Source organism: Quercus robur, chromosome 12, assembly GCF_932294415.1.
Source record: "Quercus robur chromosome 12, dhQueRobu3.1, whole genome shotgun sequence".
In the NCBI taxonomy this organism is placed as follows: Eukaryota; Viridiplantae; Streptophyta; class Magnoliopsida; order Fagales; family Fagaceae; genus Quercus; species Quercus robur.
In genome coordinates this window covers 12,838,468-12,960,932 of record NC_065545.1, presented here as the reverse complement: position 1 = coordinate 12,960,932, position 122,465 = coordinate 12,838,468, and the positions used below count along the sequence as shown (strand labels likewise).

Genomic DNA, 122,465 nt, shown 5'->3' with positions numbered 1-122,465 from the left:
TAGATGTCAATCACATTCACATAATTCTTTTTTTTTTTCTTTTTTTTTATCTACCACTCTATCATCCACCAAAAGAGAATGGTAGAAAATAGTATATTAAAAGGTTGTGAGATACAGAGAAATTCACGACAAAGGGTAAGGTAAAAGACAAAAGATGGTACATAATGGAAATTGCGTATACGTTATTGAGATTTGAGGATTTGGTGTGGGTGATGTGAAGCCATCCCACCTTCACATCCAACTTTCACGTGGGATTTGATTGTGACGCTCCCATTCCCATATATCTTTCCTATCAAACAAAAAGACAAAGATGCATCAGATCAAGATACTGTGTAAATCGGCACTTTAAGCGGCTCTACTGTGATATATGACAGTATGAGCATGAGCATGATTGTCATCGATGCAGTGCACCACTCCAATATTCACAGCTTCTCTATGTGACGATTTCTTTTTGAAGGCCAACTTAGGAAGCACAAACAAAAGAATATATAAATATATATATATATATATATATATATGAGTGATTTTACTAATGTGTGCCCTAAGAACACGCAATAATTTTTATTTTTAGAATAAATTTTCACTGATAATTGAAAAAATATTTACAACTTTTCAATATATATATATATATACCTCAGTGGTCAGCACCCATTATTTTATTTTAGTATGTCACAACTCTCAAATAATATTATGCAAACTCGAGCAATCTCACAGCTCCAACAGAAAATACCATGAAACTTCCTGACCCAAAACAGTGACGCTACATCGGCACTCAGTAGTCAGTACTCACATCATTACAATTTACAATTTCAGATGCTCCTTTCTGACAACATCTAAATTCACAAGTTACCTTGTGTCAAATAATAGAACCAAAAATTTTGAATTGAAAAGGTATTCACCCAACACTGCCACAACTCAAACGTGCAATGTTTGCCAGTACCTTTTTTTTTTTTTGAGAGAGAAATGTTTGCCAGTAATTCATCGCTTTCACTTGTTGGGTTAAATTGGGTAACTTCTTCCCTCGCAATGAGAGAGAGAGAGAGAGACGGAGGAAACCCAGATCCAAGTACACCTTTAATAGGGTAATTTCCCATATAGGCATATCACTTAACTACAAGGAAAACAGTCATTTCTGATGGATTGTTTCAAGAAGCCTAGATTTGGGTGCAACAAAACTCATCACTTTTTATATGGACGAGGTTTCTGTGGTTTGCCATAGCTCTATGAAATTGAGCAATGCGTTTAGTTGTCACTGGTTACTTGCGTGTGGCCAACCAGCACTGACAGAAGAAATACCCTGTAATTGTATAATACACCACACGATCAAGCACATGGCAACTATTACTCAACCTCCACACAGCACTAAAACTGGTAAAAATACTAGAATATAAATTTGATTGAGTGAACATTTTTAAATTACACTAGAATCTTTGTACTTTCCAAGCATGCCCACCTGCATTGAAAATTTTGCTATGAACAGATGCATACAGATATTACAGGAATTTTTCCCTTACTTTTGGGAAGTAGCATAATTTACACTCATATATTTACAGCATGATACCCATATCCTAAATCAAAGAGAAAAAATATATTATATATGTAGCCAAGAAATAAATTATACACATCAAGTATCAGAAGGCTTCTTCTGGCTTCAGAAAGTTGTGATATTCCAGCTGCGTCATCTCGCCTCCATTCACCGTGTCAAACTGGCAGCGATAGAAGCTGCATATGTATTTAATTACATATAAGAAATTAGTGTTAGAGAATTCCTTTTTATTGTAAAACCTCATTAAAATGTGTTCAGGACCAAAAGAAATACTGTGATTCCACATCTATTCTTGCTATCCTCTCAAAAACAATCATCCAGATGATTTCAAAGATATAAAGATTCATGGCTAATTCCAGGTATTAATCTTTTGTCAACAGTGAACTTTTTAAGTGATATATTTTACTCTACAGTGATGACTGTGCAAATTGAAACAATTAAGAGATGGGTAAGTCAACCACCAAAAGAATCTAGTTCAGAAAAAATCATTACTTCTTTTCAAAAACCCCCTAAATGATAGTATGCATCCTATATTATATGACATATAAATGGCTAAAATGAATGGCTATCCAAAATTGAATAAGAATTCGTGCTTTATTTACAGTCTTACCTCCCATCCATGCCAAGAATTACCACTGTATTCTTTTGGTGACCGAAAGCAACAATGTAATGAGAACCCTCAGGCAAGCGAAACTGGGCAACTGACCACTCTGAGTTAAAATACTTGGGCAAAACTCCTGCAAGCACAAAGCTAAGTTAGGTCCAGAGCCCCAAAAGAGATAAACATACTTCGGCAGTAGCCCCAAAATAAAAAATAAAATAAAAAAGCAAAAGATTAGTGTTTTATGCCTGCTTCAAGTTGACAGGTATGCAACATTTGAAAAATGAAGGGTTTAGACAATGGCAATAAGGATTTAGTCCATTCAAGATTTACTTCATTGGGTAATTGTGTGAAGTCCAGCTGCGACAAAAGTGGTATGGTTTTAAAGGTCCACTTATAAGTACTCTAGGGTTAAAACAGTTTCTAATTTAAAGTATTGTTTTTGCAATCAAGGGCAGAGGCTAGGAAGCACAGACAAGACATAACACAGCACAGAACACAACAATTTTTGAAAAACTAGGACATGAGACAATAGGGACTCAAGAGTTAATTACTTAATTAATATCTTGAAAGAGCCCTCACATTAGTAAAGTATGATATGGAAATTATCTAACAGAGGAGTAGTCTGACTCAAATTAGGAAAGTGTGCTTCCCACTCAGAAAAAACAAAAACTCAGTCAATTCTAGACACAGGATGAACATGATTATTTGACCAAGTGAAAGCATCACCTTCCAAAGGTAAATCCAACATAGCTTGAAATTAAAAAACTCAAAGAAATCCCACATCACCAAGGTAAATTCTAATTGCCTCCCTATTACTAGTAAACCGCACTATGTTAAAGTCCCCCCCTAATACTATAACTATAAGGCACATTCCACAAACTAAAACTCCTACTAACCCTTCCCAAAGTTGTCATCTGTTGGCATTGAGTGTGGGACAATAAACTACAGTAACAGCCCAAACAAAATCTTCTTCTATCCTGAAGAATTTACACCAAATTTACATGAAATGGTGTACACCCCTACTACAACTTTTTCAACAACTATTCTATTCTATAACAACAGTATATCACCAGATGTTCAAATGAATCTAAGTGAACCAAATCTACAAATGGCGTTCCCCAAATACTTCTAAGTAATTTGTAGACAGACTCCATCTTAGTCTCCAAAAGGCAAACGATATCCACTTTCCAGCCACAAAGATTTGATTTCTGCCCCTTTCTCCCCATTATTCAGAACCCCCAACATTCCATGATAAAAAATTTAGCTGCATATTAAGTTAATAACTAGTAAAAGCCCCCAAATCCTTCTTGATGCAGCTCCACTACCCTCTCCTTTATTTGTATCATAATTAATGGGGAAAAACGTGTTCTTCAATTCCCCCATTCCCTTAAGACATACCTATTGGGCTCTTCGTTTAGCTAATGTTGTCCACGATTTGTTAAACATCCTATCTTTTTTTTTTTGATAAGTAAAAAAGAAGTATATTAAGAGATCTACCTCATGAAAACAGAGGCAGAACAGAAAGTACAGGGAGAGAAACAGACAGAAAAAAGAGAACTATAAAACAAACAGAAAGCAACAAAGAACTAAGTACAGAGAAGAGAGCAAAGGAACAAAGGGAGGGAATCACTAGAGGTGAGTCCCCAAGCCCTAGACCAATCAAAAAGAGAACCACAAAAATAAGCTAGCAACTGGTCATCGGATCTGTCCCTATCCTCAAAAGTTCGCCAATTCCGCTCCCTCCAAATACACCACAAAAGGCACAACGGAGCTAAATTCCAAATGTTAGAAGAGTGCTTTCCAAACCAGTTCCACCAGCTGAAGAGCATTTCTGCAACCGATCTAGGCAAGACCCAAGAAATCCCAAAAGATCTGAAAATCAAGCTCCACAACTTATAAGCTTTTTCACAATGGAGAAGCAAATGGTTCACCGTCTCCCCATTGCAACGACACATAATGCACCAATCAACCAGCTCGAAGCCTCTACGCCGCAAAGTGTCCCCTGTAAGAATCTTCTCCCAAGCCGCCGTCCAAACAAAGAAAGAGACGTACGTAGGGGCCTTAACCTTCCAAATACCTTTCCAAGGAAAAGTAAAAGGAAAGGGGCTTCGAAGCTTGTCGTAAAAGGAGCGAATATTGAAGTCCCCCTTCTTCGACAATTTCCAAGCCATGCGGTCTTCTTGCTCGGAGTGAGGTAAACAAGAATCCAAGGTATGGAGAAAATTAACCACCTCTCCCATCTCCCAATCATTAGGATCCCTAAGAAAAGGAACCTTCCAACTTCTACGAGCCTCGGTCCCCAACCTTCCAAGCCATGCGGTCTTCTTGCTCGGAGTGAGGTAAACAAGAATCCAAGGTATGGAGAAAATTAACCACCTCTCCCATCTCCCAATCATTAGGATCCCTAAGAAAAGGAACCTTCCAACTTCTACGAGCCTCGGTCCCCAACCTTTCGAGAGATGAGGCCACAGAAGCCTCTCTATTAGAAACAATCCCATACACAACCGGGAAGGAGAGATGGAGTGGAGAGTCCCCACACCACTGATCTGTCCAAAACTTCACTCTATCCCCCACCCCAATCTCAAACCGGATAAACTTGCTAAAAATCTCCCAACCTTTTCGGATACTTCTCCATAAACCACACCCATGAACACCCCTACCCAACTTAGAAGACCAACCCCCCCACTCTTCCCCAAATTTCAAAGCTACAACCCTCCTCCAAAGACGAGACTCCTCAACCCCAAACCGCCATAACCACTTTCCAAGCAAAGCTTTATTAAAGGTAGTTAATTTCCTGATACCCAAGCCACCATTAACCTTAGGAGCACACACCTTATCCCACCACACCAAATGAACCTTCGACTCCCCCCACAGGAAGTCCCTCTGAATCTTCTCAATTTTATTAGCCACATGCGACGGAATGGTGAAGAGAGATAAATAGTAAGTAGGAAGGCTAGAAAGCGTACTCTTGAGCAGCGTCAATCTTCCGCCTTTTGACAAATACAACTTCTTCCACCCGGCTAACCTCCGATTAATCTTCTCCAATATAGGATTCCAAATAGAGGAGGATTTATGAGACTTCAAAACTGTAGTTTCTACTTCAAAGACTTCAAGCGAGACCCCCAAAAATCTAGTGAACCATTTTACAAGCTACAAAACCCATACTAAGGTTTCTGAATCGTCATCCTCTACATAATGGGTCTCATTAACGTTTCAAAATTGTAACACTTAGTGTCTTGTCAAACCTATACCCAATCATGGATCCAACCAGTGTAACTTAACTTCTTCAGGGTCGATGTGAGGCGCCTCACATCATCTCCTTCTCCTCCATCGATACTTCCCTACAGTGAAGCTCACTTTGTAGGTTGCTTTCAAGCTCAAAGCTCTGGGTTCGTTTACAGAGAGGAAGAGTTATCCTCATCTCCAACCAATTGAAGCCCTAAACGACAACAAACCCAAGCGGCTCAAAAACAAAGTATTCTGAGCCCTCTCACAGTCCCGGTCACCGCCACCTGCAATTGCTTACTGTGCCAATTGTCTGCTACAATTTTTCCTAGATCAAATTTCCACTATTGCTTGTAAACCTAATTCGAATCCCCTCACCGCCCATATGACATCTAATTGCCTTGGGCTTGGGTCTGATTAAGTTTCTCCAGCCCAGAGTGATTTGACAATGATTCCCACCCTTCCTGGCCTTCTTCATGGCTTAATGGGCCATCATGATTGATAAACTGAAAGGCTTGTCTTACCTTCCTGAGTCTTGGGCTGACAATTCTGGGCCATTAGTCCATTCACATGAGTTTGAGTAAGCTAGGCTTTGTAATGGCTTGCCCAATACCTTTTTCAATGGATCCATGTGGACTTTCCACACATAAATAGATTTCCTTCCCACATTTTCCTCCCACAATTTCTGCCTGTTTCCTTCCACTATGGGTGAGGTGACCAAAATTTTTACCTCTCCATCCTTAGAAAATCATGTTACCTTCGTTTCCCCTTGTACAATGTACACTGTGATCACAAAAGCCCCACACCTTGCTTTTCATGTTATAGCAACGTTGTCGCGAACTTCCCAGGAACATCCACTAGGATTGCCAACAACTGTTTGACACTCTCCTTACCCATGAAAGCATACCTAAAAAATTATATCCCTCACTCATAGGTACAAAAAATGAATACAGCCACCCTTCTTTTAATGTAAGTTAAAGAGACTTGGATTCAATGAAAAGAAATTTGATCCACCAATTGCAAATTGTCTAATTGGGATCAAGATATTACCGCCCCCTTCACCAAGGGGGCTCCAACTTTTTCCATTCATAATCAAAATCCCATTCACCTCAATTATGTTCTAATTATTTGGTGATCGTCATTATCATCAAGCATCTGAGAGAATAAAATGACATTGAAAAAAGTAGGAACATTCTCTTTTCTTTTTACATGGCATTTGAAATTATCAATTATCTTTACCACGATTCCATGACATCAAAGGAAATATAATATCAACCATTAAGGGCTCCAATTTATTTGGGGAGGTGAGGATTGCGGGTTCCACTTTGTTAAATATATTAAGTCTTTCAAATTCCAGCAACAAAAAATAAATTATTCATATTATCATGGACATCCAAACATAACCTCAATCGTAAAGAATAAAATATTAATGTTCAAAGTAATAACAGCAAAATCATATCAAACAAAACATGGGAAAGAGGTGCTTTACCTCTGATAAAAGAGAGAGATGTGCTTGACTGTGTAACAGCAAGATTTGGATCAGATGCACTTCGAGGCTTGTCATTCCCTGCTGATGCAGAATTAACCTTAAGGCTAAAAACATGGACAGTTCCCTTGTCACTTGAGACTGCTAACCACTGGGCAGTTGAAGAGAATGCCAAACTGTAGATCTCTGCCCTATCTGCACCCCTCCTTACCTACATCAGTACATCCAATTTGCAATTAATTTCAAAATATACCTAAAGATGTTTTAAATGCATAATTACAAGTCAACATCGATATGAAGAAGAATTTCAAGGAAATCATAAATTTAGACATTTAATAAAGGGAATCCACTTCCTCACAGTACATAGAAAAAATAAACACAATATAGATTAAAAAGCAGTACAGAACCCAACATACAACATCCTTTCCCAATTCAAGGCATGTCTTGGGTAAGATATCTCAATCAACTAACAATCAAAATATGCAAAAGAGGAAGACCAAAATTCTAAGGAACTAGTAGTCTAGGAATTAAGGGTCACATAATTTGACTACTTAGCAAAAGAAAAAACACTAGTCCATATGGGTGAATCCCACATTGCTAAAGAGGGATCATGTGTGATACTTTAGAAGTGTCTAATCTACATTACAAGTCAAGTACTCCTTTTGGAGTAAGATTAAAAGTTTACTTAGGGGTCCCATCCTCCCCTTCTCTCCTTACAATTACAAGGGAGGGGGTCCAACTAGGGTTAAGTTTAACTGACAATTAGAGTAACAAAAAAACATTTTCCACATTTTCTGATGTTTTGGTAAGATGGAAAATGCAACTTAACAAAAAGACATTTTGTAGTCAATGGAAAAGAAGCCCAATATAGGGCAATGTTAAATACAAAATAAACTGCTACAAATAAACTCTATTAGCTGAATCTCTCTCTCTCCATAGATTGACTGTTATCATAATGTAATAATGTATACTGGGGCCGTCCAAATCAACCGCCCACCCGCCCAACCCGCCTGGACCCAAACCAGAACCACCCAATCCGATGGCTCCAGTGATCGGACTCAGGTCCCAACGTCAAAAACCCAACGCCGGCAGGTCAATTTCGGATCTCTTCCTCTAAAACCCATGAAACCCAACCCGCCCAAAGACCATTAACTCCAGCCATTTTTTTCCAGATTTCCGGCCACTTTTTCACTTAAATCTGTCAATTTTTGGCAGAAAAACACCGGATCTGGCCGAACCAGTGATTTCTCCACACGATTTGGCAGAAATCTCGCCAAATCCAACGAGATCTCGCCAAGTTTCAGCAGATTCTGGTGATTATTGGTTTCACCCGAAACCAACAGCCACCCGCCGGCAACCCAAACCGACGAGCCCGTTACCGTTACTGGTCGATTGCAGATTAGAAAACCACCCACCCAATCGGTTACGGGTTGGGCAAAAACCCAACCCGCCCAACCCATGGACAGCCCTAATGTATACTATCAATGTTGTCCAACTGTTGACTTTTTTAAACTAACCTTTTTTCACTCAAACAGACTGCTTTCCCATTTTTTTTTTTAGTAGATACCAAATTTGGGTCATGTTTTCCCATTTGAGACTCCCAATGGCCCAAACAGAGAACTTTTTCCCATTTAGGTTTTCTTTTTGTGAATGAAAATTTTTGTTTAGAAATATTAATAATTTTCCATGTGCGCCAACAACAAAAAAAATGTTTTTTTGCTTATTTTCAAAGTCAACCAAACACAAGAAAATGATTCATTTTTCTCAACAAAAAAAAAGAATTCCATAGAAACAACCTAAGATTACAAGGCAGCACAATAGAATTTATTAGTAATAAATTTATTAAAGAGCAAAAAAGGACAAAGCCCAAGTACATGGGAACCATAAAGAGCTATCTGAAAACTAAGAACTAAAATAACTGACATCTAAGAAAGACACTAAAAAAAAAAAAAAAAAATCCCAAATAAAGAACTCAACAGAAGTAATAGGGGATCCCATCTCTTCAAAGACCTAGAATAGGCAAAAATCATCAATATTTCATTTCAGTTCCTTAAAACATCTAAAATGACTTCCTCTTAATTTTAACTTCAACACAAGCATCTTCTTACTTCTCAAAAGGAAAATTCATATTATTACATACACTCTCTTATCATGCCACTCAAATATCTCAACTTATCCTCCCATCATTTTCATCTAATGTTTGATATATGAGTAATTAAATTATAGAAAACTATTCTTAGACAATATACACGATAAAATCACTCCTACCCTTGCATTTATTCATTCAAACAGACAGCATACATGCTAACATCATTCCCGCCCCAGCATATGTTTCAAAGCTTCAAGATTCTGCATACCCAAAAGCATAGACAACTTTTTTTTTTTTTGACAAGTAACAAATTTTTGTTGCAAAGAGAATTACTTCATGGTCATGAAAATGAACATGAAGGATCTTAAAAAGTTATGAAGTATTAACAAGAAAAGCTAAGAGAATTGTGAAACTAAAAAATGGAAGTACAATATGTAAAACCCCAAGGTCAAAGACCACTCAAACAAGGTACGATTAAAGATTTCAAATGATCTAGGGACTTCCCAATATCTTTAAAGATGCAAGAGTTGTGTTCCTTCCATGCTAACCACATCAAACATGATGGCACTAACAACATATGTTAAACTACTAATCGAATCTACTGAAGTAAAATGTTCAGCCTATTTTGACTGGTACAAAATCATACGTATTAAGATAATATGGGTCCATTCTTACTATAATGCTAAGTTGGATGGAGTTATGTACATACACACACGCCCCAAAACTCTACACTAGTATCAACCGACATCAAACTACTTCGTTACTTTAACCAAAAACCAAAATGGCCCCTGGCCCTATTATGAGAAACGACAAATAAAATGTGAAAGGCATAAAAGTAAAATTATAGATTTCTTTCCTTTCCATTCCTTTATAGAACTCAAACTAAGAAAATACAGCATATTCCATGTCATTTTTTTTATTTTATCATTAACCGTTTACTTCATTGTGAACTACAAAGAATCTGAGCTCAAAGCCATGAAGCCTAACTAACCTTCAACAGTTACACTAGCAACTAACCATTATGCAACTGTAGCTTAATGACAAATTGCATTGCCTAACATACTTCCAGTTTACAAATTGTACTAATCCCAATGCCTTCAATCACATCAAGTATCTAATTAAGATATTTCCCTCACAAAGCTCATACAAAGTCACAAATTACACAATTAACAGTTCAACACCAGCAACAAAGGGTGCGTTTGGATACTGGTATTTGCAATGTTCATGTCCCATGAACAGTGCAAGAGGCGCTGGATTTAATAAAAAAAAAAAAAAAAAGGGGCAAACGCAGGAGAATCATTTCTATCCAAACGTATACAATTTTGTGTTTGTTTGGATTTGGCGTCTGCATTTTCCAAGTCTGCATTTTTGGCTTTTATTTTTTTTTAAGTCCAGCGCCTGTTGCACTGCTCATGGAACATGAACAGTGCAATCAGGCATGTAAACAGTAACCAAAGCTCAAACAGTAACCTTTTTTATTATTTTTTAATTGTTTTCAGTTTTCAGATTTCAGCAAGATTTCAGCAAAATAGGTGGTATTCAAACACACAAGACTACACTTTTAATTTACCACACCACTGTTTGCCTAAAGCTTCATACTCTAAACACATTCAGTCACATTCCTTATGAAATCAGTCCAAAAGCTTTAACAATCCCGCAATTCCAAATGCATGTAATTCATAAAGATAAAGCGAGGACAATTAAAGCTCATGTATGCATCAAAGCTCATGTGCTAATCACATACCTCTTGGAGCAAAGTTCCATCAATTGTATTGTAAACACGGACCAGAGTGCCTTTAGAGCTAGCCGTGGCGAGCAACTGACCGTCGGGGGTGAGTGCAAAGCAAGCGATCCTGGAGTCGTGAGCCATGATGAACTTGGTCCTCTTAGAGGCGTAATGCTCGACTCGAACCTGTCCCTTCTGAAGGCCCGGGCAGACGAGAACGAGCGAGCTGGTCTGCTGCGAGACCGCGCAGAGTCCCTTAGGGTTCGCAATGGTCTCGATCTGGTGAAGGAGCTTGAGGTCCGCGAAGTTGTACACGTACACCTTCTGCTCCAAAACGACGACGATCCGATCACGCCGGAGCCTCACGGACCGCACGTTTGACCGGAACGACAGCTCGCCGATGCACCTGCTCTGATGGTCGTCCCAGATCATGACCTTGTTCGGCGGGTACTGAGGGTGAGGTCCGCCGCCGACGAGCGCCAGGATGTTACAGCGGAATAGCATCTCCACGGCGGATATGCCGCCGCCGGATTCCTCCGCGGCGGAATCGGTGGACGAGGATATGAAGTCGCGGCGGAAGATCTCGCGGAACGGGTCGCAGTTGAAGATCCGGAAGCCGTGGTCCGTTCCCGCCGCGAAGCAGCCGTGGTCCTGGTTGAACGAGAGGTGCAGAAGATTCAGCTGCGGCGATGGCGGCGAATCCGGCGGCGTGGTCAACGGGTATTGGATGTTCGGGTTCTGGGTAGCGTTAGGGTTGGGATTGGGATCTTGAGGATGAGGAGGTTCGATCGGGTCTTGTGGCATGGGGGAATCGGAGTCGGTTTCGAGAGGAAAAGAGTGGTCAGAAAAGGAGTCAACAAAATTAGGGTTAGGGTTAGGGTTAGGGTTTGGATTTGGGTTTGGCCATGGAGGAGAAGAGAAAGCAGAGAGAGTAGCCATGAGCGAGAGAGAGAGAGAGATGAGACGAAGAGAGTTGTAGAGAATTTATTAGATTCCAGATATCTGAAGGATAGAGAATCTCATCTCATCTCATGTCGGAGCTAGCTAAGCCCAAATTTTCATCAGAAAAAGAGAGAAACGGTGAGTGATGGCCTGATGGGACTCTGTATATCTGTCAAATTATTTAGGACTTTGACTCTCTCTTTTTTTTCTTTTTTTGTGCGGTAGAATTTGAGTTTTTGGTTTTGGATTTGGAGTAGTCTCTGAATTTGGTTAGATTCGTTGAGTTGAGTAGTGTAGTGACGAAGGTAGGTGTGTTTCGCTCCTCTTTCGCTTCTACCCCACGCGATTTTTTATTTTTTATTTTTTGCTTCTTGTTTTGCTTTAGCCCACGCCACTGGTCTATTATTTAAAAAGAAAATATACATATGGAGCGTGCAACCAATAATAAGATATTCTGAGTAATATTCATTTTTCTAAACTTTGGATTTTGCCTGGGTTTCAGGGTAAGTTCCTCTGTACTTATCCTATGGGTGAGTAATGTTATAGGAAAATTTTTAAGTACTAGTATGAAGAAATGTTCCATCCTCTTATTTTTATAGTGGACCTTACCATGAATTTAATGAGTGAATTTTACCATAAAAAGCATAATTTTTTATGTTTCAAAAGTATCTAAGAATTACTCAATATTAAGGATAGTACCAAATTTATTGCTGAAAGTGTCATTAATTACCATAAATTAATTTAAACATTTTTTTATTAAATGCTTAAAACCTATTAATTACATTTATTATTACTTTATTCTGCATATAAATATCACATTTAGAGAAACCAAGCTCCTATTTTGTAGTAAAATTTTGAGCAAAAATATAAAGTATTACGCTCATAATATTTTCATAACAAATTTATAACTTAAATTAAAAAGTATTATAAATATATTGTGGATATAGCATTTTTTTAGCAATATATATAAAGACAGAGTATTAAAGACATATAGAGTCAATCGGTCAAGATTTTCTTCCATCGCAAATAGCAAAATAGTCTTTCCATCCATTTTTAACAACAAGAAATCACTAGAACGATTAAGAATCCTAAATATGTACTATTAATGATAAGTAATTAACCAACACGATGCTATAAATGACAATTCAACCAAACAATATGATATCATATTGAAAATTTCTAAATCTTAACATTCAAATGGACTTAGTTATAATGACTACTGATGGTGTCTAAAAAAAGCCAACTCCTTACTCGTCCATAAATGTCGTCCATGAGAAGGTTACACAAGCCACATTACTGTCGTCCAGAGAGACCTCTGGACGACATGTACTAACTGGTGTACTATCTCTCGTCCAGGAAGCACTTAGGACGAGGGCAAGGCAGTTTTGACAAAGATAACCGCTATAACGGTTATCAAATTGTACGCTCCGAACTCCGTAAAATTGGGGGAGGTTATCCAACGGATAACCGCTCCCTAAACCTATAAAAAGAGATGAGTCTCCGACAAAGAAAGGCAGAGTATTTCTTCTTTACAAACAATATTTTTCCATTAAGAGGAGAGTTACTAACTTCATCATCGGAGGAGTTTTGACCGGCCAACCCCGGTCTCCTCTGACCTTCTATTTCTTATCTTTCAGGCCCTCAACATCATCGTGATCCGTGCTGTTCAACTAACTGATTCCTTGATCGCTATCAGTTTGGCGCCGTCTGTGGGAAGAATTATACTTCTCTTTGACAAAAAGTTGATGGTATGGACTAGATCGAGGGCTACCAGCCCAGGCCGTCAGGGAAGTAGAGATGCTTCCAGTAACCCTTACCGCGACCGCCAATCCGCACCGGTCATGCAGAATTCATCTGTTCAAAACGTACAATCCATGGCGGCCGCAGTGGCGAAGTTGACTCGCCAAAACCAAGAATTAAGAATGGAGATTAATCTAAGGAGGCAGACGCGTGAAGAACATGAGGGTGGAGGACAAACGCAGAGTCGTGATGACAGAGAGAACACTGAGATTGGAAGTCAGTTAAGAGGTACCACTTCACAAGCGGTGCCACGTTTGAAGGAAGAGATGGACCAGATGAGAAGAGTCATGGAGGAAATGAAAGAAAATATGAGAAGGACAAATCCTATAGAAGACCTGGTCCACCGAACTGATTCCCCCTTTACGGCTTCTATCAATGGTCATCCTCTACCATCGAAGTTTAAGATGCCTTCTCTGGATTCGTACGATGGAACACGAGACCCGTTCGATCACATTGCTACCTTCAAGACCACCATGCATCTCCAAGGGGTTCCTGACGAAATAATGTGCAGAGCATTCCCTACTACCCTCAAAGGCCCAGCACGGGTTTGGTTCAGTAAAATACCCCCGAATTCGGTGAGTTCTTTTGAAGAGTTGAGCAAACTGTTTGTTAACAACTTCATAGGAGGACAAAGACATAAGCGTTCCTCGTCCAGCCTATTGACCATAGAGCAGGGAGAGAACGAGAGTTTACGGTCGTTCATCACCCGTTTCAACAGAGAGGCCCTGAGTGTGGAAGAAGCAGACGACAAGCTCTTGTTGGTGGCTTTCCATAATGGGGTGAATTCGGATCTGTTCATTCACAAACTCTATGAAAAAGAGCCCCAGTCTATGGCAGAACTTGTCCATTCGGCACAAAATTTTATGAATGCGGAAGACGCAATCATTGCTAAGAAGAGGAAGAGGTCTGAGAGAGTAGACGCAAATCCCAGTCGCCACTTAGAGCAGGGCCCTCGTCCAAAGAAGGGACGCACGGAAGACAGGAAAGACCGAGACATTAAGAAGCCGGGCTCTTCAGCACGGAACCAGCAGTATACCTCTTTGAACGTCCCACTTGAGCAGGTCCTAATGCAGATCAAGGATGATCCTTCCTTGAAGTGGCCGGAGAAAATGAGGGGAGATCCCAATAAACGCAATCGGAACAATTATTGTCGCTTTCATAGGGATCATGGTCACGATACGGACGAGTGTTTCGATTTAAAGCAGCAAATCGAAAATCTCATAAGGCAAGGGAAGCTGAAGAATTTCCTTGGACGAGATAACAGGGACGAAAAAATGAAAGGAAAAATGGAAGAATCATCACGGCCACCACTCGGAGAAATGAGAGTCATTATAAGGGGAAGTTCGACAAGCCAATCATCCAAGTCCAAGAAAGCATATTTGAAGGTAGTGCAGAGTGTCCAGCTTTCTGGACGATCACCGAGAGCAATGACCACGGACGAAGCAGCGATCACCTTCACGAACGAAGACGCTGAGAGAATTCATCACCCCCATGATGATGCTCTCGTCATCACCTTAATGATTGCTGACTACACAACTAGAAGGGTGCTTGTAGACAACGGAAGCTCGGCGGACATTTTGTATTATCCAGCTTTTCAACAAATGAAGCTAGGACGAGACCGGCTCCGTCCAGTGAACTCCCCCCTAATAGGTTTTGGTGGCATGAAGGTACAAACCGTGGGTACCATTTCCTTGTCAGTGGTAGTGGGGGCATACCCACGACAAGTCACCAAGGATGTGAACTCCCTTGTGGTAGACTGTCCGTCCTCCTATAACGCCATAATTGGACGACCAACTTTGAATAGTTGGAAGGTCGTTACCTCCACTTACCACTTATCAATTAAGTTTCCAACAGAACATGGAGTAGGGCAGGTGCAAGGGGATCAACTGGCAGCAAGAGAATGTTACTTGGCCATGTTGGCCATGGACGAGCAAATTCAAGCCATGAATATTGAAGAAAGGAGAATGGTAGCCGAGCCTACCGAAGTATTAGAAGACATTTCCCTGGACGAAGAGAACCCTGAGAAGTGTACCAGGGTTGGGGCAGATCTAGAAGAGAAGATTAAGGAGGGCCTCGTCTACTTTTTGAAGAAAAATATTGATGTGTTAGCATGGAGTCATGAGGACATGCCGGGTATAGACCCTAGTGTCATTACCCACCGTCTGAATGTATGCCCTTCCTCCAAGCCAGTGTGGCAAAAGAAGAGGGTGTTTGCCCCTGAGAGAAATGATGCTATCAAAGATGAAGTTCAAAAACTGATGGGGGCGAGGTTTATCCGGGAAGTGTACTACCCAGATTGATTGGCAAATGTTGTAATGGTCAAGAAGGCAAATGGTAAGTGGAGAATGTGCGTGGATTTTACCGACTTGAACAAGGCTTGCCCAAAGGATAGTTATCCGCTGCCACGCATTGATCAATTGGTGGATTCAACTGCGGGCCACAAGTTGCTTAGTTTCATGGACGCTTTTTCGGGATACAATCAAATAAGGATGGATGAGGCGGATCAGGAGAAAACATCCTTTGTCACAAGTCAAGGCTTGTTCTGTTATAAGGTGATGTCATTCGGCTTAAAGAATGCAGGAGCCACATATCAGAGATTGGTCAATCATATGTTTCGACAGCAGATTGGGCGAAATGTGGAAGTCTATGTGGACGACATGCTGGTAAAGAGCCAGGACGAAGGAAGGCATCTGGACGACCTGCAGGAGACATTTGACACGTTGAGACAGTATCACATGAAGCTGAATCCTAGTAAATGTGCTTTCGGAGTATCATCAGGGAAATTCCTTGGCTTTATGGTCTCTCATAGGGGGATTGAAGCGAATCCTGATAAAATTCAAGCAATACTAGACATGAAGCCTCCGCAGAATACAAAGGAGATCCAATCTCTTATTAGACAAGTCGCTGCACTAAACAGGTTTGTCTCTAAAGCCACTGACAAATGTTTGCCATTTTTTAAAGTTCTTAGAAAAGCATTCGAATGGACCGACGAGTGTCAGAAAGCTTTTGAGGATCTGAAGCATACTTGACCAAGTCTCCATTGTTGAGTCCGTCAGTAATGGGAGAGAAATTATACTTGTATTTGACGGTAACCCCGTATGCCGTAAGTTCAGCACTGATAAGGGAAGAAGGTAAAGTGCAAAGACCTGTGTACTATACGAGTAAGGCATTGAGGGGAGCGAAAGGACGATATCCACAGATGGAGAAGTTAGCCTTCGCATTGATCACTGCTTCCAGGAAGCTAAGGCACTATTTCCAGGCACATGTCATTAATGTCATGACGGATCATCCACTCAAGAAGGCGATGAACAGACTGGAGGCAGCTGGACGATTGGTTCAGTGGGCCATCGAGCTCAGCGAATTTGACATCAGATATCAACCAAGGCATGCTATAAAAGCTTAAGCATTAGCAGATTTCATTGCAGAATTTACCCCAAGTCATGAAGAGACAGAAGACAATGATAGATGGGTCGTCCATGTGGATGGATCATCCACAAAGTATGCAGGTGGGATTGGTGTGGTTTTACAGTCCCCAGAAGGAGACAAACTGAGGCACAAGGTTCGTCTACAGTACCAAGCAACTAACAATGAAGTCGAGTATGAAGCCCTTCTCAAAGGGTTAGAATTGGCTAAGTCTGTGGAAGCCAAGTCTATACTCGTCCTGGGTGATTCTCAGTTGGTCATGGGGCAAGTAAATGGAATGTACGAAGCAAAAGAGGAATGGATGAGGAAATACCTTAGTAGAGTGATGCGCCTAATGAAGAGATTTGAAAAAGCTGAATTTGTCCAAATCCCAAGGGAGGAAAACATGGAAGCTGATACTATAGCGAAAGAAGCCTCAGCAAGTGAATTTATGGACGAATATGACCAAATTCAGTACATGCCAAGCATAGATATTCCAGAAGTACAACAGGTGGAAAATAGAGGAAACTGGATGACCCCGATTATATCATACCTGAAAGACGGACAGCTACCAGAAGAGAAAGACGAAGCAAGGAAGCTTAGGGTGAGATCGGCTAGATATCTACTTCTGAACGAAGTGTTATACAAGAGGGGCTTTTCTCAACCTTATCTTAGGTGCTTGGCTCCGGACGAAGCAAACTACATACTGAGGGAAGTTCATGAAGGAGCATGTGGCAATCACTCCGGGGCCAGGTCCCTTGTCTCCAAGGTCGTCCGTGCAGAGTATTACTGGCCAAATATGCAAGCTGATGCTAAAGCGTATGTCAAGGTCTGCGACCAATGTCAACGATTTAGCAACTTCCCCAGACAACCATCAGAGTACCTCACCCCGATGATGGCACCGTGGCCCTTTGCACAATGGGGACTAGACATTTTGGGTCCTTTTCCTCAGGGCATAAGGCAGATGAAATTTCTAGTTGTGGGCATCGATTACTTCACAAAATGGGTGGAAGCTGAACCGCTGGCGACAATCACACAACAAAATGTTAAGCATTTCGTGTGGAAGAACATTGTATGCAGATTCGGAGTGCCCAAGGTATTGGTATCTGATAACGGACGACAGTTTGACAACGCACTCTTTAGGGACTTCTGCGCACACTTTGGAATATAGAATCACTATTCCTCACCCGCTCATCCTCAAGCAAATGGTCAAGCTGAAGTAGCAAACCGATCCTTGTTGAAAATCATCAAGACCCGGCTTGAGGGGGCAAAGGGGGTATGGCTAGAAGAGTTACCTGGTGTTCTATGGGCCTACAGGACGACGGTGAGAACCCCTATGGGGGAAACTCCTTTCAAGCTAACTTATGGAAGCGAAGCAGTCATACCGGCGGAAGTACATATGGCCAATCACAGGGTGATGATGTATAAAGATAAGGACAATGAGGAGCAGCTCCGTTTGAACCTTGATCTAGTAGACGAGGTAAGGGCAGACGCAGAATACAGAACAGCAAAGTACAAGAACCTCATGGCTAGGCAATATGACGCAATGGTGAAGCCTAGGCGTTTCAATATAGGAGATCTCGTCCTAAGAAAGGTCTCTTTGGCAACCAAGAACCCAGCACATGGGAAATTGGGCCCGAATTGGGAAGGACCCTACAAAGTTATCAACTGTAAAAGGCAAGGATCCTACTACTTGGAGGCCCTGGACGGGAGGAAACTGGAGCACCCTTGGAACGTGGAGCACTTGAGGAGGTACTATCAGTAAAAGTCAGCCTAGACGGAAGTATGGCCACAGACGAGGCTGGACCTTGTCTGAAGACTTATTCTACTTATATTTAATATTGTGTTATTAACTACTAATTCATTATTTATATTTAGCGTGTTGTGGACGAAGTTAAGGCTTTACTATTTATGTTGTGTTTATGGACGAACTTATGGAGCTTGTACTTAATAAAAAAGGCATAAATATATGTATATGCCTTACCTGAAAACAATGTTTATGTTATGTACAAAGTATTGTGCAAATTTCCAAGTCTCCAAGTTATTTTCGTTCCAATTAACTCACCACAAGGCTGAAAAGCCCAAGACGAGGAAAATCTCCGGACGCGGGGATTTAACTTCGACAAACAAGGGAAATGTATGCATGCCCAAGTGTAGACGAGAAAATTCCCTGAAATGGTACGTCCACAGAACATCCGTCCCTGAAGTAGACGGGATGGAAGATAGTATGTCCACAACACGAACGAACAATAATATGTCCACAAAGCTCAATTGAAACGTGAGATTTACACGTCCACACATGGACGAATACATGCAAGGACGATGTTCTGGTTAATTAACCAAGAACGTTCCAGAGCAATTAAGCTCAAGGACGAATGCAAAGTCTAGAAAAAAAATAAAAAAAGAGGCGAAGTCTCAAGACGGGTGATGCTGACATCTGGGATTTCTCCAAGACGAGTATAAAGTTACAAGCATTTCATAAGATCACCCTCATAGACGAGAAGAAATTTTAAAGCAAGCATAACTTTTGTCCTTGATATAACAAAAAAAAAAAAAAAGAAAAACACAAGTGTTTAAAGGGAGGACGACCAACGTCCAAACACCCTTAAGTTACATGATAACTCGTCCATAAACTAAGGACGAGATAAATAAAAAGTTACATCAAGTCTTAAAATTATAAAAAAAGAGGCATCAAGTTAGTGGGGCATCTTTGTTCTGCTCGTCCTGAAATGGCTGGGTTGTAGCATCATCCTCCACATTAACGTCTTCTGAGCTCGTCTAGAGGAGGGAGCTGGTAGGAGCACCACTGAGATTGAGCTTAATAGAGCTGAAGTCAATGTTGGGGAAGTTCTCGACGGCGTCCATCCTGAAGTCCTCAAACCCAGCCGCATAGTTAGTATCCAGCAGATCAGTGAACTGCTTGGACGCCTTGAACTCTGTAACTGCGTCTTCCTTGGCCTTCTTGAGAAGATCACTCAGCTCGTCATTCTTCTTTTGCAAGTGATCAAGACGAGTTTCCTTCTCCACAACATCAGTCTTCATCTCTTGAATTTGATTCCGCAGCTCCTTTGCCCCTTCGTTGGCTTTAGCAGCTGCCTTAGCCCAGCGCTTGCTCTCGTCCTTCACTTCCTTGATTCTCCTCTCTAACAAGACCCTCGTCTTGTCAAGATCAGTTGCTTGCTTGGACGCAACAATAAACTTGGACATGGCCTGAATAATGGTTTAGTTAGGAAGCTTATCAAAGAGGACGAGACAAAATAAAACAAAATAATAATAATAATAATAATACATACATACCTTGAAAAGATCATGAACCCCAGAATGCTCGAAGTCCTTCAAAGACATGTTGTAACAGGCAGACACGTCCTCATCAGTCACAGACATCTTAAATCTTTCCCTAGCCAGATCCTCATTCCCAATGAGGTATTGAGGTGCTTGGGGAGAAGGCTGAGACGTGGACGGCGTCTTGACTATGGACGGGACTTGCATGGGTGAATCTTTGGGCTCAGAATCAAGGATCTGGACGTCTTCAGGCTCATGAACAAGAGTAGGCGCAGGTTGAACGTCTTTGGGCTTGGACGATTTATGTTTGACCTTTTTCTCCCTGCGCCTGCTGGGAAGATTGCCCAGGTCAACTCCCAATGATAAGTTTTTTCTTTTCTCACCTACGGACGGGTGAGACTGAGGTGCGTCCTGCCCAGTGGCAGCAGCCTCGTTCACAACTTCTTTACCCTTGTTTTCCTTCATTGTAGCTATTCCTGAAAAAAGAAGGGGTGTTAAAAATAACAAGTAAAAAAAAAGAGGAGGAAAAAAGGGAAACAACTATACTGACTTACGTCTACGAGTGGTGAGCTCGTGTGTGAGGGCTTCATTGGACGGGTTCAGACCTAAACCCCAAGTGGCAAGACGATGGAGGGTTACCAAAGAATGGAAAGCCCTATCCGTGTATAGACGAACCTTTTGGATTCTTTCTATATGAAACCTGTCCAGATGAGGTCGTCCAGCACCTAAAAAAAAAAAAAAAAAAAAAAAATTTCATTATTTAGCCGTCTACAAAGATAAATACAACACAGTAAAATGACAAACACAAGCATACCTTCAGGACGAAGGTTCCCTAACTCTCCTGTGTAGGGAGGAAACGGGTCTTGAGAAACCTCGAGTGGGCGTCCAGCCCAGAAACCTGAGACGAAGAAGAACTCCGTCTTCCAGTTCCTATCCGAGGAAACTACAGACTTAATCAATCTATAATCTTTCCCTCTGGCTGTGAATTGATAAAAGCCAAGGGACTGATTGATCTCAGAAGACTTGTAACAGTAGAGGAACTCGTCCACAGTCAGAGGACGGTTCCCCTCAAAGACCTCCCTCCACAAAACTTGCATGGAGACTACTAACCTCCACGCATTGGGGTTAAGATGACAAACACCTATACCTAACCTAGTGAGTAACTCTCTGGCAAAAGCATTTAAAGGTAACCTAAGTCCACCTAAAAGATAGGCTTCGTAAATACCTATCCCAAAATGAGGTTGACAGCACCACTCCCCACGAACTGCTAACCTAGGATTAAGGTCGTCTGGGATTTGGTACCACTTTTTAAGCAAAACTAACTTCCTATCGTCCGTCTTGAACTCTACTCCTATGGCACAGCTATACACTACCTCAACCTCGTCCTGAACTGTGGACGAGGGGGCACTTGTGCCTGCCTGGGATCCAGACTCACTCCTCGTCTTGAGTCCCTGGAGAACTTCTAAGGGTACCCCAGGGACACCGGACACATACTCGTCCGTGGTGTTCCCTTCACTACTAGTACTATTACTGTTATCACTAGAGCCACTAAAACTACTTGGGTCATGATACTCGTCTATGGCTTTGCCTAAACTATTGCTAGACGAGGAAAGAACGGTCTCAGACATTGTAGAAAACTTAAAATCTGAGAACGAGGAGTAAAGAAATACCTGAAATCTAGACGAGGGAACTAAGGACGAGATGATGCTTCTAGATGAGGATCTAAGACGAGGATGCTCAGGGAGGGAAATCTCAGAAATGTGAAGGGCACTGGAGGAATTCAACTATTTATAAGCTGAAAACTTTGGGATGCGAAACGACGCAGCCAACCAAAGTGCGCCACGTGGCATAGATCTCGAAAATTGAACCAAGTGCATCAGTTCATCAGTCAGATTTTGACACGTGGCATACAGTACACATTTTTGAAAATCCCCCAAATTATCCTTAAGACGACACATATGGACGAGGGGGCAACTGATGGTGTCTAAAAAAAGCCAACTCCTTACTCGTCCATAAATGTCGTCCATGAGAAGGTTACACAAGCCACATTACTGTCGTCCAGAGAGACCTCTGGACGACATGTACTCTCTGGACGACATGTACTAACTAATGTACTATCTCTTGTCCAGGAAGCACTTAGGATGAGGGCAAGGCAGTTTTGACAAAGATAACAGCTATAACGGTTATCAAATTGTACGCTCCAGACTCCGTAAAATTGGGGGAGGTTATCCAACGGATAACCGCTCCCTAAACCTATAAAAAGAGATGAGTCTCCGACAAAGAAAGGCAGAGTATTTCTTCTTTACAAACAATATTTTTCCATTAAGAGGAGAGTTACTAACTTCATCATCGGAGGAGTTTTGACCGGCCAACCCCGGTCTCCTCTAACCTTCTATTTCTTATCTTTCAGGCCCTCAACATCATCGTGATTCGTGCTGTTCAACTAACTGATTCCTTGATCGCTATCAACTACTATTTATGAACTAAAAATACCATTTATCCCTAACAAGATGATGCTTCTTGTTGTTGCTTTGTTTTTGTTTTTAATAAAGTTTCATCCATATTAGCATATTCAGCAAAGGACAAAATTTAGGTATTGTTCCTTAGGTTCCCCTCTTAAGATTCAGCCATGTGGTTACTTAACTAAAAAATAAACTTCCTTCCTATGGGAAAAAATCCACATAACAGAATCTTAAAAGGGGTAATCTAAGGACAGCACCTAAGTACTGTACCTAAATCTTGCTATTCAGCAAAAAAAGTAATTGGGGGTTACAATTATATGACACATGTCTTTGGGCTAAATGTTTTGGGTCATTTTTTAACAACCCAAATCCATTGGGCCCAATCTGAAAAATAACACCATAATATGCTATGAGTCCAAATGTAGTTTAAGACACTTAGACTTGTTCCTTAGTCTGTCTTGAGATTGATTTTCGAGGGCCTAGAAACAATCTCGGCTAAAACAGTGGGAGAGACCCATACTAATTTGGGTCGGGCCCAAAAAAAGATACTCTAGCTGGGAAATGTTAACCCAAAAAGATGATATTTGCGTTGTTTCCAGGGATCAAACCTAGGTCACCCGCGTAATAGGTACTCACCACTATACTACAACGACTTGATGGTAAGTGTAATCATATATATTTATAAAATATTTTTTGCTTAATATAACAATGTTAATAACACCACTAGTGGTCAAAGGACAATGGAGGATGATATCATTGGCGACCAGAATGAGACAATATCAAAGGATAGTGGTGTTGGTGGTGAAGGGTGAGAAATGGCAAAGAATAATGTTGCTACTAGTTGATCATGAAGGAAGACAACATTAGGGTGCATGAGGTGAGTAGCGTATAGGCATGTGGAATGATAAATGAGGAAAAATATCATTTTCTATTTGAAATTCTTCCATTTTTTGGTTTAGATTATATTATTAAATTTAAAAGTGTATTAAAAAATATGTCATTTAAAATTTGAAGTGTTAAGATGGTTTGTACATTGTTAGATTCAAGAACTAAAATTCCAATCGTGAAATGAACATTGTGCATTTTGAGTGAAATTAAGAGTATCTTGTTATGTGAAATGAGTATAAGTTGGTCCACATGCACTTGTCTAACTGCTGGTGGCTAGCACTTGAGAGTGCTTGAAGGTAAATGTGTACACATGTGAGGATTCAAGTGATGTGTGAAGGCACTTGATGCATTTTTTGGTTACAATTCTTTTGACGTTATATAAAGTGACCATTGACAAACCAAATCGTGTGATTTGTGACACAAAAGAAGCTTACTCAAAAAAAAAAAAAAGATCGGTTAGAAGGAACGAATACGAAGAGACGAGAGAGAAGAATTTAATAACAATAACATTGCTAACAAGGAACATTAAAACTTATGGAAAATGATGCCCAAGATGGAGAAAAGAATGGGGATTATGTTTAGTATTGACTTTTATGTATGATTAAGACAATTAGGACTTTGAACTTACATCTATGAAGAATTGGAATTGCAATAAGGATATCAAAAGACTCACATGATTAATTTGGCTCATGTGCGAGTCTTGCAAGTTATAACTCACCTCCCTTTTCTCTCTTTTTTTTTTTTTTTTTTTTTTTTTTTTCACATACTACAGTTAATAATCTATATATATATATATATATATAAAACCGAAGCTTTTAAAGCTTCCACAATTTTCCACGTCAGCCCAACATTAAAAAAAAAAAAATCATAAACCAAAAAAAAAAAAAAAAAAAACACTTTTCTAAAACGCAAAAAAATACTTAAACGCAAGTTTCTCAAAAAAAAAAAAAAAAAAAAAAAACTTAAACGCAAAATCACAGAGGAACCCTAAGCCTTTAACACGTTCTACCTTCCCAAGCTCTGCCGTTTCTCCACACGCAAATCGCAGCTCAACAGCTCAACAGCTCAACGGCTGCACCTTCTCCGGCACCACCCTTCTCCAGTTCTATATTTGTCGGCCCCACCGTTTGATTATCTCTTCAGCCCTCAAGTATACTCATCCAAAACCTTCTTCTCTCTCCTCAGAAACCCTCTTTCTCTCCAAAAATCAAATCCTTCTCCTTCCCCTAAAATCAAAATCCAAAACTTAGGATGAGAAAGAAGGAAGAGCCGATCGGATACGTTGGGAAACGATTGACCCATCGTCTTTACCTCTCAGAGCTCGCCTTACTCTCCATCTGACAAACCAAGGAGAGGAACCTGGTAACCCATCGTCTTTACCTCTCAGAGCTTGCCTTACTCTCCATTTGACAAACCAAGGAGAGGAACTTGGTACAATGATGAAGAAGCCAGAATTCTTGACGACCTGCAAGGCTGACCAGCGATCGCACTTCAAATCCAAGGTTTTCTTTCTTCAATTATATTGGATTGGGAAATTCTAGCTCTTTATATTATAGATTTATGTTGCTGTTGGCTAATTGTTTTATTAAATGCTTGCCCCTTTTTCCATTGTTTTTTGAAGATGTTTAATTGAATGGTACAGTGAATTTTCCTCACAACCCAAGTAGAAAAGGATTATATAGAGTATGGATTTGGTGTCATCGAATAGTTGTTTTAATTTCCTAATAATTAAGATCATAGGCATAGAAATAGAAATTCACACTAATTTTTTAAAGTAGACAATTAAAAAAAATATCACTAATTTAATAGAAATTTTGTTTTTCCATTGTATGTTTCGATTTAGACAACTTTAGTCAATTTTCCAAATTACACCATGTTTGCTTTGGTGATATAAAAACAAAGCTAAGTCTTAATTTTGGAACCTAAGAACCTATTGTTGATGACAAAAATAAATTAAAGAATTTGATGCTTGTGTTTGTGCTTTCCCTTATAAGGTTCTCAAGAGTTCGTTTGTCTAATTTACTTTGCTCAAATACAATGCGTATTTTGTAAGTTTCATTCAAGCCATAAATGGAAATTGGTTTTAAAATTTGCAAAATTTGTATTGAATTTCTTTGTATCACAAAACTTAAAATTCATTTAAATATCTGTAATATGCCTTTTGTTTTCATAATGATGGAGGTTTTGGTTAAAGCTTGCTAAAGAGTTCTGAATTGTCTATATAAAATACTTTTGTAAAGTATGTTACCCTCTAATTATATACAGAACATTACACGAAGTTGATATGAAGGCCAAATAGATTTTGGCTAATTAGTAATAGTGTTATTTTCTGCATTTTCAAGTTGAAGCTTATCATGTAAAATTATTCATGACTGTCCCTTCTTAGGCTCATACCATTATATTTTCATTAAGAAGAGAGCTGCGCTTTAATTTTTCCTAAGGTTGTTATGATTTTCATTTTCTTTTTGCTCTTGGAGAATATATTTCTGTACCTTTCTTTCTTTGTAATTATTACTATCGCATTCATCTAATTGAAAAAACATAGTTTAGCTTAAGATTGTCTAATATTCATTCTTTTGATATTTGGGTGTTAAGCATTCTTGGCCAGCTTCTTTTATATTCAATTGTCTTTGCAAACAGCTCAATATGTGTTTGTGTACTTTTATAATTCCTGGACTGCACAAGATTTACTGTAGTCAGTGAGATCATATTAACTGCAATTTCATTCTCTAATTCATTATAAACTGTGTATGTGAATGTGTCGTCATAACTTGGAAATTTTTATTGATTGTTTGACCATTGGTTGTGAGATTGATATTGAACTTGGACCTGGTTTTATCCATATGGTATATAATTTTAGAAGATAATTTCAGTAGGTTTAGAATTTTTTTTGTATTGCATAAGGAATAGGGCCTAGAAAATCTACGGCTATAGCATGAATCCTAATCTTCTTGGTGAGTGATTCTACTCTTTGTTTAACCACTTAATACTTGTGTTACTGTCCTTTGATTCATTGCTTGTGGGAATTTACTTTTTGACCTTAGTAGTTTAGTTCATCATAGTTTGCTAGAAATCCATTGATTATGTATGACTTATTATCTATCCCTTTAAAAGAAAAGGTTTGTGAAAGGGGTTTTTTTTTGCCCCTGTTTGACACTTTCTCAGTGGGTATCATGTCAAAGGTATTACAATCTGCTGGTCTTACTACCTGTGTACATTGCTATTTTGTGCTGATATCCTAAGTGCTGGTGTTGTTTGTGCGTTGTTGTTGTTATTGTACATGCTTATATGCATTATGCTTCTGGTGTACTTAGTGTTAGCTGTATTGTGATACTTGGTAGCTATTAGCACCGTAATAGGAATTGATATAAAGTCCTAGGATGTTTTGGTAGTTATTGGCAGGTCATATTCTGTTATAGATGACCTGACTAATTAGGCATGTGCTCAATGTATTATAAAGCATGTGATAGATTAGGAGTTAGTTAATCAGTTTCAGTTGCAGCTTAGTTTAAAAGGCTGTAATGATTGTAAGAAAGAATATCAGGAGAATAGTAATCTAAGTTTACTTTCTTTTGTTCTCTAATCTTTCCCCCCAATTCTTAGGAGGCCAAGCAAACTTGAATCAGCCATTACAATTCACAATTCACAATTCACACACTTCATCACTCCAATTGGTCAAGAACTACAGGTTCTTAACAAAATTATGGACTTAGTGGAAAATGTTAATATGGGTTGTTGTTGCTTGCTTGATGCTAATAAAGAGTTCCAGATCTATCAATATGTTAATGATGTGTCAATGAACATTTTTTACTAAATAAATTGATTTGCATACAGGTTTAGAGGAAAAGATGAGACTCAAATAGGAAGAACAGATCATCCTACACCATAAAAAAAATGAGAAGGCAGTAAAAGGAAAAGAGGTAATAAATCATTCAATAAAGCGACCACTGACTTTTATCCATAATGCTCAAGCTTAGTTTCAAGATAGGAAATAATGCTTTAGATTTTGATTATCATTTATTTCATGGTGTGATTATGAATTTTCGTGTGATTTAAAGGTGACTTGGTGTTTTTCAATGTATTATTGGAAATGAATAGTTATTCTACAATTGTAAAGTCTCATTACATTAGATTTTTGCTGATTTGATAGGGCATTTTATGGTGGGGTTGATATTGAACATAGACTTAGTCTTAGCAATTTAATTTCACCTTTTTGTGAATGGCAGGGGTTTAAGAAGAACATTGAATTTTGATTCTTCTTTTGAGTTTTAATTTCATGTTCTCTTTAAGTATATTTAGTTCAGTTGGATTTAATGTGTCATAGGAAGGATTCTATCTAGGTTTCTAGAAAAAATAATTTCATGATAGTGGAAATAAACCATTTTGGGAAGAACAGTGGGCCCTTTTTTATGTAAATTTTACTAAATTTTCTTGAATTATTTGAATGATTACCCCAAAAAAAGGTCTTTAATTTTGTCTCTTCCACATTTAAATTTAAAAAAAAAAAAAAAACCTTAAGTTGCAAACTTGGAATTGACCATGGAAGGAGACTCATTTCTAACTCTCTTTGATTCCTTAATATTCAGAATGTAGACTCAGTATTTCATTTGGCCTTTCTTTCCTTCTATTCTTCTTCTTCTTCTTCTTTACTCCTTCATCCCTTTTATTTATGACTTAAGTTTGTCAAAAAAAAAAAAAAATTTCTGTGTGAAACAATTAAATAGATCATTTACTGCACTATAATTGTCTATGTTCTTTTTTAATCACAATGATCCTCCAATCATAAGATAACTAATGTCTGTCTTATTTTATCTAAAGTCTGTAACTTCACTTTTTTATTCCATTGTACCGTTTCCTTCGTCTTGGTATTTTAAAAGTTTGTATGTTTTCATTATAGGTAAAAGTCTATGTTACAAAAAATATATAACGAAAGCAGTTGATAATGAAGAAATTAGCTTGATGAAACAAAACAACTTTACATCAGTGGGATTTGGGTCTGAATTTGATGTGGTAGCTGTTCCTAATTGGTAGATTCTCATTTTCTCATTTTTCTTTATCTTTAATCTCCCAAATGTGCATACTTTGAAAAGTGGTACATCTTTTTTGTTCCAAGTTGATTACTTATCAGAAGGAAAAATGTTCAGGCAAAATCTTCTTAAGAGATGCAACGCAACAACCACCTCTCTCTCTCTCCCTCTCTCTATAGTGGAAAGTGATGATTTCAATAATTGTGTAAATTGGCATTGTGTTGCCTTTTCAATCCCATTGAGATGTAGCATTTTTATTTACTGGCAATGTTAGAATTTAGATACATCTTGGACATCAAAAATGATTAATGTAATGTATGAACTATATTTGAATGAGTATGGAATGATGGGGTTGAGGGAGGGAGAGAGGGAGGGAGATGAAATTGGAGTGATTATATTTGGAATTTAATTTATGTGTAATTAATTGTATTGGAGTATTCTTCTATTTTCTAAATTATGATCTCAAGCATTTGGTTACCATGATATCTCATCGTATGTGATAGATTTTATTGCTCTGGTATATAGTTTATACCTTGATATCGGCTCTTCTTTTTTTTTTTTTTTTTTTTTTTTTTTTTTAATGTTAGGGAAGTTGTGTCAATTGATTGACATATCATTATCAACAGCTTTCCCGTGCATCGCACAGGTTAGCGACTAGTTAATATAATGGTATTACCGTAATAGTATTATAGTCAAATAAAGAAGTGGCACTAGAGGGAGAACACAATATCAGCATATTGTAGCACAACATGTTTAAAACGTGAAAATGAGTTGGCGGCTTTCTATTTAAAATATAAGGATTAGGATGTACTCATCACCATGGTTACTAAATTTCGTAAGACAAGTTAATGCCTAACGGAGATTCAATGGCAAGTGTTTTAGAAAATTGAGGAAGGAGCTCCATGTGTTACAAGCAAGAACATACATCCTAGACTAATTCCTCTTGTTATTTATTTTTAATTCATTAATCTATGGTTTTGTTACTTTTGTAGTTTTTTTTTTTTTTTTTTGAGGCGTTAATGCAAATAAGTAATACTATAAGTTGTAGTTTTCATAATTTGATCTCTAATTATTATGATATTACAATCTAATTTAAGTTTCATCATTTTGTGACAAAGAAAATTTTGCTTTCTTAATCGCATCATAAATAGTCAAGATATTTCTTTAATTGATTTAAGGGAAATGTTAACAGATGCCCTTAAGATAATGATTAATAATCTATTTAAAGAAAATTTTTATGAGAAAAGAAAAAAAAAACCATTAATATTTTGACAATTTTTTCAATTTCTCATAAAAGTGATATCAAAACTTTCTTAAAATAGATTATTAACCATTACCTTAAAAGCATATGTTAGCTTACTTAGGGCACGTTTGGTAGACTGTAATGATAATTACATAGGAATAGGAATAGCTATTACAAGGAATGGAAGATGCTGTAATGTAATAATTATTCCTATTCAGTTGTTTGGTAACCCTATAGTAATAGAACCCTGAATATGTATTCCACATGTTTGGTACAACATCTTAAAACGATGTAATGAAAGCTTTTTAAATCAAATTACCTAAAATGCCCTTATTATAATAAATACATTTTTTATAAGGATTACTTTATATACTCCTAAATATGATGCCAAACTACACAGTTGAAATAAAAATCATGCCAAACTACATAGCTGAAATAAAAATCTTTTGTTAAAATATATATATATATATATATATATATATATTAGGAGTATATATGATGCCAAACTACACAGCTGAAATAAAAATCATGCCAAACTACACAGCTAAAATAAAAATCTTTTGATAAAATATATATATATATATATATATTATATTGATTTGCTTTAGATTGGCTGGCTGACCGTGATATATATATTTATATTATATTGATTCACTTTAGACTTGCTGGCTGATCACGATCAGTGTTTCTAATCTTTGCTTCACAGAACCTCACAGCTATACAAATATCTTTGTTTCTAATCTTGAGAAGAGGGAGCAACAACTGAGGGTGAAAGAAAGACAGTACCGATATAAATAGATCTCTAGCAACGGGAAAATAAAATTTTAGAGAGGACGGAGATGAAAAATTTAGGAAGGAGATGAAATTTTGGAGAAGATGCAGGTAGTGAGGGATTTTGGAAATTTTGTTAACAGAGCAAGGAGAAGTTTTGGAGAAAATACAGGTAGTGAGGGATTTTGGGATTTTTGTTCAGAGCAAGAAGAAAGAAATTTTTGGAGAAGGCGGGTAGAGGGGGATTTTGGGAATTTGGGGAATTATGCTTAAGCAGAGCGTATTACGTTTAGCAAGGGAATAGGGATTCAGCACTTTTAATAAGGAATGTCTATTCCTCATTTTAAGGAATAGAGATTCATATGGAATGATTATTACAGGTAATAAAAACATAACCAAACAACTGTAAAGCTAAATCATAGGAATAGTTATTACATTACAATTTCTATTACACTCTACCAAACGTACCCTTAGTGTTAATCTCAATATCAACGTAGAGCAAAACATATTTGCAACCTATACAAAAGTAGCATGCATCATTATTCATTGATATGGACAAAGTCCTCTTTATCGAGAAAGTGGTCAACCCATGGCCCAAAAAGAAAATTGGCCCAAAATGGATCTTCAAAAAAGCACATAAATCATAGGGCAAAGCCCACGATTGCCCAAGCTAGCAGCCCATGAGATTCACCCAAGGCTCATTAAGCCTAAGACCCATTCAAATTGGCTCATTGCCAATGCAAATAAAGCTTAAATTCGGTCCAAGTTGGGTCTTCAAAGCAACACATGAACCATGAAACAATGCCCAGAACCCTTGAGCTTGACCCTTGTGGTTGATCAAGTGGGCACCAGGCATTAATCTGAATTAAGCCCAAAAGGTCAAGCCATTGTCAAATCAGCATATGTGGGTACTTAAATAAGCCCAACAAAGATAGCCCCAAATCCATTAGCATAGCCCACGTGTTTGGGTTGTGCCGACACATAAAAAGCAAGAATGAGCCCCATGAAATTTCAATGTCAAAGCAGTACGAACACTTGCTAAAATTGACTTGCTAAGACTCGCAACAAAGCAACAATAGGCAGACAAAACCTGTGATTCAAACAAGCATTAAGTTCAAATCGAAGTCTTTCCTTCATCATGTGAATCAAGTTCACACAAGGAGAGACAACTAGCCAAGGAAAGAGATGAGAAGCAGTGGGTTGGAAGGCAACTTGAAAATTTATTCCCGTTTAAATATATCGCAACTTAATGTAATGTACGTCAAAAGTCTTATAATTCAATATTATAGTAATATTATCTTATTTTCCTATAAGAATAATTTGAATTTGCTTCCTTTTATTTGTTGAAATCATTGTATTTTGGAATACAAACGTTCAAGCAACTCAAAGCACTAATTGTAAGGGATAAAATATATCTTAAAGAGATATTGTCAAGCATTAGCTTTAATCATAATTTGTATCATTAATTTTTAAAGCATATGAATTGTGAATAATTATATATATATAGTTTCTATTTTTGTTATATTGTGTGGAGAATAGAGATTTTATTATTATTCTTGTTTATAGCATATGTTGGTGTTTATTATAATTGGATCTATTTGTGTCTTTGTTTACATAATCACAAAAATAAATTATTCTAAGCAATAGTATTTTTTATGAATAAAAAGGTAGGAGGGGCCAGAGTGACTTTTCCACTTGCGTTTTACCATATGTAGTAGAATTATATCCGCTGAATTCAGACCTACCAGCAAAAAAAACTGGTGAATATATTACAGCTATTATCCCAATCACGCGATTACACTAGAAGGCTTTAAAATAAAGTCAGATGTTCTTGAATAAAAGTTGGCAAAAGTGTCAAATGCACGTTGTCAACTTGATCTTATGCATTGATGATTATAATAACGAGTAGGTTGATGTCTACCAATAGCCAAGTTGTGCCTTGTAGCATTTAACAGAAAAGATAACTGGTCATTGATATATTAATTAACTTTTGGCAAAAATATCAACCACCCGAAAAACATTTTATTTACCTGCTCTTTTTCTTTTTTTGCTAAGAGACACAAAGATAAACAATCAAAAGGCCTCAATTTTTTCGATATAAAACATTTTATCCATGAAGAAATGTTCTTCATAGAAAATACTTTTGAGATCTTAAAAAAAGAAGAAAGAAAAAAAAAGGGCTTTTGGTCACACTAAAAATATTTTCATTAAAACCAACAAAAACTCATAAGAAATAATTAGCTAGGCTTTCTCAAAAATGAATACTCTTTCCCACCATTTTTGGAGAAAGTATACCATGTTTCAGTAATACCAACTCAGCATCTGTTTTGGTATTTCCTATCCAATAAATGAGTGACACATGTTTCAAAAAACTACATCAAACTACTCTAATAAATTAATCATAATCTTCTATACCATGTCCAATAAATTAATCATAATAAATTAACGAAAAACTATGTCCAAAATGGGAGAAAATATATCATGTTTCGGTAATACCAACTCAACATCTGTTTTGGTATTTCCTATCCAATAAATGAGTGACACATATTTCAAAAAACTACATCAGACTACTCTAATAAATTAATCATAATTTTCTATACTATTAGGAAGATAAATTAATCATTTATTGAGTAGTCTAATGTGGTTTTTTGAAACAGGTGTCATTCATTTATTGGATAAGAAATACCAAAACAGATGTTGAGTTGGTATTACCGAAACATGGTATATTTTCTCCCATTTTGGACATAGTTTTTTGTTAATCAAGAAAAACTTTTCCAAAAATATGGTGTGAATCACAACAAAGAACGACAATCATAAAAATTCCATTAAAAAAAAATGATAAGTCATACCATTTTTCAGTTCCATATCTTCGAAATATCACACCCAATTGATTAAATTACAAACTTGTATTACAAAATCAAGCAATTTTTGAGAAGTCGCATCTAATCAAATCTTCCTAGAACACGTACCTTTAGACAAAGATTATGAGAATTGTGGGAAAATACAATTGGATAAGAAAACTAAGAATAATAATTAGACCAAAAAGAATCAAAACCACCAGTATATCCTACCCGGTATTATCTGCATCATTAGAACTTAGAAGCTACATCATCAGATTCAGATACCAACTCTCCCATCAAAATTCCACTAAGCATTCCTCCCACCACTGCCATGCCCAATTCTAACCCAACATTATTATTCCCACTATTCTTCCCAGCTGGCTGCTGTGGCTGCACCACCTGTGGCTGCCCATGATGATGATATCCCAACCCTGGTGGTGGTGTGGGATATCCCTCCGGTAGCGGCGGCGGTGGTGGACCCCCACCATGAATAGGATATCCCATTGGAGATTGTGAAGTACCACTTTGAGGAGGGTTATAAGTTTGTGGGATATTCAATCTTGATGGTGTATAAGATGAGCTACTACTCGTTCCTACATGTGGAGGAGGATAGGCAGTAACTATTGGTGTATCATCCTCGAACTTATAGGACAAGTTTAGTTCCCCTTTTGGCTTGCCAGAGGGTTCTTTAACTTGGTATGTCAAATACTTAACAAAGTTGCCTTCTTCAGCTTTGTCTGAAAGCTCTTTCACAGGGACCAAGACCTCTCCAATCTCCTTGTCTCCACGGATGTGGCCATGGTGCCTGAGCTTGATGTTGAGAAAAAGGTAATTCATCTTTGCCACGGCTTCATCAAAAGTGAACTTCATGGTGTGGTTCCACATGGGGTTTGAGCCACAACCCTTGTCCACAGGAGTTCTTTGCTCAGTTTGGGGGTTGCTGGACAGTGTGACCACAGCATACACGTCCATAGCATGAAGATGATTCACTTTTTTGAGACCCCTTGCAGAGTTCATAGTTATCTCCAAGTGTTTCATCTCCATTTTTCTTAACCTTCTGTTGAGTTTCTTTATTGTTTCTGAGCTCTTCTTTCTCTTAGACTCTCTGACTCTCTCTCTCTCTCTTTCTTTCTTTTTTCTTTTTTTCTTTTTTTTTGGGATTTAGAGAGGGGATGATATATATTTTGAGGTCATAGACAACAGGTGAAGTTAAAGGCAGTCTGAATGGAAGAATAAGAATTAACGTGTTCAAGTTACTCTTTCCTTTGCATGTTAGATCCATGATCCATCTTAGGTTGACGAATAAGTCCCAATTAAACACTAAATAATTTGGTCAATTATAGAGGGAAATTTTAACTTTTTACTCCAACCATATTTTAACTAATTCATTTATCATCGAACGGGCACAATATTTTGCTTTAGCCCACGCCACTGGTCTATTATTTAAAAAGAAAATATACATATGGAACGTGCAACCAATAATAGGATATTCTGAGTAATATTCATTTTTCTAAACTTTGGATTTTGCTTGGGTTTCAGGATAAGTTCTTCTGTACTTATCCTATGGGTGAGTAATGTTATAGGAAAAATCTTAATATTTTTATAGTAGGAAGAAATGATATCTCTTTCTCTCATATTCATAGTGAACATCACCATGAATTTAATGAGTGAATTCTACCATAAATGTGAGAGGAAAGAGCACAATTTTCAGTACTTGGAGAATACCTAAGAATTACTCAATATTAAGGATAATACCAAATTTATTGCTGAAAGTGACATTAATTACCATAAATTAATTTAAACATTTTTTTATTAAATGCTTAAAACCTATTAATTACATTTATTATTACTGCATTCTGCATATAAATATCACATTTAGAGAAACCAAGCTCCTATTTTGTAGTAAAATTTTGAGCAAAAATATAAAGAAGTACTACACTCATAATATTTTCATAACAAATTTACAACTTAAATTAAAAAGTATTATAAATATACTGTGGACATATCATTTTTTCAGCAATATATATATATATATATATATATATATAAATATATAAAGATAGAGTGTTAAAGACATGTAGAGTCAATCGGTCAAGATTTTCATCCATCGCAAATAGCAAAATAGCATTTCCATCCATTTTTAACATCAAGAAATCACTAGAATGATTACGAATCCTAAATATGTACCATTAATGATAAGTAATTAACCAACACGACGCTATGAATGACAATTCAACCAAACAATATGATATCATATTGAAAATTTCTAAATCTTAACATTCAAATGGACTTAGTTATAATGACTACTATTTATGAACTAAAAATACCATTTATCCCAAACAAATAACAAGATGATGCTTCTTCTTGTTGTTTTTAATAATGTTTCATCCATATTAGCATTTTCAGCAAAAAAGTAATTGGGGGTTGCAATTATATGACACATGTCTTTGGGCTAACTGTTTAGGGTCATTTTTTAACAACACAAATCCATTGGGCCCAATCTGAAAAATAACACCATAATATGCTATGAGTCCAAATGTAGTTCAAGACACTTTGACTTGTTCCTCAATTTGTCTTGAGATTGATTTTCTAGGGCCTAGAAACAATCTCGGCTAAAACAATGGGAGAGACCCATATTGATTTGGGTCGGGCCCTAAAAAAGATGTTCTAGTTGGGAAATGTTAACCAAAAAAGAACAAATTTGCGCCATTGTCGGGGATCGTATACATTTATAAAATTTTTTTTGAGTAATATAACAGTGTTAATAACATCTCCAGTGGTCGAAGGATGGTGGAGGATGATATCATTGGCGTCCAAAATGAGATGATGTCAGAGGATAGTAGTGTTGGTGGTGACTGGTGAGAAGTGGCGAAGAATAATGTTGCTATTGGTTGATCGTGAAGGAAGACAATGTTAGGGCACGTGAGGTGGGTAGCATATGGGCGTGTGGAATGAAAATCATAAATGAGGAAAAATATCGTTTTCCATTTGAAGTTGTTCCATTTTGTGGTTTAGATTATATTATTAAATTTAAAAGTGTATTCAGAATTATATCATTTAAAATTTAAAGTGTTAAGATAGTTTGTACATTGTTAGATTCAAGAACTAAAATTTCTAATCATGAAATGGACACTTTGCATTTTGAGTGAAATTAGGAGTTTTTTGTTGTGTGAAATGAGTAGAGGTTGGACCACATACACTTGTCTAGTTGGTGGCTAGCACATGAGAGTGCTTGAAGGTGAATGCGTACACATGTGAGAATTCAAGTGATGTGTGAAGGTACGTGATGCATTTTTTTGTTACAATTCTTTTGACATTATATAAAGTGGCCATTGACAAACCAAATCGTGTAATTTGTGACACAAAAGATCGGTTAGAAGGAACGAATATGAAGAGACGAGAGAGAAGAATTTAACAACAATAACATTGCTAATAAGGAACATTATAACTTATGGGAAATGATGCCCAAGATGGAGAAAAGAAATGGGATTATGTTTTTTTTTTTTTTTTTTTTTTTGAGAAACTGCGGGGATTATGTTTAGTATTGAATTTTATGTATGATTAACACAATTAGGACTTTGAACTTACATCTATGAAGAATTAGAATTGCAATAAGGATATCAAAAGACCCACATAATTAATTTGGCTCATGTGCAGAGTCTTGCAAGTTATAACTCACCACCCTTTTCTCGTATTTTTTCACATACTATAGTTAATAATAATGGTATTACCGTATTAATATTATAATCAAATAAAGAAGTGGCGCTAGAGGGAGAACACAACATCAGCACGGCATATTATCGCACAGCATGTTTAAAACGTGAAAATGAGTTGACGGCTTTCTATTTAAAATATAAGGATTAGGATGTACTCATCACCATGGTTACTAAATTTCGTAAGAGAAGTTAATGCCTAATGGAGATTCAATGGCAAGTGTCTTAGAAAATTGAGGAAGGAGCTCCATGTGTTACAAGCAAGAACATACATCGTAGACTAATTCCTCTTGTTATTTATTTTTAATTCATTAATCTATGATTTTGTAACTTTTGTAGTGTCTTTTTGAGGTATTATTGCAAATAAGTAACATCTTTACTTTTCTGCTAAAATTTATGGCAATGTTAGTTTAAGTTTCGTCATTTTGTAATAAAGAAAATTTTGCTTTCTTAATCGCATCATAAATAGTCAGGATATTCCCTCCATTTTTTTTTTTTTTTTTTGAGAGACTATTCCCTCCATTGATTTTTTTTTTTTTTTGAAACTCCCTCCATTGATTTAATTGTTACTTGGTGTTAATCTCAATATCACGCTCTGTTTGTTTCACCGGAAAACTATTTATATAGATAGTTTTCCACATTTTCCAGTGTTTGGTAGCATAAAAGAAAATTAGTCAACGGAAAACTATCTTTAGTCAATGGAAAACCCTAATAAAAATAAGGCTTACTTTCTATGGGATGTTTTCCAAATTTATTTTTTGGAAAACAATCTCTCTCTCACGCATCACATCTCCTATAAATATTATTTTTTTCTTTACCCTCTGTAGCCGCGGGAAACAACTATTTTGGCGCCCCTGCCTCACAGTCTCATGGTAAGCTCTCAGTTTTCTCCCTTCTCTTTGCTTTTTCTCTCCTCTCATATTCTCACTGTCTCTCCCCCTCTGGTCTCTCCTCTTTTCAGTTTTCACAGATCTCTCTCTATTTGTCTCTCACGGTCAACAACTCTTCCTTGCAGTATTCCCACAATAAGGTTCTTGATTTCAATTATGCTCACACGGTTTACTATCCAGATCTTCAATTGTAGCCATTATTCAATTATACGTCACTGTAATTATTGTCAAACGTTTTGTATACAAAAACATCAGAAATCACGTTGGAAATAAACCTGTGATTTAATGACTATTTGGCTATTGGCACGTATCTTTTCTATATATTCAGGCCTATGTGTCCGGCCATGATAGAGATATAGAAGAGGAGGTTTTATCCATATATATTTTCATGTTAGTCATATTAGAATCCTCTCTCAATGTCTAGGGAATTAAAATTATTAAAGAGTTTTTTTTTTTTTTTTGTTGTTGTTGTTGTTGTTGTTGTTGTTGTTGTTGTTGTTGTTGTTGTTGTCGTTGTTGTTGTTGTTGTTGTTTTCGTTAGGAGCAATGCTCTGTTTCTCGGTCCAGAAATAGAGTGTTTGTAAGCCAGTCAAAACGTGGTCCAGAAATAGAGTGTTTTTAAGGGCAAACGTCCCTCCTTCACCATCTATTACCTTGTCAATTTTTAGCCTCTAATAACAAACTCAATAGTTATTGTTTCTACTAGCAGGGGCGGCTGCACATACATTTCAGGGGGTTTAAATGAACCCCCTGACCTGAAAAAAAAATGTATATATATATATATATATATATAATATTGCTTTACTAATTTAATACTTTTAAAAATATTTTTGCACACTTTGTTTTAAATCTTACACACTCTGATCACATATCAGTTTATCTCACAATCAAACAACAACTATTGTATTATTTATGGAAGGATGAGTGTGGTTGTGTGAGTTAATAGTTATACAGTGCAAGTGGAATTGAGTTTTTATTTTTATTTTTTATTTTTTATTTTTTTATTTTATTTAGTTTAAAATATTTTTATAAAAAAATGACAAATATATAACCACAATTGCATAAAAACAAAAATATTATACAAATTTAACAAAATAAAATGGTCATACTTATATTGACAATAGATAATGAGAATTGATAATAAACTATCATGAGACGATTTCAAAATATGAAAACTCGTAGAAAAAAATTGTAAAAGTTATCTACTGAGAAAACTATCTGCTACAAAGGTGTGGGATGGTAAAAGTTAAGCACTTCTTGCCACTATGCGTATTTCTATTCACTTGGTATTGACGCTTAGAGTTCCAGAGCCACACAAATTACAGTGGTATAGCTACAATGAGATAGTTTTCTAAAAAAATAAGATAGTTTTCCAAAAAAATAAGATAGTTTTCCAAAGAATGTTTGTACATACCAAACACTAGAAAACATTCTCAAGCCCATTTTCAAGGTCGTTACCAAACACTGGAAAATGAGATAGTTTTCCAAAAAATGTTCTCTGGAAAATGACCTATTTTCTAGAAAATATTAATGCTGAAACAAACAGAGCGTCAACGTAGAGCAAAACCTATTTGCAACCTACACTAAAGTCCTCTTTATCGAGAAAGTGAACAACCCATGGCCCATAAAGAAAATTGGCCTAAGATGGATCTTCAAAAAAGCACATAAATAATTGGGCAAAGCCCACGATTGCCCAAGCTAGCAGCCCGTGAGATTCACCCAAGGCCCACTATGCAAATTAAAAGAATCAAATTTCCAGCCTTAAGACCCATTCAAATTGGCTCATTGCCCATGCAAATAAAGCTTAAATTCGGTCCAAGTTGGGTCTTCAAAGCAACACATGAACCATAAAACAATGCCCAGAACCCTTGAGCTTGACCCTTGTGGCTGATCAAGTGGGCACCTGGCATTAATCTGAATTAGCCCAAAAGGTCAAGCCGTTGTCAAATCAGCATGTGTGGGTACTTAAATAAGCCCAACAAAGAAAGCCCCAAATCCATTAGCATAGCCCACGTGTTTGGGTTGCGCCGACAAATAAAAAGCAAGAATGAGCCCCATGAAAATTCAATGTCAAAGCAGAAAGACCACTTGCTAAGACTCACAACAAATCACCACCGCACACCTTAGTGTGATGGTCACTTCACAAATATAAGTATTTATAGAGTGTGGGGGGCAAAGGTCAGGGTTCAAGTCTCCAGGAGAGAGCTTTACACACATATACACTTAGATTAGGTTAGAGTAAAATTTCTATTTTGTAAAAAAAAAAGAAAAGAAAAGGAAAAGACTCCCAACAAATCAACAATTAATAGGCAGATAAAACCTGTGATACAAACAAGCATTAAGTTCAAATCCAAGTCTTTCCTTCATCATGTGAATCAAGCTCACAAAAGGAGAGACAACTAGCCAAGGGAAAGACATGAGTAGTAGTGGGTTGGAAGGCAACTTGAAAATTCATTCTCTTTCAAATATATCGCAACTTGATGTAATCTACGTCAAAAGTCTTACAATTCAATATTACAATAATATTATCTTATTTTCCCATAAGAATAATTTGAATTTGCTTCCTTCTATTTGTTGAAATCATTATATTTTGGAAGACAAATGCTCAAGCAACTCGAAGCACTAGTTGTAAGAGGTAAAATATGTCTTAAAAGAGATATTGTCAAGCATTAGCCTTAATCATAATTTGTATCCTTAATTTTTAAAGCATATGAATTGTGAATAATTATATATAGTTTCTATTTTTGTTATATTGTGTAGAGAATAGAGATTTTATTATTATTCTTGTTTATACTATGTTGGTGTTTATTTTATGGACAAAACTTATGTACAGTTTATTAGGTGCTGTTTCTTAGGTTCACTTTTTAAGATTCTATTATGTAGCTATTTAACTTAAAAAATACACTTCCATCAATGAGAAAAAAGCTATATGGCAGAATTTTAAGAGAGATACCTAAGAAACAACACCTAAGTACTGTACTTAAGTCTTGTTCTTATTTTATAATTGGATCTATTTGTGTCTTTGTTTACATAATCACAAAAATAATTTATTTTAAGCAATAGTATTTTTTTATGAATAAAAAGGTAGGAAGGGGTGGTCAGAGTGACTTTTTTACCTGGCTTTACTATAGTAAAGTTATATCCGCTGAATTCAGACCTACCAGCAAAAAAACTTGTAAATTATATCTATTACCCCAACCATACGATTACACTAGAAGGCTTTAAATAAAGTCAGATGTTCTTGAATAAAAGTTGGCAATTGTTTCAAATGGGCGTTGTCAACTTGATCGTATGAAATGGTGATAATAATAACGAGTAGATTGATGTCAACCAATTGGCAAGTAGTCTTATAGCATTTAACAGAAAAGATAATTGGTCATTGATATATTAATTAACTTTTGGCAAAAATATCAACCACCCGAAAAATATTTTATTTACCTGCTCTTTTACTTTTTTTGCTAAGAGACGCAAAGATTAACAATCAAAAGGCCTCAATTTTTTCGATATAAAACATTTTATCCATGAAGAAATGTTCTTGATAGAACATATTCTTGAGATCTTAAAAAAAGGTTTTCGGTCACACTAAAAATATTTTCATTAAAACCAACAAAAACTCATAAGAAATAGTAATTAGCTAGGTAATAATACACCAGTGGTAGTTGTGTCAATGGAGAGGGTGGACTGGTGGGTGGGACGATATTTTTTTTTTTCAAGATACGTGTAAGCTTGGTTTGGATTGGGAAACGGGTCAAGCTTTCTCAAAAATGAATACTCTTTCCCACCATTTTTGACATAATTTTTCGTTAATCATGAAAAACTTTTCCAAAATATGGTTTGAATCACAACAAAGAACGATAATCATAAAAATTCCATTCAAAAAATGATAAGTCATTACATTGAGAAGTTGCATCTAATCAGATCTTCCTAGAACACGTACCTCTAGACAAAGATTGTGAGAACTGTGGGAAAATACAATTGGATAAGAAAACTAAGAATAATAATTAGACCAAAAAGAATCAAAGAATCAAAACCACCAGTATATCCTAGTAATCCTACCTGGTATTTTCTGCATCATTAGAAGCTCCATCATCAGATTCATACACCAATTCTCCCAACAAAATTCCACCAAGCATTCCTCCCACCACTGCCATGCCCAATTCTAACCCAACATTATTATTCCCACTATTCTTCCCAGCTGGCTGCTGTGGCTGCACCACCTGTGGCTTCCCATGATGATGATATCCCAACCCTGGTGGTGGTGTGGGATAGCCCTCCGGTAGCGGTGGCGGTGGTGGAATCCTACCATGACTAGGATATCCCATTGTAGATTGTGGAGTACTACTTTGAGGAGGGTTATAAGTTTGTGGGATATTCAATCTTGATGGTATATAAGCTGAGCTACTACTCGTTCCTACATGTGGAGGAGGATAGGCAGTAACTATTGGTGTATCATCCTCAAACCTATAGGACAAGTTTAGTTCCCCTTGTGGCTTACCAGAGGATTCTCTAACTTGGTATGTCAAATACTTAACAAAGTTGCCTTCTTCAGCTTTGTCTAAAAGCTCTTTTACAGGGACCAAGACCTCTCCAATATCCTTGTCTCCACGGATGTGGCCATGGTGCTTGAGCTTGATGTTGAGAAAGAGGTAATTCATCTTTGCCACGGCTTTATCAAAAGTGAACTTCATGGTGTGGTTCCACATGGGGTTTGAGCCACAACCCTTGTCCACAGGAGTTCTTTGCTCAGTTTGGGGGTTGCTGGACATTGTGACCACAGCATACACGTCCATAGCACGAAGATGATTCACTTTTTTGAGACCCCTTGCAGAGTTCATAGTTATCTCCAAGTGTTTCATCTCCATTTTTCTTAACCTTCTGTTGAGTTTCTTTCTTGTTTCTGAGCTCTTCTTTCTCTTAGACTCTCTCTATTTTTCTTTTTCTTTTTGTTGTTTTGGATTTAGAGAGGGGATGAAATATATACATATATATATATATATATATATATTGAGGTTCATATACAACAGGTAAAGTCAAAGGCTGACGCTGCTGGAGTTTTGTATGGGCGCTGTTTTGCGCCTGTTCCTGTTTCTGTGTGCGAAAACGCGTTCACGTTCAGTTATCTTTTTGAGCCGAAATGTTTGATTTTTTGGTGAACAGTACAAACTTGTATACTGTTTATTGACTCTAAAATTTCACTTTTCAGTAATTCTTTTATTAAAAATATTAAAAATGAATCTCATGATACTATTTATACATTTAAAAATTATTTTACTACAGTATTTTTCAGTTTTCAATTTTCAGTTTTTTCATCAAAACGGACCATAAGTTTATAAAACTATCCTTTCAACCAAAAAAAAAAGGCGAAAATCACATTTTGATCCCCTACATTTTCAGGCGATTTTCATTTTGGTCCATAGATTTTATTTTTACTGCTTTTAGTCCCTATTTAGAAGAACGGCATCCATTTTAGTCCTTTCCGTCAGTGCCCTAACGGCAAAATCCTAGGTGGCAAACGGACGTATTAAAATAATAATAAAAAATTTTATTTTTACATTAAAAAATACCACGTCAGCATCTAAATAAAAAAATTAATTTAATAATTTTTCTAAATAAAATAAATTAAAAACAGAATTAAAAACATAAACAAGAACACAAACAACAAAATTAAAACACAAAATTAAAACCAAAATCACAAATCCAGAAAATAAGAACACAAAATTAAACTTCAGATCCACATCAGATTAAACATGAAAACAAAATGTAAAACCCAAAAAAGTTGAACAAGAAATTGAAACCCAGCCATCAAGAAGAAGAAATCATGGAAGGTTTAATCCATTTCTTCTCCAAGCCATCAAGAAGACGAAGCCATCAATGGGTCATCTCATAGGCTAACTTGGATTGAATTTCAGCCACCAGATACGCCATAAACCCAAAACCCCCACAAACCCAAATCGGAATACAACATCGGAATACAACAGACACCACAAACCCACAAACCTAGATCAACATAGACCACAAACCCAGAAACCCAGATACACCACAAACCCAGAAATCTACATACACCACAATCTTCGCCACCCGGTCATGAGAAAAAGCCATTCACGTGCTCGGCGGTGACGTTCCCTCCGTCGCAGTCACTGACGGAAACCTACGTGTCCTCCAAGCTCAACCGCCTCATCTTCAAGTTCCAGTCTCTCCCAGAACCAATCGACCGTGTCAAGCGCTTGCTTCACTACGCAACTCTGTTGCCGGAGCTGGACCCATCTACCAAGGTCGACTCAAATCGAGTCATGGGCTGCACAACACAGGTTTGGCTCCAGGCCGAACTGGGCAGCGCTGACAGCAATTCCAAAATCAGCCGAGGCTTCTGCTCTTGCCTCATTTAGGTTCTCGACGGTGCGGCGTCGGAGGAGGTGATGAAGATCACCACAGATGTTTGGGTTTTAAATTTTGTTTTCATGTTTAATCTGATATGGATCTGAAGTTTAATTTTGTGTTCTTATTTTCTGGGTTTGTGATTTTGGTTTTTAATTTTGTGTTCTTAAATTTAAATTTTGTGTTTTAATTTTGTTGTTTGTGTTCTTGTTTATGCTTTTAATTTTTTTTATTTAGAAAAATTAAGAAATTAATTTTTTTTTATTTAGATGCTGACGTGGCATTTTTTAATGTCAAAATAAAATTTTTTATTATTATTTTAATACATCCGTTTGCCACCTAGGATTTTGCCGTTAGGGCACTGATGGAAATAACTAAAATGGATGCCGTTTTTCTAAGTAGGGACTAAAAGCGGTAAAAATAAAATCTAAGGACCAAAATGAGAATCGCTTGAAAATGTAGAGACCAAAATGTGATTTTCGCCCAAAAAAAAAAAAAAAAGTAAAGCCAAAGGCAGTCTGAATGGAAGATAAGCATTAACTTGTTGAGTGACTTTTTCATTTGTATGTTCCACTTGTATGTGGCGGCTCCACTTGTATGTGAGGGTTCCTCTCCCCCCCTTTTTCATTTGTATGTTCCACTTGTATGTGGCGGCTCCACTTGTATGTGAGGGTTCCTCTCCCCCCCCCCCCCCTTCCCCCTTTTTTTACTTAGCAAAAACATATATATAAATAATTAGTTTAAATTAATCTGTGACCACCCTAACTTGAAAAAAAATGTATACAAATACTTACAAAAAAAATATTATATACTATATTAACTTATTTTGATCACTTTAATAAAAATGTTAAACAATATTACCTGAAAATCACAATAATTTAAATTCAACAAAAATAATAGTATTGCAACATTTACAATACTTTCACAATAAATCTTATGTGGTAAGCTATTAGAAATTATTTTGGCCACTTTATTATTCTCATATTAGCTCTTATTAGTCTTTTTTTTTTTTTAATTTTTATCTTTGCTAGTACAAAAAATTGTAATATTTCATATATTCACGTGTTTTTTGTAACGTTTATATATTCAAATTGTCTCTTTATTAAATTTTATATAATTTAAATTTCTTAGTGACTACTCTAAAAAAACTTTCTAAAGCCACCGCTCATCCATGATCCATCTTAGGTTGATATATGAGTCCCAATCAAACACATTATGGTTTTCAGATCCGGACCGTTCAATGTACCGTAAAAGTAAGAGATTCAAGATTTTTAAAGTCGAACCGGAATCAAATCATTATGATGTCATAATTAATTAATAAATATTTAAATTATAAATAAATATATTAAATTAATATAAATAAAGAAATAAATAAAATTAAAATAAATAATAAAATTAAAATAAAGATACATATTTCAAATATATTTTTCATATCATAGCTTTTATAAACAAATAAGAAATATCAAATCCTAAGCAAATATAGATATAGTATTTCTTTATTTCTTTATATGTGGATTAGTAAAACTTGCGATAATACTAATAATAATGATAATAATAGTATAAGTTTAAAAAAAAATGCAAAAACAAAATACTTTTGTAATAAGTTCATATTTCCACTAGTATGTCAATTTATTTAACCCCACGTATCACTTTAATAATACTTGTGGGAGGGTTTTTTGTCTCAGCCCCCAATTAGTAGGTATTGTCCGCTTTGGCTCATACCTCACAGTTTTGCTCAATCCCACATTGGGGAGAGACGCCTCCCACATGTGCCTTATAAGCTTGAGCCCAAGACACATGTGTACCACTACTACACATGTAGTAGTGGTAAAGGAATGCCCTGCACAGGGGTAACAAAACCGTGCGGGTGTCGGGTTTGGGACAAGGCCAAGCCAATCCCACCCCACCCCACCCCAAAGCGGACAATACTCTTGATGGGCACTGCCCTCAAAAGCGTCTTTTAATGTGGGAGGGTTTCTTGTCTCAGCCCTCAATTAGTAGGTATTGTCCGCCTTGGCTCATGCCTCACGGTTTTACTCAATCCCATATCGGGAAGAGACGCCTCCCACATGTGTCTTGGGCTCAAGCTTATAAGACATATGTGGGAGGCGTCTCTCCCTGATGTGGGATTGAGCAAAACTGTGAGGTATGAGCTAAAGCGGACAATACCTACTAATTGGGGGCTGAGACAAGAAACCCTCCCACAATACTAATATAAATAACAAATTAATAATAGTTTTTAAATTTTAGTAAGAGTAATCATAAAAGAAATGCAAAAAAGAAAAAGAAAAAATGATATGTCTACAATATTTTTACAACATTTTTACCACAATTCCTAAGTGACAAGTTATTATTGGTTGTTATTGTTAAGGCAAAAAAGTAATTTTAGTGTTAGTTTCAAATTTGAACAAATAATAACTAATCACTTATGATTTATTGTAAAAATGTTGTAAACGTAGCATCTCTAAAAAAAAAAAAAAAAGGTAAACCTAGGTATTAATGTAAAGTGGAGGAAGTCTTAGTCAACCAGAATGACTGAATGACCAAAAGGCTGAAATAGTCATGTGAAGGCTTGCAAATCTAAGAAATTACATAAAAAACAAAGAACCAGGCATTAAAGGGGCGGACATTACGAGCCCATTTGTAAGCCTATTTTAAGAATTTTTTTGAGTATTTTAAACACATTTATACATTTTTTTCACCCACACATATATCAAAAACCCTTAAACAACATTACGCAAACTCCTCTATCAAACATCCCTTACAAAACACAAAAAACTGAAAAAGAAGAAGCAGAGCAAAGGATGTGAAATGCAGAAGAAGAAGAAAGGAGCGACCACTGTGGGTTGCTTTAGACAACCAACGACATGCTGCGACAGGATGAGTTCGTTTAGGCAAAAATTGTTTATAATGTAAAATGTGGCTATCTGTTTTTCTTTTTTATTTCTCTCAATTTTTTTATTCAAATTCTTCACCGAGCAATATATGTTTTTCAGCCTAAATATGATATGTATCCCGGAACAACACTATTAACTTTTTTTTTTAAGGGAACTGTGCGAACCTTGAAAACCGACCACGGTTCTTAGAACCATACAGTCCAACTGTAGTTCGAATGGTTTCATACTTTTTTCACATAGAGAGGTTCTTAGAGATAAAAGAACCGCAATAATAGGCGGTTCACAATTAACCCAGTCGGACCATGTGATCCAGTCTGGATTTGAGAACCATGTAATTAATTAGGTAAATTATAGAGGGAAATTTTAGCTTTGTACTCCAACCATATTTTAATTAATTCATTTATCATTGAACGGGCACAATAATTTGCTATTAAAAGCAAAGAGTTTTGTTTTAGTTTTTGTTTCAATTTCGTGTCAATAGGTAGGTTTCGTTTGTTGTTTCTTTTAAGGTCAAGAGGGTGGGCTCAACCAATTTGGGGTTTAAAGGCGAAAATATTAAGTGGGGGTTTTTATTTTATTTTTTATATTTAGATATTAATCAAATATATAATAATTATTTAATTAGGACTATTTGCATTATTATCAATGATTTTTTTTGTTCATTTGTTATATTTTCATCTAAATTTTTTTTGTTGTGTCTTGTTTAATATTAATAACAAATTTATCTATAAATGCCTTTTGAGATTCAATTTGTTTTTCTAGTTTTTTGTTGTTTTTCTTTTTAAGTTTTTCATATCTAGATGAATATTTTCTAGTAGACATTTATAATTACAAAAATATATTTATAAATAAATGAAACATGATTTATGACATCAAAAAAAAAAAAAAAAAGAAACATGATTTATAATAGAAAATTATTGTAGGGATAAAGGGCCAAAAACCATATGTTGGGTCTTGGTTTTTATCCGAAGACATTGATAGGTCTGAGGAGGAGCAAATAGTTGTTACATGTTCCCCGTTAAAGTCTCATAAGTAGGAAACAAATGAAAGGTGGTCCGAGAAAAAACTCCTCCTCGGATATGATGAATATAGTTCAAAGTACATACTCCACTTATTAGAGTGATCTTCCAAGAAGCTCCAATGATGTGACACATCAACCCACATGATAATAGCTAGAGTCTATAGACTTTTTATTTTTTTATTTTTTTAAAAAAAAATTACAAACTAGTTGTCAATGTTATGAATTATAGTAGGAGCATTTTTAATATATAATACATTCTATTAGCTAATAAAATAGCCTTAAATATATAGTTTTTTAATTTGGGTAAAAGGGTAAATAAGTCTTAATTGAAATATAATATAAATATATTATATTATATTAATTAAAAGAGGGAGCTTCTTTTTTCTTTTTCTTTTTATTTTATGGAGCCTTAAGCGACTACCTTAATTGCCTACATACTAGAGTTGGCCCTACTAATAAAACAAAAATATCCCCAATACCATTTCTCTAATCGAAATGAAGCTATATGAGTGTTTTAACTTTTAACTAATTAATCTAAAGTTTTTCAAACTTGGGAAGATATTTTGTAAAGTAATTAAGTTTCAAAGCAAACAATATTTTTTCAAACTTGAGTTTAGCTTGTTGGCTAAACAAACAAATATAATCAAGTTTTTTTTTTTTTTTTCCCAAGCCAAGCTCAAGTTTCATTCATTTACATCCCTAACTTGAATCAACTCCCTTGAAAATTATTTCATTTCCTACAACATGCTTGCCTATTGGTTATTTTGTATTTTTAGTAAATTAGAATTTCATGGCTATCACAAGCTTAGAAAGACAATATTAGAAACCCATATTACATTTTTTATATATAAAAAAGTAGTCACTTTATACCCTAAACTTGCACAAATAAAAATTGATTTATCATATAGCTTAGGGGTGTCCAACAAAACCGCAGACCCGACCCACCCGGCCAAACCGACCGGACCCGAATCGAAAACCGTCCGACTCGACTACCTAGTGGTCGATGGCGGGTCCTTGCCATCCCAAACCAATTCCGGCAGGTCGGATGGCGGGTCTTCCCTTCCAAAATCCGATCCACCCGACCCGACCGTGTATATAACCCAGTTCTTATTCATTCTATACTCTCCACTCCAGTTCAGACCATCACCAGCTCACTCACCCTCAGTTTCTTTGTCCACTCGCTCGCGCAGTCTCGCCTCAGAGTCTCACGCTCTCGATCTCTCTCACGCTCAACAGCCAACACCATCGCCAATCTAAATCTTTAGATCTTCGAACCTCCACCATCGCTTCATCACACCATCACCGATATGAATCTTTAGATCTTCGAACATCGCACCATTGCTGAGCTATGGATCTCCTTCATCGCACCATCTCTGAGCTACGGATCTCCTTCATCACACCATCGCCGCCGATCTGCCAGTAACACTCTTTATTTCTTCGTTTTAGTCTCATGCAAGTTCAGATCTGCTATTATTTCTCTCCATTTCTGTCTGGGTTCTTTGGATTTACGGTTACTGATATTTGGGTCTGTAGATTTGTTCTTAAGATTTGTGAAATTTGTACCCAGTTTCGTCTTTGTTTTCTGTCTTTCAGTCGAGTCGGGTCCAATCGTCGTCCACCCGAGCCTGATCCGACTCGACCCGTTGTTTTTTGCGGTCGGCGGCGGGTCCGCCGTCCTTCAACCCGTCAGAGTCGGGTCGGTTCCGGGTTGAGCCCAAACTCGAACCGACCCGACCCGTGGACACCCCTAATATAGCTAAATAAATTAGTACTAATACAAAAAGTAGATTATTCTTAAAGGATAACTAATAAAAATATACTTATAAAATAAAAATTAAATAAATTACTTTAAATATTTTTTAAAAAAATCAGTACCAACAGAAATGGGAAAAATCAAACTAGTTAAAATATTTTAAAAAAAAAAAATTAAGTGAACAAATGGGTTGATGTGTATTTTTTTTTTTTTTTTTTATAGCTAAATGTGGATTAATGTGTAGTTAATGTGACACATCAACCTACATGATAATGACTAGAGTCTATAGACTTTTTATTTATTTATTTATTTTTTTTAAATTACAAACTAGTTGTCAATGTTTTGGATTATAGTAGGAGCCTTTTTAATATATAATACATTCTATTAGATAATACATTCTATTGGCTAATAAAATTGCCTTAAATATATAGATTTTTTAATTTGGGTAAAAGGGTAAATAAGTCTTAAATGAAATATAATATAAATATATTATATTATATTATATTAATTAAAAGAGAGAGCTTTTTTATTATTATTTTGGAGCCTTAAGCGACTGCCTTAGTTGCCTATATACTAAAGTCGGCCTTACTAATAAAACAAAAATATTCCAAGTACCATTTCTCTTATGGAAATGAAGTTATATGAGTGTTTTAACTTTTAACTAATCTGAAAATTTTCAAACTTGGAAGATATTTTGTAAAGTAATTAAGTTTCAAAACAAACAATATTTTTTCAAACTTGAGTTTAGCTTGTTAGGTAAACAAATGAAAATAATCAAGTTTTTTTTTTCCAAGCTGAGCTCGAGTTTGATTCATTTACATCCCTAACTTGAATCAACTCCCTTGAAAATTATTTCATTTCCTATATTATTCCTACAACATGCTTGCCTATTGGTTATTTTGTATTTTTTTTTGTAAATTAGAATTTCGTGGCTATCACAGGCTTAGAAAGACAACATTAGAAACCCAAATTACAAATTTATATTAAAAAAAAAAACTAGATTACATCATGCGCATCCAAAAAGCCTAGGAAGGCAATTGTTATAGAGAATAGAGAGGCTCGGGCAAGGGGAGCTGACATCATTTAGAAGTTTTTATTTTTATTTTTATTTATATTGGTTAGAACTGAATGTACTACTACCAGAACATCATAGAAGTTGAACATTCAAATTTTAGCAAAGAAGGACAACAATAATCAGCAAAGCATTTCATCAAAACCAAAAATAAGACCAAGTCTGGCTCATTTATTCAGTGATGAGGCTTTTTTTGATAAGTTGTTGGATCCAGTTTGAGTAATAACAGTTATTGTCTCGGAACAGGAACGTTTGGGAATGCTTTTACATTCAAGATGAACTGAACCTGTCAATTAGGCTTGAGAACTATATTATAACTGCATCAACCAACAAGCACGGTGTGCTTGGTGGACCTGTTCCCTGTGGTTGAGAGAGAGAGAGTCCAGAGTAACTGAGTAAGTGTCCATCTTAATCAGGGTTGTAAAATGTAATTGTATCATGCTGTTCATAAACAATTAGAGCTTGTCTCAATAAAAACTTATTTGTGTTTGCTTGATTAAAACAAGTCAAGCTTGAGCCTTAATGTTAGACTAATTTAATGAACAAACTGAACCCAAGAAAAAAAAAATGTTTACAAACAAGGTTCTGAACAACATGACCTGATGATAAAAAGACAAGCAGAGCTTAAGCTCGTTTATGAGCTTAAAAAATCAAGTCATATCTTACTAAGCTTATAATTAATTGTAAGTTGGAACCACTCATTCAAACAAAATGGGAAGAATACACTCAACTTGGGAATATGTTTGATGAATTCTAGACACCCACACTTAGCAAAGGAAAAAAAAACTAATAATATTCTGCCTCCTAAGTTTGTTTTTATCCTTCGTTCTTACACTTGAGAATTAAGCAAAAGAACTAGAAATCAAAAGGTTGGAATAGAAGTTTCCTGTATTTTTCTTTAGGCGTGAGAAAGGAATAGGAATCATACGAATATTTTTAACTAATTTAATATTTTTTCTTACAATAAGTGAGAGATGAAGGATTTAGATCTAAGTTCTTCATGAGAGAACTAGACAACACCACTAAAATACAATTCCAATTAAATAAATTCCAGTGTTTGATATGAGATAGTTTCTTGTTTTTGATATAGTGACAAATTTGGTCAATATAATTTTTTTTTTCCTGAAATCAACTAAAACTAATTCCAAAAAAAAAAATAAATAAATTCCAGTGTATACATCTTCCCCAAAAGCATATTTTTCGATAAATCAAATGGAGAGTAAACTTTGCGACAAATATAAAAGCTTCTCCTACGGTCCTACCCATCTTTTTCCACAGCTACCCGATTTTCCGGGATATGAAATCATATAGACTATATAGTGTAATATTTGGAAATTTAAAAGAAGTTTTAAAGTGCCCCACACCAAGTATGAATTGACCATTGGCCAATCTTAGTTCAATGAAATCTTTCACCTATCTATCTATATCCCCAACTACCTGAATTTAATGCATATGAAATCATATATCATGTTTGAAAAGTATGAAATGATTTTTATAGTGATCCTATAAGGCTATACCTATAGGTGAAGTTGATAGTCTTCTAAAAAAAAGAGGGGGGGAATAAAATTTAATAATATAAAGCATCTAGTTCAGTGGGCAATCTCTAAGAATTCCCAGTTGCAATATATCCCAGACAAAAGCATGAAATAAGAAAAGGACGACATTGATCATATTCAGTAATTCAGGCACTCTAATCTCTTCCCATCCTAAATGTCATCAATTTGTAACAATCATACACATTCTCTGTGAATGTAAATTTAAAAAGCATTAAGAATAAACCAAGTGGGGTTCCTTGAATTACTCTATTTGCTTTTGGAATCCAGCAGCTTTGGCTTTGTCAAAATAATTATACATTTAGACAAGCTATAGTGTCTATGCACACCCTCACTAACCATGCCTACTAGCTTGCCATAGAGTATAACTTTGTCACCTCTGAAGTCTGAAGAACAAAGCAAACCCAGCCATAATCTAAATCTAATTTGCTAAACACCCCCAATGATTCCCTACATCACTTAAAAAACAGATGGTAGCATTGGTAAGGTGGGATCAAGGATTTTACTCAGAAATCATGATGGAATTTGGATCAAGGATTTTTTTTTTCTAAAGGCTAGGTACAACTATGAATAACAAGACTCTTGACACAAATATATAACACGTGCTTCAAGTACTTTTCTGAATTATTCCTACTCTATTCGTGATTTTGTATTTTTGGTAAATCAGAATCTCATGCACATCCAAAAAGCCTAGGACATGGGACAGCCATGGTCAAAGAGGCTCCAGCAAAGTAAGTCAATATCATTTATAAGTCAAACATTCAAATCTTCAGAGAAAGAGCAAGAAAGAATCAATCACAAAACAATTCATTAAATGTAATATTTTTTTTTTTGGTAAACAATAATAAAAATTTTATCTCATATGCTTACACCATATGGTACAATGTAATAAAATTGAATCAATAAAATATTCTTGCTTCAATTGTATACCTTTTCTTTGCACCAAATAGATATCATCTCTTCCATCATAATACATTTTACTTTGACTTATCAAAAATATTTTATTTTATTTTGAGCTCCCTTCTCTCCTTAGACATCCACTCATACTAGAACTATGTTTTCAAAAACCATATTATAGATTCTTTACTTAGAAACCAAATCTTAATTATAAACTAATATTCATATAATCAATCAATCATAAATTTATAGATATACCATCACTCTGTCTTCAAATAAATGTGCAAAAGCACTCAAAACTAATATTAATTTTTTAACTAAAAAAAACTATTAACTAAAGTTAAAATCCAGTGGAGCAGATTACAACTAGTTTCATTTAAACAATAAGACCTGCCCATTTCATTCAGTGATGAGGTATTTATTGAGCCATTGTTGGACCAAGAGTGAGTGATAACATACATTGAGCATCTCCAACAAATAAGGCAGCTTTTCACCCAATTTGGGGAGTAAAATCCACTTTTTTTTTTTTTTTTTTTTTTTTTTTTTTTTTTTTGCCTACTTACATTTTCAAATACACTTTCCAAGAGACTATGATGATGAAGAGATAACATTCTTAAATTAACGCTAACTTATAAAGTGTTCTACAAGTACTTGAATTTGGCAGTAAAAAAGTCCTAAAACAATTAGAAATAAGAAACAAAACCCACATAAAAATATCTGAATAATTATATTTAACAAACTAAAAATTTAACATATGACAAAAATTTATCCCTATATGATGTCTTATACTCCACCATCAACATACTTTTTTTCATCAAAGCAGCTTCTTCAAATATTTCAATTCAAATCTATCCATGTATTTGTTAGTCAAAGACAGTAGGCAAACAATGAAAACTTATGTTACTATGCTTGAAAGATAAAAATTTGTTTTGCCCTGGTCTCTCACACTCCCTTGGTTATCTTGTCAACCAATCAGTCACAAGAAACCATCTGAAGTATATTTTTAAGTTTCTTCCTCCATTTCATTTCACAGAAGAATCTCATCTTCCTTTCTCACTCATGGAATTGTCATTAGTAGGTACAGCTTGAATTGGGTCAAGGCATTAAATTAAGGAAAGAGAGAGTAAAAAGAAAAAGAAAAAAAAAAAAGGATTACAGATTTGTAATATACTTTGTCCAACCATGTCTCTTGCCATTGGTGAGTGAAAAAAAAATTGAGGGCTGTACACAGAATCACATGATTCTGGATGAAACTGATCTGAGCACATGATCCTTATAATGCACACATACCTCTAATTTTGACATACCTGAGCTGGTCAACTTACAATTTGGGAGAAATACGTAGAGAGAACAATGCTCTCATCATTGCCTGCTTTTACCTCCTTCCTGGCCAGAAAGACTTACTATTGTGGTACACTAGGAAAAGACTTACTTTTTAAATTAATTATTCAAGCAATAGTTGCATTCTAATTGTACTCATTCATCAACCCGTGGTAGTTGTGTCAATGGAGAGGGTGGACTGGTGGGTACGTGGGAGGATATTTTTTTTTTCAAGATACGTGTAAGCTTGGTTTGGATTGGGAAATGGGTTATGCTTTCTCAAAAATGAATACTCTTTCCCACCGTTTTTGACATAATTTTTTGTTAATCATGAAAAACTTTTCCAAAATATGGTTTGAATCACAACAAAGAACGATAATCATAAAAATTCCATTCAAAAAATGATAAGTCATTACATTGAGAAGTTGCATCTAATCAGATCTTCCTAGAACACGTACCTCTAGACAAAGATTGTGAGAACTGTGGGAAAATACAATTGGATAAGAAAACTAAGAATAATAATTAGACCAAAAAGAATCAAAGAATGAAAACCACCAGTATATCCTAGTAATCCTTCCTGGTATTATCTGCACCATTAGAAGCTCCATCATCAGATTCAGGCACCAATTCTCCGATCAAAATTCCACCAAGCATTCCTCCCACCACTGCCATGCCCAATTCTAACCCAACATTATTATTCCCACTATTCTTCCCAGCTGGCTGCTGTGGCTGCACCACCTGTGGCTGCCCATGACAATGATATCCCAACCCTGGTGGTGGTGTGGGATAGCCCTCCGGTAGCGGTGGCGGTGGTAGATCCCCACCATGAATAGGATATCCCATTGTAGATTGTGAAGTACCACTTTGAGGAGGGTTATAAGTTTGTGGGATATTCAATCTTGTTGGTGTGTAAGCTGAGCTACTACTCGTTCCTACATGCGGAGGAGGATAGGCAGTAACTATTGGTGTATCATCCTCAAACTTATAGGACAAGTTTAGTTCCCCTTTTAGCTTGCCAGAGGGTTCTCTAACTTGGTATGTCAAATACTTAACAGAGTTGCCTTCTTCAGCTTTGTCTAAAAGCTCTTTCACAGGGACCAAGACCTCTCCAATCTCCTTGTCTCCACGGATGTGTCCATGGTGCCTGAGCTTGATGTTGAGAAAAAGGTAATTCATCTTTGCCACGGCTTCATCAAAAGTGAACTTCATGGTGTGGTTCCACATGGGCTTTGAGCCACAACCCTTGTCCACAGGAGTTCTTTGCTCAGTTTGGGGGTTGCTGGACAGTGTGACCACGGCATACACGTCCATAGCATGAAGATGATTCACTTTTTTGAGACCCCTTGCAGAGTTCATAGTTATCTCCAAGTGTTTCATCTCCATTTTTCTTAACCTTCTGTTGAGTTTCTTTATTGTTTCTGAGCTCTTCTTTCTCTTAGACTCTCTCTATTTTTTTTTCTTTTTGTTGTTTTGGATTTAGAGAGGGGAGATGATATATATTTTGAGGTCCGTATACAACAGGTAAAGTCAAAGGCTGTCTGAATGGAAGATAAGAAGTAACGTGTTCAAATTACATTTTCCTTTGTATGTTAGATCCATGATCCATCTTAAGGTTGATGAATGAGTCCCAATTAAACACTAATTAATTTGGTCAATTATCGAGGGAAATTTTAACTTTTTACTCCAACCATATTTTAACTAATTCATTTATCATCGAACGGGCACAATATTTTGCTATTAAAAGCAAAAGAGTTTTGCTTTAGTTTTTGTTTCAATTTCGTGTCAAAAGGTGGCTTTCGTTTGTTGTTTCTTTTAAGGTCAACAGGGTGGGCTCAACCAATTTTGGGGTTTAAAGGCCAAAATTTTAAGTGGGGCTTTTTATTTTATTTTTTATATTTAGATATTAATCAAATAATATTTATTTAATTAGGACTATTTGCATTATTATCAATGAATTTTTGTTTGTTATATTTTCATCTAATTTTTTTTTTTTTTTTTTGTGTCTTGTTTAATATTAATAACAAATTTATCTATAAATGCCTTTTGAGATTCAATTTTTTTTTCTTGTTTTTTGTTGTTCTTCTTTTTAAGTTTTTCATATCTAGATGGATATTTTCTAGTAGACACTTATAATTACAAAAATATATTTATAAATAAATGAAACATGATTTATAATAGAAAATTATAATTTAACTAAAATAAAATTTAAAGTATAGAGCGATAGGCCTAGTTTTATCAAAATTAAGATTGCAACTTATAAAATGATGTAGTCACTTTATACTCTAAACTTGCACAAATAAAAATTTATTTATCATATAGCTGAATAAATTAATACTAATACAAAAAGTAGATTATTCTTAAAGGATAACTAATAAAAATATACTTATACAATACAAATTAAATAAATTGCTTCAAATATTTTTTAAAAATCAGTTCTAACAGAAATGGGAAAAATAAAACTAGTTGAAATATAAAAAAACTTTAAGTGAAGTAACAAATGGGTTGATGTGTATTTTTTTTTTCTTTTTATAGCTAAATGTGGAATAATGTGTAGTTGATGGGACACATCAACCCACATGATAATGGCTACAGTAGACTTTTTATTTATTGTTTTTTCTTTTTAAATTACAAACTAGTTGTCAATGTTATGGGTTATGGTAGGAGCATTTTTAATATATAATACATTTTATTAGCTAATAAAATAGCCTTAAATATATAGTTTTTTAATTTGGGTAAAAGGATAAATAAGTCTTAATTGAAATATAATAGAAATATATTATATTATATTAATTAAAAGAGAGTTTTTTTTTTTTTTTTTTGAGCCTTAAGTGACTTCCTTAGTTGCCTATATGCTAGAGTCAACCCTACTAATAAAACAAAAATATCTCAAGTACCATTTCTATAATGGAAATGAAGCTATATGAGTGTTTTAACTTTTAACTAATCTAAAGTTTTTCAAACTTGGAAGATATTTTGTAAAGTAATTAAGTTTCAAATATATGCTACAGTCAACCCTACTAATAAAACAAAAATATCTCAAGTACCATTTCTCTGATGGAAATGAAGCTATACGAGTGTTTTAACTTTTAACTAATCTAAAGTTTTCAAACTTGGAAGATAGTTTGAAAAGTAATTAAGTTTCAAAGCAAACGATATTTTTTCAAACTTGAGTTTAGCTTGTTGGCTAAACAAACGAACATAATCAAGTTTTTTTTTTCCAAGCCGAGCTCGAGTTTCATTCATTTACATCCCTAACTTGAATCAACTCCTTTGAAAATTATTTCATTTCCTATATCATTCCTACAATATGCTTGCCTATTGGTTATTTTGTATTTTTTGTAAATTAGAATTTCGTGGCTATCAGAGGCTTAGAAAGACAATATTAGAAACCCAAATTACGTATTTATATATATTTTTAAAAGTAGTCACTTTATAGTCTTATACTCTAAACTTGCACAAATAAAAATTTATTTATCATATAGCTAAAAAAACTAGTACTAATACAAAAAGTAGATTATTCTTAAAGGATAACTAATAAAAGTATACTTTTACAATACAAATCAAAATAAACTGCTTCAAATGTTAAAAAAAAAAAATTAGTGCCAACAAAAATGGGAAAAATCAAATTAGTATATAAAAGACTTTAAGTGAAGTAACAAATGGGTTGATGTGTTTTTTTTTTTTAATAGCTAAATGTGGATTAATGTGTAGTTGATGTGACACATCAACCCACATGATAATGACTACAGTCTATAGACTTTTTATTTATTGTTTTTTTTTTTTTAATTACAAACTAGTTATCAATGTTTTGAATTATAGTAGGAGCCTTTTTAATATATAATACATCCTATTAGCTAATGAAATAGCCTTAAATATATAATTTTTTAATTTGGGTAAAAGGGTAAATAAGTCTTAATTGAAATATAATATAAATATATTAAATTATATTAATTAAAAGAGGGAGCCTTTTTTTTTTGGAGCCTTAAGTGACTGCCTTAGTTGCCTATATGCTAGAGACGGCCCTACTAAAATATCACAAGCATCATTTCTCGGATGGAAGTGAAGCTATAGGAGTGTTTTAACTTTTAACTAATCTGAAAATTTTCAAACTTGGAAGATATTTTGTAAAGTAATTAAGTTTCAAAACAAACGATATTTTTTCAAACTTGAGTTTAGCTTGTTGGCTAAACAAATGAACATAATCAAAATTTTTTTTTTTTTTTTTTCAAGTTGAGCTCGAGTTTCATTCATTTACATCCCTAACTTGAATCAACTCCCTTGAAAATTATTTCATTTCCTATATTATTCCTACAACATGCTTGCCCATTGGTTATTTTGTATTTTTTTTGTAAATTAGAATTTCGTGGCTATTACAGGCTTAGAAAGACAACATTAGAAACCCAAATTACATATTTATATTTAAGAAAAAAAAAAACCCCCAGATTACATCATGAACATCCAAAAAGCCTAGGAAGGCAATCGTTTTAGAGAATGGAGAGGCTCGGGCAAGGGGAGCTGACATCATTTAGAAGTTTATATTTTTATTTATATTGGTTAGAACTGAATGTACTACTACCAGAACATCATAGAAGTTGAACATTCAAATTTTAGCAAAGGACAATAATAATCAGCAAAGCATTTCATCATAACCAAAAATAAGACCAAGTTTAGCTCATTTATTCAGTGATGAGGCTTTTTTTGATAAGTTGTTGGATCAAGTTTGAGTAATAACAGTTATTGTCTCGGAACAGGAACATTTGGGAATGCTCTTACATTCAAGATGAACCGAACCTGTCAATTAGGCTTGAGAGCTATAGTATAACTGCGTCCAAAAAGCAGTGTGCTTGGTGGACCTGTGGCTGAGAGAGAGAGAGTCCAGAGTAACTGAATAAGTATCCATCTTAATCAGGGTTGTAAAATGTAAATTTATCAAGCTGTTCATAAACAGTTAGGGCTTATCTCGATAAAAAACTTATTTGTGTTTGTTTGATTAAAACAAGTTAAGCTTGAGCCTTAATTTTAGACTAATTTAATAAACAAACTGAGCCCAAGAAAAAAAAATGTTTACAAACAGGCTTGTGAACAACATGACCTGATAATAAAAAAACAAACAGAGCTTAGGCTTGTTTATGAGCTTAAAATCAAGTCATATCTTACCAAGCCTATAATTAATTGTAAGTTGGGACCACTTATTCAAACTAAATGGAAGGAATACAGGAATATGTTTGATGAGTTCTAGACACCCACATTAGCAAAGAAAAAAAAAAAAAAAAAACTAATAATATTCTGCCTCCTAAGTTTGTTTTTATACTTCTGTGGGTACCTAAGGCATGCTTGGCAACATCCTTGGCCGACCTCGGCATGCTTTGCAATGTCCTAGGCGTCCCACATCGAAGAAAAATCCCCCCACTTTCTACCTTATAAGCTTTGAAGCGAAGGAGTAGTGTACCACTACCTAAGGCCTGCTTAGGCATGCGTGCAACGTCCTTGGCCGATCTCAGCATGCTTTGCAACGTTCTCGGCATGCTTAAAGAGCTAGTTGTACACTACTCCTTCGCTTCAAAGCTTATAAAGTAGAAAGTGGGGGATTTCTCTTCGATGTGGGACGCCTAGGACATTGCAAAACATGCCAAGGACGTTGCCAAGCATGCCTAGGACGTTGCAAGCATGCCTTAGGTACCCACAACTTCATTCTTACACTTGAGAATTAAGCAAAAGAACTAGAAATCAAAAGGTTGGAATAGAAGTTTCCTGTATTTTTCTTCAGGCGTGTGAAAGGAATAGGAATTATATAGATGTTTCTAACTAATTTAATATATTTTTTCTTACAATAAGTGAGAGAGGAAGGATTTAGATCTAAGTTCTTCATAAGAGAACTAGACAATACCACTTAAATACAAAATATTTAACTAATTTACTTCTTCAATGAGCAAGATATTTGTATAGTAATTTGATATAGTTTCTTATGTTTGGTATGGTGATAAATTTGGCCAATATATATATATATATATATATATATTTTTTTTTTCCCTGAAATCAACTAAAACTAATTCCAAAAAAAATAAATAAATAAATTCCAGTGTATACATCTTCCCCAAAAGCATATTTTTCGATAAATCAAATGGAGAGTAAACTTTGCAACAAATATAAAAGCTTCCCCTACACTCCTACCCATTTTTTTTCCACAACTACCCAATTTTCCGGGATATGAAATCATATAGTGTAATATTTGGAAATATATAATAAGTTTTAAAGTGCCCCACACCATGTATGAATTGACCATTGGCCAATCTTAGTTCAATGAAATCTTTCACCTATCTATCTATTTCCCCAACTACCTGAATTTAATGCATATAAAATCATAGTATCATGTTTGAAAAATATGAAATGATTTTTATAGTGATCCTATAAGGCTATAGGTGAAGTTGATGGTCTTCTCAAAAAAAAAAGGGGGGGGGGGGGGGGGGGGGGAATAAAATTTAATAATATAAAGCATCTAGTTCAGTGGCCATTCTCTAAGAATTCCCAGTTGCATTATATCCCAGAAAAAAGCATGAAATAAGAAAAGGAGGACATTGATCATATTCAGTAATTCAGGCACTCTAATCTCTTCCCATCCTAATTGTCATCAATTTGTAACAATCATACACATTCTCTGTGAATGTAAATATAAAAAGCATCTAGTTCAGTGGGCATTCTCTAAGAATTCCCAGTTGCATTATATCCTAGACAAAAGCATGATATAAGAAAAGGACGGCATTGATCATATTCAGTCATTCTGGCACTCTAATCTCTCCCCTAAATGTCATCAGTTTGTCACAATCATACACATTCTCTGTGAATGTAGACGGGTACGTCTTCTTTGAGCATCTCTTCCTGTCACTCTTCCAACTCAAATTTTCAACTCTCCTCCCCAGACGTGACTGCAACAATATCTAACAAAACTAGTTACGGATAAACCAAGTGGGGTTCCTTGAATTACTCTATTTGCTTTTGGAATCTAGCAGCTTTGGCTTTGTTGAAATAATTATATAATTAGACAAGCTATAGTGTCTATGCACACCCTCACTAACCATGCCTGCTAGCTTGCCACAGAATATACCTTTGTCACCTCTGAAGAACAAAGCAAACCCAGCCATACTCTAAATCTAATTTGCTGAACACCCCCAATGATTCCCTAAATCACTTTAAACACAGATGGTAGCATTGGTAAGGTGGGATCAAGGATTTTACTCAGAAATCATGAGGGAATTTGGATCAAGGGTTTTTTTTTTCTTCTTCTAAAGGCTAGGTACAACTATGAATAATATGGCAGAAATATGAGTCGTCTGCTTTGGCCATCAAATGGCCTAGGAGTTAGGGTACCAACGTTTCTTTTTTCTTTTTTTAATTCATTAGTTATAATTGGGGTGAGAGGATTTGAACTTTAGATGTCTCCCTTCAAAACACTAGTAGATGCCAATTGAGTAGTTAAGATAGAAGACTCTTGACACCAATATATAACACGTGCTTCATGTACTTGTCTGAATTATTCCTACTCTATTCGTTATTTTGTATTTTTGGTAATTCAGAATCTCATACACATCCAAAAAGCCTAGGACATGGGACAGCAATGGTTAAAGAGGCTCCAGCAAAGTAAGTCAATATCATTTAGATGTTAAACATTCAAATTTTCAGAGAAAGAACAAGAAAGAATCAATCACAAAACAATTCATTAAATGTAATAAAATTTTAATCTCATATGCTTACACCATATGGTACAATTTAATAAAATTGAATCTATAAAATATTCTTGCTTCAATTGCATACCTTTTCTTTGCACCAAATAGATATCATCTCTTCCATTATTTTACTTTGAGCTCCCTTCTCTCCTTAGACATCTACTCATTCTAGAACTATGTTTTCAAAAACCATATTATAGATTCTTTACTTAGAAACCAAATCTTAATTATAAACTAATATTAATATAATTTATAAATCAATCATGAATTTATAGTTATACCATCACTCTCAATTTATATTCAAATAAATATGCAAAAGCACTTAAAACTAATATTAATTTTTTAACTAAAAAAAACTATAAACTAAAGTTAAAATCCAGTGAGCAGTTTACAACTAGTTTCATTTAAACAATAAGACCGGCCCATTTCATTCAGTGATGAGGTATTTATTGAGCCATTGTTGGACCAAGAGTGAGTGATAACATACATTGAGCATCTCCAACAAATAAGGCATATTTTCACCCAATTTGGGGAGTAAAATCCACTTTTTTATTTATTTTACCTACCTACATTTTCAAATACACTTTTCAAGAGACTCTATGATGATGAAGAGATAACATTCTTACAATAACGCTAACCTATAAAGTATTCTACAAGTACTTGAACTTGGTGGTAAAAAAGTCCTAAACCAATTAGAAATAAGAAACAAAACCCACATAAAAACATCTGAATAATTATATTTAACAAACTATAAATTTAACAAATGACAAAAATTGATCCCTATATGATGTCCTATACTCCACCATCAACATACTTTTTTTCATCAAAGCAGCTTCTTCAAATATTTCAATTCAAATCGATCCATGTATTTGTTAGTCAAAGACAGTAGGCAAACAATGAAAACTTACGTTACCATGCTTGAAAGATAAAAATTGGTTTTGCCTTGGTCTCTCACACTCCCTTGGTTATCTTGTCAATCAATCAGGCACAAGAAACCATCTGAAGTACATTTTTAAGTTTCTTCCTCCATTTCATTTCACAGAAGAATTTCATCTTCCTTTCTCACTCACGAAATTGTCATTAGTGGGTACAACTTGAATTGGGTCAAGGCATAAATTAAGGCAAGAGAGAGTAAAAGAAAAAAAAAATGCAAAAAACTGGATTACAGATTTGTAATATACTTTGTCCAACCATGTCTCTTGCCATTGGTGAGTGAAAAAAAAATTGAGGGCTGTACACAGAATCACATGATTCTGGATGAAACTGATCTGATCACATGATCCTTATAATGCGCACATACCTCTAATTTTGACATACCTGAGCTGGTCAACTTACAATTTGGGAGAAATACGTAGAGAGAACAATGCTCTCATCATTGCCTGCTTTTACCTCCTTCCTGGCCAGAAAATTTCACCATTAAACTTTATCTTCATCATTTTAACAACTTATTAATTATCCCATTGGACAAAACCACGTGATGGAAACTTTTCAACACAACTATTGTGGTGCACTAGGAAAAGACTTACTTTTTTTTAATTAATTATTCAAGCAATAGATGTCTTCTAATTAAAACTTGGAAAAAGAGACCAGTGCAAACATTCAAATTGTACTATCCATAGTTCCATACCATGGTGGGTGAATACAGATCAAGTTCCCAACTTCAAGGTCAACATCACTGCAAACTCTCGGATTAAAAATAATTGTTGTTTTCCTTCCTCCATTTATCATTATTTGAGGGCTTCCTGATGGTGTGGGGCTCTGCAAAAGCAGGCATGCACCTTCAATCCTCATTTACCAAACACTTAAAATAGACATGGATATATATTGAATCAGAATCATTCAGATGGAGGCAAATGTTAAAAAATTTTGATCCAAGTACCCATCCCAGAAAAATAGTCTGGGTTGACTAAACATACAAATTAAGGCACTAATTATCATATAAGAAGCCCTTCCCCATATCAATGCTTTCCAAAATTGCCATCTGAAGAAAATTGTAAAGATATCAAAATTTTGAATTCTTGAAATAAAAAGGGTGGAATGATAAGGTGAATGTTTTTGCGTTTTAACTTTTGAACATGAAAAATATGGAAATTTGGACTATAAATATGGATGGAGCAAGTATCTTATGACTACTTCACATCCTAAGGGCATACTGAGCAACACTCTCCAAATCATTGTGTTAAATAATGTAAATTTTGAGAGGATGGTTGAGAAAATCTTGACGTTGCAGCTAAGATGCAACACTCCTCACATCACTAAGAAAGTTTTAGTTGCTAAACATAACTAACAAGATTTAAAAGCAATCTGCAAATAACTACTCAGGTTGTAGAATCTAATTAAATTCAAAATATTGTGATTTAGCAAATTAGTTGTAAATAAAAAAGAAGCTAGCACATTTTCAATTATTATCTTTCAGGGAATAAGTGTTAGCCATATTTGGTGGTTGTATCAGCAAGGTTGTGCAAATAATCTACATAATTTGTTTCAATTTTAAACATGACCTCTATGTTCTCGCCAAAAGAGCATTGACAAACTATCAGCTTTGCATCCAAGTATCTTGCCAGGATTTTTACAATGATGCTGCGTACTTCATCTGAGGATGTATGGAACAATAGTTAGTGTAAGGAATAGGAAAAAACACAAGCACAAACTTATTAATTGTTCAAATGACTGGTCTATGCATATGGTTTTCATTTCCATGAGTTAACATGCTCCTTTGAAAAATAAATAAATTACAGTCACAAGTTTTACTAATTTTGTTAGATCCAGTCTGCAACTTCTTCAAGAAATACACATCTCTTTCTTTTTCATTCTGCATGAGCTGTTGCAACTTCCCAAATAATCCAATTCTGCAAAATTTGGAAGCACACATTCTGAGTTCAGAACTACTCAATTTGAATTCACTCTATGAACATCAGCATAACAGGAAAATGATAGGAAAAATTTTCAAGTAATATGGTGAGATGTGATACAGAAAATATTTTCCTATTAGTTACCCTGATGATTTAGGCACTGCAACAAGGGCCCCTTCATCATTTAAAAAGGTAGCACCTAAAGTTTCTTGAAACCGATCTGCCATAGTTTGCCTCTTCATTTCTGGGATTGTAACCTTTAGCTTTTGATCTGTGGCCTGCTTTAGCATATAACTAAGAATACATATCATACAATACAGTACCAACAAGAAGGAAAAGAAGGGAGGGGGCAAAAGGGGGGTGGGGGGGGGGGGGGGAGAGTTGGTGAGGGTGTTAAACACAACAGATACCTTGTCCTCACTAGATGATCCACTACCCATGGATTCAGAGGAATCCTCTCTGTCAACAGTTCTATCTCCCAGTGGAGAGATAATTTTCTTTGCAACAATCTGTACCCTTTTAGCTTTTGTTCTGCTACACTGCAGCAAATAGCAGATCAATCTGGGAATGGATGGCAACAGGTAGAAAAGAATAAAAAGTTCCAGGTCAAAGAAGACAGCAAACCTTTTTAGAAACTCCTTTCTGCAAACTAGCTCTGTCCTGAAGGCCATCTAGAAGCTCAGCCATTGATGGCTCAGTGCATCCATGCCCAAGAGCTCCTACTTGAGCATGTAAATTCTCTGACTGGAATTGATTCTCTCTCTGACAATCGTCAAGAACCTCAGCAATTGAATGTTCTTCGGATCTAGGTTCAAATGTGTCCAATCTTTCAGGTGCTTCATGAACCTCAAATGACACATCATTTTCATCCTTAGATAAAGAAGGCCAGGAGGGTTCTTCCTTACGTGACTGGAAACGGAATGAAAATTTTTGCTTAACCCTGCATCTGACTCCTGCAGCAGTTGATTCTCAAGTTTATCGTAAAGAACCAGTTTTCTCTTCTTTTATTTTTTTTTAAAGTCATACAGAACTGGTTTCATAATAAAAAATAAATATAAGATCATTTACAAATGAAACATAAAGCTCTATCACATCTCAGGTCTGATATAAAGGTTGATTACCAAAAAATTCAACTCCAAAAACATATCTAAATTATAGAATAATGGCCGAACCGCTAGCAAATCTGATTGTTGCCTTATGTATACAATGTACTTTCAGTTTATATGGACTTGCATGGACATCTATGTTAACATCTGAATATTACTGGTTTTAATATATTGATTCACTCAGACATTCCATTAGGGTTGGACTCTGAAGCATAATTGTCATTAAACCCCATTGTACTCTGAAAAGTAATTAAACAAAGAGAGTATTCCACATATCCTTTTATTTGTGTTTTCCAATTTCCATTTTATTTCAACAAGCAAGACTTTAAGAACAAGCTCCTACTCGCAACAAATTGGGACAACATACACACTGAATCCATGAATTGATGAGCTATGTAAAATATTACATGGTACTGAGTATGAATTTGAAAGCTACCAAGAGGGGGAAAAAAAACCACATACAAACTGTATTTAAAACTATTTATAAGAAAAATAAAGACATACTACCAAAAAATATATATAAGAAGTTAACAAAAGATGCTCCCATGGTAACAACCTGTTTACTTCCTCCAGTATTTGACATATACCAAAAAAAAAAAAAAAAAAAAAAACTTATATATGCAGATAAACATGTAATGCATACACATTGATATGGCAAACATTGGTTTTAAGAAATCATAAGATAATTGGAAAGAAAAAAAACACCTTTATAAGATTTGCTTGCTTTGGAGTAGGCAGAATGGGTTGATGCATTCTCATTCAAATGTAACAGTGCCTCAGCTTCTTTACTTACAGCAGACCATGTCTGTGCACCATCTTGCACCCCACTTCCAAATCTACAAAGACTGTCTTCATGGAGCTTTTTAGCATCGCAGGAATCAGAAAATTTCGACACCACGTTGTTTACCTATCCAAACAGATTACAAAGACTGTTACTATCTAGCAACAACAACAAGAGAAACCATAAGAGAATCCGCATATTTACAATACAAACCCAAAAAAGCTGTCGCAATTGGTAAATAGCAATACAAACACAAAGCAAAAAAAAAAAAAAAAAAAATCAAATTCACTGCTTCCTATCAGCTTAAACTTTTGGCACATATGGTAATATATCATATGCTACATCTCTAGATCTTACTACATTGTACCTCATCATCGGAGATGATTTCCTCGTCCGGGTTGCACGTGAATGCCTTCCTTGCCTCGTTACGAAATTCAGGCATTTCAACACCATCATCTTCAAGAGAGACATGTGTGTCATTCTGATAAAAAACAACATTACATATACAAAACAAATTCTAATTACACCAAGTGGCCGCGAATACGAACTATATATAACACACACAAAGTATTGATAACACATGCCTTGCTATTTTTCTTTCCACAATTCCAATCAGAAGTACCTGCATTGAAAAACCACATTGACACATACACACACACACACACACACAAAAATACTAACATTCAAATTTAGAGTTATTATCAAAGAAATTTTTGATGAACAATATAATAGACTATACCTCTAAGTTTCTCGAGCCGCGACAAAACTTGCAGTTCCTCCTATCAAATCAAAGCATGAAGTTGCAATTAAGAATTTCAAATCTGTTGTCCAAACAGCAGGGCGTTAAGTTTAAACCAGGAAAGAGAAAGCTACCTTTTTCTCCAAACCACCGGTTAATGAGGCAGGAATTTGGGGCAAATTAGAATCGTAGTCTTCCTCATCTGCCAAATTGTAATCAAAACGACGACGTATGAGAGAGAGAGAGAGAGAGAGAGAGAGTGCAAAAATGGAAAAAAAAAAAAAAAAAAAAGTGAGGATTACCGGAAATGCTATGGTCGGAGTCGGGATTTTGCTGAATGGGAGAGGAAACAATAGGAGAGGATTAGGTTATTGAATCAAATCAGGGCAAAGCAATTTGTGAGAGAGAGAGGGTGTTTTTACCAGAAAAACGTTTTGCCGCCACATCTGGGTGCGTCTCAGTCAATCCATGTAACCAGGTGAATTTGTAGAAGTTTACGGAAAATATGGAGGAAGGGAACGGAATAAAATTTGAGAAATAATATACATTTTTACCGCAAATCTTGATTGGTAGGTCATTACTAGATATTATTGTTAGAGTAAAAAAGTAATTTTAGTGTTAGGTTCAAATTTGAACTAATAATACTTAACTGTCTATGGTTTATTATAAAAATATTGTGGGCGTAACACTTCACCTAAAATTTAGGTCAAAATTTCAAATTTTGAAACTTAAAATCTAAACCCAAGATAAAATATAACACTTCTAAAATTTTGGAGTGATTGGATTTTTCCTCCTAGAATTTCAAAATTTAGATATTACACCCTGAAGTTTGGAGGTGTTTAAATTTTACACCATGACGTTTCGGAATTTAGATTTTACCTCTTACATTTTAAGAATGCTTAGATTTTACTCTCTAAAATTTTAGAGTATTTGAATTTTACAATTTAAAGTTTCAGAATTTGGGTACAAAATCCCAACATTCCCAAACTTTAGGATGTAAAATCCAAATTCTGAAACATCAGGATGTAAAATCCAAACATCCCAAACTTTATGAGTAAAATTCAAATTCAAAAATTTCAAGGTGTAAAATCCAATCATCCCAAATTTTAAGGGTATAATTTGCAATTTACCTAAATATAAATTTTAAAACTTCAAAAAGTAAAAAATTTAAATTTAAATACTTTCGCACTTGGGGGTAAAATAAGAGAGATTTTTCTTTAGCCTTGAGACATACACAAAAATTATTGTAATTGATTTGATAATAGTGAAATTATTCAGAAATTGTCCCGTGATTTTTTTCCCTTTAAAGATAAAGGGTTTTCCATGTAAATATTTTGTATTCTTGTGTATGATTGCTATTTTGAATTGCTAATATTGTTGATTATATTATTTGGGACCCAACATTAAATGCGTAGGTTATTCACTTTCCTAGAAAATGTGGTCTTTTTGTCTACTGAGCCCAGCAAGAGAAAATGCCCTTCAATTACCTGGTTACTAGTTATAGTGGGTGGGGTTAGTTGCCCATAAGTTTACTGGCTAGAGGCAAGTCCAAAGAACTTTTTTTTAGAAACCAACATGGGTTGGCTCAAGTGGTAAACAGCTTGTGTCGCTTAAGCAAGGTCTCGGGTTCGAGACCTTGTGTATGCAGAATGCCCTGTTGGGAGACTCACCCACCACAGCCAGGTGTGCGACCCGGGTCGACCAACGGATTAGTCGGGACGAAGCCCCGGATACCGTGGCAGGCAACCAAAAAAAAAAAAAAACTTTTTTTTAGAAAAAGGTTCTCTACTTTATCAAAATAAATGTTGTTCCTATTGTGTAGGTTTCCAATGACAGGAACCCACCTTGATATCCACAATTGGGTCAAATAAAGATGTAAAATGTAAGAGATGATGAATTGAGGGTTATACCGGAAGGGGCACAGTGTTCTGTTTTAGGACTCTTGTTGAATTCTTGAATCTTGATGTTAGCAACTTAGTTACTTTCATGAATATTATGTATGCATGCACATGATACTTTTGGTATTGATGTTTGGCTTGGTAAAAAAGTTTTTTTTTTTAATACATTATGTGATTGAGTGTGACTACTAAAATTAATAAATTATATGTTGGCTTCGTAAATTTACATTTTTCATGACTCATTGGAATGCTACTAGAATATGTAAAAGGGAGTATATTTAATTATGATATAAGTGTCAAGATAATATAATATTGAAATTGATTTCTAATCATGAATTTAGTCTACATTTTTTGTAATGCTCTGTAAATGACGAGGAAGACGATTAAAGGTTATTGTTAAATCAGAGTAGTGTGAAAATGGTGTTTGAATTAATAAATGCAAACCTAATTGTGTATGAGAAGAAAGAACATTGAGCACGAAGCACACCAACTGATGTAGAAGAGTATGTTGTCGAACCCATCAACCAACAAGAAGTTTTTGATATCCTTTCTCTTCAATTATTTTGGTTTTGTTTTTTGGGGGGGGGGGGTCTTTTATTAGGCATTCTGATAATAATTATTATTATTTTGGTGTGGTTTATGTACTTTTAAAAGTACTTATTATTGAGGAATATCAAAGGTTGTGTTTAGGGAATTGGGATTGGATGGACAAAATTTCTTTGTTGCTTTTTGACTTGTTTTGAGCTTACTCTTGGAATTATTTCCTATACTTTTGACATGGAACTGAAATGAAAGAAATATGAATCTCATTTGAAACTTAAAAGTTTCTGTGAATCAATGACAGTTTTTTTTAAGACATTTATGAGACTAATGTTGTGATTTAATTCTGTCCCTCTCACACACACATGAGCGCCGCATGTTGGTGTAAACAAATATTACTAGATTTTAGTTCCATGTGTCTTTTTTTCATTCTTCATACAATCATCTTTAGGTTTACAGCCATATAAAATCTATAGATGTGTGTATGACTGTATGTAAAGTTGATACTTAACAAGTAAATAAAATATTGTTTTAGCATCAGCTAAAAATGTTATTATTGGATGCTTGACATATTATGAAAATATGTAAGTCTTGAATTAATAAATGTTGAACTTAATAATATGATGCTTTTGAACATTATAGTCCCTAAGATGCTTTCTGAAGTTGATCACACATTTATGTTTATGATATGGAAGAGAATGCATAAGTTCATTCTGCATCCAAATTATGTGCGGGCAGTTATTCCTTCTTCTTTTTTTCTCCTTAACATTCTTAAATCATGTAAGAGATATAAAAGACCCAAAGCATCCAAACTCTTTGGAGGAGCTCAAAGTAATAACAGAAGATGGAATTGAAGTAGATGACCAGCAAAGTTATGTTAGGTAGTGACAATTTTCTGTCTCTAACTTATTCTTAATCCTAATATGCATTTTTAGTTGATTGTGTTCTTTTCTCCTCATTCTAATAAAAATGGTGCTTTGTTTCAGGGTCACATTTACTCCCACAGTTAAACATTGTGATATGGCAATAATTATTGGTCTTTGCTTGCGAGCAAAACTTTTGAGGAGCCTTCCCTCTTGTTACAAGGTATCAACCTTTTTTCCTTATTGTGAACTTTGTTGACAAATTGTTCAGTCATCATACAAGTGAATGTATTTTGGAATATTAGGACATCATACCTGCATTTTCATTTTTAGAATTCCTTAAGTTATTTTGCATGAACATGTAGAATTAAGAAAAAAAGCTTTCAGTTCAACAAATTACAGACCAATAATAGAGAACCAGAATATTAGAGATTTTTATAGTTGTAAACTTCCTTTGGGCCTTTTTTTTTTTTTTTTTTTTTTTTGGGGGGGGGGGGGGGGGGGTGTGGTGAGAGTTTGACAGGTTTGTACACTGCTCTAAATAAGCTGATTAATGCATAAGATTGATAGAATTTGCCTATGTTTCGGCCAAAGGTTGTGTTTGATGTTATGCATTTGGAGGGAACAAAATAACCACACGATTGAAGATGAGGAGAGCTCAGCAATTTGCTTCTTGCCTCTTTTGCCGGCTCTTTATTTAATTGGTCTTCGGTTTGGGGACTCACAACCAGTGATTCCCTCCTGATGTTTACAGACTCTCTTCTTTTTCTTTCCTTTTGTACTCTTTGGCTACTTTGTGTTTTTCTGCATGAATTCAATAAATTTTTCTTACCTATAAAAATAAAACAAGTTTTTTGTTGGTCATGTATCTTTGATGAATAGGTCGATGGCTCCTCTTAAGTAGAAATATATGGATAACAAATGCATGCATAGTGAACAATCACCTCAAAAACAGTGGAAGATGAAGCAATGTTTGCTTTAAACAATGGACAGTCTGCAAGATTGCTTAGTTTTGCACATTTATGATTTAACTGCAAAAGGCTCGATATTTTCCAATAAGCTTTATCTCAAATGACACCTCTTTCTCCAATAAAAATGGTTGGGGTGAGGTCATGGGGTCAAAGCCACTAGTATGCGTAACTGAGATTTTGTTTTACTATTTTTGGATGCATGTACGTAATTAATGTTACATGTTATAGTCGTATATGATGTGTGGACCAATGTCTTGAAAGTTGAAACATACATGGAGTGGGTTAAGTTCAAGGACTATGATGTGTATCACATGAGGCGATATCTCATGAGCCCACTCCACTCATAGACTATAGGTCCAGGTATTGTAGTTTGACTTATATCCCCTCAGGTGTTAGTATTTATCCGCAATTATTATTTAGTGATACTATGTTGTCACTTAATGGTTTATATTGGAATTTGGAACATGATTTACTTAAACCATGACTATGTTACTTTGTTTTTGTTTATATGAAATTTGAATTGGGCTTGGAATCTCCTGTGCTACATGCTACATACAAGATTTACCTCCTTACAATTCTTTGTTAATTTTTGGTTAGGTTGATATTAGGGTATGAGATCTTATTTGATTGTGTACTAAAATCTAAAACCTACAAAAGTAAGTTTGTATCTAAAAAAAAAAAAAAAAAGACTTTAAAAAACTATACATAATTAAATAAGCTAAAAGAGTAGAAGCTAATTTTCAATATATATAAATTATTTTTTGAACTGAAATCATGTCTTGAAGTCTTAGTTTCAATTCAAAAATTGAAGAACCAAAGAATGTCTAACAAATTAGGAGAATTGTAAAAGGTTTAAATTTGAACTGAAATTACAACTTTAAGACATGATTTCAATTCAAAAAGAGGATTATGTGTACTTCATGTGTAATAGGGCCACGTATAATAAACAGTTCCCTGGAGTAAAACTAAAAATTTAATATAAAATCACATTTACTTGGAATTATGTGAAGATTTTGTTAATGAAGTATAATTATAATAATTTGCAAGAACGGAAGCTCTATTTGTTGATGTTGCAGTTCACAGTTAGGTTCATTCAAATAAGTATGTGCTTAGTGATCTACCCGGCTCTCATATTGGCATACATTGGACAAGCAACCTTCCTTTGCAAGCACGATGATCTTGTCAAAGAAACTTTCTTTAAGTCCATACCAGGTAGAAAAAGAGTGTTTTTGCCTTAAATTTTCTCATGAATGCTTTGGTTCATATAGTGGCCGTTTGGATTCAAAGTTTCCTGGCGTCTGCGTTTTTGTTATGCGGTTTTCTCTTTTTTTTTTTTTTTTTTTTTTTTTTTTTTGTTCAGCCCGCATTTGTTGACTTTTGCACAGTGAACAGTGCATTCATGCACTGTTTACGGACCCACAAATTTCACTTTTCAGCAACTTTTTCATTAAAAATAGGTCCCACAGCACTATTTACACATTTAAAAATTATTTTGCTATAGTGTTTTCAGTTTCAGCAAAAATAAGCTCAATCCAAACGGACCCATATATGTCCATAATGTCCATTGTTCAATATTTATAAAAAATGTATGATTTACTAGCTAATTGAGTTGGCTATTTGTGATGCAGAACCTTTGTACTGGCCAATGTTTGTGGTGGCCATATTGGCATCAATAGTAGCTAGTGAAGCCATGATTTCAGGGACTATCTCTATAGTCCAACAATCTCTCTCACTAGGGTGTTTCCCTTGAGTGAAAATTGTGCATACATCAACTAAGTATGAAGGACAAGTTTGCATACCAAAAGTCAATTACCTTCTTATGCTGGCTTGTATAAGTGTCACTTTGGCTTTCAAGAACACCGAAAAGATTGACAATGCATATGGAAATCCATCTCCCACATATCAATTTGAATCTTATCAATAGTAGCTAGACTTGGTTTTTGTTGTTTTATTGGTTTGAATTTTCTGTCCACATGTTTGGTGGTTGAATTTGGCTATTCAATAAAGAATAAACATAGAAGCTAATGAATACACTACAAGAAAAAAGGCTTGTTACAACGGGAAAAATTGTTGCAATAACTACAAAGTCGTTGCAATAAAGTATTATTGCAACGTTGAAAAAGTTATTGCGAGCCGTTGTAATAAACTTCAAGGCAATAGGTTTACGCAACACAGATTTCATTGCAATAAATTCTACATATTGCAACAAACAGGTTGATGCAATAACTTTTTTATTACAATAAATAACTTGGTGGCAATAATTTACTACTTTAAAGGTTTTGTTGTAATACTTGAAAAATGTCATAGCTTATTACAACAAACAGCCTTATTGCAATAGGTTGAGTTTTTATTTTATTATTAATTTCTCTATTACCTTGTCTTGTAATATACACATTATAAGACAATATAAACATTATGTTGAAGAACTAAAATAACAAATTAAAGATACAAATTAAAAAAAAAAATGCAAAACTCAAAGTACTTCATCAAATTAACATGTCCAAAAACACAAATATATACATAACATGTTGAGTTTACGATCAAACACATGAAACAAGTCTTTTTTCACCTATTACAACAATATATTTTGATGTGAAATAAGTGGTTGCTTATTGCAACAATATATTTCAAAATAAAATAAGATTTAGTTATTACAACAGCATATTTAGATATAACAAGGTAATTCTTGCAACAATCTTAATTGATGTAATAAATTTAAATTACTATTACAACAAAAAACAACCCATAGATGCAATAGTATATATATTACCCCAATTATTTTTGTTGTTGCAATATTACTTGTTGTAACAAGTCTTTTTTTTTTTTTTTTTTGTAGTGATAATGTTAACTTCCTTTGCATGCAGGGATAACAATGGTATTTCTTATGACTCTCACATCAGCTTTCCTAGTGCTAATCATGATCATGATTTGGAAATCTCACATACTTTTAGTTATCTCCTATGTTCTTATCATCAGTAGTGTGGAGATTCTCTATTTAATCCCAGTCTTCTATAAGTTTGCTCAAGGAAGATATCTTCTCCTGGCCTTTGCTGCAATACTAATGGCCATCATGTATATTTGGAATGATGTGCACAGAAGAAAGTGCTTTTATGAGCTTGTCCACAAAGTCTCTTTAGGGAAGCTCAAGGACATAGCTACAGACACAAATTTATGTCGAATGCCTAGGTTGGCCTTGTTCTACTTAGAGCTTGTTCAAGGCATCCCACCCATTTTCAAGCACTATGTGGTAAATGTTCTTGTATTGCAATTAGTTCTTGTCTTCGTCACCATCAAGTCACTACCTATCTGCAAATTTCCAATTGAAGAGCGTTTCCTATTTCGTCGAGTGGAGCCTAATGAAGAAAATGCGTTTCGATGTGTTGTGCGGTATGGAACACAGATACATGTTTTGAGGATGAGCCTTTTGAGAATATGTTAGTTGAAAGATTGAAGGAGTATATTATAAACAATTTTTGGTTCTCTCAAAGTAAACTAAATATGGTGAAAATGATGGTGAACTAGATGTTGGGTTTGCTAATGGAAAGGATGCAAATAATTATGTAAAGGATGTTGATGAGAAGAAGTTGCAAGAGCTGTTAGAGAGTGAGATTGAGGCTTTCAACCAAGCATTGCGTGTTGGTATTGTTCACTTGATTGGTGAGAATGAAGTGGTTGCAGGTATAGGTAAGAGATTTTTGATAAACTATGCTTTCAATTTCTTGAAGAAAAATTTGAGACAAACTGAAAATGTATTTGACATTCCTCACAAGTGCATGCTAAAAGTGGGCATGACTTATGAGCTTTAGAGCCTGCTGTGAAAAAGGTGTAGGTGCATAAACAAGATAAGATCTCTATGTCAATATACATGCCTTTTCTTGAATTAGTATAGATTTATTCATATTGTGACTAAAATGTTGGTTATGAAATTTCCATTTTCCACTGATATGCAGTAAATCCCCTGCCCCATCCTATAATCCCAATGGATTGTGCAGATCTTGTAAAGTGTGGAATTTAAATTAAATGTATGTAATGGTAATAGAAAGGTCCATTTTTATATCTATTTTGTAGTCACATATTATTTGGTTCTACATTGGTTTCACTTAATTCTTCTTTGGAATGCAACCCTCATTCTAGACTTGGTTTTCTGCAGCTATAACCAATATTAAAGAGATTGGAAAAGTAACATGCTTTTAGAAACAAAAGGAAATAGCAAAAAGAAAAGAAAAGAAGACATTGTGTTACTATAAGGTTTAAGGTTTTTGACGACTACACATCCCTAACTAAGATTGGATTGTTGTGTATCTTTGAGGGAGAGAGAGAGAGAGAGAGAGAGAGAGAGAGAGAGAGAGAGATGTGTGCATATAATATGACAAGTATGACTCAATTACAATAGTCATCATCCAATTTTCATGCTACTAAATTTTTGGAGTCCTTCAGTAAAAGTCAAGACTACTAAAAATGTTTTTAAGCCAATTTATTGTCGAATTTTACTAAGAATTAATTTGTATTAATTAAACAAGGAAAACTCTTTTGAGATCCATATTATGGTCAATAGATGTCAAAACACATGTGTTTTACGAAAAATGCTTTAAAATGGCGAACTTAACTAAGTTTAGGCTAAATCTAGAGTGGACCAAGTTTAACTACGTTTTAACTAAAAATTTGACTGTATTGTAGGGGCACAAAATTTACCTTAGTGTTGCAACGGGCAACAACAATCTATTTTTTTTACTTCACCAAGAGAAGAAAGAGTCACCAAAAAGAAAGCAACACCTTGTACTCTATTTGTCTTTGTCTTTTTTAATAAATAAATAAATAAGACAATGACAGGTGGAGTCAAGATTTTCATTTATGAGCGTCTTTCTATCAAATTTTTAATGTCAAAGAAATTACTAGAATGATTACCAATCCTAAATAAGTATTATTAATGAGAAGTAATTGACCAAAGGAATAACAATTCAACCAAACAATATGATATCATATTGAGAATTTCTAAATTCTAACATTCAAATGGTCCTAATGTATAGTAATAATGACTACTAAACTAATACCATTTATCCCAAAAAAGTTACAAAATGATGTTTGTTCACTTGTTGTTGGCTTTGTTTTTGAATTTTTGTTTTTAATGAATTTTCATCCTTATTCAAAAAAAGAAAAAGAAAAAAAAAAGAGTAATTAGGGGTTGCGATATATGACGCACATTTTTGAGCTAAATCTTAAGGGTCATTATTTTAATAACCCAAACCCATTGGGCCCAACCAGAAAAAATGACACCACATGCCTTGAGCCCAAATAAATATCAAATTTAGCCAATGGATGGAATATCAATAGAGGTTTTGTAGTTGGATCAGATTTGGGCCTTGGATCTGACAAAATTTTGGCGTAGCTTCTATAGTTGGAATTTGGAAATGACTAAATTTTAGCAAAGCTTCCACTATCATACCAAAGTTCTCCCAAAAATGCTTCACATTCTAAGGGCATTCGCATCAAATTTGTAATAAAATACCTATTTTACCCTCTAATAAAAGACAACTTTATCTATTTTTACTAACTCATTCAATAATACACCACAATTCTTATTTTTACATACAACCTAATAAAATAATATAAACTAATCTTCTCTCTCTTTCCTTTCTTCCTCTCTTTCTCTCTATCTCCATTATGGAAATAAAAAATGTTATTTAATTTTTAGCAACTTGCTACAGTAAGTTGGCATATTGTAGCAAGTTGGTATAATTTTCTACATATGACAGCCTGGATGTTACATGTTTTTAAGGGTTTGAGTTGTAAAATAGCAATTTACCAATGCTAATGCTCTATCACTAACACTCAAATATTTATTTTGAAAGGGCAAGATTTAGATACAATGTTTATGTGCTATTCCTTTGATTTCCCCAATAAGATTTTGCCATGTAGATTTTTTCTCATGAGATAGAAGTGTATTTTTTTAGTTAAGTAGCCACATGTTTGAATCTTAAAAGGAGAACCTAAATAACAGCATCTATCTTAATTTTGTCATATTTTGAAAACTACCCAAAACCCCCCTAAAAACTATTACCCAGAAAACTATTCTATTACCCAAGGGTCTACGAGATAATGTTGACATGTGGGTTATTATTTATAGAACTTTTGAAAATAGGATCCATGTTAGAATCAGCATCATATTGCACAAATCTACGTCATCATGATTTGCACACAATGAGCTGATTCTCCAATTGTCTCATGCAACTTTATATGTCGAGAGAATCAACATCATGCTAATAGATTTTCCTTGATAATTCACATGCAAATTTCCCATTTTTCCTTATTTTGACCACAAGTTTTAGGAGCTTTGGTGGGGCGAGGTGTTACCTAGAGATGACAATTTAAACTTGCACCTGCAAGTACTCGGCTCACTCGTTATTAATGGATGGGATTTATCCATCCTACATAATAAATGGGGCTGGGATGAGGGTTAACATTTTCTCCCACACCCACCACATTTATATTTAAATAATAAAAAAATATATTTTTATAACTTTTTTAATAAGACATAAATATGTATTTTTAGCCTTTTAATTTTAAATTTAGGATATTTTTATATTGTATTATTGATTTTATACTTTTATGTTTTAATATTTACATTGTTTATATCTTTTTTAATTGTTGTATTGCTATGTTGGAATTGTTTTTGTACTTCTTATTACTTGAATTGTTGTATTGTCATGCTTTGAAAAGGTTTTGTAATGTTAGAACATTTTTTTAAAAATGTTTTATGAGTTTTAATTTAACACATTCAAAAATTTTTTTTAATAAATTATATATATAAAAAATTTAGGTGTAGCGGTATGGGTACTTGTGGGCACTCACGAGACCTACTAGAACGGGGCGGAAAAAAAACCCACCCCAAAGAGGAAGTAGGGAATTAGAAACCCGCCCCAATGTCTGATTTGAATGATTCCGATGTCGTTGGAAAATCCTGAACTTTAGGCTATGTTTGTTTTGGCTTCAAATCACTTTTGGAAATGCTTTTCAGTAAATGCGAGTGTTTGGTTGCGCATGGAAAATAAATTTTCCGGAAATGCTTTTCAGTTGACCGTGTGTTGGGTGTAAAATCATTTCCGTTTTTATTTTACCTTCAAATCTCATTTTCCGAAAAACAGAGAGTGAGAGTGAGATCGCGCTCACGCGCAAAGAGAGAGAGAGAGAGAGCCCATCACCGGCGACCCAGAGCCTTCATGCCACGAACCCACGAACCAATCTTCGACTTCGCCGGCAAACCCAGAGCCCAGATCACGCCACGAATCCAGAGCCTTCGACCCAAAGCCAGAGCCTTTGACCCACCGATCTTCGACCTAGAGCCTTCGACTCACGAGCCTTTGACTTCGCCGGTAACCTAGAGCCTTCGACTTCGCCGGCGACCTAGAGCCTTCGACTTCGCCGGAAACCCATGAACCGATCTCTCTCTCGATCTCTCTCTCTCTCTCTCTGTGATTTTGATTTTTGTTGTTGTTGTGGTGGTGTGGGTGGTGGTGTTTTGGTGGTTTTCCTGTTGTGTGGTGGTGGGTTTTGTGTGGGTGGTGGTGGGTTTTGTGTGGGTGGTGGTGGAAAATAGCATTTTCAGAATATTACCAAACACATGAAAATATTTTCTAGAACAATTTTCATAATGCAACCAAACACTTGAAAGTATTTTACTTTTCCGAAAATAGCATTTCCGGAAAATATTTTATGGGAACCAAACACAGCCTTACTTTCAAATGAATCTAGTTGTTTGGTGAGAGATTTATGCTTTTAGATTAAAAAACGTTGCAATAGGACGAGTTGGCTGGTCGGAGTAATTAGTCCAAAAGATTAAAAATACCCCATTTTTGACATGCGATTTCTAATTTGGACCTCCAGTGGACGAATCAAGAATTCCACGTCGTAGAGAATTACCTTTACTTTGAGAATGTTCAAATTTTTTGGATTTATATTTCGCGTTGTAGAGAAAATTTTGCTTGCGATCACCTCAAAATGATAATTTTCTCCCCCAAATCAAAATCTGCCAAGTGTAGCTCAATTGCAAATCATTGGAGAATTCCTGTGGCGATTAGCTACCTGACTGTTTTAGACACACTAGTCTCCAATTCAACTTAGAGGAGGGCCTTAGATCTGTGGCTTTATATTGCACTAATATGGATTTGGTGTCTGTGATTAATTCAAAGAAGACTTGTTCTACAAAAGTGAGTTTTCTCATTGATCGATTAGTTATTCTTATAATTTTCCTCAAAAAAAAAAAAAAAAAAGGTACTTATAAAAAAAATGTAAATAATTAGGTACATTAAAAAATGTGTATGTTAAATGTTAAATGTACTCAATTATGTACTTTTCTTTGTATATAAAAAGCGCAAATGCGCTAATGCAACAGCAAAAAACTACAGTCATTTGGTTTATTCAATACTTTGCATTGTTTTGCTGCCTCTTTCTTCTTCTTCTTCTTTTTTTTTTCTTTTTCCTTCGGGTAATATCGTCTGGTCCACTTTTTTTTTTTTTAATATATAGAGTTGATAGTTAACACAATAAATTGTCACAATATTTTCACAATTGTTGAGATGTTAAATTCTTTATAGGTCAAAATAAAATATCATACTAGAACCAACCACAACTAAAAATAAAAGTATTGTGAAAAAAGAATTGCTACATCCACAACAATTTTTAGAACACTTTCATAACAAAAGTGTGAATGCGTAAAGCTATAGTAATAGCTACATTTTTTTTGGGGTTTGTTCAATTTGCATTGTTCACTGACCTTCTTTTTTTTTTTGGTAATATTGCCCGGTCAACTCTTATATATATATATATATATATATAGTTGTTAGTTAACACAACAAATTGTCACAATATTTTCACAATTGTTAGATATCAATTCCTTAGAGCATCCACAACAGTAAAGATAAAAATTTAGCTATTTGGCACCACAAAAAAGTTATTTTATCTATTTTACCTACTCACTTTACAAAACATTCAGCAGCAGTGGATTTATTTTAACTTTCAGCACAATAAAATAATATAAACATTACAATAAAATAATATATCTACTACATTATTTTATTAATTTCTTTCTTTCTCGCTATCTCTGTGCGTGCCGTGCCTCACTCTCCACTGTAAAAAAAAAAAAAAAAAAAAAAAAACTTCTTATTTCTCTTCTCTCCACTCTCCACTCTCACTTCTCTCTATCTTGCCGCCGCTCTCTCCTTCCCACCCATCACCATCCAAAACCTTCTTTGCTGGCGTCGGAGACGAAATCGTCGAAGTTCTCGAGGATCTTGTGGGTTGTGGGTTGTGCCGACGCGGGTTTGTGAGTTATGTTGTGGCTAGAGACAAACTTGTCGAAGCTCTCGCCTTCCTTGCTGGCGCAGGTTTGTTGGTTGTTCCATGGGTTTGTGATCTTTCTCTCTACTCTAACCGATCTGCTATGAGTTTGTGATTTATGATGTGGGTTTGTGTTTTGTGGTGGTTCTATGGAATTTGGACCGGTGCTGCTTCGATCTTTCTCTCTACTCTATGTCTGTGGGTTTGTGTTTTGTGTTTTATGGTGTTTTGTGATGTGGGTTTGGTGGATCGACGTTGCTTCAGTAGCAGTGGTCTGATCCGGTGTTTTTTTGGTGACTGGGTGTCTGATTCGGTGGGTTTTTATATGGATTTTATGAGCAAAGAGGAGATGAGGGATGCCGGAGAGAGAGAGAGAGAAACAAAGAAAAAGAGAAAATACTTTTTTAATGAGAGAAAAGAGAGAAGTTTAATAAAATATTATTATTATTTTTAGCTTCTTGCTACAGTGCACAGCTATTTAAGAAACTAAAAATTTTTAACTATGACTTCACTATTTTAACATGCATTTTTGTGTTTTGGTGAAGCTAAAATAGCTATATAGCTATTTAGTTTCACTGTTGCTAATGTTCTTATAGGTCAAAATAAAATATCATCCTATAACTACAACTAAAAATAAAAGTATTATTATATTGATATAACAAATTTCACAATATTTTCACAATTATTGAGATATCAATTTTCTATAAGTCGAAATAAAATAATAAAATATGAGACTATAACCAATTCAAACTAAAAATAAATGTTTTGTGAAAAATGTTGTAACACTTGTTGTGTGAATGTATAAAAGCTATTATAGTACCTATAGTACTTTTTAATTTATACAATATGTACTATTCATCACTTTATTAGCCCCTTTTTTTTTTCTTTTTTTCAGCCATCGGTTTGTGCTCTTTCTTTTTAATATTTATATGAGCTGACATATATGTTAATTGTTATACTGATACAACAAATTTCACAATACACAATTATTGAGGTGTCAATTTTTTATAGGCCAAAATAAAATAATAAAATATGAGTCCGTACAACTGAAAATAAATATTTTATAAAAATATTGTAATACTTGTTATCACAATATTTTCACAATTGTTGAAATCTCAATTTCTTATAGATCAAATAAAAAATTGCTAAGTTCACAATATTTTCACATTAATTTCACAACAAATCATAGGTGGTAAGCTACTATTGATGGATAAAAAAATGATATCAGTCATGGTCTATTTTAAAATTAGTAACAACTTGTCATCTAGAATTTGTTATGAAAATATTATGGAGATAACATTTCTATAAAATAAATAAGAATATATCTAACTGAAACTTACCACGGCTGAAAATAAAGGTGTGAAAATATTGTGACATTTTGTTATGTTCCTAAACTTCTTTTTTGGTTTAGGCAAATTTGGTGAGCAAAAAATTCATTGTTTCAAGCACAATTTTCTTCTGTTCGTTTTTTATTTTATTTTTAATGCATAGTTTAAAGTGGTTGTCCCAATTAAAAATCAATAACATTTACCATTTAGGATTTGTTTTGAAAATGTTGTGGACGTAGCATTACTCTAAAATAAAACTATAAAATATCATACCAGGGCCCACCATAGCTAAAATAAAGGTATGAGAAAATATTGTGACATTTATTGTGTTCCTGACTTTTTTTTTTTTTTTAGCCAATTTGTTGGAGAAATTCTACAGTCTTTTAGTAAATCATGTCACTTGTCCACCATTTCACTAAAAGACTCCCACTTGTTTAAAATTGCTGAGTTAGTAATCAGTTTCTGTTTTAAAAAAAATTTATAACTCAACAATTTCAAATAGGTGGGAATCTTTTAGCAATTTCAAATAGGTGGGAATCTTTTAGTGAAATGGTGGATAAGGATGGCAATTTTTGCCTGACCCGCGGATACCCAGCCCGACCCAACCTTAATAGGCCAGATTTTACCTAGTCCGATTAAAAATAGGGTTAGGTTTGGGTTTTTTTTTAAAAACACCCGAAGCGGGTCCGGGTCAAGTCTGGATTTTTACAAAAACCCGTCCCGAACCCGAATCCGGCCCGACTCAGTTATATATATATATATATATATTGTTATAACCCTAAAACACCTAACCTCACACACAATCTCTTTAGAGTCTTCAGCCGCCTCTCAATGCTCTCATTTATTTCTCCTCTGACTCACTCTCCTCTCCCACTCTCACTCACTCTCCTCTCATGTCTCACCGCTCACGCCGTTAGCCGCCCCTCTCTAATGCTCTCAGCCTCTCGATCTCACTCTCTTTGCCGAAGAAGACAAAGACAAAAATCTAAGATTCTCGTCGTAAAGCCTCTTCGATCTTACAATATTGCTCCCTATATTTGCTATGCACCGAGTTTAGTTTTAGCTGAAGCCAACGACCACAACTATGGTGATTTACGACAATGGTTTTTGATGTTCTTCTTCCATTTTTTCTTTATTTGATTAGTGGGTTTGGGGATTTAGATTCTCTTTGTTTAACCTGTGGGTTTGGGGATTTAGATTTTGTTGTTAAGATTTGATGTTCCTTGCATGTACTTGTTTTAGATTTTGATTTAAAATGTATTTGTTTTCTGTGAATTGGAAATTTAAGTGGGTATGGTGGATTTGATTTGAGTTTTATTTGGATTTGTTGTTTGTGCTGCACTATTGCTGTGATTCTTTTTTCTTAAGAAAACAATTTTTTTTTTTAATTGATTGGGCCACGGATTGGGCCACTGTTAGGGGCTGAAGATTGGCTAGCTGGGCGGGGCTCGTGGGGCTCTGCGGGGAGGGTCTGGGCCCTGGGAAAAAAATCCGTTTAATAAATAGGCTGAATCCGGGTCATGAGTCATGGCCCGCGGGTCGAGTACGGGTATAAAAAACTCGACCCATTGCTATTCTTAATGGTGGACCACGTTACTTGTCCACCATGAGGACATTATAATTTCTCAATTTGTTGAGCCAAATTCATTGTTTTATGAACAATTTTCTTGGGTTTTTTCAACACATTGTTTAAAGTAAAAAACGCATAATTCTACCAATAAAAAATATTATAGAAAAAAGTATTTTCCCCCTTTATGTTTGGGGTAGTTTCATCCCCTCAACTTTAAAGTTAAATAATTTTTTCCTCTATATTATGTACACAAGCATATAGTCCTTGTTGTTACTCTCTTAGTTAAATCCTAACAAAATCTTATGATTCCTAGAATATTTCATTGTGCAATATCTAAATGCCTCACTAAATTTTAATGTCCAAAAAATTTTCATTGTGTATTTTGAATTTTATGTGTTAGACATACTTAAAAAGTAAAAATGGTGATCTATAGTATTCTATTTGTTACCTAGAGAACACAAATTTATTAGAGGTTTAAATCTTCTAGATTTATAATTTTATCTAATAGAAACTTTAATGACATATGTTTTTTGTTTTTTTTTTTTTGTAATTTATTTTCTTTCTTAAAAAGATGTTCATTACAAATTAAGTAAGCTAAGCATCGTAGCGAGACTTATAAAATAAAATGATAAAGAAGGTAGTATGAATAACAAAATATTCATTGCAAATGGTTATAGGTATTTAATTTGATTAAGAGTTTCAATTGTAGCATTTGTCATAATTTATTGCGAAAATTTAAATATTGTGACAATGTTTTATCAAAACTTAGTTGTTTATTGTTGGAAAATGACGACGTTTGTTATCATTCTTAGTAGAATTTTTTTATGAGTAGATACTATCTTTAGTAAATAGGTTCTAAGAAATTATCATACTAAATAGATAGCCATATGTTAAATAACTATTCTAAATTTAAATACATGATTTGATAAAAAAAAAAAAATTGATCTAAATTTTTTTCACTCAAGGGGCAACACGTGCATCCCTTACTAGTGTTTTAAAAAAGATGTATAGGTTGAATATACGGAAATGCACACACTTTTGAAATGCATACATTTTTTCAAAAAATGTATATGTTGAATTTTAAGAATTGTGTATATTCTTTGAGAAAATGTGTACGTTGAACTTATAGAGTTGTGTATATTCTTTAAAAAATGTGTATTTTGAATTTATAAAATTGTGTATATTATTTGAAAAATATGTACATTAAATGTACATATTTGCGTACATTATTTTAAAAACATGTATGTAAAATGTATATAATTTGATATTGATATTTGTAGGGTCCCAATTTGTGGCCCAAGCCCAAAATGTCTGGGAACTCGGCCCAATGAGCCCAATACAACAAATTTGTAGAGAGTGGGTCAAAGAACTAGGCCCTAATGAGTTGAACAACGGCTAGTATTGAATTAAATGACAATCAAACACAAATAAGAAGTTTTTGATGTCAATGGACTTTCAGTCCGAGGAGATCACGATTCTATATATTGATCACAGTTGGATATAGAGACAATTTAGATTAATATAGTGTTCTCTCTCTATTTTTCCGATCCATTCTCCATGAAGAGTCTTTCACCTTATATATCCTCCTTTGAACCATCTTCACCATACACCTGTTGATCATCCGAGCTCTTACTTGAGTACCTGTTCCATCAGACACCCCCTCTGGTTTTCTGTGAGTTGTGGTAGCCAAAGTAGTACTGTTCAGAAGTCTCCTCCACATAAATGCGGTCAAAAAAGTAGCTGTAGTGCATTTAATGTAGTAGTGGTAGCTTTCCCTTAGATATTTTTAGGCTTCCTTCCTTCTCGTATGTTCATGAGGCATGTTTCTATCATTGGAGTTTCTTGGAGGATTACGCTAACTGATGGAGTACATATTGTGAACTATATTCATCATATCTGAGGAGGAGTTCCTCCTCGAAAAACCTTTCACTTGTTCCCCACCTTTGAGACTTTAATTGGGAACATTTAACAACTATTTGCTCCTCCTCGGACCTATCAATGTCCTTGGACAAGGCCCAAGGCCCAATATACTATTTTGGACTCTTGCCCCTACAATATCACATGTAATATTGTCACTAAAACAGTTATTGATATCAAGTTATGACTAAATTTATATGAGGAAGTAGCTACAATCTCTCTCTCCTTTTTTTTTTTTTTTTTTTGATTTTCAAACTTCAACAACATTCATTAAACTGGACCATGGTTCGAAACAACTACATCTTTGGTTACTTGATATTCAATGATGGGTGGGATATCCTCAACCCAGATAACACTATCATTCACAAATTTTGCATTCCTAGCCATAAGATAGACAACCATATTGCTTGTTCTATGAACATAGCTAGCTTTCCAATCTTGGATGTTACATTTCTGCCTTCAGATAACTTCAATAATCATTTGAATAGAGGTTGGTGGGGAGCCCTTGCGCATCTCCTTCGAGCACAATGTGCTTCAACCTAAGGTCCCTAGCTAGCAGCATTCCCTCTTTAAAGGCCTTAGCTTCCATTTCCAAAGCTACCAGCGGTAGTTCCATCCTTTTGCTCATCGCTCCCGTGATTTCGCCCCTTTCGTTTCTTATTATAATCCCAATTCCACAGCTGCCTGACTCTTTAAACTCTGCCTCGTCCACGTTTACTTTATACCATCCTTCACTAGGAGGGGTCTATCTATCTATTCTCGGTGGGGCAGGTTGTTTTGGGGCATCAAACTGCTCACTAAATTCCTCAACAAGAGTAGTGGCTTCAGTCACATTCCTCCTCGCTTCTTTGCATTTTCCTTCAAATTTTGCAGCATTCCTATTCTTCCAAATGCACTACACTGTGCATGCCAAACGCTCTAGCTCTTCTTCCTTTCGTTCTTCCTAAAACTTCCATACCACATCAATGAAGTCGCAATGAAGGTGGCAGCCCCTCGGTAAAGATATCTTAGCTTCCTTCCATACCACTTCTGCCATTCAACAATCCCACAAGGCATGTCCTGATGATTCTACCTTCTTACACAGCCCACACTCATACCCCTTGGACACCTTCCGAAGACAAAGGCAATAATTAGTAGAAAAAATATTCTTACAAGCCCTCCACATAAAGTGTCTGACTTTACTTGGGCACTTTAATCCCCAAATAGCCTTCCAAAATTCCTTTTTCTTATTCAGGTTTGATCCCTCACTTCCTGCCCCTTTGCCTCTTCCTACCACCAGCCACCCATGTGCTACATGGTATGCACTTTTTACCATGAAATTACCTTTTTTGGTCCACGCCCAAACCAAGGCATCATCTGGCAAACTTTAGTTGATTGGGATGCTCAAAATAGCCTCCACTTCATGGGGTAAGAAACTATTTTTCACAACACTAGTATTCCACCTCCCAAACTCTCGATCTAAAAGATTCTCCACTAGTTCATCTTTGAAGTTTTAAGGCCGAGGGCTTACTACCATGAACGAATTAGGAATTGGAATCCACCTATTGGCCCATATCCTCGCTCTTCGCCCATATACATTAGGGTGGCTTGGGCAACAGTCTTTATTAGGATTTCACAGCCCACCGTTGTCAACAACTTTCCTTTCCATCCTACTACTTTTCAGCCAACCTAATCCAGGATGCGGTGGAAAGCTTTCTTCTTTCCCTTCCCCACCAACGGGGGTAGCCCTAAATATCGCTCATGTTGATGGATAATTTGTGCCCTAAACATATCTTTCACTTCTTCTTTAAACTCTACCATTGTGTTTTTGCTGAAAAAGAGAGAAGTCTTCTCTCTATTTAGCTTCTGCCCCGACTCCCTTTCATAAACCTCAAGGATTTTTAAAAGTCTAAGCCCCTTCTCCTTTGAAGCTTTGCCAAACACTATATGGTCGTCAGCAAATAGTAAATGAGAGACCAATGGAGCTCCCCTACACACCACTATGCCTCTTGGAATTCCCCCATTTTCATTCTTTCTAAGCATGGTCGAGAGGCCTTTAGCACACAATAGGAAAAGGTACGGTGATATCGGGTCCCCTTGCCTAAGCTTTCGAGTTGGAGCAATCCTACCCTTTGGTTCACCATTTATAAGCACGGAGTATGAAACAGTGGTCACACACATCATCATCAATGATATCCACCTATCTTGGAAACCCAATTTGCGCATCATTGCCTCCAAATACGCCCATTCTACCCAGTTATACGCCTTACTCATATCAAGCTTTATTGCCATCAGCCCCTTTTTCCCCTTTCTCCTTTGATTTATACAATGCATGACTTCGAAAGCCACAAGAACGTTGTTTGTGATCTGCCTCCCTAGTACAAAGGCGCTTTGGGCATCACCAATGACTTCTGGGAGAACTCTCTTCAACCTATTAGCCAATACTTTTGATACAAGTTTATATATAACATTATATAGGCTTATTGGTCGAAATTCCGTTATCTTTTGGGGGCAATTAACTTTAGGTATCAGACATATATAAGTATCATTTAAATCATTTGGCATAACACCTGTTCTAAGAGTTTGGAGGACATAGTCTACTACATGAGGGCCAACAATATCCCAATATTTTTGAAAAAATATAGGTGACATACCGTCTGAGCCTGAAGACTTTGTGGGAGCATCTGCTTCAAGGCACGCCAAACCTCCTCTTCTTTGAATTCCATTAGCAGGTCTTCATTCATTACTTCCAAAACCTTTCTGTCCAAAGCCCCAAGGCTAACCCCGAAATCAACTGGGAAGTTTGAACTATATATTTCCTTGAAATATGCCAAAATTATACCTTCCACCTCTTCACAATCCTCTCTCCACTGACCCCCCGAGTCACACAATAATTTTGTATTTCGATCCCCACACTTAACCCATAAAGCCCTTGACCTCTGATTCCACATCATTTTTTCTCGAATTATTACTTCATTTGTCTCCTTTTTTAGTGCCTGAATCTCCTCCGTTGATTCATGTAGCAAATTTAACGCTTCCAGTTACTGTAATTGACTCTGCTTCTGCTTCAAATTCTTATTTACATTGTCGAATTCCCTACGATTCCAATTCTGCAAGTGAGCTTGGCAACACTTTAGCCTATCTCAAATCTGCACATCCGGATTAACCTTCAAAGGATCCTAGTCCGCTTCAATCACCTCTCTAGAGCCCTCCTCTCTAGTCCACATAGTTTCAAACATAAACCGTTTCCTACTTCCCATTCTTTGTACCCACTGCCTAAGGGACATGTTTAGCAAACAATGGTCTGAAGTTGCCATCGCTTTGTGAAAAACTTTTGCCTCAGGGAACATCTTCAGCCACTCCTCATTAGCCATAATCCTATCCGACCTAACCTGAGTACGTTGCTCCCCAATCCTACCATTATACCAAGTAAAACGCTGCCCTACAAATCCCAAATCAATGAGACCACAATCAGTTAAATACTCTCTAAACACCTCCATTTGTCTAGCACCTCTATCTAACCAACCCAATTTCTCATTAGATTGCATAATTTTGTTAAAATCCCCGAAAACAACCCACGGCATATCACACTACCTCTTTAGTGATTCAAGTAATCTCCAAGAAATAATTCTCATACTTGCATCAGGATGTACATAAAACCCCCTTACCCACCACAGTTGAGCGCCGACTGCCTCACGGACCACCATGTTGATGTGCGCATTTAAACAGCCCTTAAAGCACACATTAGCCCCTTCCTTCCACAACATCGCCAGCCCCCTACTCCAGCCATCGCTTGGCATTGTAATTCCCTGGGTAAAGTTAAGCTTTCTCTGAATGCCTCTTATTCTATTCTGATTTGCCTTGGTCTTCGATAAGAAAACCAAAACCAGGTCAGTATCTTTCACCTCATCAGTGAGTGAACACATCGCCGGAGCTGACCCAAGGCCCCGACAGTTTTTGGCCAAGAGGTTTATTGGGCTCGGTGATGCTACTTTGCAGCATCCGCCACACCGCCAACCCTTTTAGTCTCATTCTTAACCTTGACATTTTTTTGAGCTTCCACTCTCCTTCTTTTCACTTCCAGCATGTTTTGATCTAACTCTATTAGTGGGTTTTGAGCGTTCCCTTTTTTTTTTTTTTTTTTTTTTTTTTTTTTTTTTTGCATTGGGCTTAATGCCTTTTCTTTGCCTTTGGTCTGACCCTCACGGGCTTTTCTCTTCCAATGCCCGCTAGTTGGGCCCAACACCTCCACAATCCATCCTAACTCCATATCATAAGTCATGGCTATTGGGCCTTCCCCATCTTTTGTTAAGTCCAAGCCCACATGACCTCCCCTCTTCATGCACCTTTGGCACGGGCTCAAATTTAAACTTTAGGGTCCTTGTTTGATGTGTCTCCATTGCTCCCTGCCCACTTCCCTCAATCTCGTTGTTTGTTTGCTTTCTATTCATGCCTTCTTTCACCAAAATAGCAATGCTTTCCTTTGGGATCTCTTCGATGGTGTTGACCAACCCTTTTTCTTGATAAACCTCATTGCCCCTTTCTCTGCCCTTCAAGGTCTGTGTCGTGCTTCCCAACGTCTTTTCCCCAAGGGTTTGCATATCAGACGTTCTTTTGTTAGTCCCCATCGCTTCATACCTCGACGTCTGAACCTTTGGACCCATGTTAACGTCATTCGGTATCCTCCCACGCATGCCTACCCCTTCATTCTTTTTTTGTGTAAGTCGGTTCCCATCCTAATCTCCTAACCGTTTCACCTCTCATCCATGCACCGTATTAAAGCTCTCCCATTTCGTTGTTCTTGTCTATCTCTTCTTTTTGCATGCAGTCTTTTAGGTCATGCTCTAGTAGTCCACATCGATAGCAAAATTTTGGAGGTGCTCATATTTGAAGAGCACCCACCAAGCCATCCCTTCATTGACGTTTATCTTTTTTCCTCGTATTAGCTTGCGTGAAACATCTATCTTAACATGAACTTGGAGGCACTTTCCCTATTGTATCCCCGTGTCAGCCATATCCACCTCCATAACCTTGCAAAGGCTAGCCCTAATGGCCATCCCTGTTTCTCTTGTCCTGTGTTTCAGGGGTAGATTGTACATTTGAACCCAAAAAGGAGATCACTTGAGGACAATATCCTTTGGGTCTTGATCTCCGTCAAATTCCTGGAGAAGAACTAGTTGCTTTTCATAATGCCACGGGCTCATCTCAAGAACTCTCCTCTTGTCTAGTTCGTCGTCAAAATCCACTAAGAACATCTCCTCTTCAATCACCAAAATCCTAATGCTCTTATTTGGCTTCCATAACATCCTAACGTTCTTCCTTAGTGCGTCTAGAATAACCCTTCTGCGTGATAACACCTTCATAACCAAGCAGTTCTTCCCTCTCTTTTTTGCTGCCCTAGTACATTCTCTCCCTAGGTTTACACTTTCCTCTTCCTCTTTAGTGACCTTTAACTTTTGCCATAGTATCTCAAGCTCTTCCACCATTTGAAACAAAACCACTTCCTTGACCTCACCACCCAGATAACAGAAGAAAGATCACTTCACTCCCACAAGCACTTATGGGACTCCAACTGCTGCTACGTGCCTAAGGCTCGAGGGCACTTCCACTTGGGTTTCTTTACAATCTCTCATATTGATTAGTCACTTTCTGGTTTATCTAGTTGGAAGGATAGAAAAATGTTGAAAACTATATTTTCTAGTATGTGTAAACACCCATCATTTATCGTTCAACCAAATTTGAAATTTCCACAACTATCCAATGTAAAACTTCCACAACCCTCCTATTTTCCTCGCTTAGTTTTCCATCATTTATTTTTCCACCTAAACAAATGGACCATTACAAAACAAAAAGAAAAGAAAAGTTATAGGACATTAGGACTTATTCTTGTTGCAATGTATTGGGTCATTAAAAATGGATTAGGATTTGGTGGGTATTGCACCTGGTGCAAATTTATTCTTTTCTCTCTCACAAAAATATTTTACCACTTAACCATTAAAAACAATTGAATACGCTGCAATATCCTAAATAATGCACTTGACCTCGATCCATCAAAAATAGTTTTATAAAATACAAAGACAATCTATTTTGGTTGAGAAGTCCAAAAAGGCGCAAGGGTCTTGCCTTCTTGGAGTTTGTAGGTACCTTTGTCGGTTCAATTCTCCCCAACAATCCAATCCACTAATCCATAAAATTATCTTATTCCCCACACCCCACTAAATTTCAAAAAGCCCACTAACTTTTCTTCCCCACTATAACAAAAAAGTGAAAGAAAAGAAAAGCTTCCTAGGTACGCCACTAAAAAAAAAAAAAAAATCTATAAAATGACCGTCGATTATTCCTTGATATCCATCCTACGGTCCAGATCTAAACACAAACCTATTTCCACTCTCACTCAATCTCTACCCATCCCGCGCAATTCAAATTTCGTGCTTCACAAAATTCTAAAAATATTTTCAAAAAACACAAATTATCACTATTATTATTATTATAATTATATATATTTTTACTTTATTTCCTTCTTTATTTATTAATCATTTAAGCTAACTCTCTCACACACACAGAGTTAGAGAGAGAGAGAGAGAGAGAGAGAGAGAGATTGATGAAGAAGAAGATGAGGAGGCAGAATAATATGCAAGTGCAGGTTTCAGTGAATCATTTTCAGGTCAACAACAACCAATCATCTTCTTCCACGTCAGCATCTTCCTTCTCCGACGCCTCTTTCTTCCAGAACCTTCTAGAGAAAGAGCCCGCCGACGCCGCCACCGCCGCCGACGATGCCTATCCCAATGCCGATGACAGAGACTTCATTCTCAGCCAAGATTTCTTCTGGTAAAAAAACATCAGAACTCAATATCTTTGTCATATTTTACATTTTCTCGAAATGAATAGATAAAGAGTTTGGATTTTTAGGGTTTAGTGTGAAATTTTGAGGTTGTTTGATGCTGTAAAGTGTAAATCGATTCTCAGGTTGATAAATTTTATTTCTAGGTTTTTTTGTTTTTTTTTGTTTTTGTTTTTGTTTTCTGTTATAGGAGTAATTTTTGAGTTTGTGTGTGTTCCTTTTAATGAATGATTGAAAGCACACTCTGTGAGTATCTGATTAATTTTGTTTGATTTTTTAGGGTTTTACTTTACCTGTGAATAAAGTTAAAATTGATGCCCAGTTTGATTTTTATTATGTTTAGGTGCAATCTTTTTGGAATTTGGGGTTTTAATGTGAAATTTGGAGGTTTATTTGATACTTAACTTAGTTAATTTTATGCTAGTCTGACTAAATTTAGTGGAAATTTGGAAGGGGTGTTATATGATGAATTTTGTGTTTGTTTTGAATCGACTTTAGTAAGTATCTGAATTTGGGTGTTGATTTTTTTGTTTTGTTTTGTTTTGGTTTTTTTTTTTTTTTTTTTTTTTTTTTTTTTTTTTTTTTTTTGGTTTTCTGTAAATGCAGCACTCCGGATTATATCACACCAGATAACCAAAATCTTCTGAACGGTTTTGATTGCAACAAGGTGATGTAAATGAAGGTGTGGATTTCATGTTGAGGTTACCTTTTTTATGATTAGTTTTTGAATTGAAGTTATTTCATGTTGTTTCTGCAGGATAACATTCCTTGCCCCAAGTCACCAGAGAAGCTGAATACTGTGAAAAGTAAGAGGCGTCGGCCAGGTAAGATTAGCTGTTGCTCTGATATTTATTTATTTATTTTTTGTTGAATGTTTTCAGGTGAGGGAACACATTGAATTGGATCTATCTTTTTAGAATTGTGATAATTGCCTGAGTTGCATAGCATGGGTATCTGCTATAATTAGTTACTGTTATGGAATTTGATATAACTGGATCTAAGATTATCAAGATGTCCATGTATGACACTTTCGAGTTATCTAGAGTTGAAATTCTAGGCGGATTTGGTTGCTTATGCAGGTTGTTAAGCTTGCATAGTGTGAGGCAACCTATATTCATGGTAACTACTTGTTTCAGTACTGGTTGAGATGCCATAGTAAACAGGATTTGAGAGTGAAGGTGTCTCGTAGCAGAAGGTTTTGGGTACTAGTGATATTGCATTATTAGCTCAAATTGTATTCAATTTCAAATCAAGCATTGATTGTTGCTGTACATTTGACATTCCCTAAACACCATTTACTCACCGATGTAGTAGAACACAGATATTAGACAGCAAAGGGTATCTAGAATTTTTTGTAAGTGGTATTATGATGAGTGTATGTTCATTTGTATTGCACAGTAGAACTGAGATATTTTGGTTTTCTTGTGTCAAATAGAAGTGTCCATTGTGAATGTGTATATTTGATCAGAATTTAAATCATCATACATTATAAGAACCTGTTTTTTTAATCAACATCATGAAATTGGAGAGAAACTTATCTGAAACGAACATTTCCATGATGCAACATTTGTACAAATTAAAGTCATTTGGAATGTGTGCCATGAACATATTTAGTGGGTGGAATGCCATACAGACTTGGGGTCTTGACCTCTAGTTTGATGGACATGAACTGCAAGACATTTTGTAATTCTTGTTGTATCTATCCATCCCTAGCCAAAAGTTTCCTTTTCCTGGAAGCAGTTTGCTACCTGGAAGTGTATTTTGATTAACCTTGCAGCCTATGAATTAATGATTTTTTCCTTTATATTCCATGATTTCCACTCCTTTATTTTTAAAGCCTTTTTAGATGATAAAGTCAGTGCGTCCCTTTTTGAAACTGAGTATTTATGCTTTTCACAGATAGTATCTTGGTAAATCCTCTTAGTCCTACCTTCTCTGACCATCAACAAGAGGTGGAACTTGCAAATGATACTTTTGGTACAGATACAGATGAAGAAAAATTAGATAAAGTAATGATATCTGTACCACAGAAGATTCATAGTTATGTACCACAATCTGCGGTTGCCTTACGCTGTCGGGTTATGCCCCCTCCTTGCATTAAGAATCCTTATTTGATGGGTGCTTCAGAAATGGACATAGATCCTTTTGGCAATCAAAGATCAAAATGTGCAGGTACTATGATAGTTTTAGAGGCTCATTGCAAGAGACTTTGAAAAAACTTCCATTTTTTCCCCTTTGTATTTTGAAGCCGTGGGATTAGACTGGCAAAAGTTTCTTTGAATTTCTTTGGCTTGAAGTTCTAATTGCATGATGCTGCTATCTGCAGGGTTTTTTCAGGGACTTATTGGTGGAGATGGCCTTTCACGCTATCACACTGATTTCCAAGAGATTGAGGTTCTTGTCTATACACTTTTTCTTTTCTAGGTTTTCAAGTTTCTGGTGTTTATGTAACTTGTTAGCTTTTTACTCTCTTTCCAGAAGATTGGTACAGGGAACTTTAGTCAGGTTTTCAAAGTCTTAAAGAGAATTGATGGTTGCTTGTATGCTGTGAAACATAGCACACGGCAGCTGCATCTAGACACAGAAAGGTAGCTGCATTATGCATTTAGATTCTTCTACTTTTTGGTCAAGTAACTTGCTTATGCAATAATATTTGCACTTCGTAGGAGGAAAGCTTTAATGGAAGTTCAATCTTTGGCAGCTCTTGGTATGTATGTGAAAATTTCATTAGTATTTCCATTTCTGCTTAATATTTTATTAATGATTTTCACGGTCATTACTATGCAGGGTCTCATGAAAATATTGTTGGGTACTACTCTTCTTGGTTTGAAAATGAGCAACTCTACATTCAGATGGAGCTCTGTGATCACAGCTTATCTATGAGTAGAACTTCTCAATTATTCACAGAGGCGGAAGTATTGCAAGCCTTGCATCAGGTTATATTCTTTCTGGGAATTTTGTGTACAAATCTCATAGTTGGACCTTGTAAGATGCTATAAAAAATGTTGCACATGCTGTAGCATGAAGTCATTACAAGATTGACCACAATGAACATCATCTTTTGATTTTTTGCACATGCAACAAGAAGATGGCAGATAAGATTGAATGGTTTTAAAGTAACTGGTTAACCTTTTCTTTAAAAAATATCGATTTTGGGTGAGTATTTTATATGTAAGTTCCTTAATTCTTGTATGCAGTTCCTGCTTAATTCAAATTGTAAGATACTGATTCATGACATTCTTGTATTAATTAAACTATGAAGACACATGTGGTTACAATGGAAACCAGCTAAATCATTGAATTTTGTAAAGAATTTAGAATTATGTATGTGGTCCCATATAATCTGAAAATGGGGTATGTAAGTTTTGGTTTTAGATGAGAGGATGATAAAACAATATCAATCTATTGCTTTCTTGATTATGTTTGAATTAATATTATAAAATGAATGCCGATTTCAAGATGGCATGCATTCTTGTATTTTATTGTTAAAGAGAAAGATGGAATACATTCTTTTATTTTTATTTTTACTATCACCGTTCATTTTTTTTTCTTAATGTAAATTTCTATGAGGTATACAAGCCAACTTGATGCTCTATATTGATCCAAACATCTTTTGACACTAGGAATTTTCCACTTCCATTAATATTTGCATTCTGTTACTTAAATTTGCACAGATTGCAAAAGCATTGCAGTTTATACATGGGAGAGGAATAGCTCACCTAGATGTAAAACCTGATAATATTTATGTCAAGAATGGTGTCTATAAACTTGGTGATTTTGGATGTGCAACTCTTACTGACAAAAGCTTGCCAATTGAAGAGGGTGATGCACATTATATGCCTCAAGAAATCTTGAATGAGAAATATGATCATCTTGACAAGGTTGATATCTTCTCCTTGGGAGCTTCTATTTATGAACTTATTAGAGGTTCGCCTTTGCCAGAGTCAGGATCTCAATTTTTGAAAGAGGGAAAATTGGCGCTTCTTCCTGGCCATTCATTGCAATTTCAGAACTTACTCAAGGTGCAAATTTTTGCTCTCTCTATATTGATAGTACTGTACTTTCTATGAAGCTGAGGAAATGTTGCTGTTGCTCTTGTTGTGTGTGCATGGGAAGTAGTTTTTGATATTTGTTATTAGCATTACTTTCTAATGCAAGAATTACTTATCAGAATTCTTTATAATGCAACAATTGCTTGCTTTTTCTATTCATCTCTCTATTTCTTTGGTGCTGGGGATACTTTTTATTATTGAAACTGGAAAGACTTTTCAATTGTACTTTTACGTCAATTTCTGATTTGTTGAGGATCCATAGCCGATCCCAAAAGTTTGGGATTAAGGTTTGTTGTTGTTTTATGTCAATTTCTGAATAATGTTTTGGAATATGTTGTAATTGCCTACTTAATGTGATTGAAAATTGGTTCCTAGCGGCTATATGCTAGTTTTGGATATCTTCATCTTTCATTTACTCAAATCTTGCAGTAAAAATAAAAATCACTGTATGTTGGTTGAAGTTACTCTTGTACTTTTTGGAAATATCAAGTAGTCCCAATGTAATATGGTATTCGTGAGATTTGAAACCAGAAAAATTGTTAATGAATATAATTGATTTTGCTATTTTCTGCATCTCTGTTCTGTTAAGAGGACATGTTATAAGATACTGCTGGATATAGTTTGAGTGACAATTGAGTAGGCTTCTTAAGCTTTTGCGCACTTCCTTTAGTGTGTAACAAAAGGTGTTGTATAAGAAACTTTAGCGTGCATTATATATTGTTGTTGAAGTTTGTTTTTGGTTATCGGGAACTTGGAACTTCATGGCTGATTTTATTTGATGTTTTAAACTTTTAATAATTCTAACAGGTGATGGTGGACCCAGATCCAGTCCTGCGTCCTTCTGCTAAAGAATTGTTAGAAAATCCAATTTTTTACAGGGTCCTCCCAAATGCAAAATCCTAAGTGCAGCCAGGATGATATTTTGACAAGGACTTGAATGTTGTATGTGCAGCCTTTTACAACCCAGGAAGAAGGGCATAGGGTAGAATATTAATGCCCGATTGTGATAATACTTTTCTTTAACATATGCTGTGTTTATGCACCAGTTTTCCCCCCAGGGTGCATATTTTGTAAAGTATGTAAAGTGGAAATCTTGAACAATGATGTATTATGATTTATGAACTGGAGGTATGCAATGCTAATGGAAAATTCCCTTTATTTTCAGTGTTTCAGTATCAATTTACCTTTTTATTGATTGCATTTCATTAGATATTGGAAGGCAAACTAGAAAGAGAGATTATGAACATTAGCATTTCAGACGCTGTTAATTAGTATATACCAGATTGAATAGATTAAACATCTATGCAGAATACGATTCTTATTTGAGATTCTTGTTTCTGTTTTATTTTATTTTTGTGTGTATTACCACCAAGTTATTGCACAACACACTAAAGCCTCCCTGTCTACAGCTTGAAATTTCAACCTATTAATTTGTTCTTGTACCGCTCTGTTTGTTTGATAGAAAATATTGTGTAAAGATAATTATCTCTATTTTTCAGTGTTAGATAGCATTATAAAAAATGAGTTAAAAGAAAACTATTTTTAGTCAACATAAAAAGTATGGTTTATTTTTAAAGATTGTTTTTAACTAATTATTTTTAGAAAACAACTTTATCTTACAGCAAATTAAATAAAAGAAGTTAAGATATTTTTTTTCAACTCATTTAAGGTTGTTACTAAACATAAGAAAATAAGATATTTTTATAAAAATATATTTTGAAAAATGATTCATTTTTCAAGAAAACATTATCATTGAAACAGTTTCCTTTTTAAAAGAATCAAGATCACAATGCCCTTTCCGTAAAGGAAGCCGGCACCGAATGCTTTTTCATCGTCTTCTTTTTTGGGGGATTCGCTTTCTGATAGCTGCATTGCATTTGCATTGCTTTCAGGAATGTTTTGAATTCTGTTTTAGTAGACAGAAAACTCGACTAAAAAATGACTCTCGTTGGCTCTCTCTCTCTCGAAGAAAAAGATGAACTTGCGCGTAGCAAAAAAAAGGTTAAGGACGTTAGTCATGTGGGGTTTAGTGAGGGTCCTAGTTCAGGTCCTTCTTCTCTGAGGCTTCCCATGGGTTCTTGGAAACAGGGTATGTCCTTCAAAGACAAGTTAGTTGGAGAAATCCTAGGGGCTTTCACACAAGCTTTCAACTTTGAGGATGATATGGAGGATGCTGATGCTGACTCAGATGAAGATGTTGAGACTCTCCGGCGAGGTCTTGTTGCTGTCAAGTTTTCCAAAGATTTTAAGAAGCATATTAGAAAGCCATGGGCAAGAACTCTCATTGTTAAGGTGCATGGTAGGGACGTGGGGCTCAGTTTCCTCCAATCCAAGTTGCTTGCTATGTGGAAACCAGCGGGACGTTTGGATTGTGTGGATCTTACTCATGGTTTTTTCCTCACGAGGTTGTCGTTGAAGGAGGATTTCGAAAATGTGTTGAGGAAGGGTCCTTGGTTCTTTGGAGACCATTTTCTGTCTCTTAGGCCTTGGGAGCCAAATTTCAAGCCAGCTTTAGCAAATGTATCTTCTATTGCTGTTTGGATAAGACTCAATGATTTACCTATTGAATATTATAATGCGGAGGCTTTACAACACATTGGAAGAGCTATCGGTAATGTTCTAAGAGTGGATGCTTTCACTGCATCTGAGGCCAGAGGTAGGTTTGCTAGATTATGCGTGCAAATAGATGTGGAAAAGCCTTTGATTACTGCTGTTATGATAGGGAAGCTTGAACAAGAGGTGAGTTATGAAGGAAGAGGTAGGTTTGCTAGATTATGCGTGCAAATAGATGTGGAAAAGCCTTTGATTACTGCTGTTATGATAGGGAAGCTTGAACAAGAGGTGAGTTATGAAGGAATCCAAAAGCTTTGCTTTGAATGCGGCAGAATGGGTCACAGGAAGGAGACTTGTCCATATATTATCCGGCAAGATTTGCCAACCAAGGAGGCGCAGACGGAAGTCGGAGTAGGCATGGAAGAAATGTCACACGATAAGCGTGAGGATAATGGTCCAAATTCTGTTGTGGGGTCCAATGGTGAAGTGCTTGGGGCTGAGCAGGAGGTAGTGCGCGAGGATACGTATGGTCCGTGGGTTATGGTGGCGCGGAAGAGAGCTGGTACTAAGGTGCAGAGGTACGGGGGGTCCCCACCCAACCAAAGGACTAGCAAGCTTGGGTTTTCTAACGGTTTTCTTGATATGGAGACAGCACACACGCGAGAGGGTGCTAGGGCCGAGTCCTCAAATGGGCCTTTGAAGGAAATGAAGAGAAAATTGTCCCCACCTAAGGTGTTAGAGAAAGCCCAAGTCGAGGCAGCAATTAAGAAAATAGTGAAGCATGATTCCAATAGAGCCCAGCCCAGACCAATTCGTAATCGTGAGCCCAAACCGGTTAGTGGAGTTCCTACTCGTTTTAACTCAGGTCAACGCCTTCCCATACAGAGTTCAGTGAAAGGCAAAAAGGATTTTGCACGGCACAAGGGTACTCCTATTCCCTCTGCTAGTGCCGTAGATAGGAGATTAGAAAGTGAGTGCATCGGTGAGCATCTGAAGGGTAATACAGAGGGGCTTTTGACGGCAGCAGTGAACAGAGATGAAGAATCATATGGAAGAGCTTCTAGCAGTTTTCAGTTTACTGCTGCTAGCGGAAATCCTCGTGATGTTTCTGGTGGAGAGGGAAGTTTATCCGATTCGAGCCGTGGGTTACAACATGATATTAAAGGAAGTTTTGGAGACCAGTTGTCCACTGATCGGAATGATCAGAATTGCGCCGGAGGAAGAGCAGAGGCTAGTGTGGGGAAGCTTACATCAGTCAATCCTGATGAGTGTGGAATGCAATGTGATTCTGAAGGTGTGCCGATCGGAAAGGAAAGTGCTAGAGAGGCAGTTAACACTCAGGTTGATGGTGTGCGTCAATCTCCTTGTGATGGCTCAGGAGGTGTTACGGCGGATCAAATGGATCTTGAGGGTGTCGGTGTTGTTGATGCCGACTGTTGATGGCTGCCCTTTTCCTATCTCTTGTTTCCCCATGAATGTCATCATCTGGAACTGTAGGGGTGCCCGTAAGCCCTCTTTTCAAAATAGAATTAGGGATTTGGTTCTTAATCATAATCCGGCTGTGTTAATTGTCATGGAGACCCGGGTTGGGGGAGATAGAGCTAAGGAGTTAACGGACAGGCTTCCTTTTGATGGGGCGATTCACACTGATACCATCGGGTTTGCTGGCGGCTTATGGGTTTTGTGGAACTTAGACCGGGTGGAAGTTTCCCCACTTGCTAAAACTGAGCAAGAAATCCATGCCATGGTTAAGGTACGTTTTTCAAATGTTGCTTGGTTATTGTCTGCTGTTTATGCTAGTCCTAGGAATGCAGAGAGACAGATTTTATGGGATAACCTTAGGAATGTTGCTGATCTTCATAGTTTGCCTTGGGTTATAGCAGGGGATTTCAATGAACCCCTGCTAGATGTGGATAAGTTTGGTGGGAGAACAGTGAGTATGAATAGATCCTTGGTGCTTAAAGAGTGTCTGGATAGGTGTAATATGATAGATATTGGCTTCTCGGGGCCTCGCTTCACTTGGACTAATAAGAGGGAAGTTCAAGCTTTAATTCTTGAAAGAATTGATAGATTTTTTGTCAATCCTAGTGGGTGCCTCTTGTACCCGGAGGCTAGGGTCACTCACCTCACTAGAAGCCACTCTGATCACTGTCCTGTTCTGTTAGAGCTGCTTCCGAGGGTTAATCGAGTTAAAAAAAGGCCTTTCAGGTTTCAGACTTGCTGGCTCTTGGATGCAACCTTTCCAAGCATTGTTTCTCAATCCTGGGGAGGTGGTAGTGATTTATCTGATGCTTTGGAAAATTTTTCTAAGGAAGCTGCTACTTGGAACAAAAATCAATTTGGGAATGTGTTTACTAGAAAAAAGAATTTGATGGCTCGTATTAATGGTATTCAGAGGGCTGTTGCAAATAAGCCTTCAAATTTCCTTCTCAATTTGGAGAAAGATCTGCTTAGGGAGCTGGATATGGTGTTGAATCAGGAGGAAGAGCTTTGGGCTTTGAAGTCTAGGGTTAATTGGATGATTCAGGGTGACCGGAACACGGCTTTTTACCATGTTTCGACCCTAATAAGGAGAAAAAGGAATCAGATTTTGGCAATAAAGAATACTATGGGTGAGTGGCTGAATGTAGAGGAGGATATTAAGAATTTCATTAGAAGTGGGTTTGAAGAGATTTATTCTACTTCTTTGGTTTATGTTCCTAGAGATAAGCCTTTTATTTCTCAATGGCAGTTGAGGCTCACAGAGGAGGAAAAGGAGGTTATTAGTGGTGGTGCCTCTGACGAAGAGATTAGAGGTGCTCTATGGACTTTAAAGCCTTTTAAGGCGTCGGGACCGGATGGGATGCATGCGGGTTTCTTTCAAAGGTTTTGGCCTATTGTGGGGAGATCGGTGATTAGGGAGGTGCAGAAGATTTTTACTGATAGGAAGGTTCCCAAGTTTTTGAATTGTACTCATATTGCTTTAATCCCTAAGAATCAAGGTCCAGAAACTTTGGGTAGCTACAGACCCATAAGTTTATGTAACACGGTGTATAAAGTGGTGACAAAGATTATTGTGAATAGATTGAGGCCTTATTTGGATAAACTCATTTCTCCTTTCCAATCGGCCTTTGTGCCAGGAAGGAAGGGAGTTGACAATGTTATCATTGCCCAGGAGATTATCCATTCCCTTGGGAAAAAGAGAGGTAGAGTGGGCTATATGGCTCTAAAAATTGATTTGGAGAAGGCTTATGACAAGCTGGAGTGGAACTTTATTAGAGAAGCTCTTGTTAGGGCTAATCTCCCTTGCGATTTAATTGACATTATCATGAGTTGTGTGTCCACGGTCTCCACATCCATTTTGTTTAATGGTGAAGCTATGGACCCTATTTTTCCTTCGAGGGGGATTAGGCAGGGTGATCCACTATCTCCCTATTTGTTCATTCTTTGCATGGACTATTTGGGTCAGCTGATTGAGGAAAAATGTAGTGCTAAGCTGTGGTGTCCTGTCAAGGCCTCCCAAAGTGGCCCTGCCTTCTCTCATCTCATGTTTGCAGATGATGTTATCTTCTTTGCAAGAGCTGATGGCACTAATTGCTCAGCTATAAGAGATGTGCTTGATGAATTTTGTGGCTTATCGGGGCAGACAGTTAGCGAGGCTAAATCTAGAGTTTATTTTTCCCCGAATGTGGATAGGGATACTAGGGAGGCACTTTGTGACATTCTTGGCTTCTCATCCACCCCTTTCCTGGGTAAGTATCTTGGATTTCCTCTTAAGCATTCTGGGTCCTCTTCCCAAGACTATAACTTCATCCTTGATAGGGTGAAGCAGAAGCTTGCGGGGTGGAAAGCCAATTTGCTTTCCTTGGCTGGCCGGGCTGTTCTAATCCAAGCCTCCTCAGCTGCCATACCTGCTTATATCATGCAAAGCACCCATCTGCCAGGCAAGATCTTGGATGGGTTGGATAGGGTAAATCGGAATTTTTTATGGGGTTCGTCAGACACAGTTAGGAGAATCCATTGGGTTGGTTGGGATAAGGTTACTAAATCCAAGGAGAATGGGGGAATGGGTTTGCAATCAGCTAAGGGAAGGAATGTTGCCCTCCTCTCCAAGCTCAATTGGAGGTTTAATACGGAGAGGGAGGCTATGTGGGTTCAAGTGTTGAAGAAGAAATATTGTAGTGGGAGGAGAGGCAATGCCCATAATGCTAACGCTCTTCCTTGCTCGTTGGTGTGGGCTGCAATGAAGAAAGGTATGGATACCTTCAATAGGGGTAGTAGATGGATGGTAGGCAGAGATAGCAATTTAAGTGTTTGGTACAACAATTGGACTCTTAGGGGTTCTTTAAGACAGCTTATTCAAGGTCCTCTTACCCAGGAAGCAAGTCTCTTGGAGATCAAGGACTTTATGGTGGATACGGGTTGGGATTGGCAGAAAATTCCTTTTGAGCTTCCTCATGATGTTAAGACTATGATCCAAGCTACTCCTATTGCTCTCACTAGTAGAGGAGTTGATAAATTGGCTTGGGCAGAGTCACCTAAAGGCACCTTTGAGCTGAAAAGTGCTTACTTTATTGCTATGGGTTTTTTGGATGCTCCATCCTTCCCGGCTAATTGGATTTGGAAAGCTGAAACTCTCCCTAGAATTAAGACATTCTTATGGATGTGTGCCCATAATAGCATTGGGGTCAAGGTGTGCCTTGAGAGAAGAGGAGTAGTTCAAGATAACTTATGTCCTATTTGCCATAATGGGTCCGAAACCATCCTCCATGCCCTCCGTGACTGCCTTCATTTAAAACCAGTGTGGACTGAGTTGGGGATAACATCCATGAACCATGGCTTCTGGAGGAGTGATCTTCAGACTTGGTTGTCTTTCAATGGCAAAGAAACTCGAAGTCTGCTTAATTCTAATCCCCCTTGGAAATTGGTTTTTCCCTTTGCTGTGTGGAGTATATGGAAAAGCAGAAACAGTTTTGTTTTTAGCAACAAGCAGAGAAACCCGAATCTGGCTGGGGATATTTTGAATCAAGCTTTGGAGTTTCTGCACTGTTTTTCATCTCCTAGAGCTCCAATGCAGAGGGTTTTGAGAGGTGTTTGCTGGGAGAAGCCGCCTGTAGGTTGGGTCAAGCTTAACACAGATGGTTCGGTGGATGGGAGTAGTGGGTTAGCTTGTTGTGGAGGAGTCATCAGAGATGCTGAGGGTCAGTGGATTAGAGGCTTTAGCAAGAGAATTGGCACCACAAACAGCTTTGCAGCTGAACTTTGGGGGCTGAGGGAAGGGCTCTTGATGTGTAGAAACATTAATAGTTCAAGCATTGTCATTGAAGTAGATGCTGCATCCATTGTGACTGTTCTGGAAAACTCTGGCTATGCGAACAACATTATTTCCCCCATTTTGGATGATTGCAGATCGTTGATCTCCCACATGCAACAGACTTGTATTAGGCACTGTTTTCGCCAAGCTAATCGTTGCGCTGATAGTTTAGCTAGATTGGGTTTTAGTCAGTCTTCTGATTTTTCCATTTTTGATAGTCCGCCTGTGGACATGATTGATGTATTTGAGGATGACCTCAATGGGGTGTATATAGATAGGTTATGCCCTGCCCCTTTTGTTTTGTCTTAGTTGTTTAATGAATCGCCGTTTACCAAAAAAAAAAAAAAAAAAAAAAAAAAAAAAAAAAACAGTTTCCTTTGTGAACAATGTGAATGCTCGGTGGTTTGGTACTTTGGACGTATTGGGCCACCTTTGCTTGGGCTGGACGACGTTTAGTATTGCTAGGGAGTCTGATTTGTTCGGTTCAAGCCTGCATGTGAAAAAACAATACTCACTGAGTAATGATATTTGCTCTTTATAACATACTCACCATGTACACCATACACACCGCTATATGGACTGCGATTTCAAAAAGGAGTGTATACGGATTACGGAGTGTACAATAGTGACTAGTGAGTGTGTAATAAAATTTTCTATACCTTGTAGGGAAATGCTAATGAGTGTCTTTAGGACACTGGTTAAGAATCTAATTAAAGAAAATTTTTATGGGAAAAAAAAGACAATTAATGTTCTGATAGTTTTTTTCATTTTCTATAAAAGTAATTTCAAAACTTTCTTAAAATTGATTGTTAACAAGTGTCCAAAGGGCACTCGTTAGCATGACCCTTACTTACATTTGGTTTTTGCTAGGTTTGCAAATCTTGGAAGTTGTGGCCTCGTGGGCAACTGAGAGTGACCAATGAAAAAACCAGGCAAAACTTAGTTTTTCCATCTATATAATTTCATCAAAAATGCATAGTATCTCATGTGACATGTATATATGCCTTGCTCTCTTGTATACATATGGATCTTATGACTTATATACAAATCCAAGAGGGCATTAGGTACACCAAGATCACACTCCAACTGCATTGATATTTCTTCCTTCTAACGCTATCGTGCAAGATATTCATCTATGATAAACTGAAAAATTTAGGTTGGTGTTATTGATGCTCATTGTTGGTGCCAAACCACACGTGGGCGCATGATATCTAACACATATAAAGACTATCATTTACTTTGCTAAAATACAATTCTTTCTGGTTTTTACGTGGAAGCTTAAATGATTAAATTTACTCTTTTTTAACCGTTTCAACTTTTGAAACAATTTGTAATTTATCATGATATTAGAGGAGGTCTCCACCTTACCTTTGACACAAACCCTAAATGTTTCGCTGGCTTTGGGCTTGATTTAAATTCTGTAGAATTCAATTCTTGATTGGACGAGTTTGTCTCTCGATCGATCAAGTCTTGCAGATTCTGAATTCTTCTTTTTGCAATTTGACTTTTCTTGAATCTTGACTTGAACCAACATGAGTAATGTCTAACACTGTTCTAAGACTTAAAAATTTTAAACTAGACATGTTTTAGTTCTTAGTTTGCTAACTTACATAAAATTAGAATCTAAACATTTATTCTTAAATATTTAGAACCTAACAAGGATTTTTCCCATCGTCACCATATTGTTGTGTACTTGAAATTTATTTTCCACTGCATGAAACTTAGAATTGGCAATATGATCGTGCCTATCACGTAATTAAATTGGACCATTGCATAATTTGACTAATCAATCAACTTGGCTGACTGATTAATTGAACCAGTGTCAATCTTAACCCAACATTATTAAGATATGGTAAAGCATCAAATGAAGCTTGCTAAAGAATATCAATGATATAAAAGGTGACAACTGAAGAGAAATTTGTACAAGATTGTTATGAGGTTGTAGAGTTTTTAGCCCCTGGTTTTCAATTTAGTGGTCTCTAACTCTCTATGAAGGAATAAAGGGATGACTGATTAACATATGGTAAACCATAACCACAGTGTGCCCCCTTATACCTAATCACCTAGATTTTTTTTCTAGAAAGATGACTGATAACTTCTCAAGTTGTTAATTTCTCCAGTGAGTAGATATGACTCCTCCAAAGAGATGTATTTGTCCATAGAGTCACAACCTTACCAAAGGGTCCAATTCTTCATAAATGGATACATGAATGCCTTTAAAGAAACACCATATTGTCAAGCCAATATTCATCCTTGTCCCATTCATTTGCTAGAGAAAATCTATATGTGAGTTTCACCTTCACGAGACTGATTAAGGATATCAATGATATAAAAGGTGACAACTGAAGAGAAATTTGTACAAGATTGTTATGAGGTTGTAGGGTTTTAGCCCCTGGTTTTCAATTTAGTGGTCTCTAACTCTCTATGAAGTATGAAGGAATAAAGGGATGACTGATTAAGATATGGTAAACCATAACCACAGTGTGCCCCCTTATACCTAATCACCTAGATTTTTTTTCTAGAAAGATGACTGATAACTTCTCAAGTTGTTAATTTCTCCAGTGAGTAGATATGACTCCTCCAAAGAGATGTATTTGTCCATAGAGTCACAACCTTACCAAAGGGTCCAATTCTTCATAAATGGATACATGGATGCCTTTAAAGAAACACCAGATTGTCAAGCCAATATTCATCCTTGTCCCATTCATTTGCTAGAGAAAATCTATATGTGAGTTTCACCTTCACGAGACTGCAATGCTTGTCTGGGACAATACTCTATAGGAATCATGGGATTAGTTATAGCTACCGTTGAAAATGATCATTCCAGTAAATAAAAAATGATAATTAATGTTAAATAGGTAACTGTGGGAGCATTTTTGGATTGACAGGCCAATAGTTTGCTTGTAACCATTTTCTCCTCAGCGTCCCACATCGAAAGAAACTCCCTCCACTTTCTGCCTTATAAGCTGTGAAGCAAGGGAGTAGCGTACCATCATATAAGGCAGAAAGTTGAGGAAATTTCTTTCAATGTGGGACATTGAGGAAAAAATGGTTACAAGCAAGCTATATTGGCTATCATATTCGTATTTAAATTTGTGAAATACTTATTCTCTATATATCATAAAATGGGCCTTTTCAATCAAAATAAATGGAGAGGATCTGATTCCCAAAATATCTCCCTGTACAATCTGTGATTCTGTATCTGCTATAAAACTAAGTTCATTAATTCAAAGGGAAAGAAATAATAATAATAATAATAATAATAATAATCTAATCCAACCTCCTCCATTATGAACTCAACATTCTTTGTTGCTCTTAACACAGAACTCATCTAATTGTCGTTTCATATAATTAATCTGCAATTGTTGCTTGCAATTCTCACATTAATGTTTTACAAGCAATGAGAGATGAGAGAATAAATGTTGCAACATATATTACTAATATTGCATAAATTAAAGATAAACTTTAAAACAAGAAGTCAATGATTTATGTATTTTCCTGATGCATTATAACCAATTGAAAAGTAATAAATCTCTCACATGTTCCAACCTAACACTCTTGTTAAGTATATATGGTCCAGGTTCACATATTCTAGGTCGCAAAGGTCCAAAGGAGAAAAATTTATTTGGTGCATGTCAAACGAAATACACGAAGATAATTGACTTTGAGTACGAATATGCTCGCAATGAATTGCATATGCTCTTTTGCAACTAATTAAGGTGGACCAGAAAATTCTGGGTTTCATGTTTAATTTAACGAGATCAACATGACCCATGAGGTCTTGACTCTTGAGTTCAAGTTAATTTCTGGATCAATACCTTTTTTTTTTTTTTTTTTGAGAAACTTCTTGATCAATACCTTGAACTATATATATCCTCAAAGATTCTTTCTTATAATTATTTGATGCATGTATCGAGGACAAAACTAGGATTTCATTTTCGGGTGTAAAAATTGATTTTTTTTTAATAAATTAAGAATTAAAAATATACTACTATATATCTTATGAAAATAGAACTAATATCCACTCAATATTAACAAAATATAAATATAAATAAAATAAAAATGTAAAATAATTTTTTCTCATTACATTTTAAATTAGTCATTTCTCAAAATGGAATTTGACATTTTTCAAAATCTTAAAAAATAATTGTGGGGCCCGGCCCAAAAATAATGGGCTATTCCAAATTCAGGCCCATCCGAGGAGCGTCCTGTCCGCAGGGAAGCCACATATGAGGCACTACTCAATCCCAATAACGTCAAGGAAACCTGTCCGAGGAGTAACTCCTCCTCGGACATCACGAATCCCAGACGAGGAACTCTCTCCAGCTATTTCAGTTCATCCTCCCAACATATAAAATGAATAAAATCCAAAATATCTCATGGAAAGCTACCACCACATTAATTGCGCCCCAACCACCCCCTAGGCCGCATTAATGAGGAAAAGACACCTGAACAGTACCGCCTTGGCCTCTGCAACTCACAAAGGGACTGATGAGGGCGTCTGATGGGACAGGTGCTCAAGTAGATGCTTAGATGATCAACAGGTGTAAGGTTGAGATGAGAGGAAGAGAACTATATAATGTAGTGGAGTCCCTCAAAGAAGGGGATCGAAAATACTGTACAAGGAGCTAAAGAAATAGAATCAGAAAGAGAGATCCATTCTTGTTGTTTTTATTTCTATTTGCAAACGATACTATCCATGCATTAGACCGTATAGGTTCACTGAAGCTAAGTTCTTTAACCCATCCTCTACAAATATTTATTGTGGGTTGCGCTTTGGGCCAAGGCTTGATCAATATAAGTTGGGCCAGGAAAATCGTGCAACTACAATTGGCGCCGTCTATGGGAAGAGCTAAGGCATCAGCTAGTACAACGGTCGAGCATGGCAGAGCAAGGCCCGCACTAGGAGGATCCTCACTAAGCTGACTCCCAACGAACACAACCCGCCGAGTCCCAAAGGCAAAATAACCCAACCAACCCAGGCGGCAGGGGGAATCGTGAGGGAAGTGTGCATACTATCCGGACAAGCCAGAGTCACACTCAAACAGGAAGTCACGTGTCTCAGAGGCGAAATAGTCACCAGGCCATGCAGCGAGAGATAGATGACCTAAAAAGGAAGTTACGACGTGTACAGCGAAGACGATCTCCCTCTGACTCAGGCGAGTCTTCTAATGCGGAGGACGTGAGTTACAGACAAAGGTCAAGGACCCCCCCCAAGTGAGACATTTTCTTACGAAAAGGAACCACGCCCAGTACGGAAGTATGAGAGCCCATCCAGCAAACGTTCGGGGAACGACGCCATGAAGAAGGCGCTGGATCAGGTCTCGAGGTCACCCATTCACGAATAGAATCGAAGGGGCTAAGCTTCCAAGACGCTTCAACCAACCGGTGTTCGCCATCTATACTGGCAGAACAGACCCGGTAGAGCACGTGAGTCAGTTTAACCAAAAAATGGCGATCTATTCGCAAAACGAAGCCCTAATGTGCAAGATCTTCCCATCCAGCTTGGGATCGATGGCAATGAGGTGGTTCAACAGCCTGAAAACAAACTCCGTAGGCTCCTACAAGCAGCTCATTCAAGCTTTTTGCTCCCGTTTCATTACAAACACCAGAGTCCCTCGACCTCTCAGTTCGCTGCTGTCCTTATCCATGCACGAAGGAGAAACCCTGAAAGCGTACTCGGATAGGTATTGGGAGGTGTATAACGATTTAGATGACAACCATGATAATGTTGCTATCAGCACGTTCAAAAGCGGCCTCCCCACCGGGCATGGCTTAAGGAAATCCCTCACCGGAAAACCAGTTACTGACGTCCAACAGCTAATGGATAGGATCGACAAGTACAAAAGAGTGGAGGAGGATCAGCTGTAAGGGAAGGGAAAGGAGAAGGTTATCCCCCTTAAAGCAAATGATTTCGGGACGGAACGTCACAATCCTGGTCAGCCGAGGAGAGATTTTCCGCGACAGGCTGGGCAGAGCAACCCGCAAACAGTGAATGCCGTATTCAGAGAGCCGGTACAACAAGTACTGGAGAAAGTAAGGGATGAAACCTATTTCAGATGGCCGGGAAAGATGGCTGGAGACCCTGCCAGACGTAATCAGAACTTGTATTGCCACTATCATCAGGACCACGGGCATACTACTGAGGACTGCAGGAATCTGTGGAATCACCTGGATCAATTGGTCCGAGAAGGAAAGCTACGTCACCTGTTGCACCCATCGAGCGGCCATCCCGGCCAAGCAACACAAGAACCTCGAAGGGACGTGTCTTTAAGACCCCCCACCGGGACGCTACATGTCATCCTCGCTGCACCGGGAAGAACTGGGCCACCCATCCCCAGGGTATTAGCCGTGGATCGCCTTCCCTCCGAGGGCAGGCAAAGGGAGCCCAAAAAGTTAAAAAAGGGAGGCTCTTTGATACTGGGATTCTCGGATGAGGATAAGAGAGGAACAATTCAACCTCACGATGATGCCTTGGTGGTCACCTTGCGGATTAGGGGTTTCGATGTGAAAAGGGTGTTAGTAGACTCTGGAAGTGCGGTGGAGATAATGTACCCCGACCTATACAAGGGGCTGAACTTGAAACCGGAAGATTTGACAGCTTATGACTCCCCCCTTCTCAGCTTCGAGGGGAAGATTGTTACGCCAAAGGGGCAAATCCAATTGCCCATACAGACTGGGGCGGAAGTGGTGGAGGTGAATTTTATCGTGGTCGATACTTATTCACCCTACACCGCGATAGTTGCAAGGCCATGGATCCACAGCCTAGAGGCCGTGACCTCCACACTTCACTAAAAAGTAAAATACCCATCCAGAGGACGAGTGGAAGAGATCCGAGGCGATCAGGCCGTGGCCAGGAAGTGTGTGGTGGCCGCCATTTTACATCAGCCCTTGGCCGAGTCCTCGGTCCCAAAGAGCTTATAGCAACCAGTCTCCTCGGCAAAGCAAGACGAGGGGCTGGCCGAGGAGATATGGTGTGAAGGTTTAGATAAGGTTGCTGTCAGCAATGACCCGGAGAAGTTCTTTCAGGTCGGCTCTGAATTGCCCTCTCAAGAAAAGGAGGAACTTGTCAGATTTCTCAGAGAAAATGTCGACGTATTCGCTTGGGACGCCTACGATGCCCCGGGAGTTGATCCTAGCCTCATCTGTCACCACCTGAACGTTAACCCCTCTTCCACTCCGAGGAAGCAGCCACCCCGACGCCCTTCAAAGGAACACGCTAGTGCCGTAAGAGACGAGGTGGCAAAGTTGAAAAGAGCAGGGGCTATCAAAGAGGTCTTTTATCCCGAATGGTTGGCGAACACAGTGGTGGTAAGGAAGAAGACGGGGAAGTGGAGGGTCTGCGTGGACTTCACGGACTTGAACAAGGCGTGCCCCAAGGACCCATTCCCTCTACCCAAAATCGATCGATTGGTGGATGCAACCGTGGGGCACCCCCGAATGAGCTTCCTGGACGCCTTCCAAGGCTATCATCAGATACCCCTTGCGCTAGAGGACCAAGAGAAAACGGCTTTCATGACGCCCATCGGAAATTATCATTATAAGGTGATGTCATTCGGGCTAAAGAACGCGGGCTCGACCTACCAAAGGATGATGACTCGGATGTTCGAGCCACAACTAGGCAAGATCATTGAGGTGTATATAGACGACATGGTTGTGAAGAGTAAGAGGGTGTCCGAGCACGTGAAAGACCTTGGAACAGTCTTCGCTATCTTAAGGGAGCACCGGTTGCGGCTGAATGCCTCAAAATGTTCATTCGGGGTCGGGTCTGGGAAATTCCTAGGGTACATGGTCACCCACAGGGGAATAGAAGTAAGTCCCGACCAAATCAAAGCCATTAACAGTCTACAGACTCCTCGGAACCCGAAGGAGGTGCAGAAGCTCACTGGCATGATTGCGGCATTAAACCGGTTCATATCGCGATCAGCGGATCGATGTCGGCCTTTTTACCTCCTGATAAACAAGTGGAAAGAGTTCAAATGGTCGGAGGATTGCGTTCAGGCTTTCCAGCAGCTTAAGGACTACCTATCCCGACCACCCATCATGTCCAGTCCGGAGGCAGATGAGGTGCTGTTTGCCTACATCGCCGTAGCTCCCCACGCCGTAAGCCTGGTACTAATACGGGATGATAATGGGGTGCAGCGATCGGTGTACTATGTGAGCAAATCACTACATGAGGCCGAGGTGCGATACCTACCTTTAGAAAAGGCAATTCTGGCGATAGTGCATGCAACCCGGAAGCTTCCTCATTACTTTCAGGCGCATACGGTCATCGTTTTGATTTAGCTTCTTCTTCAAGCCGTGCTTCGAAGCGCCGACTACACAGGAAGGATCGCCATGTGGAGTGCTCTTTTGGGGGCTTTTGATATTAAATATATGCCCAGACCCTCCGTCAAAGGACAGGTCCTCGCAGACTTGGTAGCGGAGTTTGCTGAGCCCTCTATAGAAACGATGACCGAGAAGAAAGACCTGGGTGGAAAACTAGTTGGCACAGTTTCAGTCGGGGAGACCATGCATTGGAAGGTCTACATGGATGGCGCGGCCAACCAGAGAGGATCAGGAGTTGGGATAGTTTTAATATTACCGGACGGCGCTGTCATTGAAAAATCATTAAGACTCGGATTCTCGGCTACGAACAATGAAGCCGAATACGAAGCCTTACTTCAAGGGATGGCAATGGTTCAAAGATTGGGTGGAAGAGTAATAGAAGCATTCTCGGACTCCAGATTAGTGGTCGGACAAGTGATGGGAGAGCTAGAAGCTCGAGATACTAGGATGCAAGAGTATCTGGGACAAGTCAAACGGCTACAGACGAGTTTTGAATCCTTCAGTCTGACGCACATCTCCAGGAGCGTAAACACTCATGCAGATTCGCTGGCCACTCTTGCCACGTCCTCGGCACGTAATTTGCCACGAATGATCCTAGTCGAAGATCTAGTCAAGGCCAGTCCCATCAGCGGAAACTCGACCCAAGTCCATCAGATTAGACAGAGCCCCAGTTGGATGGACCCCATAAGGAATTTCCTCCAAGACGATATCCTACCGGAAGAAAAACTAGAAGCCGAGAAGATACGTAGAAATGCTCCTCGTTTTTGGCTATCAGAGGATCGCAAACTTTATCGGCGCTCCTACTCTGGACCGTACTTACTCTGCGTACATCCAGAAGAATCCGAGTCTCTTCTCGAGGAGTTGCATGAGGGAGTATGTGGAAGTCACACCGGAGGAAGATCGCTGGCGCACAGGGCACTCACCCAAGGATACTGGTGGCCGAACATGCAGAGATAGGCCCAGGAATACGCTCAGAAGTGCGATCAGTGTCAAAGATTTGCCCCGAATATCCACCAACCCGGAGGGGTTCTCAACCCACTCTCCAGTCCATGGCCGTTCGCGCAATGGGGCCTTGATATAGTCGGACCTTTCCCCAAAGCTGCGGGGAACAAGCGATACATAATAGTCGGAACTGATTACTTCACTAAATGGGTCGAAGCTGAACCCTTGGCCAACATTAGGGACGTGGACGCCCAAAAATTCGTCTGGAAAAACATCATCACCCGCTTCGGGACTCCGCGTACACTCATTTCCGACAATGGTTTGCAGTTCGACAGTAAGAACTTCAGGGAGTATTGCCGCGAGTTTGGAATCATTAACCGATATTCCACCCCCGCCTACCCTCAAGGAAATGGGCAAGTCGAGGCCGTGAATAAGGTCATAGTGAACGGACTGAAGAAGAGACTGGATAAGGCAAAGGGGAGATGGGTAGAAGAACTCCCCCACGTCTTATGGACTTATCGGACGACGCCACGACGATCGACCGGTGAGACCCCCTTCTCGATGACTTATGGGGCTGAGGCCGTGCTCCCGATCGAGAACAACTTTCCCACGCTAAGGTCTAAATTGTTTACCCCAAACGATAACGACGAGTTATTGGAACGGAGTCTGGACCTAGCTGAAGAAAGAAGGGAAAAAGCGATGATTCATATGGCCTATTATCACCAGAAGCTGAGACAGGGGTATGATGCTAATGTCAAACTGCGGCCTCTGGGTCCAGGTGATCTCGTGATGAGAAAGATTCTTGGCAGCGCAAAGAACCCCTCTTGGGGTAAGTTAGGGCCCAATTAGGAGGGACCATACCGTGTCACATCCGTGGCCGGAATAGGCGCCTATTACCTAGAAGATTTGGATGAAAAAGCTGTACCGCGACCATGGAATGTAAATAATCTCAGAAGATATTGTTATTAATGAGAATGGCTTAGCGTACGTTTTCTTTCATGACTGTCCGCTGCTTGCTGTTCCACTAACAACTATTTATAAGTTTTAAACAGAACCTAAGTCCCGCATGGCTCCTCGGACCACAGACTTAGGGGAAATTAATACTTAAGACAACCATGTATAAGTTTTAAATAGAACCTAAGTCCCGCATGGCTCCTCGGACCACAGACTTAGGGGAAATTAATACTTAAGGCGACTATTCCTAAGTTTTGGACAGAACCAAGGCCTTGCATGGTCCTCGGACTCAAGCCTATGGGGAAACCAAATGCACGAAAGAAAAACCATAAGTTTTGGACAGAACCAAGGCCTTGCATGGTCCTCGGACTCAAGCCTATGGGGAAACCAAATGCAAGAAAGAAAAACCATAAGTTTTGGACAGAACCAAGGCCTTGCATGGTCCTCGGACTCAAGCCTATGGGGAAACCAAATGCACGAGAGAAAGACCATAAGTCTTAAACAGAACCAAGGCCTTGCATGGTTCTCGGACTCAAGCCTATGGGGAAATTAATACTTAAGGCAACTAACCATAAGTTTTGGACAGAACCAAGGCATTGCATGGTCCTCGGACTCAAGCCTATGGGGAAACCAAATGCACGAAAGAAAAACTATAAGTTTTGGACAGAACCAAGGCCTTGCATGGTCCTCGGACTCAAGCCTATGGGGAAACCAAATGCAAGAGAGAAAAACCATAAGTTTTAAACAGAACCAAGGCCTTGCATGGTTCTCGTACTCAAGCCTATGGGGAAATTAATACTTAAGGCAACTAACCATAAGTCTTAACAGAACCAAGACCTTGCATGGTCTTCGGACTTAAGCCTATGGGGAAATTAATACTTACGGCAACTATCCATAAGTCTTAAACAGAACCAAGGTCTTGCATGGTCCTCGGACTCAAGCCTATGGGGAAATTAATACTTAAGGCAACTACTCATAAGTTTTAAACAGAACCTAAGTCCTGCATGGTCCCTCGGACCACAGACTTAGGGGAAATTATTACTTATGATAGATTGAGAGATTATTACTTAAAGGAAATCATTTTTAATACATGCGCACAGTCTAGCACCATCGCGACCCTCAAACGCGCAACCCAAAAACCCATTTTCATTCTGACCGTTTGCCTGTATCTACATCGTTGCAAATGTTTAAAAAAGAGCGCTACTGACATACATCCATAGTAAGCAAAACGAACATTTTATATTAATATTCCGAGTACATTAGAAAGAGAGGTCCTTACAAAAGAATGAAAAAAGAAGACAACTCTCATTTAAAAAAAAAAAGAGTGCAAAGATCAAAAGCCTAAAAGGCTAAGCCTTAGCGGGAGGATCTTCTTTCTGCTCGGGTTGAGGAGGAGGAACCTCAATGGTAGAGTCTGTGGCAGGATCCTTAGCCATATCAGGCACGAGGACGGCATCAGGCACCGCTAGGTCTTGCTCCAAAGCGACTTGGGCTTCATCAGGATTAGCTCGGATCTCCGGAGGATAGAAGATGCTCTCGGGCAGTCTTAGTGCCGAATCCGCAGGAACTCCTGCAGCATCGAGAGCATGAGCCCATGAAATACTGCAGTAATCCCTGCACACCTCGGGGATCTCCTCGGATAGCCTGGCTTCCGTCTCTTCAGCCCCGAGCTGGCGAGCAGCGTTCTTCTCGGCCTCAGTAGCCTCTCGGATCAACTGGGCCTCCTCTTTGGCCTGCCTTAGCTCATCCTCAACCTTTTGCAGGGCAGTCTTGAGATCTGCACTACCCGCCTCTCAGTGGCGAGGTTAATCTGTGTCAAGTACAGCTCTTTGCGCTGGTCCTCCGCCTGGGTCTCGGCACTCTTTAAACCAGTCTCTGCACTTTTGCGCCGGTTCTCTGACACCTTGAACTCGTCCGTAAGTTTAAGGTGCTTGTGCTTGAGGGACCCCAAGGCTTTCTCCATCTCTGCCCGAGCCTGGGTCTCAGCCTCAGCCCGGCTACGGCTATCACGGCAAAACTCATCAGCCACGAACACCTGCTGAGTAATCTACGAACGAAACAAGATTGTTTTGAAAAAGAGATCTAACAGGGGTAAATAAATTAATAAAACAGTAAAAGGGTTACTTACCAACACGAGATCCCTTTTTAGGGATAGGAAGAGCTCGGGCTGAGAGAACCGCCTATAGGCCTCCATGTCCCGAGGAAGGAGTAGGGGTTGCTCTAAGGCATCAGCCACGTACCCTGCCCGGCCTTGGTTATACTCTCGGACCGAAGCATTGGAAAGGATGGCAACCCCATCCAGTTCCAACTTGGGGTTCCATGCACGAGGAGAAGCGCGCACTTCAGCAAGGTTTTCCTCATCCCGGCTCTCCGAGGAGTTACCCCTTCTGCTCCTTGGCGCTCGCGTGGTCTTTTGCTGCTTGGTCGGTTGGGCATTCACCTCACCTTCCTCAGGAGTGTCAACCGGCCTCTTCTTCTTCAGGTCCGGATTAACCTTAAGGCCAGGGTCCGAGGCGCCCTGAGGGACCACAGGGGGAAGGGTTTTGACCAGTGATGGAGTTGGCCCCTTCGATGACTGACTCTTCGATGACTGTCCTTTCCCTCGGGAGGACATCAGCTCCTTTAGAGTCTTTCCCTTTCCTGCCATGGGCTCTACCTCCTCGTCTGAAGTATCGTCCGAGCAGATAACGACTGAGGGAACATCGACTGCGGACTGTTGGTCCTGCTCTGCTTCGGGATTAGAAAGCTCCGCCAAGGGGTTTTGCTGAATTTCCTCCTCGAAGTAAAACTTATCTATCTCTTCCTCAAGGGAAAGACGAGATGATTCAGCCTCTTCTTCAACCAAAACAGCAGCGCCAGGCTCGTTTACCGGAGGTAGCTGCTCTGCTAAATAGGGATTTCTAACACCAGGCAACACAACTGGTGGCAGATCGTGGTCGGCTAGGAACCCGTCCCTGGACACGTCAATTCTAGCCAGCCTCGGACTGCCAGCCCTTATAGCGTGACCGACCGCCTGAAAAGCGCTGCTCAGAGGTTGATAGCCCAGAACTAGATGGGCCGCACGCAACTGTCCGTCCTCGGCGACGTAAATCTCCGACCTAAGGAGATAGTTCAACGCTGGCACGTTCACAAAGTTTATCCGAGGAGCAACGTGAACTTTGTCTGCAAACAAACCAAGAAAAGTGAGGTTAGACCATGAAATTTTCCAATTACAAAGAAAGCAAGAAAAATAACCCCTCAACACTAAATCCTTTCCCAAAAAGGACCAATCCTAAAAGCGCCGCACCTGGGTTTCCTGCCCGAGTTGGACAATGAATACCGTCGAACCACTCCCTAGAAGCAATGAGGAAGTCATTCTTCACGGTCTTATTGGATACTGGAAGACAAGAGATCAACCTAACGTCCTCGTTCCGGGATTTAAGATAATACCCATCATCCCCGAGGCGGTGACATTCGTACAGATAAGCCACATCGTGCCAAGTAAGGCCTAGATTCATCCGCTCGTCTAAGACATCTACACAGCCTAGTATCTTGAACATATTCGGAGCACACTGATACGGCCTCAACCTATGGTTGAACAGGTATTCCCTTGTGATCCTACGCATGGGAAGTGTCATCCCTCCCTCTATGAAAGCAATCATGGGGATAACGACTTCTCCTTCAACTCTATCTGTCAATACTCCTTCCAGAGGACAGTACCGCAGCCCAACCCCAGGGGGAATGTGGTATTTAGCCCTAAAGGCCTCCATAGCGGCTGAAGTTTTTACTAATTTTTCGAATTTACCCATCTGAACTGAAATGGGGAAATGAAAGTAGAGACCAAGAAGAAAAGTAAAGTCCGAGGAGGGAATTGAAACGGCGAAAAGAACGAAATGTACTGGTACCTGTGCAAAACGCTCAATGGGACGCCTGGAAATCTCTCTTGGACGGAATGCTTCACGAAGGACGGCTACGGTGGCGCAACGGATGCAAGTGTTCGTGTATCTCTGGGATTTGATGGAGTTCTCTGGAGTCCTTTGAGGTTTATGAAATACAGATAAGAAGAAGGAATTGAACCCCTCTGACGTCTTATATAGCCAGGAGGAGAGAGAAAAGATCGCTCCTGCCTAAAAATACGAGAAAAAACGATGGCCGTTCGATCCACGCCACACCGTTGGATGAAGGGAACATAACGCCTCCAGAAGTTAATGGCCGCGCTTCGGAAATTGTAGCGCGTCAAAAGTAACCGTCCGCACGCGCGCCACACGATCTCCTTATTTCCCTCCTATCATAAACATCAAAACCCCGCTTTTCTCCTCGGAAGGAGACAAAAACCGGAGTTTTGAGGGGCTATTGTGGGGCCCGGCCCAAAAATAATGGGCTATTCCAAATTCAGGCCCGTCCGAGGAGCGTCCTGTCTGCAGGGAAGCCACATATGAGGCACTACTTAATCCCAATAACGTCAAGGAAACCTGTTCGAGGAGTAACTCCTCCTCGGACATCACGAATCCCAGACGAGGAACTCTCTCCAGCTATTTCAGTTCATCCTCCCAACATATAAAATGAATAAAATCCAAAATATCTCATGGAAAGCTACCACCACATTAATTGCGCCCCAACCACCCCCTTGGCCGCATTAATGAGGAAAAGACACCTGAACAGTACCGCCTTGGCCTCTGCAACTCACAAAGGGACTGATGAGGGCGTCTGATGGGACAGGTGCTCAAGTAGATGCTTAGATGATCAACAGGTGTAAGGTTGAGATGAGAGGAAGAGAACTATATAATGTAGTGGAGTCCCTCAAAGAAGGGGACCGAAAATACTGTACAAGGAGCTAAAGAAATAGAATCAGAAAGAGAGATCCATTCTTGTTGTTTTTATTTCTATTTGCAAACGATACTATCCATGCATTAGACCGTATAGGTTCACTGAAGCTAAGTTCTTTGACCCATCCTCTACAAATATTTATTGTGGGTTGCGCTTTGGGCCAAGGCCTGATCAATATAAGTTGGGCCAGGAAAATCGTGCAACTACAATAATTTATGATTGATTCTGTACTAAATTTGCAACAATTTTCATAGTTTTGACGATATCAATACTTGAAAAATACTTGTTTTGTAGTTAAAATAGAAACAAGAAGAGTAATTACAAGTACAGTTTATTTTTTAATCATTAATTAGCACAACAATTTGGAACGATTTAGAAATATATGACGATAAAAAAAGTCTTTGGCTTTGGATTTACTACCATTCCATCAAAATTTTGAAGGAAAAAGCTATTTGAAATATATTGATAAAACAAAAAACTCGTACGCGCACACAATATGAAATTAACTTAGAATAGAAATGAAAGAATATTCTAACTTGAAGACTCTAGTCTCTAATTTTGCAATTTTTCCTTAATTTTCTACTAATTAAAGATTTTTTTTGTAACTAAAAAATTTTAGTTGCACAAGACAAAAAAAAAACCTTAGAAATTCCTTTTCGAAAAATGTTTTATGTTAAATTTATTTTATTTTTTATTTTGTTTAGAGTAGGGCCACAAGTTATTGGCAAGCGGGCCAATTTTTTTAAATCTCTTTGGACTAATTGAATTTTTAAGAAGGAAAATTTTCATATCTATTATAAAAACTAGCTTGTAATTTATATAAACCCATGAATGCATTTGAGACTAAACACAAATTTTATTATAAAAACATAAATAATTAGTGAAATTATTATAAAAATAAAAAATATGTAACACATGCATACGTATGAATACATTTAAAATCAAACACAATTTTTATCATAAAAATATAAATAATTAGTCAAATTATTTTTCTTAAAAAATTAAACATAATTAGTCACATATTAAAATTATTATCTAAATTTAATACTACTTATGATAATTTTCTTTTCTAATTTTTAATAAGATAGAATATGCGGTGATCTTTGTTGTGTGGTAATTTTTATTAAGTATATGTGATTGAGTTTTTTTTTTTATTTTTTTTATTTTTTTATAATTTTATAGTTCATTAATATTAGATTCTTAATATTTTGCACTCGTTAACTCACTTTAAACAAAGATTAAAAAAAGTTAAGTGGACATATGACACAAACTTACGTGAATATATGGCACATACTTAAATAGATAATTATGGTATGGTCCTCACATAAATTTAGACATATGACATAAAATTATATTTTAATTTCAAATTCTAATTGAATTTTTTTTTTGAGTTTTGTCTATTAATATATATATATATATACATATATATATATACATATATATATATATATATTCTTCGTATAATGTGTAAACTTAAGAGCTGCTCACATGCTAGGAGAGAAATGATATTTTCTTTTATATATATATATATATAAAATATAAAATATAGCTAAGTATTGATGAGTTAATCATGTACAATTTTCTTCGCTATAACCAGGAGGTATAGCTACACGTGAGTCTGAGTCATGCAAATTGTATTCTCCTTGTACGTAGGTCATGCAAAATTCCTAGCAGACTTAATTGGTGGTATTAATTAACTATAAGTGATATGAGGAAAACCTATTTACAGTATTTATTACACGTACAAATAAATAAATAACATACTTTTGCTAAGAGATGACGAATGTTTTGATACCATTTTTGTAATCTCTTTATTTTGTTAATAAAAACTTTTTTTTTTAATAATTTTTTTTCAACCATACTTGTGGGTATAGGCCTAAAATTGAACCATGTATATTTTTATGTTTAAAGTGTGATTATTTTTTTTATTTCTATTTTACATAGACACAATTATTTGGTTACACAAAATAAATAGGCATCAAATCTCTCCGCTATCTCAACACTTTCAATTTGCCTTCACTGTCTAGCTTTGCTAGAAAGTAGAATAACTTGCATAAAATCTAACCCAAAAAAAAAAAAAAAAAAAAAAAAAATCCAAACTACACTTCTTCTGAAAACTACGTTACGGTTGGCCCATGTGAACCGGCAACTTAGCCAGGTATAGTTGGGATAATCTAAACGAAACTAGCATAAACAAGTAAGAAAAACAAGCATATATTAATATGAATTGAAGGGTGGAACATATATATTATATGGAGCCGACATGACATA

At 36.7% G+C, this 122,465-nt stretch overlaps 5 protein-coding genes and 1 pseudogene across 12 annotated transcripts; 3 read left to right on the top strand and 3 right to left on the bottom strand.

The window, feature by feature from the left end:
• Window positions 1-1,363: 1,363 nt before the first annotated feature.
• LOC126710461 (autophagy-related protein 18a) lies at window positions 1,364-11,999 on the bottom strand. Its single transcript, XM_050410925.1, has 4 exons — window positions 10,695-11,999; window positions 6,865-7,072; window positions 2,157-2,283; window positions 1,364-1,722 (listed from the first exon to the last, which is right to left on the bottom strand). Exons 1-4 carry the CDS (start codon window positions 11,613-11,615, stop codon window positions 1,632-1,634), a joined length of 1,347 nt encoding a protein of 448 aa, XP_050266882.1. The 5' UTR covers window positions 11,616-11,999; the 3' UTR covers window positions 1,364-1,631.
• A 1,364-nt stretch (window positions 12,000-13,363) lies between these two features.
• On the top strand, window positions 13,364-15,718 carry LOC126708142 (uncharacterized). Its single transcript, XM_050407954.1, has 2 exons — window positions 13,364-15,520; window positions 15,605-15,718. Exons 1-2 carry the CDS (start codon window positions 13,364-13,366, stop codon window positions 15,716-15,718), a joined length of 2,271 nt encoding a protein of 756 aa, XP_050263911.1.
• Window positions 15,719-33,361: 17,643 nt separating this feature from the next.
• Window positions 33,362-56,401, bottom strand: LOC126710601 (protein SRC2 homolog). Of its 3 annotated transcripts, none has more exons than XM_050411149.1 (2): window positions 55,992-56,401; window positions 33,362-34,161 (listed from the first exon to the last, which is right to left on the bottom strand). In XM_050411149.1, the coding sequence occupies exons 1-2, from the start codon at window positions 56,205-56,207 to the stop codon at window positions 33,583-33,585; spliced, it is 795 nt and encodes a 264-aa protein (XP_050267106.1). In that variant the 5' UTR covers window positions 56,208-56,401; the 3' UTR covers window positions 33,362-33,582. The 3 variants fall into 3 exon arrangements, with proteins under 3 accessions (XP_050267106.1, XP_050267105.1, XP_050267104.1); XM_050411148.1 differs by lacking the exon at window positions 33,362-34,161 and adding an exon at window positions 41,787-42,582 and having other exon boundaries at window positions 55,992-56,394; XM_050411147.1 differs by lacking the exon at window positions 33,362-34,161 and having other exon boundaries at window positions 55,196-56,372.
• A 6,115-nt stretch (window positions 56,402-62,516) lies between these two features.
• On the bottom strand, window positions 62,517-68,567 carry LOC126710600 (uncharacterized). Of its 6 annotated transcripts, none has more exons than XM_050411141.1 (14): window positions 68,446-68,567; window positions 68,326-68,356; window positions 68,158-68,225; window positions 68,024-68,063; window positions 67,869-67,906; window positions 67,652-67,765; window positions 67,209-67,410; window positions 66,022-66,350; window positions 65,808-65,936; window positions 65,542-65,678; window positions 65,282-65,394; window positions 65,047-65,138; window positions 64,173-64,303; window positions 62,517-63,941 (listed from the first exon to the last, which is right to left on the bottom strand). In XM_050411141.1, the coding sequence occupies exons 1-14, from the start codon at window positions 68,467-68,469 to the stop codon at window positions 63,872-63,874; spliced, it is 1,518 nt and encodes a 505-aa protein (XP_050267098.1). In that variant the 5' UTR covers window positions 68,470-68,567; the 3' UTR covers window positions 62,517-63,871. The 6 variants fall into 6 exon arrangements, with proteins under 6 accessions (XP_050267098.1, XP_050267102.1, XP_050267100.1 ...); XM_050411145.1 differs by having other exon boundaries at window positions 62,517-63,937; XM_050411143.1 differs by having other exon boundaries at window positions 65,297-65,394.
• A 4,612-nt stretch (window positions 68,568-73,179) lies between these two features.
• LOC126708141 (potassium transporter 5-like) lies at window positions 73,180-76,101 on the top strand (annotated as a pseudogene).
• A 16,864-nt stretch (window positions 76,102-92,965) lies between these two features.
• On the top strand, window positions 92,966-98,482 carry LOC126709690 (wee1-like protein kinase). The gene is made up of 10 exons (XM_050410016.1): window positions 92,966-93,253; window positions 93,873-93,933; window positions 94,024-94,090; window positions 95,166-95,438; window positions 95,593-95,660; window positions 95,745-95,854; window positions 95,933-95,973; window positions 96,054-96,202; window positions 96,941-97,288; window positions 98,126-98,482. Exons 1-10 carry the CDS (start codon window positions 93,024-93,026, stop codon window positions 98,219-98,221), a joined length of 1,443 nt encoding a protein of 480 aa, XP_050265973.1. The 5' UTR covers window positions 92,966-93,023; the 3' UTR covers window positions 98,222-98,482.
• The last annotated feature ends 23,983 nt before the right edge of the window (window positions 98,483-122,465 follow it).

What these genes read in the sequence shown, in the direction of transcription:
- LOC126709690 (XM_050410016.1), top strand. Translation starts at nt 93,024, where the DNA reads ATGAAGAAGAAGATGAGGAGGCAGAATAATATGCAAGTGCAGGTTTCA. An exon ending in ACGGTTTTGATTGCAACAAG is followed by an intron (nt 93,934 to 94,023) that starts GTGATGTAAATG and finishes TTGTTTCTGCAG; the next exon opens with GATAACATTCCTTGCCCCAA. An exon ending in AATTTCAGAACTTACTCAAG is followed by an intron (nt 97,289 to 98,125) that starts GTGCAAATTTTT and finishes TAATTCTAACAG; the next exon opens with GTGATGGTGGACCCAGATCC.
- LOC126710461 (XM_050410925.1), bottom strand. Translation starts at nt 11,615, where the DNA reads ATGGCTACTCTCTCTGCTTTCTCTTCTCCTCCATGGCCAAACCCAAAT. An exon ending in ATGGAACTTTGCTCCAAGAG is followed by an intron (nt 7,073 to 10,694) that starts GTATGTGATTAG and finishes GTACTGATGTAG; the next exon opens with GTAAGGAGGGGTGCAGATAG. An exon ending in ATCTCTCTCTTTTATCAGAG is followed by an intron (nt 2,284 to 6,864) that starts GTAAAGCACCTC and finishes TTGTGCTTGCAG; the next exon opens with GAGTTTTGCCCAAGTATTTT.
- LOC126708142 (XM_050407954.1), top strand. Translation starts at nt 13,364, where the DNA reads ATGGTATGGACTAGATCGAGGGCTACCAGCCCAGGCCGTCAGGGAAGT. An exon ending in TTTTGAAGAAAAATATTGAT is followed by an intron (nt 15,521 to 15,604) that starts GTGTTAGCATGG and finishes CCTTCCTCCAAG; the next exon opens with CCAGTGTGGCAAAAGAAGAG.
- LOC126710601 (XM_050411147.1), bottom strand. Translation starts at nt 56,207, where the DNA reads ATGGAGATGAAACACTTGGAGATAACTATGAACTCTGCAAGGGGTCTC.
- LOC126710600 (XM_050411141.1), bottom strand. Translation starts at nt 68,469, where the DNA reads ATGTGGCGGCAAAACGTTTTTCTG. An exon ending in GCGGCTCGAGAAACTTAGAG is followed by an intron (nt 67,907 to 68,023) that starts GTATAGTCTATT and finishes TTTTCAATGCAG; the next exon opens with GTACTTCTGATTGGAATTGT. An exon ending in AATTAGTAAAACTTGTGACT is followed by an intron (nt 65,139 to 65,281) that starts GTAATTTATTTA and finishes ATACATCCTCAG; the next exon opens with ATGAAGTACGCAGCATCATT.